The sequence below is a fragment of the Engystomops pustulosus genome, chromosome 5 (assembly GCF_040894005.1).
Source record: "Engystomops pustulosus chromosome 5, aEngPut4.maternal, whole genome shotgun sequence".
Classification (NCBI taxonomy): Eukaryota; Metazoa; Chordata; class Amphibia; order Anura; family Leptodactylidae; genus Engystomops; species Engystomops pustulosus.
Window position 1 is genome coordinate 92,332,248 of NC_092415.1, and position 110,164 is coordinate 92,442,411.

At 40.7% G+C, this 110,164-nt stretch overlaps 1 protein-coding gene across 2 annotated transcripts; it reads left to right on the plus strand.

Annotated features, from left to right (window-relative positions):
- Positions 1–22,185: 22,185 nt before the first annotated feature.
- PHLPP1 (PH domain and leucine rich repeat protein phosphatase 1) lies at positions 22,186–94,277 on the plus strand. 2 transcript variants are annotated; one of them, XM_072152698.1, is made up of 17 exons: positions 22,186–23,426; positions 49,236–49,432; positions 54,396–54,521; positions 61,200–61,366; positions 65,621–65,767; positions 65,860–66,090; positions 69,582–69,784; positions 70,144–70,204; positions 72,571–72,666; positions 74,069–74,224; positions 77,288–77,488; positions 78,316–78,478; positions 85,640–85,770; positions 88,060–88,176; positions 88,783–88,977; positions 90,376–90,604; positions 92,031–94,277. In XM_072152698.1, exons 1-17 carry the CDS (start codon positions 22,451–22,453, stop codon positions 93,183–93,185), a joined length of 4,551 nt encoding a protein of 1,516 aa, XP_072008799.1. In that variant the 5' UTR covers positions 22,186–22,450; the 3' UTR covers positions 93,186–94,277. The 2 variants fall into 2 exon arrangements, with proteins under 2 accessions (XP_072008799.1, XP_072008797.1); XM_072152696.1 differs by having other exon boundaries at positions 22,187–23,426; positions 88,057–88,176.
- Positions 94,278–110,164: the final 15,887 nt, after the last annotated feature.

Sequence of the window (110,164 nt, forward strand, 5' to 3'; positions counted from 1 at the left end):
TGGATCATATTACCTACAAACTGCTATGCTAATTTGTACATGGCCACTTGAAAATCAGTATATCTATCATGACAATCCATTTAGTGAGTGTTTAAAGCTGTGCAAAAGGTATATAGATGATGTGGTCATTCAATGGCAGGGTATTCAGGAATTATTAGAGGAATGTATTACATATATAAACAAGAATGAATATAACTTTTATATCTTTTACTCATAATTATAGTCAAAACAATATTTACTTTTTAGACTTAGAATTGATCAAGGAGAATAAAAACATATACACCAAAACTTATTTTAAGGAGACAGACTGCAAAAGTTTTATTGAAAATGTTAGCTGTCATTTTACCCCATGGCTGAGAAATATCCCCAAAGGACAATTTAAACGAATTAAGCAAAATTGCACAAAAAAGAGGACTTTGACACACATTGGGGCAGATTTACTTACCCGGCCCATTCGCGATCCAGCGGCGTGTTCTCTGCGGTGGATTCGGGTCTTCCTTCAATTCACTAAGACAGTTCCTCTGACGTCCACCAGATGTCGCTGCTGCACTGAAGAGCATCGGAACGCACTGGAGTACACCGAGCGGGGCTGAGTGAAGGTAAGTGCGTGCCGAGCTACACTTTTTTAAGTGCGGCGGTTTTTCCAAATCCGTCGGGTTTTCGTTCGCCCACGCCCCCCGATTTTACATCGCATGCATGCCGGCGCCACAATATATATACAAGTAGAGGTTCTTAGAGAGAAATTATAAAATTGAAGATCTCAATAAAGCACAGAGGGAATTGGAGGAACATGACACAAGAGAAGGATAATAATGTGCAACATAGTAATAAAAACAGAGAAATATCAACAAGGACAAGGAGGTGGAGGGTGAACAAAATACAATCACTGTACCTTTTATTGCGGATTACACAAGAGAGTCACATCACATACATAGAATTATCAAACAAAATTGGCATATTTTGAAGCATGATCCGATCATAGGCCATTTACTTACAGAACCAAAAATTGTCCATCGGAGGTGTAAAAACCTGAGGGATCATATCGTACATAGTAGCATCCACACCTTACAGACACAGAACACAAAGGTTTCTTTAGATGCTCATACTGCAAAGCGTGTAAAAGTGCTGGCGGTACACATACTGGTGGTATTTACAAATTGAAGCCATCTGACAACTCTACGGTATATGACATGAAACATTTTGCCACCTGTGATTCGAATAGAGTTATCTGCATGATTGTTTGCCCTTGAGGCCTCAAATATGTAGGGATGACAATTTCCTTATTGTCCTCCCTACATATTTGAGGCCTCAAGGGCAAACAATCATGCAGATAACTCTAGAGTTGTCAGATGGCTTCAATTTGTAAATGAGTGAATGAGCACTTTGGAAATATTACAAAGGGGAAGCTAGATCACTCATTGTCTGCACATTATGCACTTTACCATCAAAAAACCCCTAAAGAAACTACCTTTTTTAGTTTGGAGCAAGTATCTCCACATTGGAGGGGAGAACCTAGTTAAAAAGATTAGCCAGAGGGAATCCTTCTGGATTTTCCAGTTAAAAACCCTGGCTCCACTAGGTCTGAACACTGATTTTGAGATAAAATGTTTCTTATAAAACCTTCTCTCCCAATATTAATTTTTAGTATATTTATTAGTATTTTTATCAACTTTTATGAATCTACATTGGTCTCCTGTTATATGAAATTCTTCCTGATATTAATTTGTAGAATGAGTTCAATCGATATGATTGTAGTTTTCTACTAAAAGGGATATAAAGGGGTTAATATGATTGTGGTTTTTACCAAAGGGGATACAAGGGGTTAATATGAACACACCTATCTCTTTAAATACTTTGAATGTCTGCACGCTGGTAAGCCGCAGAAGAAGCTGTCCTCAGCGTGCATCTTTTATACAAGGCCTTTTTATATTTACTTTTGTGAGTATATTGATGGAGAAATAAAGAATTTTATCATTGTTAAAACTTGCTGCACCATCGCAATTTCCTCTTTTTTTCCTGAGAATTCAGTCAGCGGAGATAGGAAGGAAGTGGAACAAAAGGTGGAGGAGCTCGGTGTCCGAGCGGAGAGATCATACACCGGTACAGAAATCAACCCCAGGACCATTGAATGTCCGAATGAACGCCGCCCCAGTATAAGGAATCTGCAAAGGTAAACTACCTCTACTTGTGAGTTGCGTCCCATAGCAGAAAAGGTACTGTGCCTCCATTGTATTTAATCACTCGACTATTAAAGAAGAACGAGGAAGACGTGGAAGCATAAGAACATTCATATTTTTTTAGTGCTAAATACAGCCTCCCCCCGGTTGTATTTTACACAGTAGGATTATACACAGCCTCCCACAGTAGGATTATATACACCGTCCCCCAGCAAGATTATATACACCCTCCCCCAGCAAGATTATATACACCCTCCCCCAGCAAGATTATTTACAGCCTCACCCAGCAAGATTATATACAGCCTCACCCAGCAAGATTATATACAGCCTCACCCAGCAAGATTATATACAGCCTCACCCAGCAGGATTATATACAGCCTCACCCAGCAGGATTATATACAGCCTCACCCAGCAGGATTATATACAGCCATGACATCCTCAAAAAAATAATAAACCTTGTAATTACTTTGGGATCCAACCCCAGGAATCCACTGCAGCTTCTCGCCCTCTCCTGCTGGCATCCACATTGTGTGTGTAGACACACAGGCTGTCGTGCGTGATGCCGTCACACTGGCCTGTGTCAGGCAGGGCAGTCCACACAGGCAGATCTGTACTGCACCCCTCTGCCTGTCAATTACATTATCCAAATATCATAGTTTATATGGTTGAAAAAAGACACATGTCCATCAAGTTCAATCAAGGAAGGGAAGAGATTGGATAAAGAATGGACTTAGGGGAAACAATTCTATGTAACATAACTGTCAATGTTATTTGACATGGTGTAAAGGCATATAGACCCATCTTGAAGCTCTCTGCTATCCCTAATGTGACCAGCGCCTGAGGCAGGCTATTCCACAGATTTACAGGTCTCATAGTAAAGAATCCCTGTTGCCTCCGGTGATTAAACCTTGTTTTCTCCACACGCAGACAGTGCCCCCTTGTCTTTTGATTTGATTTAATCTGGAACAACTTTTCACCATATTTTTTGTATGGACCATTCATATATTTAAATAAATATATGACTAAATAAATCTAGTTGTTTTAATCTTTGCAACTGAAACCTTCAATACCCCTTATCATTTTTGTGGCTCTTCGTTGTACCCTCTCTCCAGAGCATCCTTTTTATGGACCGGTGCCCAGAACTTGACGGCATATTCCAGGTAAGGCCGATCCAATGCTTTGTACAGTGGTGATATTACATCCATACCACTTTTGATACATGACAAAAACTTGCTGGCTTTAGAGGCAGCTGATTGACTTTGCATGCTGTTATTTAATTTATGATCTACTAGTACCCCCAGGTCCTTCTCAACAAGGGACTCTCCCAGATTTACTCCCCCAAGGACATATGTTGCATATGGATTATTAGCCCCCAGGTACATAACCTTACATTTATCCGCACTGAACCTCATTTGCCAAGTGAATGACCAAACACTCAGTTTGTCTAAGTCATCCTGCAGCCTATGAACATCCTCCATAGACTGTATTACACTACACAGCTTGGTGTCAATTGCAAAAATAGACAGTGGTATTAATTCCTCGCTGGATACGATCCTTCAGCCAGTTTTCAATCCAATTGAACATGATTCTTTCCAAACCAATTATTTATTTTACGCCTTATTTTACCCATCAGGCGTCTATGAGGGATAGTGTCAAACGCCTTTGCAAAATCCAAGAACACAATATCCACAGCAGCTCCTCCATCCAGGCATCTGCTAACCTCTTCATAGAAGCAGATCAGGTTAGTCTGACAACTTCTATCCTTAGTAAACGCATGCTGGTTGTCACTTATTATACTATGTGATGTCACATACTCCAGTATATTGTCTTTTAGTAACTCTTCCAATAATTTTTCCCACAATGGAAAATTTTGGAAATTTTGCCATATCCTAGTTACAAAACTGTGAAGAGTTTATAAATCAAGATATATAAAATGAAGATTACTTACAGGTCTTTGGACTCCTCTTTTGAACTCCACTTGTTTAACCCCTTAGTGACCACCCCTGCGGCTTTGTTAACCCGTTCGATCCTGCAGTCAATGTACTGATGGGATTGATGTACCTGCGAAGGGAGGGGTAGCCGGGGACCTAATGAGGATGCCTGTCGGCCTATTCATCGGCTGACATTTCTAATGCACTGCAATACATGTGTTAGGAAAACCCACAACTGGAAAACTGAAAGAACTACAACGCAAGTCTAGGTCAGGCTGACAGAATGGAGAGAATGGGCGAACTTACTCTGCGCTGATCTACAAACTAAACCCTACCAAGGCAGAAACCCCCTTGAAGGTAGGGAACCTCTGCCGCAGGAACCTCCTATCTACCCTGCAAGCTTGGGAGGTGAGAGGAACCCAAATAGGTCTGTCATCCGCTGTGAGGTGGTGCGGACAGAAAACTAAAGTGTGAGTGTTAGGACAGTATTCAGACAGGGGGGGAAAAACAGGACAAACAACGATGAAACAAACGGGATTCAAGACAGCAAAGAAAACTAAAGCAGACGCAAGAAAAGAGAACTAAAGATGAACAGGCACAGAACGTAGAAGAGTGAGCAGAACCGCTGGGTCACACCAGAGGGTACGTCAAGGTCAAAACCGCTAGTCAATGAATAGTAAACTAACTGGCAAAATACAATAGCGGGGAGAAGCAAACAATGCTAAGGGAGAATAGGAGGCCACAGGCTGTGGCTGTGAGTTCCAGAAGAAACAAAACACTGGCACAAGTGGAAGGACCAGATCCAATTCATGCAGCCTGAGATCTGCCCCCAGAATCCCTTAGGAGCAGGAACCCAGGCTGATTCAGAAGACAGACAGCCTAAATTTCCCTAAAGTGCACGCGTCCTGGATGCCCGCTGCCCCAAGCATGCAGCAGGGATAACTCGCTGTGGACAGGAGGCAGATCTAGAGCAGAGGTGTGCAGAAACTCAGGAAAGATCGCTAGCATTGTCAGCACGAAGGGTGGAAGGACCAGCGGACAGGGTGTCCCTTCCAGTGGATTTGACAACATGGTTATTAGTATGAACTAGTAGTGATCACATGATCACTAGTTCATATGATAGTAATGTAAAAATAAGAAAAGCAAAAAAATAACACAAAATTATAAAAATGAAAAATAAAATCCAGTGCCAAAAGCCCCAAACACTAAACAATAAAACAATAAATAATTTTAAAAAAGTAGAAAACAGTAAAAAAACACAACATATTAGGTATCACTGCAACCCAAAATGTCCAATCTACATAAATATAAAAACTGTTATTCCCAGCTTTGAATCCTGTAACGGAAAAATGCTCTCACATGTTTGAATGTTATGCAGCACATAAAAAACATAATAAAAAGTGATCTAAAGGTCGCACAGTCCCGAAAATTGTAGCAATGTAAACTTTTGGAAAAAATGATACCTTAGCCAACTCCATATAAAAAAATTGGAGTCAGAATATGGTAAAGGTAATCATTTTTGGGGGGTACATAAGTTTTTATTTTTTGGTAAAATCTATTAACACCTAATAAAACTTACACATGCCATTTGGAGTGTACAGTAAAAGATGTAAAAAAAAAAAAAAAAGAACTCACAAGAAAATGGCACAAATGAGGTTTCTTGTCAATCTTACCACATTTTGAATTGTATTTTCAATTGTACGAGGGATGGAATATAAAATACAGTCACTAGGAAGTACAATTTGTTATGCAGAAAACAAGCCCTCATCCAGCTCTGTACACGGAAAAATAAAAAAATGTTGATTTTTGAAAGTAGAGAGCGATAAACAAAAAGTAAAATGGAAAAAGCCCATCTCGGGCAAGGAGTTAATATGCCCCGTATACCACATGATAAAAAATTTACAAACTCTCTGGGCTAGAAGTTTGTGGTACCTGAGGCCACGTTCACACATGGAATTTTGATTACATTTGGAAACACAATCCCAAGGCTCCACTAACATATTTTGGTAACATTGAGGGGGAATTAACAATGTTCCGCCAGTTTCTAGCTGGAAAACGCTAGTCTTTTGCTGTGCCAGATTTATCAAGGTCATGATGAATTCTGGTGCAGTATTAGACTGTTGCTTCCTACTTTAGACCTACTTTAGACCTACTAGTTGGTCTAAACTAACAATAGTATAAGAAGGCAACTGTTTCTCCTTTGAGAAAGAAAAATTAAAAAAGCTCCTGCTTTCTAGATTTTTCACTCACATCCAGATTATAGGTCCCGGTGGTATGGAGCACCTCATTTAAGAGCCCCCCCGGCTCGGCAGATAATATGGGGCTCCCTCCCACAACAATATATCTTAAAGACACATACTTAAAGGGGTTCTCCATTTCATAGTAGGTTAGGCCTAACTTGATGATAAGTTTGTTGCAGTACTAGGACCTCCTCGGATACCAAGAACTGTTGTCTGTTGTACCCATGTTGCGCCCAAGATGACTGGAGCAGCCAGTCATGCATGCACCTGATGCTGTGTTCATCTCTATGGTGCTGATGTAGATAGTCGAACGCCGTACTCAGAAACCTTTGTCAGCACCATAGAGATGAATAGAGCAGCCGATGCATGCATGACTTGCTATAACTGGATAACCCCTTTAAACAGTTTAATTGATACCAATGATAGTGAACGTTTTAAAAACTGAATGCACAAACTACAATCAAACCACACTTATTTATTGTAAAGTCCCGACATGGCAATTTAAGCAGTAGTTTATAACTGCTCTCCCTCAGCTTTAAGCGCACTATAAGCACACTGATGCCAGTACATTAAAAAACGAAGAGAAAATTTGATGTTCTTATTACATATGTGCTGTATAAGACAGGCTGACCATTACTAAAGACCTCTAAAATGTTGGTTATTTGTTTTCTCTGAAACTGATTTAATACCCTAAATTTTATTTTACATTTTCGGGACCTGCGAGTCCTATATCTTTACTTAATGTTTATTATTGTTTTGTTACATTTAATTATTCCTAATAAAGAATGATACAAAAAAAGAAGGGAAATTTGAAATACCATTGTACAATCCATCCAGAATCACAGGAAGATTAGAGGGGCTCACAGTAGGTAACCAGCCCTGTCCACACCTCCTCGCTCATCCTGCAGTCTCAGGCAACCAAGAATGTGTTGTACTTAGGAGTGCAGGAGGATACCATGAGTCTTGTCTGGTCAACTCTGTGCTGGGGCAATGATTTGGGTGCCCACAAAATAATAATACCACCATACTGTTACCAAATAAAAGACCAATACTCCAAACAATAGCATTACAATTTTCAAATTAAACCTCCAAATTGTGACCCACAGTATAACCACAACCAGGAGCATTAGGTCCTGTATCACCATGTCTCCACTTTGGATACGTGTCCTCCTTGTGGAGTTCACCACACAGACCTCTTATGTTCTTCATTATTCCTACATTGTGGTCCCCCAAATACTGTAATATGACTACACAGAAAATCCCTAAATGTTCTCTAAACGTGGCCTAACATGTAATAATGCACTTAATAACGGTGACCTCTTTTAATGCCCCTTCAATGTGACCCTACACTTGACATGCTTGATGTCAAGGGGGCTGCCTTACAGTGTAGCTAAAAGAGCAATGGTTTCCCTTATCCCATCCTGGAAAGCTTGGTATATTTTCCCTACATTAAATAAGTCTCATCAGTAAGTGATGACCCCACAGACCCCAGTATATAATGGGGGTCATTTACTAAGGGCCCGATTCGCGTTTTCCCGACGTGTTACCCGATTATTTCCGATTTGCGCCGATTGTACCTGAATTGCCCCGGGGTTTTGGCGCACGCGATCGGATTGTGGCGCATCGGCGCTGGCATGCGCGCGACGGAAATCGGGGGGGCGTGGCCGAACGAAAACCCGACGTATTCGGAAAAACCGCCGCATTTAAAAACCGAAAAAGTGTCGCTCGGGAAGCGCTTACCTTCACCTGGTCCGAGGTGGTGCATTCCGGCGCGATGAGATGATTTTCAGCGCAGCAGCGCCACCTGGTGGACGGCGGAGGAACTACCTTCACAAATCCCGGCCGGACCCGAATCCTGTGCAGAGAATGCGCCGCTGGATCGCGAATGGGCCGGGTAAGTAAATGTGCCCCAATGTCCCAACAGCCCCTAGTAATGTCCTCCGCAGCCTCCAGTATATTATGTCGCCACACAGGGCCGGCTCTAGGTTTTAGTGGGCCCCCTAGGCTATACAGCCTCAGTAGGCCCCTTTATGGGCCGCCCTCCAGTAGCATCACTGCCCCCCTCCCCCTATAAACACACTGTATCCCCCCTCCAGCTACACCGCCCCCCCTCCCCCTGTACACACACTGTATCCCCCCCCCCACTCCAGCTACACTGCCCCCCCCCATCTCCTGTAGACACACTGCCGCCCTCCTCCTCCAAGGATAATTAGTGACATTGATAGTGTAAAAAAAAGTGAAGAAAAGAAATGGTTGTGGTTTCTTCTATTCACGTCCAAATCATATATTTAGCCACTATTAGTGGTCCCACATGGTATGTACATAATTACTCATATCCACTCCATTAAGTGTAATGCCGTCTTAGGAGTTCAAAGAGTTATTACATATCTTGTTCATTTACACCTTAAGTTCTATACAGCCAGAAAAACTAAACTGTGATTTGATATATCACCAGAAGGATTTTTTAGGTGTTCTATGGGTAAATGAGCGTCAGTCCCAAATAGTGCCCCCCGATATCCTTCAATTTTGAAGTAAACAACCACATGTATTATACTTATTGCACTTGTCCAAACAATTCATAACTATGTCATGTGGACTGTATATTATTGCACATATCCCTTGGCCAATGGCCGAAGTATACAATATATACAATATATACAGTATATACAATAATAGTTAATGTGCACAATTAGTTTATGACAACAAATACAATTCATAAAGGCATGGGTATACAAATATTTCCCACTTTATGCATAGGAACAGCACCGATCGATAAAAATATTGCACTTGCCCAAATATCACAATAGGTCATGTGCTTGGTAAACCTGCCCATTAGCCAGTGGCATCAAAACATACAGTACACATATTAGTATGCCGTGGTCGTACAAGTTTCAATCCCACAATGGGGGTACTTAGCTTTAGTATCGGAGGACTTTCCTGACGCCCAGACGGTACAGATATGGACGTACCTTTCCCAGCAACTACCATGCTTCTAATACACACTGTTGGCGTCCCCCGGAGGCCATTGTGCATGTTCCGATCCGGTACAGCGCAAGTTGACCCGTGTGAGGCAACAACTTCTGGGTATAAGGTATTCATTGCCCATGCGCCAGAAAAGTACAAAATAGGCGCACGTACCGTATTGCGTGCGCCAAAATTGGCCGCACATCCTAGGTAAATGTCATGCGCTCACACCATCTCATTCAAAGTACTGGTAGAAGTCAGACACCAGATATATGGTCCTAAATAAAGATGTGTGCACATGTCGTTCCAGGACTATTTCGCCTCCATTCTATTGCTTTTAGCGGGGTTGTGTATTGTAAGAAGAAGGAGCCGTCAGCTCAATATAAATGTCTTTCTTGGTATCTTTTTATAGAGATTCTTGAATAGATAACTCTTAGTTTAATTAGTTACCCTCTAGAGACCAAGGTGTAGTTGAGACAGAACCAATCCAGATCATGCAAAGTACTGGTAGAAGTCAGACACCAGATATATGGTCCTAAATAACGATGTGTGCACATGTCAGAGATATATAACCTGGGGAGTACGGCAGTTGGCAAAATCACGTGCTCTATAGACTCTTCCCGAGTTAGTATCTTGAAAGGTGGAACATCTCCTTACCCACTTACAGGCCTTACATTTTCCGCATTTAAAGGTACCCACTTGTCTGTTAGTGAGCCAAGTGTCATGCCTCACTGGGGGAATAAAATGACTCTTCACAATTCTATCTCGAATATTTCTTCCTCTACGATATGTGATCGAAGGTTTTGAAGGGATTATATCTTTTAAGTCAGGGTCAGGTGACAACAGGACCCAGTATTTATCAAAGATATGTTTTATCTCCTCATGCTCCATATCGAAGGTGCCAATAATTCTCATAGTATGGTCTTCTCTCTTAATTTTTGGGGTCAGTAATGGTAATCTAGAGGTTTTCAACCCTTCGTCCTGTGCTTTCTGAATTATGTTATAGGGATAGCCTCATGCTGCAAACCTCCTTCTCAACTTTTTTGATTCCTTAATATATGTCACATCATTGTAACAATTTCGCCTTGTCCTTAAGAATTGACCCTTCGGTATCCCCCGGCAAAGGGGTAACGGGTGGAAACTTTTCCAATGAAGGAGACTATTCTCTGCTGTCTTTTTACGGAAGAGTGTAGTGGAAATCGTGTTTTCTTCAGTTCTACTAATCAAGATATCGAAAAAAGGAATACTTGTCTTGTGAATCTCTGAAGTAAACATTAATCCAATCTCATTCACATTGAGGTAGTTCATAAATTGCTCACATGTGCCAGACCAAATCAGGAATACATCGTCTATATATCGTGTCCAAAAGACAATGTATTCAAGCCACTGTGTGGTATTTTCATAAAACACGATCTTGTCCTCCCACCAGCCCAGGAGCAAGTTGGCATATGTGGGAGCACATGGGCTCCCCATTGCCATGCCCCTTAGCTGGTGGTAGAACTTGGAGTCAAATACAAAGAAATTATGTGTTAGTGTAAATTCCATTAGATCCAGTACAAATTGGTTATGTTTCATATAAAATCTCGACCGAGTGTCTAAGAAGGAAGAAACAGCCTGTAAACCCACAGTATGCGGTATTGAACTATAAAGGGCTTCCACATCAATGCTTGCTAGCCACATTTGTTCCCCTATTTGTATGTCTTCTATCTTATTAAGGAGATCTGTGGTGTCCCGGGCAAAAGAGGGCAGCGCTGATACAAATTCCTGTAGAATTTTATCAATGTCAACCCCTGAAACAATAGGTCTACACTTAAGGGGGGGATAGCCCTTATGGACTTTTGGTAGTCCATAAAAGGTAGCTACCTGAGGGTAGTTTGGTAGCAAAAATTTAAACTCCTTCTCGTCTATCAGACGGTCCTTTCTTGCTTGTCTAAGTAGTGTCTCCATAGTATCTTTATACTTACTAGTTGGATCTTCCTTTAGGATTTCATAAAGCTCTCTGTCTTGTAAGATCTTCAAACACGTAGTCTGATATTCAGGGGCGTCCATTAGGACGATGTTACCACTCTTATGGGACGGTTTCAGAACCAGAGATTTATTATTTTCTAAATCTAGTTATGCCTGCATCTCGTCTGTTGTATAATTGTGTGTCACCTAAGTTTTTGGACGTAATTCCAGTTCTTCTAATTCCTTTTGGACGCAGTCCAGGAAGATGTCAATATTGTTGACATCTCCCTGAATTGGTTGTGCCCTACTTTTCGGTCTTAAAGATGTAAATGGACCTATACCTTCTTTGGTATTAGCTACCTCATCTAGAAACTCCAAATCCTCCAAACATTCTAAGTCCTCCAATTCTATTCCCAATTCCTGACATCTACGTGAATTCACATGTTTAAAATGTTTCTCCCATCTTAATTTACGGACGAACAAATGTAAGTCCTTAATCCAATCAAAGCATTTAAATTTTGTAGTTGGAACATATGACAGGCCTTTTTCAAAAATAGATCTTTCTGCTTCTGTTAGATTATGTGCGGAAGGCTGTTCCTCTTTGTCTACTACTTTCCCAGATTGTGACGTTCCCTGAGGGTGTATACAATTTGGGATAGGCCTTCCTGTAAAAAATGCTGTTCTCGGGAAGATACACATGGAGTGGCTGACGACATTGGAGGACCTGCATTCATTGGCCCAGACACTGGTCTGTGTTCTAGAGGGGTCATGAGAGGGGTAGTCTGGGAGGGGGGTATAGAGTATGCTAATAAGGATGTAGATAATTGTGTTGTACCATCCGGGGGTGTGTTGTGGTCTGTATTGTAATTGAGGGCCATAGTGTAGAATTTTGTCTTGTTCAATTACTGCCCTCGAAGCACCGCGATTCCCTTGGTTACCTCTCCCTCTTCCCCTTCCTCCTCTGCCTCCCCTGATGGATTGTTTGTGTTTGGATGTATTATCAAGATCAGACCCCTCAAAATCAATACCAGATTAAATACATACACTGAACCATCAGGTTCCTACCTTACAAACAACAAAAACAAAACAAACAAACAAACCAAAGCAAACAAAAAAAAACCCCCACATACCACTAGATCTGCCCCGACATTAATCTCTCCTCCTGACAAAAATAGATGGATGTCCAAAATCGCCATTTTTACCTAAATTTTTTAACCCCTCCCTCCCTTCCTTCATCTTTGCAGAGCCCTCAGCCTGAATACTATAATTAACCATTCTTATCCAAGACATAACTGACAGTGGATTATTTGACATCCAAAGCTTAACTATAGAGAACCTAGCAAAAAATAATAATTTCTCTACCCTATACTTCCACTCTTGAGCAATCTCATTTTCTATTACTCCCAAAATACAGATTCAGATCAAATACAATCTCTATATAAATAAACTTTCTCATTTCTTTTTCAATTCCCCTCCAGAAAGCTCTTATCTTGCAGCAATACCAGAGTAGGTGAACATCATCCTCCCCCTCCAACCCACATTTTTTACATTTATCCTTTTGGGAGGAAAATTTTGAAAGTTTTTTGGGGGTATACCTTATATACTCGAGTATAAGCCTAGTTTTTCAGCACAAAAAATGTGCTGAAAAACCCAAACTCGGCTTATACTCGAGTCAAAACATAAATCAAAACTCGCCTTTCTGGCGGCACCCATAGATCTTCTGTGCGATCCATCTGGTATTGTTGTGCTGCACGACGGGGAAGGGGGGGCTATATACACTGGGGCAGGGGCTGGCAGGCTATATACACTGGGGCAGGGGCTGGCAGGCTATATATACTAGGGCAGGGGCTGGCAAGCTATATACACTGGGGCAGGGGATGGCTGGCTATATACACTGTGGCAGGGGCTGGCTGGCTACATACTGGAGAGGCTGTGACCAATGCATTTCCCACCCTCGGCTTATACGCGAGTCAATAGGTTTTTCCAATTTTTTGTGGTAAAATTAGGGGCCTCGGCTTATACTCGGGTCGGCTTATACTCGAGTATATACGGTAATATGCTCTATACAACAAGAAGAGTTGCACAAGTCTATGTGCCAGATTTTTTAAAAGCCTATCTATATCCCTAATTGCATCAACCCACAGCTGATCATCCAAAACATCTATCTCCTCCATCTACCCACTCGCAATTCTTTCTTTATTCGATATTTCCTCTCCCTTATACCAGCATTTTAAAAATAACTTGCTCTTAAACACCCAAAGATGATCTCATCATCTCTAAGAGAGGATATACATTATCATTTATCTTGTTATATATACTCATTGCATGCCACCAATGAAACAACTGTATATAGGAGAAGTATACTTTTTCTGATACCCTGCTTTAATCTCTTAAAAAGATTTAAGTTTCCCTTATGATAATAATTGATGAATATATTTAATATCCTTCTCCAAACACAATTCAGACTTAATGTCTGTAACTTCCTAATTTTTATTCCTCCAAATTGGGGTGTACCTAATAATTCCCTTACACTTTATTCTAGTTTTACTATCTTCCCATATCCGATTCATCAATACCATTGTAGGCCAATTCTTTCTTTTTTTCCAATTTTTCCAGATACCAGCCTAAAGAATATCCAGAATGTTATAATATCCCTCTATTCCCGCAAGAATCACACTCCTCAAAGGTTCCTTTTCCCAAAGAACTATATATTTGTCCTGAGCTGCAATAAAATAAGACCAGATATCTGGCAATTTAAACCCACCCCTTTTCAATTGGGCAATTTTAATATCTCCCGCTTAAGTCTTGGATGTTTTCCTCTCCATAAAAGTTCTGAAAAAAGGCTCTCTACCAACTTTTTTGAGGTATATAAATTGGGGAGGTGGATAGACTTGTTGGCGCTAATAGCTTCTTTATCAAGGCTATTCTTCCCATCATATTTAGGGGTAACTTTTAACCCCTTCCCGACGCGCGCCGTACTAGTAGTCTGCAGACAGTCTGCAGACACGGTGATCGCGGCAAGATGGCGGACAGTCTGCAGACACGGTGATCGCGGCAAGATAGCGGCTGTCCCTGACAGCCAGCCACCTTGCCTCGTGGACCAGAGGGGTTTCGTCGCACCCCCCGGTTCAAAATCGATGCTATCGGCTGGTCAGTTCAGACCAGCCAATAGCGCTGGAATGCTGCATGTCACAGCTATTACCGATCGCCGTGTCTAGAGACACGACGATTGGGACAAGATGGCCGACATCTTGCCTCGTGGTGAAGAGGGGTTTCGCCCCCCCCCCTCGTCCACGATCGCTGCTATTGGCTGGTCGATGCGACCGACCAATAGCAGCAGTATACGTCACCAGGGGGTCCTGTAGGTTAACACAGGATGATGATTGGTGCTGTCTAGGACAGCACCAATCATCATCGTTAGGGGGCATGTCTGGTGGCATCATGCCACCTCCCATAGACATCCGATTGGCCGATCTATACAGATCGGCCAATCGGATTTCAGATGGGAAGTTCAAATTAGTGATCACTGTTCTGCACGTCTCATTCTAGTGTGAGACAGCGTGCAGTACAGTGTATATCACCCCCCTGTGTTGCTGGACCCTCTAGAATTGCTGGCTGGCACCTTTCTGGGCACCACCAGTGTGATCCTTGCTGCTGTGACTACTACAGTAAGATCTCACTTCTGTGTGATCTTTTTTTTTTTTTTTGTGTGATCCCTAATTTCCCTATATCAATCCCTGTTCCTGATCCCTTCCACCCCTTCCCTGTGTGCGTCCTGCGACGCCGAGCACGTGTGCTCATTTTTTGGTCGCAGTTTTTTTTTTTCTCATATTTTCCCCTGCACCACCTTCGTGGTTGCATCCTGTAAGCTGGGCACTGATCAGTGACTTGCATCACTGATCAGCTTTAGCTTCAGCTTTTTTTTATACAGGAGGGTTTTTTTTTTGTTTTTTGCTCAGTTTTGTGTGTCCTGTGATCGCCAAGTGCAGATCGGTGACACACATCACTGGTTGGCACTTGTGCTTGCACAGTGCCAATTTTTTACTGCTGCTTTTTTTTTTAATAGTTTTTGCACACACAATCCATCTTGTGAGTGCGCTGCGACAACCGAGCGCTGATCAGTAGCATCTTACTGTTGAGCACTTGCTCCTTTTTTGTCGCTTTTTTTGATTGTAAAAAGAGAGGGATTTTTTAATAGTTTTTGCGCACACAATCCATCTTGTGAGTGCGCTGCGACAACCGAGCGCTGATCAGTAGCACCTTACTGTTCAGCACTTGCTCCTTTATTTGTCGCTTTTTTTGGTTGTAAAAAAGAGGTGTTTTTTTTTTATATAATTTTTGCGCACACAATCCATCTTGTGAGTGCGCTGCGGCAACCGAGCGCTGATCAGTAGTATCTTACTGTTCAGCACTTGCTCCTTTTTTTGTCGCTTTTTTTGATTGTAAAAAAAAAGGGTTTTTTTTAAAATAATTTTTGCACACACAATCCATCTTGTGAGTGCGCTGCGACAACCGAGCGCTGATCAGTAGCATCTTACTGTTCAGCACTTGCTCCTTTTTTGGCGCTTTTTTTGGTTGTAAAAAGAGAGGGATTTTTTTATAGTTTTTGCGCACACAATCCATCTTGTGAGTGCGCTGCGACAACTGAGCGCTGATCAGTAGCATCTTACTGTTCAGCACTTGCTCCTTTTTTGTCGCTTTTTTTGGTTGTAAAAAAGAGGTTGTTTTTTTAAAAATAATTTTTGCACACACAATCCATCTTGTGAGTGCGCTGCGACAACCGAGCGCTGATCAGTAGCATCTTACTGTTCAGCACTTGCTCCTTTTTTGTCGCTTTTTTTGATTGTAAAAAAGAGGGGTTTTTTTTAAAACAATTTTTGCACACACAATCCATCTTGTGAGTGCGCTGCGACAACCGAGCGCTGATCAGTAGCACCTTACTGTTCAGCACTTGCTCCTTTATTTGTCGCTTTTTTTGGTTGTAAAAAAGAGGTGTTTTTTTTTTATATAATTTTTGCGCACACAATCCATCTTGTGAGTGCGCTGCGGCAACCGAGCGCTGATCAGTAGTATCTTACTGTTCAGCACTTGCTCCTTTTTTTGTCGCTTTTTTTGATTGTAAAAAAAAAGGGTTTTTTTTAAAATAATTTTTGCACACACAATCCATCTTGTGAGTGCGCTGCGACAACCGAGCGCTGATCAGTAGCATCTTACTGTTCAGCACTTGCTCCTTTTTTGGCGCTTTTTTTGGTTGTAAAAAGAGAGGGATTTTTTTATAGTTTTTGCGCACACAATCCATCTTGTGAGTGCGCTGCGACAACTGAGCGCTGATCAGTAGCATCTTACTGTTCAGCACTTGCTCCTTTTTTGTCGCTTTTTTTGGTTGTAAAAAAGAGGTTGTTTTTTTAAAAATAATTTTTGCACACACAATCCATCTTGTGAGTGCGCTGCGACAACCGAGCGCTGATCAGTAGCATCTTACTGTTCAGCACTTGCTCCTTTTTTGTCGCTTTTTTTGATTGTAAAAAAGAGGGGTTTTTTTTAAAACAATTTTTGCACACACAATCCATCTTGTGAGTGCGCTGCGACAACCAAGCACTGATCAGTAGCATCTTACTGTTCAGCACTTGCTCCTTTTTTTGTCGCTTTTTTTGGTTGTAAATTTTTTTTTTTCCTGTAGTAAAAGTTCTAGTTACGGTTACAGTCTATTCTTTCATCGCCCCACACGTGTTGAAGCACAACATACACACCCCCTTGAATAAAGTTTACATGTGTTAAAAGCACAACATTTATACACGCCCCCACCCCACCCCAATAAAAATGTCCAATACATCCCAAAGATCTTTTTCAGCAATGGAGGCTTATGCCTTCCTTGCTGAGACTGATTCCTCCTCCTCCTACTGCCCTTCCTCTTCCTCTGGTGATGAGGGGCCCTCAAGAAGGCGCCCCAGGACCACCGCCGAGCATGTTCCCCAGCCCGCAAGTGATTCATCATGGAACCCACCCCCTGAAAATTATGTTCGTGGGCAGCTCAGGAATTCATTTTGACACTGATGGCCTCACTGAAATTGATTTTTTCAAATTCTTTTTCTCTGAGGACCTCCTAAATCTCATGGTGTCACAGACAAATTTATATGCCCAACAATTTTTTGCACAAAACCCCACTTCATCATTTTCTAGGTGGACCCCTGTAGATGCAGTAGAGATGATGAAGTTTGGGGGTCTTGTGCTCCACATGGGCATTGTTAAAAAACCAAAAGTTAAGCAGTATTGGAGTACTGATGTTTTCTACAGTACTCCAATTTACCGCACCGTAATGACGCGGCCACGCTTTGAGGCAATTCTTAAATTTTTGCATTACAACGATAATGCACAATGTCCACCTCAAAGTGACCCATCATTTGACCGGCTATATAAAATTCGGCCAATCCTCGACCATTTTGGCACAAAGTTTGCCGAGGCATACACCCCTTTACAAAACATCTGTGTAGACGAGTCACTGGTACATTTCAAAGGCAGGTTAAAATTCCGCCAGTACCTGCCCAGCAAGAGGGCCAGGTACGGAATTAAAATGTACAAGTTGTGTGAGAGTACCACAGGGTACACCCATAGGTTTAGGATTTATGAGGGAAAAGACACCCGAATTAGCCCTCCAGAATGCCCCCCTGTCCTAGGAGTTACAGGGAAGCTTGTGTGGGTGCACCCACTTCTGGATAAAGGTTACCACCTCTACCACCTCTACAGGCATTCCACTTTTCCAATCCCTAAACTCCAGAGGTACTGTAGCGTGCGGCACTGTACGCAAAAACCAGAGAGGCCTCCCGGGATCCCTTGTTAGGCAGCCACTTAGAAAGGGGGACATAAAGGCACTCTGCAATCAGAACATGATGTTGGTAAAGTATAAGGACAAAAGGGATGTCCTTGTTCTGACCACCATTCATGGGAACTCCAGCACCCTCACCCCTGTACGAGGTACCACCACCACTACCCCTAAACCAGACTGCATCCTGGCTTACAATAAATACATGGGTGGGGTTGATCTGTCAGATCAAGTGCTGAAGCCGTACAGTGCTCTACGGAAAACGAAGATATGGTACAAAAAGCTGGCTTTGTGCATTGTACAGATGGCACTGTACAACTCTTACGTGCTGTTCCAATGTGCAGGCCATGCTGTATCATTCCTCCATTTTCAAGAGGTGGTGATTAAGGCATTAATATTTGGACAGGAAGGACAGGTCCCCAGTACCTCTGGATTAGATGTCCCCCGTGTTGTTCCAGGGCAACATTTTCCCGGTGAAGTGCCCCAGACTGCATCTAAAGGAAGGACTCAGAAAAGATGCAGAGTCTGTTCCAAAAGAGGGGTTAGGAAAGACACTATATACCAGTGATGGCAAACCTTTTAGAGGCCGAGTGCCCAAACTACAACAAAGACCCGCTTATTTATCACAAAGTGCCAACACAGATATTTAATTTGTGATTTATACTCCCTTCTCTGTCACAGCTTTCATTGATACCAGCACCTGAGGACACCAATAAAGCAGAAAATAGTCCCAGGTACAGCTGTCACTTTAAAATAGCTCTGTGCACAGCAAGTCCTGGGCTGCCTGGGACTTCAGGAAGATACCTGGAGTCTTCTCTGGTGATGGCCTGAGTGCCCATAGAAAGGGCTCTGAGTGCTACCTCTGGCACCAGTGCCAAAGGTTCGCCATCACTGCTATATACCATTGCGAAACCTGCCCTGAGAAACCTGGCCTCTGCATGAAGGAGTGTTTCAGGATATACCATACAACTCCTGAGTAATAAAATTTTAATAAAAATTTTTGGGCATCCATAGCACATTATATTGGGAAAACCACCTGTATGTTCAAAATGCTCACTACACCACTTGTATTACACTACACCACATATTACACCTTGCTCAATTCTTCAAGGGGTCACTTTTTAGGTTTTACACTGTTTTGTACCACTAGGGCTCTCCAAATGCATCCTGACACATGTAAAGGATTTCTGGGTTCTAAAAGACAAACATCACTCTTTTCCTCTACTTTGCACCCAAATCACATTTGATATGCACATGTGGGGCAATTCTACATTTGGGGGAAATAGTCTTACAAATGTTGGGGTATTGTTTCATCTTTTATCCCTTGTAGCTTAAAATAATTTGGGGTAAATATGACTTTTTTGGGGAAAATTTTCACCTTTTTCCTTTTGGGGTCTAATTGGATCATACACCTTTAGGGGTACATACACATATTACACCTTGAAAAATGTTCCAAGGGTGTATTTTCCAAAATTGGGGTCACTTGTTGGGGTTCTCTTCTGTTTTGGTAACACTAGGGCTCTCCAAATGCACTCTGACCCATGTATAAGATTTCTGGGTTCTAAAAGACACACATCCCCCATTCCCTCTACATCATACCCATACCTTTTATCTGCACATGTGTGGCAATTCTATATCCAGGAGAAATATGGTTACACATTTTGTGGGGTTGTTTCATCTTTTGACACTTGTGGCTTAGAATAATTTGGGGTAAAAGTGACTTTTTTGGGTAAATTTTCACCTTTTTCCTTTTGGGGTCTAATTGGATCATACACCTTTAGGGGTACATACACATATTACACCTTGCTAAATTCTCCAAGGGGTGTACTTTCCAAAATGGTGTCACTTGTTGGGGTTCCCTTCTGTTTTATACCACTAGGGCTCTCCAAATGCATCCTAACCCATGTACAGGCAGTCCCCAGGTTACATACAAGATAGGGTCTGGAGGTTTGTTCTTAAGTTGAATTTGTATGCAAGTCGGAATTGTATATTTTATCATTGTAGCTCCAGACAAATTTTTTTTTTTCCCAAGTGACAATTGGAGTTAAAATTTTTTTGATGTAATTGGACCAAGGATTATCAATAAAGCTTCATTACAGACACCTTACAGCTGATCATTGCAGTCTGGGACTATAGTAAAGCATCCAGAGAGCTTCACCAGAGGTCACATGGGGCAGAGGGGTCCGTCTGTAACTATGGGTTGTCTGTAAGTCGGGTGTCCTTAAGTAGGGGACCGCCTGTATAAGATTTCTGTCAAATTTGGCTTCTAAAAGACACACATCCCTCTTTCCCTTCTGAGCCCTACTGTGTACCCATACAACATTTTATCTGCACATGTGGGGCAATTCTACATCCAGGAGAAATAGTTGTACACATTTTGTGGGATTGTTTCATCTTTTGACACTTTTGGCTTAGAATAATTTGGGGTAAAAGTGACTTTTTGGGGAAACTTTTCACCTTTTTCCTTTTTGGGGTCTGATTGGATCATACACCTTTAGGGGTACATACACATATTACACCTTGCTAAATTCTCCAAGGGGTGTACTTTCCAAAATGGTGTCACTTGTTGGGGTTCCCTTCTGTTTTATACCACTAGGGCTCTCCAATTGTATCCTGACACATAGAAAGTATTTCAACAAAATTTGTCCTCTAAAAACTGAACAGCGCTGTTTCCCTACCAAGTGCCACCCTGTGCCCGTACAGCAGTGTATATTGACACAGTGGGTATTGGAATACTCAGGAGGAATTGCACCAAACATTTTGAGATGCATTTTCCTTTTTAACCCCTTGTGAAGGCGCAAAATTTAGTGTTCAATGAATATATTGTTAAAAAAAATTAGATTTCCGTAATTTCACGTTCATTTATTATTTATGCTCGTGAAATGCTCAAAGGGTTAACTAACTTTCCAAAGGTTGTTTTGAATATTTTGAGGGGTGCAGTTTCTAAAATGGTATCACTTGTGGGGGGAGTACTATCATAAAGTCCTTAAAAAGTGACTTCTAACTAACTTGGTCACTGCAAAAATAGGTTTTGACGATTTTTGTGAAAATCTGAAAAATAGCACCTAACGTTATAAGCCTCCTAACATCCAAAAAAAAGGAAATAATGTTTGAAAAATGATGCCAAGTTATAGATATATGATATATGGAAAATGTTAGTTATCAAGTTATTTTGGTGATATGACCAACTTTCCAAAAAGTGTAAATTTTTGAATTTGGAAAACATCATTTTTTTCAAAATTTTGACCAAATTTCCATTTTTTTTTATAACTAAATACTAAACATATTGCCTTAATTTATCCACTTACATGAAGTACAATGTGTCACGAAAAAACAATCTCAAAATCACCCAGATATATTAAAATGTTCCAAAGTTATTACCACCTAAACTGACACGTCAGATTTCAAAAAAAGGGCCGTGTCAGGAAGGTGCAAAATGGCCAAGTCGTTAAGGGGTTAACATATTTTCAGATTTTTCTTCAAACCGTTAACTACGGTGGTAATATTTAGGTTGACATTGGTCTGACGATATATATTTATCCCTAAATGTTTTACACCCTCTCCTTCTTCCAATATCTTAATTTTATCAGGGGAATAACCATGCATTTTATCTAAGGGAAGGCAAGCTGATTTATGCCAATTTATACTTAATCCTGAAAACTGACCACATTCCCCGAATATCTCCAAAACCCTATCAACTGAAGAGTAAGACCCTATATATAATAATATGTCGTACGCGTACAGAGAGATTTTCTCATGTACGCTTCCTGCCTAAATTCGGGACCTCTATCTCCATTAAGTAATTATGACCTCCACCTTGACATTACTTATGATGCTGTGTGCTGTGGAAGATGTGCCCTGTTATATACATATTATTCTGTACAATGTCCAGCATGATATATACATAATGGTGCACAGCATCCATTCTGGTGTGTATGGTGGGATGCGGGGGCCCAATAGCAGCTGCTACTGCTGGTCACACACACACACACACCAAGATGTGTAAGGATGGAAGCCACTAGAGATGCGGACACCCAGGAGCAGGACGGCACAGTCAGACTACATATCCCGAGCTGCCTTGCGCGGCCTGTGACGTAGGGCGCGTCGGAGTGACAGGCCTGGCGTTCCCGCGGCTGGGTGCTGGCCCAGTGACAGGCCGCTTCCTCCCAATGGTGATGCTGCTGCTTAATATGCATGAGGCTGGCAGGCAGGGCACACCCCTCGCTGTATGGAGTGGCGGGGCTGCCGATCACCAGCAATCAACGACTGAGCGCTCGATCATCAACCTCCTCTTCGTGATGGCGCACTCAGGAGCCGGGGCAGCCTAGACGGGGCACCCGGGGAATACTCGGGCTTCTGCCGTACAAGCCGATGCTCGCCCTGGAAGATTCCGCGTCACGGTCCATGGAGCAGCAGCAGGCGGCGGCAGCAGCAGATGGGATCCTACCGCTCGGGGAGAAGAAGCGGCCGGGGATGGAGGGAGCCGCGACACTCGGGCTGCCCGCGGCTCCCGGGACCTGCCAGAGCTCCGCGGCCAACTCCGCTCTGCTGCTGAGGAGGAGACGGCGGCTGAAGAGGAATCTGTCAGCGAACCCCCTGGGCACGGCCGCCGCCCCCTCGTCCACCCTGGGGCCCGGCACCCGCAGCCTGGACAGGAAGACCCTGCTCAAGTACAGGCAGTGGGTGCAGCTGCAGCCGCAGGAGAGGGAATGGGTGCGGGCAGAGCTGCGGAGGGGCTGCCTGCAGATCTACGAGCGCCACTCGTCCCCCGGCCTCAGGCCGCTGCTATGCACCCTGGACACCACTGCCGCCGAGGTGGCCGCACGCCTGCTCAGGCCGGGGGGAGGCTCCTGCGGGGTGCTGCGGGTGCTGGGCCAGGCCCCTGATGCGCCCACCAGCGAGCAGCCTTTGGATGCCGAGGTGTTCTCCGGCTCCGGCACCTGGGTGGGCACTCCCCACAAACTGAGCCGCCCGGACTGCTGGGACAGCGACGAGGTGAATGGCGAACACCCGGAGGATGCGGAGCCGCTGAGTCCCGCCGTGTGCCAGGGGCTGGAGCTCTTCCACTGCGGAGCGGCGTCCTCGTCATCGTCCTCTTCTGTGGAGGAGCTGAGCGTGGAGCCGCCGCCCGCAGTCACCGTCCCGGCCCGGCCGCTCAGCCATGTCCAGCCCCAGGGATCCCTCTACATACAGCTGCACGGGGAGAACAGCCGCAGGCTGGAGCCGCATGAGAAGCCGCTGCTGCTGCAGAACGATTACCTCTTCCAGCTGGGCTTCCGAGACCTGTGCCGGGTGCAGGAGGAGGGCATGGAGCCGGAGCTCGGCTGCCTCATCCGCTTCTATGCAGGTATGGATAGAAAGGGAATGACTTGGTGAGCCTGGCATGAAGGTGGCTCACTGCATAGAGGGTAACGCTCAGCTGAATGGGGCTCCTGGCACTGGGGCACCTCATGGGCATCACTAGGACATGTATCACACTGGGTGCCACACATGTCATATTCCAATATAGGACAATCCAGGAAAAATGAAGGAGAAGTTGGACCCTGTCACTAGTTAGCAGCACATTCCTCCGCTGTAATCATTAATACATACACAAATATTTGGATGTGGCTTGGGGTTGTGTAACCTGCCTGTCACCTTCACTAGCTGCTATATTTCATTCATGCTAATCTTAGGGGCCAAGTAACCCATGTGCTGCTGCCAGCTGATGTCTGTCATGGATTCTTGCCTCAATCCAACATCCCAGGAATTTATCCTGCTGGAATCTGGTGTTTGTTCTTGAGATAAGTGCAGACAAAGCTTGTTTTTGTGGGTTTTGTTCCTTGTCTGAGCAGTAGAGGAATGTAGGAAGCAAAATAAATCTCAGCCATGCTTCATTTTTAAGGGGAACAGTCCAAAATGTATAATCCAACATATAAAAGGGGTGTCTGTCTTAGAAATCCCATTTTTAAATTGGTGGCTTCTAGGATATGATGATCATCCTGTTCACTCCTACATTTATGGGACACAATCAGCAGGAAGTTTCTCTGGCTCAGTAGAGATAGGGAAATGGGAGGATGCTCGGAGTTGTAGTCCTTAGGTGCCCCACTAGTAGCAGCTCCACATTTTAGGAAACCGTTTTCATTTGTTACTATTAAAGCATATGATTTTCATGTTCATTGGAGCTTTCAGTTTAAGCAAATTACATAGTCTCTTTAAATGTGGGGTTTCAGGACTTTTTTTAGTTACCACAGAAAAGTGCAGCCCTTTTCACCGACAACCCTTCAATGTCTGCTTCTGTCTTGTTTTTTTTTTTTAGGACCCAGTATATCACATTATGCTGCAATAATGGGTGCAGAGTAAAACCAGGTGTCCATGGACCACCCTTGTAACTTCTTCACTAGTTCACAGTCCCAGCTCGGCCCAAAGTAATTTCTTAAATCCACATAAACCTTTTAACTATAAAATTTTCTGCGTAACACTTCAGTAGGATTTGCCCCATGAGCCTTCTTGGCTAGTGTGCTTGCAGTTAGCTAAAGGGAGCTGTGATGTTTTATGTTAGCCCCAGCTACTTAATTTTGGAACATGAAGATGGTCCAATAATTTGTTGGTGACACTTCTGTATAGCTCCCACTGAATATGATTATTTGTAGCCAGTTGTAAAGAATTAGCATTGATGCCCATAAAGTGAAATGAGCTGTGGTCCTTTCATTTCCCTTTGAGCTCAGAATCCTAATAAAGTGAGTCATTACTGTGCACTCTTCTGTTGCAGGTGCTGCATGTGATATGTATAGATTTATGTAATCTCTGCTACATATTAAAGTGTTGGGGCCTATGTACAATGTTGGACAATGGTTGAGAATGACCCAAAAAAATTTTTTGTATACACCTGTGCTGACTGGAGGGATGTGTAGTTATCCAATAATTGGCATTCTACCACCCATAAGTATAGATAACAAGTTTGTGTTAAAGGATTGCAAAGTGGGTATTGGATATACCTGTAAGGTAACCTGTACATTTTGTATGTAGTGTGTCACTGGGAGTATATATGTCTATATGATGGCATTACCTAGAACACTTGAGTTCCTATGATGTAGATAGTGTTCACAAAACAGGATATGAACAAAGTGAATGTTCGAATGACGATCCCAGTTGCTCTTCCTATAGTGAGGAAGTCGACGCTTTCGAAACGCGTAGGAATCCCTGGAACTGCTTTTGGACCTTGCGCGTCCTGGTATTCAAGTGATGTCACTTGAATCAGCCAAGTCGCGGCATTTAGTTTTTTTTTTTTTTTTTTTTGCCACCAGCTGGGGCACCATCCTGTTAGCTACAGCGACAAACTTCTACCCAAAGGAGCTTCACTATTTAACCTGGGGGATATAGTAATCCAGCAAGGGCATTGTCAAAGACAAGTGGGACCGTTTGTCCACTGTAGGAAGAACTGGGATCGTCATATCTTTTGAAACAGGTACCCGAACATTCACTTTGTTCGTATCCTGTTTTGAACTGCGAACACTATCTACACCTTTACATCATAGGGGCTCAGGTGTTCTAGGTAATGCCATCATATAGACATATATACTCCCAGTGACGCACTACATACAAACGTACAGGTTACCTTACAGGTATATCCAATACTCACTTTGCAATCCTTGTTATCTATACTTATGGGTGGTAGAATGCCAATTATTGGATAATTTTACATCCCTCCAGTCACTGCAGGTGTATACAAATTTTTTTTGGTAATTTGATTTCTGTGTATTGAGCCCCATTATTACTATACTTGTACTGGGGAAGGAATGCCTGGTTTCTTCACCTGCGGCAGACCTATCAATAAATACAAATCCACTGTATTCACTCACATTGGGGAGAGCCTGTGATCAATATTCAATGATTGAGAATAGATGTTACAATAATCGCTTGTTGGCTACATTTACTTGTACCCAATGCTGCTGTGTTAGGTTGAAGCAATCATTCCTCCCCATACTATTTGCATGTGTTGAGCTGGGTGATATGTACTCTCATACAGTGGTTTTTAGTTGCCTTATTGAAGATTGCTTCATCAGACGTATGAGCCTCTCCTTGTTTTGTCAACTAATCCCTGGCACCTGTTGTACAGGCCCAATACCAGAAGCTGTTTCCCATCGGTAATTTGTCATTTTTAAAATTTAACTTGTGTATAGGAATAGACTCCTTGACTTACGGAATAGAAATGTAAAATCTGGTAAAAAGAGGTAGTGTGGAGACTTATAGCGATTGATGCTTCACTAGGAATTTTGGGAAATATGCAAATACATTTCCGGGATAGTATAAGGAAAACATTACCATTGCCAAGTTGGCCAAAAGGGGAAATGTTTTCCTTCTCCTATACTGTAAAATGTATTTGCATAGTTAGACTAGACCGTCTTCTGCTCTGTTTATAAAAGTGTGGATGACAAAGTGCTGGATATGAACACCTGATGTTTGGTGTGGGAATAGCGTGGCACCAGAGATGACTGGCAGCAGCTTAAAGAGGACCTGTCACCAGATTTTGAACACCCCCCCCCCCCCCTCGACTAACAATACCTTTCTGATAAAGGGTTACAAGTCCTCTCCATATCACTTAAAATTAGCTGCCAGTGGGGCACTGTACCTTAATTACAGGCAGTTTTTCTGATATGCAAATTCATTTTTCTGACTCTTCTCTCTCAGGCTGGCAGTGAACCACGCCCCATTATTCTAACAGCTCTGTCTCTCTTCATATCACTCCTTGTACTTGGGGACTGTCTGCTAATATTCAACTACAGACATATAAAGCTCTATGTACAGATGGGAAATATTGTAATTTTTTTTTTTACATGGTGCCTTGTTGCATTCATGACATGTGACCAGTGACAACATGGCAGGTCTCTCAGCCTTCTAAGAATAGCAAACTGTACACCATGTATGTGATTACATGAAGTCACAGCAGCCTCCATGGAGGATGGAGAGGAGTAGAAGTCCATGGAGGCTGCTGCGACTTCATGTGGTCAGATACATACATGGGGATTACAGTTTGCTATTGTTAAGAGGCTAAAGGACCTGAGATGTCACTCTGGTAACATGACATGAACTGTGACCAGTAAGGAGGCATAAGGCATGGGGAGGATTAGATAAGAGGAGCCCGCCCCATCTGAAGCCAGGTAATAAAAGATAAACACACAAATGAAGAGTAGGCAACGAATCCAGCGTCTGCATCCTGGATTTTAATTTCAAACTTCGTATTTTTTGAAGGATACTTGTTCCAATAAAAAAATGAAATGCACGATAATGCTTGTCACATGTCATCAACTGGCTATATGATGATATTTGTAGCCTGGCTTGGCCTACGCATTTCCAGTGTCATCTGACACTGTTATTAAAAGATAAAAGGTGATACTGGTTGTAAGCAAAACAATTTTTGGCTAAAAGAAAGGTGTTTTACTAAGTGAATAGGGCTCTATAGGGACCTCTCACAGTCTGTATATGTGCAAATGTGGTTCACTTTAATTTCTTCACCCCATTAAGAATACTTGCATGCTCGGACAAATGTTGTTGTTATTTTTTTATTGAAAATGTATAGCCATATTGAGACATTAGGTATATAAATTTGCTGTTTGAGCAACTGAATGATTAGAACTTTTCATGCATAAAAAAAAAATAAGGCAACTTACGTCCGAACATTGCATTGGAACTTTTGTCCCTGGGGAAATGATGAAAATAACATGCTCCTTGTCCTAATTCTGGTGTCTATACTTTTCTGCTCTGTACACAGTTGAGATCACTTTGTGTTGCGTAGCATCATCTTTGAAATTATTGGATGTCAAATATTTGGTTAATACATCCTAATGAATCAATTTCTGCTTGGGCAGGTCTGCGATGTGTTACATGGTCACCCATGTATTTGGCATTGTTTGTGCAGGACTAGCTATAGCTACTACTGTTTTTATCTTTTTATGTCCTTGTTATAATCATAGATTTACTCTGACTTGTAAAAGATTTACTGATGGCCGGCCGTAAACAAATTCACTTGTGTTGTGTTTAGCAGCTTGTAAATTGATTTTCGGATTGATGGAAATGTATAACCAGTCAGTAGAATTTACTGTCAGGCTCGTGATTGGTGTGTAATCTCATTAGTAACAGTTTTTCCACTAGAAATCTAAACCTTGTTAAAGACCACAGGTTGTATTTGCCTATTTGTGAAGGTTATTGCAGCTTACGTAACAGGAATGTACATGTAACCTTCACTTTTAACTGTTGTGTACTGCTCTGGCATGATCAGCATCTAGTGATTCAGAAGCAATGTATCGAAGAATTCCACAAAGCTCGGATTATATGTGATGAGCACAAAGCTCCACCTTTGTAGCGTATGTAATCTTTACATACACATATTTGTGGATCATCTAGTGAGATTGTTACAGAGTGGAGCTTGTAACAGCTGCCAAAAATTCTAAAATACTTTACTATACTTTAGTGAGTGCCGGAATGAATACTGACAAGTGGGGAATATGTATGCCATCATTTATGCAATATTCACAATCTGCCTTTTCCACGTGATCAAAATTTCTATACAGCAGAGCCTTGGAATGTGCTATCAGTGAGACTCTATCCAAGACATTTGAAGGGGTGAAGCAGTGACTGTCCCTCTCATGTCATAAACTGAACACTTCTAATTACAATGAAATCTCTCCAAAAGTTCACCAGCCTGCTGATCCAACCTTGCTAGTAAGTGTCATGATAGCTGTTGGTTGGAATTCACCCACATGATTGGCACCATGATTGTGGTGCTATATGAAGGACTTTTAGTTAGATTCCTTTCCAAGTATTAAATTCTTCCATGTATGGATTCCCTCACCTTGTTGTATTTCCTGTAGTGTTTGAGAGATGTGATTGGTAAACTTTGGTTTACTGACTTCTTATCTAGAAACAATGAATGCAATTATTTTTCAATATTTCCACTAACTTTCATGGGTTTATTGGGATCTGCACAACAAAGGATCTTCCCTATCTGTCAATTCATGCATTGGTCAGTGGGTGTCAAACCCCATGCCCCTTCTGGAAGCTGATCAGAAATGGTGCCAGGTATTGGACGTCTGTTGATCTGATACCAATCTTTCCTATTGTGTTGAAAATCACAATAAACTAAACTAAGCCAATAAGCCAAAAATGCCTCTCAAACTGTGAAAGAAAATGCATTGTTATATGTACTGAAAAGTAACACAGAATTGAATATTATCATTGTAATTTTAGCAACCCTAAGAAAGAATGTTATCTTGTTATTTGTGCAGCACAGTGAACATTGTTTTTTTTTTTTGGGGGGGGGGGGGGGTCAGAAATTTTTTTTTTTTCAGTCAATAAAATATAATCAATGAGTTACATATAGCAAAACATGTCACCCTAAGTATAACTGGCTTATTTTGACTGTAATGGACTTGGCCAGCATTCCCTACAACATTTGCAACACAGGCCATGATATAAACTCTTTACGTTAGCAGTTAATGACTCAAAAATCAAGCTGTAATAACATTATTGCACATTTGAAAACATTGTGGCTTCCTTCTAAAAGTATACCGTATATGTCCATAGGTTGTGTACGGTGTAGCAGCTTGGCCTTCTTTACTTATAGAGAACGTGTCGCCATGTTTTATCTCGCTAAACTACCAGTCTCCTGAGGTAGGGCATGAAATGTCTGTTGTGGAATTGTCCCTTATGTGAAATATTGCTGTTGCCTATACAAAAAAATCCCCTAAATTCAGATGAATCCAGTTCACTCACTATCTTCTATTCTATAGTACCTAGAAACCTACCTTTTGTGTCATGTTAAAGATAAGGGACTCCTCTTTCTTTCAGATTACATCAGGCCTTAAGCTCTGTGAGCTAAAGAACCAGAGCTAGATAAAACGTGGTTGGAAATGCAAGCTGCAGATAAAGTTCCAGTTCCTGCCTATTTTTTAACAGCCAGTATGTCCAGTTCTGTAGCTCACAGAACTGTATGGGTGATGGGTTCTGAAAGATTAGAATTTTTAAAGGGGTTGTCTGGATGTTAGCAGAAGGGCTATGGAGTGCTTTTTTAAAAAACAAAATAAAGCTTTACTCACGGTGTCCTGTGCTGCAGTCTGGCCCAAGCTCCATTCCACCAACTTCTGGGCGACAGCACTGGGGCATAGGGATGGCTGGGCATGACATAATTAACCCCCTTTAATATGACAGAAAAAGTTTGTATTTAGGTACTATGGAAACAGAGATAAGGACTTCTAAAGTGACGCTACCCATGCAACCACTAAACTGGGCTCCTGAAAGTGGGGGTGCTTGAAATTTCACATGAGTAAATTTAGAAAGGACATTTGATACTCTGATTTTCACTTCATTTCTACCCGAGGGGACTAGTAGTTTAGTAGGGTAAAACCTGGCGTTTCTTAAACTTTCTAAAAGACCCACTTTTACCAACTCTCCGCACCATTCCTCCATGCCCCCCACTACCTACTGCTCATGGTGGAATTTTGTTATGCCATGACCAAAAACATAGAATATCACTTTTTACTTGTGTACGGCCGCATAATGGTTAGGACACTCCTGTAACTTTCCATATTAAGTCTTCATTACTGTTGTGGAAGAGCTAAATCTGCAGCTTCTTCTGCTTAACATCTCATCCAACAGACAGGTAAAACATACAAGCCAGAGGGTGTTTATTAGGCTGCTCGCTAATGCTCACCAGAACCAAGTATAGCAGTTTATTATTTGAGTAATCATTGGATCTATGGCTCAAGTCTTTAGAAAGACAGAAAGAAAACGTTGAATAAAATTTTGGCAAAAATAAAAATACCGGAAAACTTTTTGTGCAAAATGCTCTTGGTTTTACGCAATTTCTTCCTGCATTTGTTGTCTAATCTACCACATCATTTTTACGGATCTAAAATGTTTTGGGATGGCTTGATGTGATCTTTCAGAGGTTCATATTCCTAATATAATGGTTGCTTTAGTGACCCCTACACAGTGGAGGTGTCTTTGTATGTATTGCACTGTGTTCATGAGTTACTTATACCTGTATGTGGAAATATGTCTTGTCCAAGTCTGTGTTCCACCCATTTATTGACCTTGATTCCAGTCCTGCGTCAGCACTGGCAAGGCTTCCTGATACATCAGGTTTATATAATAACAGTATCATTTTTATACTGGTTTCTCTGCTCTGTTTTCTTATAAATAACCCATTGTGTCAAGTTGTGCATCTGCATCCCTGTGCCAGGTTCCCTGCCTGATGACCTTAACGATAGTTTTATGGGAAAACATAGAAGGGCTACTGTCCTGCATAACCTTTTTAAGCTGCAGGTGTCTCCTCCTTTTAGTTTTGATTTATATATAATTACATTTGTCATATATTGTTGGACACCTTTTTGGGTTATATGTAATATTTTATTTCTTTGAAGCATAGATATTTGGCTGTGGTGGTTTATACTGTGTAACCAGTTTAGCTCATATGTAACAATTCCAGGCATTCTGGTACCTGTTCTCTTCTGGGGGTCTCTTAGTTGCTTTGATATCTAGCCGGCAGGAAGGCTGAATCACCATCGTTCACAGGCTTGCATGAAATCTGACTCATTGCCAATTCTATTCATCTCCTGTGAACACGGGACACTCTGAATTCATTGAGGTGCAGGAAACAGTAGAGTGTTTGTTTTGCTGCCCCCCTTCCTTTTTGTATGTGTGTTTTTTTTTTTTTGTTTTTTTTTTATACCCTGTCCTATATCCTAAATTCCTTGGCCCTACCACATTTCTGTGGAGACGTATTTACCAGAGAATTGTCAGTTATACTGGAATATTTTCATGATTACAGGATACCTCTTTATTTAAGAACTATGGGCAATGATTCAGAGAAAAGGCAAGGAGGAGAGGGCTTGCTTGCACAGAGGACAAAGGCAGTGGGGGACACTTACTATGGGGCTTCTGCCTTTTTTGGGGGCGCTCCACTACCTGCTTTCTTTTCCAACCCATTTATAAGTGGTCAGCGTCAGGAAAAATTAGATATTCCACCGGACAGTAGACCAAAACTAGCAGACTACAAACCTTCACTCTGAAGTCTGAGTCACTGTTGAGGTCTGGGTTCTGATAATCTGGTGGACAAAGTCGGCTCTATCTTCTGGCTATTATTACAGGGGCCATTGCTGTAACTGCTTGGCAATTCTCTGACTGCTGCACGCTTTTGTGACGCTTGGGGCAGATAATGATGCCAGGGACAGAAATACTATCTATTAAGCGCCACTAAATTAAATATGTACCTCATTACCGGAAAGCAAGCCGGCAGAAGTAACGACACTCTAAATATATGTACCCCAATGTATTTTTGTTGGCATTTATGGCTTATCATTGGGGTGGGTCATGCTAATGAATGAGGATTAGGTCTCACCTTGGGTCCAAACAATCCCATTAATGAATAGTAACCAGCCACATAATGATCTTGGTGGCAGTAGGACAAATCTGTAGCTTTCTCTATGTGCCACCAGAATGATATAGACATGGTAAGTGAGCAACATATAAGTTGGTGTTTAATGGTGAAATCTGCAGAGACTCAGTGGTCGCTTGGTTGTAGTTATTTTACATTGTGGGAGTAATGGCCACATTCATATTTATCAATGTCCCAGCTATGACACATTGTGAGCAAAGAATGCTTTCTGGAAAATGATATGCTTCAATAATATATGGCCTTGGAGAACTTTACTGGTCTTGTACCCATCACTCACATATGTTAATACAGGGATAGTCCCAGACTGCAATGATCAGCTATGACGTGTCTGTAATGAAGTTTATTGATGACCCTTGGTCCAATTACAGCAAAAATTTTTTGCCTGTACTGTACTTTCCAGCTGCTGTAATGGCAGCTTGGTCTAAAAAGATGTAATCTAATGTAATCTATATGGTAGGCTTGCATGTTGTATGTATAAATATGAGATATTTAAGTTTTGTATAACTAATTCCCTAGTAAAATTTAAATGTGAATGTCAACAAGAAAAGGTGTTCCACCAAAATAAGATTCTCAGTATGCTTTGTTAATCACATATTAAATTAATGTACAGTAGTAGAAGCATAAAAAGGAAACTGCATCCAGGACAGGTACACCTGACTCAAAAAGTGGTGGCAAGCAGAAATTACAATGCAAAAAAGAAATAGAATTGGATGTTTCATTGCACTTTATCAATAAACATAGAAGAGAGGGGTGATGCAATGAACTGCAGTAACACCCAGTGTAAATAGTTGCCCATTATCCAAAGCTAGTATAGTAATTAGAATAAAGATAATGAATGGACAATGTTTATAAGTAACAGCCCTTTACCCAGTTGTTGAACCAAGCTTGCAACCGCCCGATGCACGTATTAGCGGGCATGCTTTTTTGTTTAAATATTTCAGATTTGTTTATTTTCTCTAAAAAAAATAAATAAATAAATTCTTAGAAGTATGCACTTTATACCTACTGTTTTAAATTGTGTAAAGACATTTCCCCTTTGGTATCCTCAAGTGGGAAATTTTATATAAAACCGAGGAGAAGAATTACACGGGGCTGGAAGAAAAGATGTTGCAGAATTGTTGTATGGAATACAGACCTAACTTGTAAAAGACCCTTCCCCATGTATCTAAACCTTTATTTTAGGAACAAAAATGTTGCTAAAAAAACAACTCCTAATTATTTGAAGGAGTCCTGCAGCAGCTTCTATTGGACTTTGGAGTACTGTGCTGAAATCAGCATAAATTAGGAATGGCTTCTCATATATTAAGGACAATCTGGAATTTGCAGTGAGGGCTCTCCTTGAGCAGTCATCTGATCCTTTTGAATGACCTTGGGCTAGGTCTTTGTTGTGTCTTGGCTGCTGTCTGGCAGTACATTTGTACAGTCCAGTTTAGACTTGGAAGGAATAAGACACGACAGTCATGTCTCTGCTGGCATGTTTTCCCTTGAAAACCTGTTGAACTGCACTTCTCTCTGGTATTTGCTGCTTGCTTTTGTGGTGATTGAGATCTATTCTGTGAGCATGTTTGGCCGGAGAAATTGTGCATGAAGTTGTTATAATATGAAGACTGTGTCATAGAACTTCCTGTCATACTGATGTATTATCGTAATATCTAGACATCGGTGATGAGGTGTGGGGATAGCACAAAGCTCCTTCAACTTACAATGTGTTCCGGATCGGATCCATCCTTCCTAAGATTGCACCAGTCATTTTCTGAGCCAGATTAATTTACCAAGCATGTTTTTCTATCTTCTTATTTGCTTTTAATGTCCTTTTATTCACCATTTTGTGCAACAGTAATATATTTAGCTGATATTTACTGCTTTGCCCATTAGCAAATGCATGAAAATTGGCCACATTTTCAGTTAAACTGGTTTACCACCATCTTTTAATAAAGTGGTGAATAGTGCAATGGCTTATTAGTGTGGTTACAGCTTTAGGCTAGCTACAAAAGTTGTATGATTTAGACATGGTCTACCACTGGGAAATGTCCACTATAGAAAATACCATAATCATATTTGATAGCAATTTTTATTTTTTGCTGAATAATACACCGCCAGTATGCCACATCTGTACAGAAATAAAACTTGAAAATGGTACTAAATGTTTGGACAGATTATTTCCAAAAGATTAAAAATGTTATGGCTTCTCCATTGTCCCAAGGGATTAAATTGATCCTGTATAATTGAGCCATCTTCCTGCACAGCAGTTACATGAACTAATCATACAGCACTTGAGAAACATAAGGAGGGAGTATAGGGGTATAATGGCATGTATTTGAGGAATGTGTGTATGTTGTACATATACAGAACAGGAGAACACTATATATTACTTGCTTTTCAGTTGCCATACTTTCAACTGGACTGAACGTTTTAATTGATTTTACTTTTCATTACACTTCTCAGAACTCAATTAACTTGTGTCTCAAGAGACTGGTTAGTGTTAATATGAGATCTGCTGGGAAGACAGCCAAGGGTTGATGTCATGAATGTGTACATCAGTCCTCCAGTATGTGGCTGTGCTATTTCCTTTCTATTTGCAAAGCCTAGAATTATGTTATCAAACAATGTAACGGTCACAGAAATAAATGTTGTTCACCTTGATATACATATGATTTTAGTTCCTTGAATGTTTACTAACTTTAAGACTCTTTTGCATAAATTAGCATTAACAAATGAATATAAAACTTTTTGCTAACTATCTTATTAGAGGAAAGTGCCTCTTTCTCTGCTCGACTCATGTTCTTTCATTCACATTCATGATCTGTGGCAATTGTTTGAATATCAGAAGCTCCTTATCTATAAATCTGTGTACAAAAATATCACTTGAGCCTTTATTCATCTTTGTTCAGGTCGCTGTACATCCATATATTATGAGATTGCTGTCGCCAATAAGTTTTGTAGTACTGATATACATGACAGATTTCCATAACATACCTTTTGATATAAATATTAAAGTATAGTTTATTTTAGACCTAAAAAAGTCACAAGAGGAGAGAGTCTGACCGTCCAGACAAATTTGAGTGAACACACTTTTAGAGATGACGCCACCAAATCAACTGTCTGAAGCCATCTTAGTCCATTGACAGTCCATGGGGAACACAGATCCCCCGACTCACAAGGCCAAAATAGCAATATTCTCTAGTTGACTAGATGCTGACAGCCCTTACTAAATCGCTCACAGCTAAATTAATACTAATAATCGGGCTCCAATGGGGATGTTAGCAAACTTTTTTTTTTTTTTGAGACCCGAATTGCTTCAACTGGTTTTGTACTAGGAATCTATTTGGCGATTTTACTTGGAGATTGAACATTTATAAAAGTTGTGTGGCTAAAAGATGCTAGCAGAGAAAAAATACCTATTACTATAAGTCTTACTCTTCCATATTGTGTCTGAAAGTCAGGATCACTGTTCTAACCTCTGATCTATAGTTAGTTATTTTGCTTGTGTGACTGTGTGCATGGAAACATCATGTAGAGGAATTGCTGAAGTGCACAAGGCTTAAGTGCCGTACAAACCCTTTCTGAGACAGCGTGGGAATATTTTGTTTCCTAATCCAGAAAGGAACCAATGCCTCCTATACTTCACTGCTGTTTACTTAACCTTGTACAAATAGTGGATGATGGTGTCACTTTACGTTGGTGACCTGCCTAACACTTCTACACCGATCTGTTCAAGGCTGGTTTGCATATCCTAAAGAACAATGGATCTCATGACATTTGACTATTATGTTCTGCTAATTTACCAGTCTGACTAGACATTTCTAATGGATGACTACATTAAGGGAAGACTTTGTCTCCTTGCATCCCACCGTTTTTTTTTTTTTTTTTTTTTTTTTGAGGCGGGATAAATATAACTGGCCTACTTTTTATACAGTATTCCCATCTACTACATGACTGAACTAGTGTAAGAGCGAAATCAAAGAAACCGCTCATCTGTGTTTGCTCCCCCAACTACAAGAGCGTAGCATGTGATATATACAGGATGTATAGGAGCAGCGTTACAGCTGGACAAACAGTTGAGATTGCTCAGCGTCCTAGGCTCAGCATTTCTTAGTACTGGAATGTCACTTGGCGGAGGTTAGTGCAAGCAGCACAGGTCATCACCATCTGATGGTTTTCTTATCAATTTACATAATACCTTGAAAAATACCAAAATACAAAATACCACAGACAAAATTCAAGGGGCAAAAAAAAAGACATTACCAAGAGAGATTGTGGTTTGGTGACAATAAGCCCAGCTTCTGTAGATGGGTAATAAGTGATACAGTGACCAATCCCCTCATTTTAGTTGGTGGGGGAAAAGTCTTGTAGGGTAGGTTGCATGTATCTAACCACAACATGTATGTGGTTTGGTTTTGGGGTGCAGGAAGGTGTGAAACCAATTGCCACAGTGAACCACGTATATACACAACGTACACTTGATCCTTTTAGTATTCTGATCATCCATCTAGTTTTATTACTGAAAACTGTTTAATCAGTGCATTCACAGGAGTGGATGAAGAGTCTGATAAGTGGAGACATTTTGCATTGGAGAGGTTCCTTTTTATCATTGATTGTCCACATTTCATCTCCAGAATATAGTTTTTGTTTGCATGATGAAATTAATGAACTTTAAATATTAGTTATCTGGTATTGCAGTAGTTAACTTCTGGGTATCTAGAAGGAATAAACTGAATTAAAAACTAGTTTGTTTAATAAAAAAAATCTATGTAATAAATATATATAATTTTATTTCATAATTTTGTCATAAAATGTAAGATTGTTTTCTATTCTGCATCAATATGGACACTTTCCTCTGCACGGACTTAGGCTAGCATGTTCTCACTTCAAACTGTTGTGTCAAACTAGGTCATGAGTACTGGAGTGCTAGAAGTAGCATTTCTTGTTTTGTGTTGGCACACAAAGACTTCTGTGCTCTGGTGCTGAAATGATGGAGGCTATGTTAGCAGAGTTCAGCAGCAGGGCAGAGTGGTATTATTTATGTGGCATGGCTAGCGGCACCTATGGCAGGGTATCTTGTTACAATAAATGATCACCTTTATTCATGTGACCCCCCCCCCCCCCCAATAAATTGTTTAATGGGTTATAGAACCAGAAACGTCACCACTACGAAACTTTGTGAAACTATTATTCTACAAGGCTGATAAACACCAACTGTGCTGTATGAGAAGGGAAGGCACATTGTACTTAATTTTATAATATCATTGTCATACTTTGATCCTAGTTGGAGGATATTTTATAGTTGTGGGAAAATGTAGTCCAACATGTTAAATTTAAGTCAGTCAACAGCATGCATCTATGTAAAATTTTATTTATTTTTTTGTGGGCAGGTTGCTAACTGAATAGGTCTACCTCCACTGTTTCTGGCATAGTTAGTGCTTTCAAACTCCCGCTGTTCCAGAGCCATCAATGTCATTAGCAAGCAAAGAGCTGGGGTTGGAAAAGTTGCGCAAGGTCGTCTTTAAGTGTACCTATTAAATATACTATTTGCCCTTTTTAACCGCTTAAAGGAGTCTATGAGGAGACCCCCACAGATCACGAGATTGGGGAGTCCTAGGTACCTCCGGCGGACCCCTTGTCGCTCCCCGAGATGAATGGAGCAGATGGTAGCGTATGTCCGTTCTGCTCCATTCATCTCTATGACGGAGCTTACCGAGTGCATTTGAAATGAGGCCACTCCAGCCGGTCAGCTGAAGATAGAAGAAGCTGCAGGATAGAATTGGCTTAAGGTTTGAAGAAGTACATGCACCCTCTGCATCGGTAGCTGAATTTGGGGAAGGGGGATGGGTTGATGGTGTACATATGTATAACATATTTTGGTAAAGGTTTTTTAATAAGTAGTAAAACTTAATCTTTTAACCCCTTCACACTCTGTGTGGATATATCCGCCACAGAGCTATGAAGGGTGTATGATGAGGGCTCACGGGCTGAGCCCACTTCATACAGAGATGGGCTTTGCTGCATATTGCGGGTGTTAACTTTTTTCTGAAAGCGTGATGGCGCATGGGCAACGTCATTGGGGGGCAGTGATCGGTTGCCATGACAGCCTCGAGTCTTCGTTTGACCCAAGGCTGAATGGCTTCTGCATATTCGTTAATGAATGACATGAAAAAACTCCATATACTACTATACAGTACTATTGCAGTATAAGGTAGGAACGATCTGACCATCTAGGGTTAATGTACCCTAGATGGTTTAAGGAATAGTGAAAAAAAAAGTTTAAAAATGTAAAAAAACAATAATAAAATATTAAAAGATCACCCCCCTTTCCCTAGAACTGATATAAAACATAATAAACAGTAAAAATCAAACACATTTGGTATCGCCGCGTCCTAAAATGCCTGATCTATCAAAATATAAAAATGGTTTTAACCGGCGGTGACCTCAGACAGGAAATGGTGCTCAAATGTCCGAAATGTGACTTTTACACCTTTTTACATGGCATAAAAATGTAATGAAAAGTGATCAAAATGTCGCATAAACCTCAAAATGGTAGCAATGAAAACGTCGGCTCATTTTGCAAAAAATGATCTCACACAGCTCTGAGCACCAAAGCATGAAAAAGTTATTAGCGTCAGAAGATGGCGATTTTAATTTTTTTTTTTTTTTGAAAACTTGTTAAAACGCAATAAAACCTGTATAAATTTGGTATCACTACGATCGTACTGAACCAGAGAATAAAGTAGAGGTGTTATTTGGAGTGAAGTCGTAAAAACGGAGCCCACAAGAATGTGACGCATGTGCACATTTTTTTTCAATTTTTCCACTTCTGGAATTTTTTTTCCTGCTTCCGAGTACACGGCATGGAATAATACATAATATCACTGGAAAGTAAAATTTGTTACACACAAAATAAGCCCTCACACAGCTCTGTACACGGAAAAATGAAAAAGTTTTTGAAGGTGGAGAGCGAGAAATGAGCGAAAAAACCCTCTGTCCTTAAGGGGTTAATCTGGAAAAAGTACAGAAAACTGCCTTTTTTCACATTTGTAGTAATTTATTGGTTAATTTTATATAGAATAGTTTTAATTACTTATATCTTCTATCAATTCATGACATGCGAGACTTTAACGTGATATGTAAAGCTTTTTCCAAAGGTTTGGCCTTTAAAGAAGCGCATAATATAATTGTAAAAATTGATTTGGATATTCCGGCATCAATGACCCTCAACCACGAAGGAGTTAAGAGGTTAATGTGCCCTCCCTCTTTTCCTTTCATTGGCCTTTTTTTGTAAAGGGTTCACCAGTAAAATCAGCCCTTCTGAAGTGGTCTTACTTGTATTGATTTGTTTATAAATATTCTGCCTTTTCCTTCCATCTCCTGCTGTCATTTTCCTTGGCTCCAAGCCACATGTTGTACCAAATGGGAATTTTCCATCTCGCTGGCACGAAATTTGTGCTTGCTGTTTCTACCATCTAAACCCGAGATGTTATCAATGGATAGCAGGGCGAGAAACTATGTGCTGCTATGTGTGGGTGCATCAGGGGACTTGTAGACCTGTCAATGCTAGCTTGTACTGCATATAGCTGGAAGTAGAAGCTTTCCAGGGCTGTGTGTATAGTTCTCACTTTAGCCCTATGAAGAATACAGTGATAGTTGTATGCAGCTTCTGCAACACAGACTTGTCTCTATTTTTAACTGAATTATGCAATCTGAATCCTGTGAATTCCTCTTCCAGTGCACCAGGCGATATGTATTCTCAGTGAGCGAAGTGTCAAACAAATGGAAATCGGCGCCTCCTTAAAGCTCAGCAGCTGCAGCAGAAACTGACAAATGTTGGCAGTTGAGCTCTGTCGTAGCGTCCCTGGCTTTGGCTAATGTTTCTTTGGCTGGAGGATCGTTTTGTACTGAGAATACAAGAGTGTGCACTTTAAGAAATTAAAGAAATCATTTATGGTGAAGTAGGGAGGGCTTATGACTGTAACGCAGGAACTCTGCTGTCCACCAATGCTGTTATGTAACTTGTGTTAGTCATTGGCTGCTTTATCAAAGACTGTTCAGAAACTATAATACCATCCAATCTCAGCTGTATGTGTAATATATATCAATCACTATGTGAATGTTGCAGATTATCCTTGTTTACAATTTGCTTTTAATCTTTTATATACTGTGAACAAGATGGAACCAGATGACAAACCTGTAGATGATTTGGGGGAATTGACTTTTGAGTGCAGATTCCCCATGTTATGTCAGATCATGAAGTAATTGGTCCACAGGTTTGTTTTCAGATCCTAGCTCATCTTATCTGTTAATGTAGCCCCTTGATTTGTATTGGAAAGGATTGGCACACCCATAAATATTATAAAGCATTGTGCATTACGATAATTTATCCAGCATGTTTTATAAAAAGAAAATGTCATAAAATAAACCCCATAAAGAAGGTTGCAGGCCCTGATCCTCTTTGTATTCTGCAGCTAATACTGTTCAGATGAAACAAGATCTTGAATCACACTGCAACCAACAAAAGGGAGGCATGAATGTCCTATTGGCTTTCATTCAGCGGATTATACAGCTGTGCAAATAGTGAAAAGAAAAAGTAAAACCCATAATGTAGAATAAAATCATAAAGCTCAAAGACCAGGGACAGTAGAGAAAAGTATAAAACAATTGTTTGCATGCTCATTTTTTCACTAATATGTGAAATGTACTATGACCACTTATACAAGACCTGGGATTCTGGACTACAGAACTCGCCCAGCAGTCGGGAACCACACTATCAACTTGTTGGTATCAGCCTAATTGGGTTTTCCCATTTTCTTGTTATTACCATTGTAGAATTATGGTTGGACATAGGTTCATTTGACCTAATCTGCTTTGATTAATTTATTGTTCTAAATTAGTGTATTAGGCAGTAGGGCTGGTAAGTTGCAGTACGCTCCGGCCAAAGCCTGTGTTGCTCTGTCATCTAAATTAACTGGCTCCCTGATCTTTAGTTCACACTACAAGGACTTTTGCCCAGGTTCTGCATTCCCATATGGATATTCACAATTAATTTCTCATAAATGTTATCCCTTAGAAATGAGAGAGCGGTCCTTGGATATATGACCAACCCCACACCTGACTATCTGGATTCAGCGGTCATTACCACAGGACAGCCATGGGACATGTGATATAGCCAGGAGTTACCACATGTAAAAACTTTTTCTTTATGCGATCCCTCCAGCAGAGGTAATTGTATCCTTTCTAAGGGACCATGTAACTATTTTTATGGGTAATTATATTCACACAGGTACGTTTCTTTTAATACATTTTTTTCAAATTAATGGCAATTATATGGCAGATGAAATGAAACGCCCCTTTAACACTACTTTTGCCTAATGCAATGATTTAGAAAAATTATTATGGCAGGTCCTTTACTGTGTAATACCAATCTGATGATGGTAAGAGGGACTTCTGTAACTACTAAAGGGACTTGGAGAGTAGAGGGGGCATACCAGTTGTCAAGTGCTAGACTTGTAACATACATGTTGACTACAGCAGATGCATAAATTCTAAATGAAATCCTAATAATTGTCATAACTCTAATCATAAAAGGATGCTCAGATAATTCGTATTGTGTAATATGTTTTGTGTTATTTGAAAATCTGATAAGACACTGGTGTGTGTGTGTGTTGTAGGTTTCTTTTTTTGCTTATGTGTTTATTTTTTATTTTGTCCATTTTTTTTTCATGTCCATTATCCTTCCTCTCGGAAGCCCCCTAGCTTATTTGCATAATTTTTGAAACTTTATTTTTCATGAAAACAATGACATAAGAAGCTAAAAGTAGTACTTGTGCTGCTAGAGGACACATAAACCAGCATGTATGTGTGCTTGGTTTACAGCTCGTCATCCTGGTGGTAGATTTTCTTTTAATTCTGCCTATAGTCAGATATTACACTTTATAATAATGCTGCCTCCCTAACCCTGCTTTACCACCTGACAAAAGTATAACATCACATAGAATACCTAACCTTAATGTTGAATCTTGGCTCTGTTACGCAGAGACTGCATGATGTTGTGATGACACTTGCATGGTTTGGTATAACTAGGTTACTTTTTTTTTTTCTAAAAGTTACATGTTCTCCTGGAAAGTCTTGTGTTCTGAGGGAATATAGAAACTTCTTCCCCTTTGAGCGTACACTTGGGTGGATCTCTGTTTACGGTCTTCATCTTACATGTCCTAGCTACTCAAGTGACCGCTCCCTTTCCTATGTAACTCATGGGTGTATACAAGGTTACTAATGCAATGTTCATCATTAATCTTCCTGGCATATTTTTTGCCAAGCTCTTTTTTTTAATTTTTCTTCCGTTTTACAAATGTGACTTATTTTATTTAGAGGATTTGCCTTCTTCAATGTAATATATAAACTTGCTTTTTCTCCACCTCTTAAATAAATACCATTCTGAAGGATAATTTCCTGTTGTTTTTACTATTGTAGTGTTTATTTCCTATGCCTCAAGGCATTAGGGCACGTTCACACAATTTTGTTTTTCTTTTTAATTATATGTCATAAAAATCCAGTATGGGATAATGAAAATACACGTTTTAAATGTGGAATTGAACAAAAATGTACATTCTTCCATTTAAATATATTTTACACATTAACCTTTTTTATTTTGCTTTTTATTGTATATAGTTGAGTCTTTTTTTCCAGAAAGTGTAGTATTTTGTTTTAAATGCATTAGATGCCACATGTTTTTTTTTTTTTTTTTTTAGCTACATTGTGTAACATCTTGAATTCTCCGCACAAGAATTTGACATTCCATACATTCCTGATAAGTAGTGGGACCCTAGCCAATCATTGGGGATTCCCTTTTTCTTGCAGAGAACAGTCTGCAAGTGTGTGGTTATGTGTGATATTTTAAAGAATGTGAGAGATCAAGGACGATGGAAAGATGGCATCCAATAGTGGCATGCTATGATATTGGAAAACCATTGTATAGTGAATATTTATGGGATTCATACAGATGAGGATGAGAATTTACCACCGCAACAAAAACCTTGCAAAGTAAGAGTTCTTCCTGCAAGTCACTGATTCCTTGTTCTTTAAGAGTGTTCTTTGTTTAATTCATACCCTCATTTTAACCTTTACCTTGAAAAGCCTTCTAGAACCTGCTCCAAGCATTCCCACATTGGTGACTTTTCATGGTTTACTTTCAGCACTTTATTTTTATTTTTTTTTACTTTTCTGAATATATTCCATTTATGAAATTGTTGAATTTTCAGCATAGTCTTCCACCCTCTCCCATAAAGTTGTCATTTATTAGTGTGGAGTTTCCTTTCACGTTTCCATAGTTCTTGTCTACCTCCTGGCATATTGCTTTCTTTTATTTTAGATTGCTTCTTTAATTTAAAAATGTATTATATTCATTTTTAATTGTAGGCTGGTTTACAGCAAGGGATATATACAGTGACTTCTACAGGCCATTACTAGCATGAAAGTAGTTGTGCCAGCTCTTAGGGCTCTCCATTTTTTGTCATTATCATTAAAGCACCTCATACGCTGTTTTAGTACTTACATGAAATTCAGATTTACAGGCCCCGAGATATTAATGCCCCCACCTTTATCTCTCTCCCCTTTTGCTGAAGAGCTTTGTTTTCATCGGCTCTCGGGCTAATGATGCACATTACAAAGGAGCCTGCGTTGCACAAGCTCAGGTTCTGTCGCTAACTTGACTAATCCATTCGGACGCTTAGTATTGAACTCCTGAATAGCTTGTTAGAGGATGCTTGAGTAAATTTGCTAGTCAAAAACAAACCCCTTTGTACTGCAATTCCACTGGCCTCACTGCAGATGAACAAGTGGCTGGATTGTCCTAGATAGGGAGGTGGGGAGATAATATTTGTAATTGAAAGTTTTACTCAAAATATCTGACTAACGTTATGGACAAATCCATACATCAAGCATTTAATATTTTATTTTCATTTTTTTCCCCTTATATTGTATTTGTAAATGGTTGGTATTGTACGGAAATATGGAGGAGTCTTGGTGAGTTATAAAAGAGAAATTGCATTTGGTAACCAAGTAGCGCGGGTTGTTTGTGCCAGCTTACCTGTCTCGGTGCCTATCTACAGGTCACTGGTTTTGTGTTCTGTGACGCCTCCCTATTGTAGAACACAATCTCCATCAGATAGGCTTTATTCCAGTGGTGCACTTTACAGCAGTGGACATGGCTACTTTCTTCATTTCATGAGTTTTGTGACTTCTCTTACAATGCCTGCTATTTTTTATTGGTGCTCTCCAAAAATTGGACTTTGATGGTTTCCAAACAGCTGCTTCTGTATTTGTACCATGTACAAGCAGAACAAGGATGACTCTGCAGAGGCAGTGCCATGTGGTTGCAACTTGGCTCCCACTCCAAGGTTACCTCGGATTTCCTGTTCATGGAAAATCTCAATGTAATACACATTGGGACACCTTTATCTTAAAGAAAATCGACCATCATGATAAAAAAGGGACAATTGCCCATAGATCCAGGCTCTGTGAATGTGGTAATCTTCGATTTGTTCCATGGTCTCCTTCCTTCTAATATAAACTTATAAAATTATGCTAAATGTTCTAGGGTGTGTTTCCAGAGCCCCATAGTGATGTCTTTTCACTGGTTGTTAAAATGAGCAGATCGTGTGTCTCTCTCTCTTCCCTCTGCCTGTGAAATCTAGAAGCAGCAGGAAGTGCAGAGGATGGGAGATATGTTCCGATCATTGTGACCACTAGTGAAAATGCCAAATTTGGGGGGGGGGCGGGGGATCTAAAAACGCCCAATAGAGCCCCTCGGCATCATTTTAAGTCTATTTCTGAAGTAAGAAGATCATGAACAAATGTAAGATGATTATCACAGTCACAATGCCTATATCTATGGTTTATCATGATTGATGGTAAATTTCCTTTTAAGTCTGTAAACGTGTGTCTAGTTTTGGGGATTTTTTTTGTAGGGCTCTGGGCTTGCCTGATTTATCATAGTGACTGCTAAGTGAGGCATGTGAGTCTGTTTTTTGAGACTCCTCCACTGTCTTATTACAAAATGATTTTTGAAACTGAAAAGTCTCACAAAAGTTTCAAATGTTTATACTTCCCCTGTCTTACACCTGCTCTGTACCAGAATTTATTTGCATCTTTTTACTGAAATTGCACAAGAATTAGTGACTCTTTCAGACATCCATATCTGAATTTTTATAAAAATCGGGCACCGAAGTGTAAAACTCAGTTGTGGCAAACTTTTCAAAACTGGTGTAAAAGTCACAAATGATGGTGCAATTTTGCTAAAATTTCACAAAAAAAGGCAGAAAAAAAACCTGGAATGTCTTATGACACTCATTGTGTGCATATGGCTTAAGAATGCTGGCGCCTATCTAATGTGTGCTACAGCTGCAGTATTGGTTACTATCAGTTTGTTTTAATTGAATTGAACCCATTATTAAGAATAAAAAACTTAATATGTTCCAGACCTGTTTTGCTACCATTTATGTAAACCAGCTATTAACATTTTGTAAACGTAATGTTAACATTATCTGTATATAGTGTAAATGCAATTGAATTGCATAAACTATCACGCTCTCAAGGTGAATGGATTCTCAAGGTACAGTTTCTTCTAACTTGTGAAATACATTAACAAAACCAGTGAATATGATTTTGAAGGGAAAACCTGTTCTATAAATGTGATTCGTCATTTCAATTAAAGGAAATCTACCATTTAGAAAAGCAAGTAGTAAACCAAGCACACTCACATTTAGCAATGTGCTTGTTGATTCAGGGACTTATCATCTTTATCCATAAAACCAAGTACTTGACTCTTCTCTCCCTCAGGCTGGCAGTGAGCCACGCCCCTTTATTCTGACTAACAGCTCTGTGTCTCTTCATATCACTGCTCTGCCTCCTTGTAGTTGGGGACTGTCTGCCAATATTCAACTACGGACATATAAAGCTCTATGTACAGATGGGGTTAATATTGTGTCCATTTTTTTTTCCCTTACACGGTGCCTTGTTACGTTCATGACGTGACCAGTGACATCATTTGTACACCATGTATGTGATTACATGAAGTCACAGCAGCCTCCATGGAGGATGGAGAGGAGTAGAAGTCCATGGAGGCTGCTGTGACTTCATGTGGTCAGATACATACATGGGGGTTACAGTTTGCTATTGTTAAGAGGCTAAAGGACCTGAGATGGCACTCTGGTCACATGACATGAACTGTGTCCAGTAAAGAGTCATAAGGCATGGGGAGGATTAGATAGGAGGGGCCGCTGAGCACGACACACCCCCTCTGATTCCAGGAAATCTACTATAAAAGGTGATTTATGTGGATGTAAGCTAAACAATTTTTGGCTAGAATGGTGTCAGTAAGTGAATAGGGCTCTATAGAAACCTGTCACTGGCTGTGTATGTGCAAATGTGGTGACAGGTTCCCTTTAAATTGTTAAAAGCTAGATAGCATGATTCTATGCTATAGCTGTTTTGTTATCTTTTTCTGTAATCCTAAGGAAAAAACTAAAGTTTGTAAATAGACTTGTTAGCAGATTCTTAAACCACAAGAACATCTTGGCTGAACTTCTTCTCCTCAGTGGTATGCCGACAGACATGTGCATCTCATAAGTGTTAGATTCCAGCTTTTAGATGATATTCTCATTCCTTTCTCATGTTTATGTAAGTCAGGTATTGATATGATCACAAGTACACCCAGCTTCGCTTCTGAACCTCTGCCCTTCCTAGATCTCTCCTCATGTTTCATAATCCTTTCTTAGCATTAAATCTTATGCTTTCTGTGTATATGTTAATGCTAAGAATATTTTTAACGCATAATGTTTCCATGTCACAATCTGCATGTAAAGAATAGTCTGCTCCGTTGCTTCCCATGGCACAGGGAGTGCATCACTAAATGATGTGCGCAAATGCTGTTCCTATGTTCATGAACAAAAAATAAATTGGATAAATGGGTTAGAAAAAAGCAACACACTAAGCCAAATTTACTGCAATTGTGTGTGACTTCAGAGTAAGCTGCAATGAGCTGTCCATGAGGAATATTATTACATAATATGGTTTGTATTTTTCCCCTCTGCAGACTTTCTCTTGTACTTATGGTAGTTTTCTGTAACTTGGAGTGTGGACACTTGCTGCTATGGTGTCTCCAGTAGACAGAGTAGAGAAGATGCAGCTCCTATAGCTTTCAGTAGCGCACACCCTGAAGGAGTTCCATGGTAACTAATACATGTCCTACTCCCTGCACCATAGACATTTAGGCTTCTTGCACATGAACATATGTTCGCCCAGACCGTAGCATATAGCCACACGCAGCAGAGGGGTAGCTTGGGCACTGATCATCCGGGGGGAAGAGTGTAACATGGTCGTATGTACGGAAAAGATGGAGCAATCTCCATCAACGGTAAATAAGTCCATTCTTATTGCCCATTGAAAGGAGTGTGGCTGTATGCTACCCGTACTGCAACGGTATGTGTAGCATACAACCGAAGAAATCCGTTTATTTGCAAGGGGACTGTTCACACATGGCGTTTACATTGCATTTTAAAATGCAATACAACCACTGTGTAACTACATTGCTGTAACATTTACTGTTAAATATGTTAACTGTTAATATTCTTTTTTACAAAACACAATTTTAATGCAGTTTTAAAATATTTTGGAAATGTATGAAATTGGTGGGGTAGAGACCAGTGCAGTGTGCAGTCTTGGATGGTTTCACTTTGGCGTGTGAGCTGTGCTTCTTTGCGTTTTGTTTCTGAATTGCATCTGCAAAAAAATAAAAAAAAACTGAAGGCTTTACCATTGCTATGAGAACATCACACCTGGTTTCCCTGCCTCATCAGAGAAAATGCTGACCTGTCATTAGTGGGGTTTTTTAAATTTTTGGACCCATATACTTCTTCTGTGATCTGCATCAGTGAAAAACAGACTAGTTTCACATTTTTTTTTCCACGGTGCAGTGAAAAAAGCCCATCAATGGCTCGATGAGGCATCAGTGAAAATCCCCAAACCACGGATGTGAAAAACACCAATGTGAAAGAGCCCTTATTCTGTGGCAGTTAAGTCAAGCTGGATGTTGTATCTGAAGTAGTTTCCAATTGTGGAGTCATACTTTTAGACCTGCTATTAGTTGGTATACTTTCCAAATAAATTTTCTGACCCACAAACAGATTATTCTGGTGTACAGACTAGGCCACTACCTCTTTTTCTGAGTGCACCTTCTTCGGACAAGTCAAATAATCTTCAGAAAATGGTTTAAAACCCTAAATAAATATGGCACAAACCATTTCAGGTGCAGATTACACCAGAATTCTAGACAGATTGGTAAATATCCCCTATTGTGTTTTGTAAACACTGCTTGGCTGTTGTATTGCATTTTAAAAAGCAATGTAAGTGCCACATGTGAACACAGTCTTTAGGCCGCGTTCACGCGTCATCTTTTTTATTGCACTTTGAAAGGCTCCGCCCCCTCGTGCCACTGTCGGCGCCAGCCCCCCCCCCTTTATGCACCATACAAATATCCGCAGTGTCGGAAATGTGCCACAAGCCGCCAGCCCGGAGGAGAGGGGAAGGGTAAGCACTATGTTAGGTAGTCTTCTCACAAACTCCATGATACACCAAATTAGTCACAAAAAGTATGTTGACTTGTAAAAAATAGCTCATGCACAAGTGCCAGTAATGTAAAAATATTTACTTTTTTTTTGCCAATTTATTTTTCAGGGAAGCCTAATGGAAATGGCATTTCTGATAGGACTCAACTGTCTGGAATATACAATGTACGGAAAGGAAAGATGCAGTTACCTGTTAACAGATGGACAAAGCGGCAAGTCATCCTTTGTGGCACCTGTCTTATTGTGTCATCTGTCAAGGAAAGCCAGACTGGAAAGATGCATGTGCTCCCCCTGATAGGTGGAAAGGTATGTGTATATAATATAAATGTATGCATGATTTAGTTTCCCATGTTGATCAGGATAGTAAATTACTGCTCTTGGCTATAACAAAATATAATGGGTTAACATTAAATGTTTGGCACAGAAATGTGTTCCTTGCCTGAATCATTCAGTGTTCACCTTACAGTCCTGTAGGTCTGTTTCTGCTGGGTGATTGGGGTCATTAGAAGGCGGCCCTTCAGTGGTGGATGTGTATTATTCTGCCATATCTCCATACGTCAGCTGTGTCTTTTGCCTGCTTTAAGGGAAGGGGTGTTTCTGTACACTTCTCCCTGCAGAGGGGTGCCATTTATGTCTCTGCCATTTCTTCCTACTGCTCTGCCCTTCGTTCTGGTATTCTATGACTTGCCAAGCTTAGAATAAATAGTCACTGTTCTCTTCTCAAGGGATTGGGGGAGAGAATTCAAGAACTTACTCTGGGTGTGACTGTACTATCAAAGATGATTTAATGCCCTGCAACAATGTTAGCTAAGGGTATGGAATGGATAAGAATGCTGCTCTCATGTGCAACAAGCCCCTGGTGGCAATACCACTATCTGAGAAAATTTTTGGTGTTCGGGTCAGGGACAGATAATTCAAGCTTTCCCTTTTTGCGTATGACGTCCTTCTAACAATCACACAGCCGCACACATCTCTCCCATATCTCCAGAGCCTGTTGAATCAATATGGTATACTATCAGGTTCTAAGATTAATGTGGGAAAAACTGAGGCCCTTTACATTAACAACATCCTTCAGTACCAACCAGAACACTAAAACTAATGGTAGGTACTATATATGTAAACGGTACTACACATAGTGGTGCAAATTGGCCGCTCTGAGTACAAAGTAACTTCTCAAATGCAAGACAATAATACCAAAAACAGATTAAAGAGAATTGCCACAAATCCCATAAAAATAGCAATTTTATTAATATGCAAGTTAAAAAACAAATGGTGCATTACATAACAACAATGTGGGTAACTACATAGGAAAAGATGGTGATTGGCAGCAGGTCAGTTGTAAATATAATTACTTAAACATATCTATAATTTTATTCAAGTGCACACTGAGGTATGCCCCAACTATTACAATACAATCACATATAAAATGGGTATGAAACATAATTATTAATGTCCTGATATATTAAGACCAAAAAATAGCTTGGTGAAAACACCAGAGCAAGTGCAAGAAACCCAAAGACGGGTTCAAAATATAGAGTAAATTACCTCAGGTCGTAGACTACTAAAGTAAATCTACTATCAATATTAAGCATGGATAATCCAAGGACAATTACTCCTAGATTCAGGCACTGCGACTTAGGTAAGTTTTTTTTTTTTTTTTATATTCATTATTCAAGGTGTCTTTCCTTCTAAAATGAACTTGTAAAATATGCTAATGTTCCTGAAGGGCTGCTGGGGCAGTATCCATAGCCCCTCCTTGCTGCAGATTTACAGGACCCCCTCGCTCTGTGCTGCAGTGAGAATACATCACGCAGGAGCAGAATCTAGACCAGGGGTAGGGAATCTATGGCTCGGGAGCCAGATGCGTCTCTTTTGGCTGCATCTGGCTCTCAGACAGATCTTTAATAAATAGTGATGGCTGCTGTGTGTCTCTTAGACTGATTAATGGACACGGGCAGCGATGCCTACATCCTTTGTGCGATTTTATATGAACTATTTTACGAAAAGCGGATATTTGTTTGCCATCGGTTTTTAGACCGGAAGAAGCACTCAACTTGAAGAGCGAAACGTGTAGCCTTTGTTGTGCACCAATAAACAGACACCATTTTGGAAATCTTTTGGATCACCGCCATTTCTACTAAGTCAGTTTTACACACCTTAGGGTAGGTCGTTGACGTACCCAAAGTTCATTTATCACAGTTTTTAGCTTAGGTTGTCAATTTCATATTGATGGGTGCAGCACGTCACCAATAGGCACAGCTTTGTTCCCTGTGTTGTGACCAAGTCATTACAATCCACCTCCCTTTTAAGTGAATTGGGAAGTTGCAGCATCCAGAAATGGCGCTTCGCTGCCACCATTAAGTGCCTGCTGTGGATAGCTTATTGGCAGGGATTCTGGGTGTTGGACTCCACCAGTCTGAGATTTTTACAGGCCTTCAAATAACTTCGCTGGTACATTGATAGGAATTTCAGAAACTTGTTTGCTCCCCTGAAAATTACATTTTATGGGATTGGACATCCCTGAGAAATAGTTGCATACATAGCTGTGAATTGAATTCATACATACATTTTTTTTTTCAACTCTTTATTTTTATTTTGTATTTTTTTTTTCAAAACCATAAAAGAACCATAAACGGTACAGGGTTCTACAGCAGCAAGACATTATAAACGAGAAAGGAACAGAATAACAATTGTCACACATAACATATTATAGTATGGCATATGTATGATAGCATCCCAAATAGTGTAGTCATTCATTAACATTCAGGAAATCAAACACTTCTCGTAGCTCTTCCTCTGAAATATTCTGTTTCAATGCCTCTATAGCAGTGGAGGATAATTTAGGGAAGCTAAAATCGCTAAGGTACTTCTCCAAAGTCAACCCTTGAGCTTGGGGACACGAGGGGGGGGGGGATGGGTCTGGGAGATTGTATAGATCATGGTAGTATGTTTCAAATATTTGCACTATTTTTTCGGGGTTATGGTGAATTGTTCCTGCAGTGGCCACTGACCCGCATAGCCTATCTTGAAGTTGGCGGGGTAAGAATGTATGTGCCCTATTACCATACTCATAAAAGTGCTGGCGAGAATCAATTTTTCTGCCCTCGCCTAGTCTATTTCCTGCAGTTGGGCCCGGGTGGCTAGGACTTTTTGCAAAATACTGTAAGCGATGGACGAGTAACCAATTTGCTTCTAAGGTCCTAAGTTCCCGTACACATTGCTGTTGCACCACTTCTACCCCTTTATTTTTATAGGCTGCATGGGATATGGCATATCCACAATATACAACTTTGTGCGCTTCCCACAGTATAGGCAGCAAAGGGGCCGACGGGGAGTTATCTGCAAAGTACTGGAGTAGAGAAGTACGTAACGCCTCCTTTGTGATATTGTGGGATAGGAGAGTCCCATTGGGTCTCCAGTGGAGGGGCCTCGGTGGGGGATTCACGAATGACAATTCAATCGTAACTGCAGCGTGGTCCGATCAGGTGATTAACCCTATATCTTCAGTGTAGAGTGCAAAGTACTGAGTCCTCCCCAAGCAAAAAGTCTATACTTGTATGTGTGTTATGTGGGGGCGAATAAAAAGAATATCCCCAGGCTGTTGGGTTATCTACCTGTCATAAGTCAGAGGTCGTACCTGCGCACCAATTTTCTAAAACCCATTGACAGCCTACACGGTTGATGTGATGGGGGGAGTGTTCTGCATGGATGTACGGTCTCAGAATATGATATTGAAGTCCACCTCCCCTGCCCCCCATTAGCAGCGGTGCCGACCGATATTGGGCTAAGCGGGAGAGGACCCCTGATAGAAATCCCAATTGCCCAGAGTTCAGGGAATATACATTACATGAGACAAGCTGACGCCCTCCAAGGACCCCATCAGAATAAGGACTTGTACCTCTGGGTCTGAGTAAGTATCCAGCGCCCAAAAGGGGCAAGTACAGACAATCAGGATTGCCACTCCCGCTGTCTTTGTCGCTGCAGTAGTCTGAAAGCTCTGGGGAAACCCCTTCTGTTGCATCTAAACGATCCAGGCGCCGCCAAGTGAGTTTCTTGCAGGAACACTATATTCGGCTTGAGCTGTTTCAGCTCCTGCAGCAACAACTGATGCTTAGAGTTTAAATGTCAAGGGGTGGAATTCTGAGTAATAATCCTTACCATTTCATACAGTGTGTATGCGGATCAGATGTGATCCTCACGTGTGAGCAAGATATATATATCTCTACATCTATCATGCCCAAGACATCGTGTGGGGCCAAAAATGCCCCACACAGTCCAAGCTACAGGCAAACAAACCCAGTTATGTATCGGACATCAAACCTTCGACCCGTGACAAAAACAACAGTCCAAGGCCGATCATCTGGGGCTTGCATCTAGGGAAGCGCGTAGAAGTCATTCAAATCTGCCGGGGAGCGCAATGTCGCTGTTCTGGCCTCTTTGCGGGCAGTCAGACTAAAGGGGAATACCCATCTATAGGGCACATCAGCTTTCCGCAGAACCTCTATCAGAGGTCGTAATGTTCTCCGGCGTCGTAAAGTGACCCAGGAGAGATGTACCTGGAGGCCAGTCTCCAGGACCCGATTGGGGCTGTAAGGTGGGAGATGTGTTGGCATAGTCCATATCCTCCAGCCACCTGTTAGATCTCTGTATAGAGCTGCATTGTGGCCTCTGCAGGAGAGGGGATAGAGCAGCAGATAATGTTGCCTGGTGACTAGGGCTCGGCTACAGGCATGTAGCTCCTGATGGTATAGCCAGATCTATAAGCAGGGCAGCGTGTCATCATGTCCTCATGTAGGGATATGGAGCTCTTAGTAGGTGGCCGTGTTCCTGCTGCCCTTCACTGCCTGTCCTGCACTGTGCTTCCCCCCTCGAGCGCCGGAATGCAGAGCTGCTGCGACTGGTGGAGGCTGGCCCTGAACACTAAAGGACGCCATGGTCTCCGCGGTCAGCTCCATCTTGGATCCATACCACAAAATCATCCAGGGTACGGGGAGGCTTCCAGAACCTTAGTGCGGTGGAAGTTCCCCATACAAGCTGATCCAGGCTAATGTGAGGTGCTGATAAAGCTTATTTGGCCCCGGGTGGACGGAGCTGCAGGCTCAGGTGTCTGTCTCGGTGAGCATCCGGACACGCCCTTTTCATACATGCTTTTACAGCTCTCCCAATAATGTGTACCTCGGTAAACCTTGTGATTCTCTCATTCTCTGATATTTCCGACTATTTGACATTACGTCTAGACCGTCATTGTAAAATTTACTTTTTTCTCTAGGTTGAAGAAGTTAAAAAACATCAGCACTGTTTGGCATTCAGTTCATCAGGACCGCAGAGTCAGACCTACTGTGTTTGCTTTGATACCTTCACAGACTACTTGAGGTGGCTGCGACAAGGCTCTAAGGTAAGGCTACAAAATAGTGCATCAAAATGTATAGAAATTTACAGGGGTGTTTAAATACGTGAAACCTAGAAAGTGGATAATAGTAGAGATGAAACGGTTAGCATTTTATAATATTACAGACTTCCCGCTGAGCCCTTTTTATGTAACAGAACCCCGCCATCTAAGGAATGTAAAGCTTTCAGTCCTGTCATTCCACTGGTCTCTGGTGCTGGCCTCCTGTCCACAGAGCTTGCGATCCAGCTCTGGTCCTTTGGCTTAATTGCAGTGCTTTTAGGCCACGTTCACAATGTTTTACAAAAAGTAGGGTGATGTGCCCCTCCCTTATCTAGCTGATACCTGCAGGTAACCGCACCCAGGGCCTATCTGCTTGCTAAATATCAATCTGTGTATCCATAATGGGTTTTCAGATATGGAATAAAATTCTACTTTATGATTAAAATATTTCTAAAGTCTTGCTAAAACCACATGACTACCGTATTTTCCGGACTATAAGGCCTTTTGAATTTAGGAGGGCAGTGACTGGAGGAGGGCAGAGGACCCTACTTACATAGGTCCCCGCTACCGGAGACAGCAGATCTCCAGCGGAACTGCAGACCACGCGGCACGAACAACAGGCGCCATGGTGCGAACCAACTTCTGCCGCCTGGTCTGCAGTTCCCGCTGGAGATCTGCTGTCTCCAGTAGCGGGGACCTATGTGAGTAGGGTACGCTGCCCTCCTCCACCTGAACGGAACCCCTTCCCCATCTCCCTGTGTGACCGCTTGCCTCAACGTTGCCGGGTCTGTGGAGAGTCGCTGGTTGTGACCTCTCCGCTCGGCTTTCAGACCACGCCTCCGGACGACCTCCTAACGCTGCGCTTTATAGTCCGGTGCGCCTTATATATGAAATTATTCATGGTATCCGGCCTTTATTGAGAATGCGCCTTATAGTCCAGTGCGCCTTATCACCAGGAAAATACGGTATTTTGTGGGCCTTTCCCACACACAGTTGTTGCGTGGTTTTAGCAATTTTTTAAGCATTTCTTTGTTTTTATTTTATAATAAAGTAGAATTTTGTTTTACATCTGACAGCCAAAAGGTAATTTTGTGAGTGACAAAGCTTAAGAACATTTTGGATGTTATACTCTCCTGGATCTGGTATTGGGTAACCTAAGGCCACTTTGTGCGTACAGCATAAAAGAAATGGGAACTATAGTTTGGTTGTGGCTTATGCACAACCCGAGAAGGTAAGCATCCACCCATTTTTTTTTCCCCTTTTATTTCCAATAGGAATTATTCAAAAATATGCAGTATATCAGCGCTTTCCTTATGTTGCAGTCACATGTTGCAGTTACAACTGCATTGCAGTTAGTTTTGAGCTGGTTTTAGGTGCAGTTTTGTTAATTTAACAGGTTAGGGTAAAAGGGAATTTGGCTCTGGATGCAGTAAAAATGATGAAAAACCGCATTTGTGACATTTTCTTGTGGGCTTGGATTTTACAGCTTTCACTGAGCACTCCAAGTGACTTGTCTACTTTATTCTTTGGGTCAGTACGATCACGGGATACCAAATTTGTATAGGTTTTATGTTTTCATGCATTTACAAAAATTAAAACCACCTATACAAAAATAAAAATTCATTTTGTCTTGTCTTCTAGCACAAATTTCATATTTCGGTGTACGCAGCTGTGGGTGATTTTTTTTTTTTTTTTTTTTTTTTTTACTTTATGACTTTTTCAATTCCACCATTGACAGTACAGTACGGCCTTTTGATCACTTTTTATTCAATTTCTTATAGTTTGCAAAATGGCAAAAGTGGCATTTTTGACTTTGGTCGCTATTTTCCGTTAGAGGATTAAATGCCAGGAAAAAACGTTATTATATTTTGATAGACTGAACATTTTGGGATGTGGCGATACACAACATGTTTATTATTTTTACTGTTTGTTTATTTTTATATCCGTTCTAGGGAAAAGGGGATATTAGAATTTTTAGGTTTTACTTTATAATTTTTTAGTATTTTTCAGACCCCCTTGGGTACTTTTAACCCTAAGTTGTCTGTCGGTTACTACCATATAGTGCTATACTACAGTATTTGGGGATTTTGCACATCCTCAATTACAATGTGCAATTCGCACACTGTAATAGCCTAAAACATGACGTCACTGGGAGCGATGATGCAAGCCAAGATGGTGGCGCCCAAGCGAGTGTGGGGTTAACACTGATGCTAGCACTGATCGCAGGTGTTGGCGATGGATGTTTGCTCCATTGTTAAGCAACCACCCCCTGTGTATGAAGAGGGCTCAGCCCGTGAGCCCGCTTCATACATCCCCCTCCGCTACTGGACATACAGTAACGTACAATTGCAGTAAGGGGTTAAGGGGGCACCCCTGCCTCGCCACGTTGGTAATCTACCTCCACCCCTATTTATCTTATATCTAGAAGAAAACAAAACTCGAGATTCCACTTCTCTGCTTTTACAGATGATTTGGTCTTTCCAGTTACATGTGCTGGAGAGGTGAGTGCTGCTCACCCCTCCCCTCTCCATAGATAATAGAACTGCATGGCTGTTGTTGCTGCCAAAGATAGAGAATTCTCTGGCTGTTGTGCTCACGGTACTGATCCTGGCGGACATGTATCCGGCCAAAAATTTGCAGACTTGCATACGTCCCTCCATAAGTTTAGTGTGAATACAGCCTTAATTGGAGATACTCAATATCTCTGTTCCCCCATAGACGCCATTGGCCGGATTGCCCCGTACTTGTAGAAAACATAGGATAAAATCCCATCTTTCCCAGTGTTACGGCCCATGCATAATACATTGCAATGGAGAGGGGAGGCGTCGGCCCTGCTTTCCATCGTGGCCGACACATGCCCAGCCATAGCCGTGCAGGCATACATTCATGTGTATGAGACCAAAAAATGGCATAGCCTCAATCGCTGATCATAGTAGCTGCCAGGGTGGTCTCAATAATAATGAACTGAAAATAGCAGAATTTTTATTAAAAACTTAAGCCTCTCTCAGCCCCTCTATTGTGATTGTGCATGGAACATCTTTACAACACCTCTTTGCTATTCTTGTGCGGTAAGACTACACTGTAGGACAAAAAGCAACGGCAGGAAGAACTGCAAACTAGTGGCATCAGTGATCAGAGCTGTTGATATTCAGTTCAATTGAATGCACTTTGTGTACTGTAGGAATGGCAGGGTTTTCAGAAGACTGGCATACTGTGGGGGATTGTGTGATGCTTGAGTAATGCATATATGATTTGCCTTTCAGCCTGAAAGTGTTCTGTCAGCACACTGCTAATGTTTCTCCAGCTGAGTTATCCAGTCATTCTCTCAACCTTTGTTCAAGATTGGGTTATTTATAGCTCAATATTCCAAGCTGTACATATAGAGAATGGGTTTGTCTGCATTAGTAGCTTGGGACTCCCTGCTCTGTACAATGAGAGTGCAGAATTACTGTAAGAGCTGGCTTTTCATTCTAGATTTTACAGTGTAATTGAGATGGTATAGAAGGGATCTCAATTGCACTTATTTGCCAGGCTTTTTAGCGCTGCAGGGATTCTATGTTTCTTTCCTATCAGCGGCTCATTTCAGGAGAGCATGTGTGCTACGTTGCCATATCATCATTTAGAAATGCAATTCCAATTATGCTAATGATGCCTGAATAATGGAAGATGCCAGGGTAAAGTGGTGATTACTCGAGTGCTTCCAATTGCCAGTTGTTCTCCATTATCGTATTAAAACAGGCAGGGGTTATCTGATAATCAAATAAATACTGGCAATTTCCTTCTTTTCGTTGTCTGTTTTTGGCAGATATTTTAGTTTGTGCGCAGTAGGTTCTTGGTATGTGCAGGTTCACCAAATTGACTATATTAATCTAGCATGTTCATTTTTGCCTCTATCTTACCTGCGATTTATTTTATTTAATTTTTGGATAAATATTTTAAGAACAATAAGCAAACTTTGATAGGGTTACAGAAATCAAGATGGAAAAATGAATAGACACAGACTGGTCACGGCAGCTATTTTACATGGGTAGTAGAGAAAGCCATGCACATATTAGCAATGTGCTGTCTGCATGATGATTCTACAATTCTGCTGTGCAGTTAGTTTAAAATGCATGGTAAACGGTAAAAAAACAGATTGAAAATGTATGTTTTAAAATGGTCCAAAAAACAGGATGTGTGCCATGTCCCTTATGCTTATAAAGTGGGCCCTTGGTTCCTCCTGGTGCTGACAAGTACATGGTCTTATGCAACCTGATTTATAGGTAATTCCTGGTTGATAAGGGCATCAATTCCATTAATTATTCCTTAAATATTATGCACCTTATTCCAATTAAGAACCTTAGAAATCATCTGCTATCACCAAGTAGCACCGCAGTCTGTCCAGAAGCTTATTGGTGACCAGATTCAGGTAGTGGATCTCCAAAAGACTTCTTCCACTTTCTCATCAGGAGCATCGGGTGATCTGGAATCTGGCCATTAATTGGTTTATAATTGGAGTTTTCATTGACATACAGTTTTTATGCAAAACTAATAAAAGTTGATACACATAAAGATATTTTGCTTAGATTTAATACCAGTGTTTTAATGTAGCTAATCTTCCAGCTGTTTATTTACCCCTAAATTGTTCATTCTGTGTGATATTTATGATCAACAGACAAATGTCCTGAGTTCATATCCGTGGTGTTAAATAAAGCTTATATCCAATTGGCACAGATACGTGTTATCCAATTCCTACTACACTTTTTTTTTTCTAATATATGTTAAAAGAAACCTACCACCATGGCTCTACCTATAAAGGTAGATCGGGTGGTAGGTGCATCTATTGTACATGAGGATAGCCCCTTTTAAGGGCTAATCCTCATGTCCCCGCAATCTTCTTAATAACTTTTATTTCCCTAATATGCAGATTTTCTAAGGAGGCTACGTGGATTAGCCAGAGCTGAGGCTACACAGCGCGGCTACTCCACGCCTTAGTAGCCTCTTTAGAAAATCTGCATATTAGGGAAATAAAAGTTATTAAATAGATTGCGGGAAAGTGAGGATTAGCCCAAACGTCCAATAGATGCACCTATTACCTGATCTACCATTATATGTAGATCTGTGGTGGTAGGTTTCCTTTTGTTACAATGCAGAGTGATGCTTTACTGGCTTCCTCATTTTTGTTAGTTTATGTTCATACTATAGAAAAATCAAAACTCAAAACACAATGAATCCCCAAGTGAAGATTTTGGGTCATCTTGTCTAGGGCACGATCCATGTTTTGTAATGCAGGAGCATACATGTGATCAGTGTTTCTCACTCCTGATCCACCTCATTGAGAGGACAGAAAATGTATATATATTTTTTTTCCTCCTGAACTAATTGATTGATCATGAGCGGATAATAAGTCTGGATTGATTAGTTTCTGGCCAAGGTACACTTTTTTGTTGACTAGGATTTCTCCCTTTCTAATCCTGGTAAGAATTTTATTGTTCCTTGGAAATAATCTTGGATATTAAAAGCACATGAAGTTCTGCTGACTAACCACTACTTGCCATGGAAAATAACTACTTCACAAACTCTCCTCCGTAGTGACTGCAGCTCAACTATTGCAGACATTCACATGCATCTTGGGTGTAAATTTACCATGTTCGTTTAACTTGGAAGTCAATGGGTGGGCTTTATAACATTCTTTTCTTTCTGCTTGTGTTTTTGCAAACTATTTGTTGGCAATTTTGTGGATTTGTAGCTTTTCTTCTTTGACAGGACTCTGTGCCAGAATTTTCCTGTATTGCACCCGATTTCTTGCCAATCCAGATGTTAATGTATTTAAGTTGTCACAAGGCTTTAAATAAGGCTTTTTTTTTATATAAAAAAACACCATTCCCCAGCAGATGTAGTCTAATCTTTTGTAATGGGTTTGTGCAGAAAAGCAACTTTTTAAAAAAAAAAAAAATCAGCCTTGCAATAAATAATAAATGATCCCCAGTCTTTTGAAGACAGACTTTTAAAAAAAAAAATTTTTATTTTTTTTTTAAATTTTGTCCTGCACGACATGGAGGCTCTGTTACAGAACCTGTCTCCATATTTACTAATAAAAGCCTAATAACAAGTTCCAATAGCATTATGCGAACTTGTCCACACTGTTTTTAGCTTAAAAAAAAATGCATAGTTCCTATCACCAGAAAACAAAGTTTGTATGTCTACCTGGCACCATGCCTGAAGGAGAAGGGTGTCCCAAGCCAGTGTGTCTCTCACTTCATGTCTTCTGGTAAGTCCCTCCTCTTCCTCCCTTGGGCTGATCAGTCATGCTCTGCACTGCAGGTGCAAAGGGCGGAGAGCAGATTAGACTGGCTGACTGTACTCTGCACCTCCTATTAGTCTAGTTTGCTGAACCACAATATTGATTATTTTGGACACGTCAGGAACTTGTGCAAATAACTCCAGTATTCTGGTATAGACTGACTGATACATCTCCCCTAGTGTGTGCAGATGGATCTATTGTGATCCTATTGGGTGATTTCAGCTGTACTATATACAAGGTAAAGCACTGTATATCACAGGGGTTTATAAAGGAGAGCAAGGTTGACTTTCACATAAGTGTTGCAGAATTGGAAAAACACACGTCTGACCTTGGAAACATAGTACCATGGAAGCATGCAGGCAGTCAACCAGGTTGATAACATTGTTGTGTTCCATCTCCAGATTGCATCTCAACGTATCAGCTCTGTAGACCTGTCGTGCTGTAACTTGGAGCACCTCCCAGAGAACCTTTTCTACAGTCATGATCTTACACATCTCAACCTGAAGCAGAATGCTCTGAGACTTAATCCTGAACCTGTCATTGAAGGAACGCTTGATGACATTCACAGGTGAGACTTGTAGGTTACCAGTGCATTTACAGATAGCATATAAAAGATTTTGCACATTGTAGATGGGTCAACAAAAATGTGTAAAATGGTAATAACATTCGTTACCTTCTAGGGTTGGCTAGTATTGATTTCAGTGGTTGTTATTTTAAATTGGGTTGCTACTGTCCTCTAACGTGTGAATAGGTTATTTGGTTTGTGTTGGACATAGTTAAAGTTTAGTACCTTGCCATTTTGACTATTTTAAATTGTAATCTGAAAATCTTTGTGGAAATCTGGCTAGAAAACCTTTACGTATAGGTAGCTTCATGGCCCCCAGTCACAATGGTTTAGACCTGGCATCAGTTCAGGCATGATCAGAGTACATGCTCATCCCATCATCTCTTTACCTCCATTTGAACCATTAGAAGTCATTACCGCCTTCCTGTGGATTTACTTGTCTTCTCCTGTTTCATAACCTTATCGCTAGATTTAATGCTGACCACTTTGGAGGCATCGTCTGCATCTTCATTTCACATTTAGGTCATGTTTTAATACCTGCCTCAGGATAAAAGTTATAAAAGTGAAAGGACCTTAACAAATAATTATAATGTGCTCACTGAGGATAGAAAATAAAGTATACAAGCAGAATGCATTTTTCCCTATTTTGAAATCTAAAAATTGAACTCATTTGGTAAAAAAACAATAATTGATGTAAAGAATCAGGTGCAGAATTTAATAAACACTAAAAGGAAATCGGTCATTGGGAATCTACTCTCTGAAGTAGATCCATTAGTAGATTGCCCATGGCAGTGTCAATGCAGGGGTGCTGGGGTATGTAATAGCCTTAGCCCCTGATCATTACCACTGTGCTTGAATTGTGTTTCTAATTGGAATTGAAATGCAGTTTATGGACCCAGCCTTAAGGCAGGCGTGTCTTACACCTGTAAAATGGTTTGCTTTGTTTTTTGTGCTGTTCATCTTATTGCAATCCCATTGACTAGTATGTGGTCTGCATTTGTGTAACAGTAGTGCATGTTTTTTCTCCCATTGGCAATCAGGGAAAACACCTGATTGAGCACATAATTAATGGGCCCGTATGCCATCAGTGAAAATCTTCGATGGCATATCGAAGTTAAACTCTTCAGCCAAAAAAATCAGCAAGTAGTAGTTTGTTAGGTGGTTACATTTTTTGTGGTATTTTAGTGGATAAATGCAGATTGTATGGAGAAGAATAATTTCGATCTTTCCCCCATACATTGTAAGAATGAGAAAATATTGATATCGCTGAGCCTCCTTAGAGCAGTGTTGTGTTGCTTTTAATGCCTTTATATTTTGGAATAGTGTTAGGGCATATTCAGAACGGCATTTTTGACATCCCTACGCTATCCGTTGATACCCATTGATTTCTATGTATCTGTTTACATGTCAGTTTTTTTTTCCCCTTACATGCAGACCGCGGTAGTTTCATGTTGGGAGAAAATGTTAACTTGTACATTTCTATTGTATGTATGATGCATATGTCATTGTAATTGTTTTTGCTTTATGATTCTAAGTTCAAATAAAAATTTTTCTGGTAAAAAAAAAAAAACCTTACAAAACCATTTTTTTCCCGGGACTTAAAAAAAAAAAAAAATTGCATATGGATGTGAAAAAAATGATGCAATATGGACTGCACCTGAATATCGCATGTCTGAAGTTTTTCCAGACACGCAACGGATACGCCCATCTAAATGAGCCCTTGCCAGAACACATCCAGTCTACCATCTACTACATCCAATGTATAGGAGCTTTTGCAAACCATGCTCCCGTGTCATAGTTGCTTTACATAACGCAGTTTCTGGTACTAGACTCTATGCTGTTCATGACTCATGTTCATGACTGCATGAGTCGTAATAGTCTGAAAAACTTTTAATGGGGATTTTAGTATTCTAATACATTATAAGCAAACAAAAACTTAGTTTTTCCAATGTTAGTAAATCAGGATTTGGTGCAGCATTTACTCTTAGGGTACATACAGACGTATGTATATGATGCTGCATATACGTCCCCATAGATGGTAATGGGGCCCAGCGGCGGTACAGTGCTACTCGTGTGGCGCTGTTCCGTGCATGCTCTACCTTTCCCCGTGTGTGTGGCCGTGTTCATGCTTTTCTCTATGGAGTGTGGAGGGGTACCACCTCCTCTGCCCCAGCGCACAGAGGTGCTGCCGGGCTGCATACGGCTGTGTGAATGTACCATTGGGGTGTAAGCACATGGTCTCGTGTCATGCAGTGGCTATGTTGTTCCATAAGTCAGATGGAATTTTTAGATCTCTTGCACATAGTTTGTTTTTACAGCACAGAAATTGACATCCGGTGCAGATTATATAATCTGTTCAAGTTAGCTGATATTTAGTTATTGGCCAGCCTGGATAACCCTAAGGTTTACAACCAAAAGGACAAATATTTTTTGGTAACGTTTTCTCAGAAATAAAAAGTAATTGTTCCCCACTAGGCTTTACCTATAAAGAACATGGCTGAGCTGAAGCATAAAGAAACCTACTTATCACGTATCTGATGAGGTAGATCCTGGGTCAGGTTCGTCTAATGTAGTGTAGCCATATGCATTTTTGACCATAAATTGATAAATCTTTTATTTGATATATATGCAAATTTTATTAAGAGGCGTGGAATAGCCATGCCTTAGAGCCAGAGCTACAGCTACTCCACGCCCCGGTAGCCTCTTAATCCCTCCTGCCCCAGTCTTCGGCATGCAGCAGTTGCACGCACTTGTCTGACGAGACGCAGTTCTTTGCATGCACCGATGACTTCTGGACCACTTGTTTTAGTTAAAAAAAAAAAAAAAAAAAAATCATAGGGCTACACTAGGGTTGAGGAACCTGCCACCGGATCTACCTTATTAGACCTGTGATGGTAGGTTTCCTTTAAAGGAGTCAGCATCTGTAATTGTCTGCTCATTAGCTTAACCTTGCCCTAAATTGCAGTTTTTGGTTCAGTCTTATTTAACTTGGGCAAGTCATGAGCAGTTAGGAAAAGGAAAAAAAACTTGTTCTTTGAAAGACCGCTTCCTTCCATCTATCTGAGAGTGACAAAGAATCCTTTCATGAAATGTCAGCTATCCATTCATTGTGCTCATGTGGCTTTTAGACACCGCCTTCCTCCTTAGCCCCCTTCTCTTTACTATTCCTTGGAGTTGTTAGGCAACAGCAAATGAGCCGACTACACATGCACATTAAAGAGACTCTTATCCGCTGTCTTTTCATTTGCTTCCTCTTGGATTGTCTTGATGTTTTGATAATCACTGAAGTAAAGCCCATTTACTTCTCCCTGCTCAGAGTCTTAAGACTTCTGAAGGCAGATGAAGTGGCTCGACATTCCAGTTTTCTTAATATTTAGAATAAAGTATCAAGCTCACCGACATGTACTATTGATTGTTCCTAGGATAACATTCAATGCAGCAATGTCACAGGCTCGGCTTTTATAGCTACAGGATCTCAAATGTTATCCACATTTTTATTCCATGAAAACAATTAATTCAGCACTTGAATATTTCTATGGGTGTACTTGTAAGTAGTCTCAATAAGGCCTCCTCGTAGCCACAGCAGTATCACCATATAACACCATATAACATGGCTTTTGGATCAACTTTTGTATTTTTCTTCTCAAACAACATGTTTTAAGACTACTTAATGCAGATATAACCTGAAGCGCTTAAGAAAAAATATTTTCGCCTCATTTATGGTTGCCTTGTATGGTGTTAAAGGGAACCTGTCACCAGGAGGCCCATTTTTAGGACACCTGGAGGTGCGGTTTCCCAAGGGGGGGGGGGCTGCTCCTCTATAGCCACTCCCAGGGGGCAAGTGCCTAGTCACCAAGCATGTGGCAACAAAGGGTACTATATAACATATCTTTATTTTCCTGTAAAAAAAAAAAAAAATTATATTGGGTTAAAATGATAATATATGGGGTTCCTGGTGACTGTTTCCCTTTCAGGATAAAACCCAATTTCACCCGTTATGGGGCACTTTATAGCCAGTGCAAATTCATTCCACGTGACCTTCACAGCTTCACACGCTGTGCATACTTAACAGAGACTTTAATCGCATTGTGTAATTAATTACAGCTCAAACGTCAAATCAAAATCAAAAAAGTTTTGTTGGTGGGTAATTAATACAAACTATCTGATTTTTAAAAAAAACACACTTCATTAACTTATGTGTTTTCCCTGTAATGTAAAAACAATTAATGGCTTTCTTTTTATATTATTTCTTTTTAGATTTTCAAAGTTGAAGAGCCTGAATCTTTCCAATAATAATTTAGGAGAGTTTCCTCTAGCAGTGTGTAGCATTCCTACTCTGATGGAACTAAACCTTTCCTGCAATGGTCTTCGAGTCGTGCCCCCAGCGGTTGGAGAGATGAGGAAGTATGTATTTGCTGAGATGGCCAATGTACTTTTCTCTAGCGTAGCTAGTGTAATATGGATAACTCTGGCCCATTCTAATGTTTCTTTTTCAGCCTGCAAACCTTTCTTTTGGATGGTAACTACCTTCAAGCACTACCTAATGAACTAGGAAGCTTAAGCCAACTCGGCTACTTGAGTCTCTCTTTCAATGAGTTCACCGAAATCCCTGAGGTGTTGGAGAAAATGGCTGCAATGGACAAACTGTGCATGCCAGGAAATTGTCTGTGTGTACTAAATCTAAAGTCCCTCAGAAGAATGCCTCAAGTCAAGCATGTGGATCTCCGGTATGAAAAAAAATAGCTGAGTTTGATTCAAAGATGTCTTATGGTTCTATTTCATTATAGGAACCTTGTAGCTTTTTGCACCTCGGCAGTGAAGCTACTAAATGATCACTGTATATGTATAGTTATAACGTGTAACCCATTATACTAGTGGCCTTTGCTTTCTATATTGTGTGTTGTAGTTATTATGTACACCTTAACCTATGAGAATGTCACAAGTCCATTAAGGGTGTATGGTGAAGGCCCACGGACTGAGTCCTCTTCATACAAGCTGGGTGTTTGCTGCATATTGCAGAAATCGCCCATGATCGGAGGTGCCAACAATCGCTTTGGCTTTGTTTGTGGAGCGACAATCTTTAGAAGGTTCCAGTATTTGGCACACCTTTATTGTTAGATGCTCAGTGATTTTTTTATTTTTTCATAGTAGTATATTGGTATGGCAATCCAAAAGGGGTAATGTTTCGGTCCACACAGGGACTTCCGATTGCGAGGTACAATAATGGGAAACTAGAGCAGTAGGGAGTTGTAGGCCTTCCTACCAGTCTTTACTGTTTTTCCCTACCGCCTCCATTTAGCTAGTGGTAGATAATTCTCTTGTTTCCTCCTATTATGACTATCAATTCGTGTCGGTGGAAGTCCCTGCGGGGACCGAAACATTACCAATTTTGCCATACCATCATACTTCTATAAAATAATGAAACCTTTAATGCGCATCTAAAATAAGGGTGTGCCAAACTTGCCAAATTTTGTTAGGGTACCAATCCATCATATGTACCTATTTGTGCACCCTAGTTTCTATGGAGTGACATATACTGCAATATAACAGGTTCCTTAGGGTTAAAGTACTGTTACTGTCTCACCCTCCCCCCTGGAGTGTAACAGCCTCTAAAGCCAAATCATAGAGGTGCTATTGTAGCCCTTCAAGCATAATAGATAGTAATACATTTAGACACAGGAAAAAGTGATACATTTTCATTTCAGCTTGTTTTGTGTTGAGACCTCCAATGGGGATAGGATTTGAAACTGGAGTTTTCTGTCTAACTTATAGAAGGTCTGGCCAAGCTTAATGTTCACGGTGGCGTAAAAATGCTCAGGACACAATTTTTTTTTTTTTTTTTTTTTGTTTCTTTTTAAATTAATTTCTTTTTTTAAAATAACACTAAGGTGTGGGGCTGTTTTCTCTGCTAGCTATAAAGTTCATTAGGCCATCTTCATAATCTGCCATGTAATACATTAGCAGCATAGTAGATATAATTTATACCAATCCCATCTACACTGTGCATAAAACAGAATCTGACTGGCCACTGCTCCATAAAAGCGAGAAGCGGATATCAAGTGGTTCTTGTTACGTACCGAATGGCTGTAAAATTACCGCTCTGTAAATTATTGCGCAGCCGTTCCACTGTGTGTAGTTTTACGGGAGTGTGGGACACAGACTGCTGTAACCTCGGTCATGTTACTTGAAAAGCCACCTGATATAGATCCCCACACTTCTCTGCATTGTTTGGCTCAACAAAATCCTGCAGCTTGACAGACCAGTTTTGGTGCACAGGCTGTAATCTTCCACTGGCTTCCCATCGACTGTAGCGCTAGCAGTGTTGCACGGTGTATGTGACTCTAGGGAAATTAAAGTATCTGCTATTCTCGGATCCACAGACAAGGATGTTTTCTCTAGTTATAATGTGTAATGCTATCATCAGCACACAATGTTAACTCATAAGTTCTGCACTTCATTGCTACTTCTGCTTTTTAATGTCCGAGTAGCTTAAGTCTTGATCCCTCCCAAGCATGTAAGCAGCATTTTTCTCCCGTTGTGCTATAGACTCTGTCCTTAGAGATGGTATTTTAAAACTCTTGGTCTTTCAAAGTGCCAGAATATCTATTAGCAGGGCTGTATGCATCCAACCTGTCTTTATAATTCCTGGTGATCCAATACCAGACTGCTAATAAAATCTTGGAATTATGGTAAATACTGTGATGTATACATTTCAGTTTGCATCACTAATTTTTACTATTATTTTTGCTTTGTTTTTTGGCATTTATATATCTATCATGGCAAGTAGCCCTTTGTTTCCCCATTGTTGAAATGAAACAGTTTTCTTTGTATTTCAATAGTTCAGTAAGAATGAAATGACAAGTTCTACAACTTTACAATTTACTAATGTCTGAAAGCCTATTCCATTCATGTAAAACTGTGTACATCTTGTTACAAGAAGCTATTGTGATGTGGCTAATGGATTGTGCACTTGTGTGAGCAAGATCTGATCAAGGCACTATTCCAGCCTGGGAATGGTTACAATTGTTTGCATTCACTGGCAGGAAGTGGACATCTTGAAACCATTCATAAAATGAAAAGCACATTATAAACTATTTCTGTATATTAGACACTTTGCCTGATCCGTCATATGGCAAAGATACCATCTCACCATTGACCTGCTAGTGAGCTCCATTAGGGTTTTGTCTTTGTGTCAAATAATGTGAAAAGATGTGGCCAATGTGAAAGAATTTGACTGGGATATCTCCCAACGTATACTCTGAACATATCCATTGGGGTGGCAGGCCCGCATGCTCAGCAGGGGCAATTAAAGTCTATGGTAGGGTGGATGCAGCAGTGCTCCTTCTTCACTCTGGCCTCTGCTGAGCTAACGCTCAGGGAGGACCCCAGTGATACAACTGACCACAAAATGGTCAGCAATTTCAACTCCACAGCACTGTCTTCCTATATACTCTAGCAGTTCCAAAATTAGTGCAGGCATTTCTTTCCAGTGCCTTTTTATTTTTCTCTGACCCATAGTAGATTTACCAATGCACATGTACATAAAGGGTAGCACACATTAATATCAACTAAAAGCCTAGAAGAGGGGTGGACTACCTGCCGCCCACATTGTTATGTACAAGATGTTCTTTAGGTTTTAGTTGAATTTGTATGCAGAACTGTATATTTTTATAATTGTAGCTCTAGGCCAAATTTTCTTTTTTTTGGACCCAATTGCATTTGGATTTTCAAATTTTTTTTGCTGTCATGGGAACAAGGATTATTAATAAAACTTCATTACAGACACCTTACAACTTATCATTGTAGCCTATGACTACAGTAAAGAATCCAGAGGACTTCACCAGAGGTCACAGTGTGCAGAGAGGTCTGTATGTAACTAGGAGTGCTCTGTAGGTTGGGTGTCCTTAAGTCGGGGATCGCCTGTATACAGACTCCTCCAAAAACGTCACCAACTCAACGGTAAAAACGCCATATGAATGTAGCCTTACCAGTGATCCTTTGACATGAATCTGAGTATTACGTATTTTATATGCTACTGTGATATCACTTAGAAAATGTCATCATGGGCATAATGTTTAGCTTCTCAATTAGTGTTTTTAACTATTAACCGGCTTTGTGTATCTAGCTTGCCACTTAATGTGTGACCAGCTTAACCAGATGGTATTACGTGAACTATTCCAATTTATGTTTTTTGGGGGGTTTTTTTGTTTGTGAACAGGTTGAATGAAATTAAAAGAGTGTTGGTGGATGAAGTAGACTTTCTGCTTCATGTGACTCAGCTTGATCTTCGAGATAACAAGATGACAACTCTTGATGTGACTCCTTTAAGCAACCTAGAAGTCCTGCACTGTGAGAGGAACCATTTGACCTCCCTTAAAATGAATGGTTATTATCTGAAGGCTCTTTATGTGTCTTGTAATGGTAAGTGTTAAAATTTCATCCATGTCGACTTTTTCTTAAACAATACTCTTCGTCACTTTTTTGTCTGAATATGCAATTTAAAAAACCCTCAGTCCGCTTTTGTGTGGGTCTATGATCTGTATTGTAATCAAGGCCCATATTCCGATGCACCTTCCATAGCTATACAATAGCAAATAAGCTACAAATCAATTTGTCCATTAAAAAACTGGCCACATTTTTACCAATTTTTGTCCACCATTGTCCTTTCCTAAACCACTCCATGGTGGAACAGTGCCGAAAAACCAGTACTGTGTATACATATTCAGTCATTCAGTAAAGTTTAGTTTCTCACCTTATTTCCTTTGCGTATTTTTATATAGCACTTACTCATCTAGACGTGTATCCAGACCCGTGTAACCTATCATTTATGGATGTTTCCAGGTAAGTGCACATCTATTACTGTAGTAACTTTCTAGGTGTATTCAAAGTATTTTTAATAACATGTCTGCCCAGTACCACTTTTATTACAATTTTTCAGTGATGGTAACAGTATGGGTTAAAGTAGCTGGGCATACAGTTTGATTCATCAGCAGCATCATAAATCTGGTTAAGTTTATTATGTAAGATTAGCACTAGGCAAACATCAGTGGAAAGACAGGTATGTGTGATTTCATTTTCACTGTATTTGTTCCAAGCGGTTTCATTACTGTAAGTTAATCTTTAGCATAGAACAAGGACTAAATGTGTCTAAAGGCCACTCGCCACTCGCCATGCTGTTATCCTGTGAAGGAGTGTCTCTGTGGTTTTATAACCCTTCTGTTATCTCTATTTAATATCTGTGTAATGTGACTGAAATAATGCTAAAGTTCTTTAAATAAGGAAACCCTTGATTCATGCTTAATTACCTTAATGAAAATACACAGCAACTTCTCTGTCAGTGTGTCGGTGCACCCTGGTTCTGAAGATTTTGGTGGGACCTGCATCTATTGAGTACTTGTGACATATACTCTAGATATATCCTACATATTTTTTGAGAATTCCTCATTAAAGATTTAGTCAGGAACTGAATTTTCAGCTCACATTCCCAACTATGACCTTAACCTTTTGTGTGACGTATGGTATGCATTTAACTCTGTACGGAAAGGACTCAGTCTGAACCCTTTCTGTACAGGGTTGGACCTCATGCATAAGACTGTGCTTTGACTGTGAGCTGGCTTCACTAACTGCAGAGAGTGCAAAACACAAAAACAGTAAATTGTTACATTCTTAAAAGAATAATTTATCTACAAGTGCGGTTCAGTAAGTACCCGTGTTAGAAATGAAGACTCCATTTTTTTTCCCAAAATTTTGGGGTTTTTTTCAACATAGTCCTCCTTTTTAGAAAGATAAACTTCTCCCAACGTTCCTGCCATTTTTTTAACCCCTCAAATATAATAGGATTTGTCACACTCTCCAAAATACGCCTCAGTCTCGGCGATGGCTTCCTCGTTTGAGCTAAAATTTTTTCCTGCAAGCCATTTCTTCATGTTGGGGAACAAGAAAAAGTTGCAGGTAGCCATATTGGGTGAATATGGGGGGGGGGGGGCAGCAATTCATAACGTAATTCATACAGTTTGGGGGCGGCAACTCCGGATGAATGTGCTGTTGCGTTATCGTGTTGGAACGGTAACTTTTTCGCCAAATGCGGACTTGTCTTCAATTTTTTTTGTCAAAGTGGTCCAATAACTGACTGTAGTATTGTCCAGTGATCGGTATTCCTTTTTTTTAAAAAAATCCATGAGGACGACTCTGTTAGCATCCCAAAAAATCGACGCTATGACCTTTCCAGTCAATGGCGAACGTTTTCTCGTTCTTAGGAGCAGTTTCACAGGGAGAAATCCATTGTTTTTAATGTTGCTTAGTTTATTGTGTATAATGATGAATCCAGGTTTCATCAACGACGCAAAAACTCCTTCGGATCTCGCTTCCATTGCTCCAAACACTGTTTCGAAGTTAACAGCCGCATCCGCTTATTGTCCACCGTGAGCAATCGCGGCACCCACCGGGCAGACAATTTTTGTTCATCGCCAACTTGTCACACACCTACTGCCTCTACTACTACTACTCAGTCGATCAGCAAGTCGATCAGTGTACTTCTTGAATGATTTTCCTCGGTAACCACGTCTGCCGGGCGCCCTGGCCGCTACGCATCAAAAACGGATTTTCATCCACGTTTAATCTCATTGAACCACAATCTTACTGCGGTCATAGATGGCGACGTGTCGTCATAAACTGCATCCAACTTTTGCCTTTATCTCCTCACATTTTTTCCCATCCAAAAACAAAGTGAATTACAGATTAGATACTGCTCTTTTTCCATCTTAGTGAAAAATCACAAAACACGTCTTACTCAAATGGCTGCCAAATTCAAACTATCCTATCAATCAGTCTGCAATGGCAGCACACAATGAGAACACCAACTTCCCTCAGGAACGCCCTCTGTTGTCAAACACGGGTATTTATTGAACTGCCATATATCATCCGTTCTACAGCACATAGCATGGCAAACCTTCTCGTCTTTAAAATGACACCACATGCATGGTTCTACAGCGCACGATATAGGAGTGTGTTAATAGATCCTTCCCCTCCAGCCTTGGAGTCTTATGGATTTTGCATGTGACATGAAGGAGAAAAACTATGGAGGATATTCAAAACCTTACCTGGGATGACTGTGAAATTAAAAGGGAAACTGCTCCTGTTTGTTCCCATTTCTCAGTAACCTATATTCAGTTTTTGCGCTTTCTTAATGACTGCTGTTTTTTTAACAGGAATTGCCTGGACTGCCTGCCTGATTGGGTCTCTGAGAGCAAGAGCCTGGAGGTCCTGGATGTCAGTCATAATCACCTGACTGAACTACCTGCACAGTGAGTATTCTACTTGACTTGCAGACCTGGGAAATAGGTCTTTGTTATGTCTATTTTTAGGTTGAAGAGTATTTTACACAGGACAATGATACTGACATATTTCCAACCACAAGCCAGGCAAACACTTAGACATAAAAATTACCTTTTTTGCCAGCAGATCTACGTGTGTAAGCAAGGAAACTATGCATCTATAGGAACAGGGCTTTGAAATAAATTTTGCAAAAGTGATTGTTTGATGGACACATTCATTTCCATGTGCCAATCATCAGGAGGGGTTTCAATGGTTTAATTCATCTGCTACTTGTCTAAAAGCTGTGGTTATGATGCAAAAAGTGATTTAACATGGTTTAATCCAATAACACTGCTGTGATGTAGAGAGTCCTGTCAGTGTGCAGTCTGGTCCTCTAGTATCTAGCATCCTTTTGTTATATAGTTTAATAACTATCATCCTTTTTGTAGATTCTTCTTTGTTCAATGCCTGCATTTAGACAAGAAATATCCTTGCTGAAAAGTTTGTCCAACCCACATAAATGGGGTAAACTGTCTACATCTCCTAGGGGCGCATTCACACGGCCGTTGCCCGCCGTACCGCAGCACGGCGGTACCGGGGAGAGGAGGAGGAGGTGAGCACTGCTCACCCCGCCCCTCTCCATAGGGATATGTAGCGCACAGCACTGTATGCCGAAAAAAAAAAAATAGGACATGTCTTATCTTTTCACGGCTGTGGATCGGTACGGCGCCGCACGCCCATTGCCGGCAAACGGGGGGCGTATGTATGTCACAGTATATACGTCCCCTGAACGGCCATGTGAATTCAGCCTAAAGCTGTTTTAACATGCAGTATTTTGGTGCTCTTTATGGTATGCTATTGGGTCTTAGTGAAACTCTTAGTGTGATACGGACAACATTTTACAACTTTTGTGGTGTTCTGATAAATTTTTCGTCAGTTATTTTTTCCTTTTATTGATGCAATGTTTACTTCAAAAATAATTACAAGTAATGGCTAACTTATAACAACATTTGTTAGGATTCATAACTTTCCTGAGTCGTCACGGCAATGTAAATTATCTGGTGGTGTCCATTACTTGGCCACAGCCAGCCAGGTCCTGCTTGAGCTCAGCTCTTTAGCTTCGCTGATCACATTGTTTATACCAATAGAATAAGCTTAACGTATGCCAAGTTAAATGGATATATGATGTGAATCTCCCATTGAATGAAGAGATATGTGTGTATTACTGTATATATTTACCATTTGCTTAATTGTACAAATAACGTGGATAACATGGGTGGCTGTAGTTATTTTCCTTTTTCCTATATAGTCCCAAATTCCTTTGGTGTAAACATAAGACGATATCAACACTCTTGTTGATTATTTATTCTTTGCTGTTTTCTTGGCATACAGGTTATTCTGTGCCAGAAGACTGCGGAAATTGCTTGTGGGGTATAATGGACTAAATCGTCTTCCTGAGTGTTTTGAACGTACCCAACTAGAGGTATTGGATGTGCAGCATAACCATCTGCTGGAGCTCCCTGCCAACTTACTGCTGAAGTCAGACAGGTAACGCCATACACCGTAATATACACTCACTGGCCACTTTATTAGGTACACCTGTCCAACTGCTCGTTAACACTTAATTTCTAATCAGCCAATCACATGGCGGCAACTCAGTGCATTTAGGCATGTAGACATGGTCAAGACAATCTCCTGCAGTTCAAACCGAGCATCAGTATGTGGAAGAAAGGTGATTTGAGTGCCTTTGAACGTGGCATGGTTGTTGGTGCCAGAAGGGCTGGTCTGAGTATTTTAGAAACTGCTGATCTACTGGGATTTTCACGCACAACCATCTCTAGGATTTACAGAGAATGGTCCGAAAAAGAAAAAACATCCAGTGAGCGGCAGTTCTGTGGGCGGAAATGCCTTGGTGATGCCAGGGGTCAGAGGAGAATGGGCAGACTGGTTCGAGCTGATAGAAAGGCAACAGTGACTCAAATCGCCACCCGTTACACCCAAGGTAGGCAGAAGAGCATCTCTGAACGCACAGTACGTCGAACATTGAGGCAGATGGGCTACAGCAGCAGAAGACCACACCGGGTGCCACTCCTTTCAGCTAAGAACAGGAAACTGAGGCTACAATTTGCACAAGCTCATCAAAATTGGACAGTAGAAGATTGGAAAAACATTGCCTGGTCTGATGAGTCTCGATTTCTGCTGCGACATTCGGAATTTGGCGTCAACAACATGAAATCATGGATCCATCCTGCCTTGTATCAACGGTTCAGGCTGGTGGTGGTGGTGGTGGTGTCATGGTGTGGGGAATATTTTCTTGGCACTCTTTGGGCCCCTTGGTACCAATTGAGCATCGTTGCAACGCCACAGCCTACCTGAGTATTGTTGCTGACCATGTCCATCCCTTTATGACCACAATGTACCCAACATCTGATGGCTACTTTCAGCAGGATAATGCGCCATGTCATAAAGCTGGAATCATCTCAGACTGGTTTCTTGAACATGACAATGAGTTCACTGTACTCAAATGGCCTCCACAGTCACTAGATCTCAATCCAATAGAGCATCTTTGGGATGTGGTGGAACGGGAGATTCGCATCATGGATGTGCAGCCGACAAATCTGCGGCAACTGTGTGATGCCATCATGTCAATATGGACCAAAATCTCTGAGGAATGCTTCCAGCACCTTGTTGAATCTATGCCACGAAGAATTGAGGCAGTTCTGAAGGCAAAAGGGGGTCCAACCCGTTACTAGCATGGTGTACCTAATAAAGTGGCCGGTGAGTGTAGAATTTGCTCCTTATTCTTATTAGCTTCTTGCAGGCTCAAAGTGTGCTGCCATTTGTACACATGTGTTCAAGGTATTTTTACCGCATGCAGGTAGATAATTTTTCTATTTTGAGACCAAATGAGAAAGATCTGGTGCTCTTTAAATTTCATCATTGAGGCAGACTTTTTTTTTTTTTTTTTTTCTTTCCTGTGAACTTAATAACCAGGAAAGCATGTGATCTATGTTGCTTTGCTTGTCCTTGTCAGGCGCTGCTAGGGTATGCCTGCAATCTATGATTAAATCTATCAATGCCTCCATTCATTCCAAATTTAATTGTAATCTTTACTGTACATTTATTTTTGCACACTTCAGTGGCTTTTTCCTTTTGAGAGGGAAATAAGTCTGACTTATGCATCATCATTGCCACTTTAAGGCTAAAACTTTTATATTCCTTTATATGAGCATTTACAACTCTGTACTCAACTAAACTGTAAAGCGTCTCGGGGGAAGAGAAGAAGTATGCCAAAATGTTTCCTCTTGGCTTCTTTGATGTCCCACAGTTTAAGTACATTATCAAGATAGCAGCTACAGAAGGTAGCTCATGGCAGTGTTAATCACCCAAAGGTGGCTCTTCACAGGACATTTGAATACAGTAGTCTCTTCTGTGTAATTCTGAATCTCCCAGATTATAGAACAAAGGCATTGTGATTATTTCATCGTCCTGCCGTACAGGTTGGTGGCAACTTGTTGTTCTCAATCCACCTGACTTAGGTGACAAGGTGTCACGGAGTTCTGCTGTCTTTGATATCATAACATTTTTGTCTTGACTGTATTCTCTGCTAATGTCTCTCCTTTTTCTGTGTTACAATGGCCGATTTCAAGATGTGCATATATCTTCTCAATGGCATATCAACATATCATTTATAATATGTATTGGAAAATGCAGGCCCTTTGCAGCTACTCTTCTCCTAGAAGTCCTCTGGGTTGTAATCCTTTTTACTTTCTATTGTCACTGCAGAAAACATCCTTTCCCTGGTGTCGGGACTGTATTATGTTACACTAACCGGATGGCAAAAGTGAAATATCCCCTCAAAAGTCATCCCTAAATAATTTTTTGTTTTTTTCACCTCGTTAATTTGATATTTTTGTTAAGCAGACTATAAAGTCTCAGATGACCCTTTGAAACAATGAAGAGGCTGAACCTTCTGTTTAGTGTATTAGCGATGGGGACCACAAACTCTTACACACACACACACACACAACACACAACACACACACCTGGCAACCAATTGGCACACAGTCACATTTTAAGCCTTCAGGACACTTTGTTCCTTTCCCATTTTTGTGGCAATTAAATGTTCGGCGTTACTTTGTGGATTTGATAATTAGATGTTCCTAACCCAGTTGAGGTTATTCGTGTGCACACCAATGGGGGACATATAACCTGGTTTTACCTTGCTTACGCCCCTCACTGCAGTCACCTATGATTGCTTGGCACCAGTTCTCCGCTTTTAGAAAACTCCAGAAAGTGCTTGTGCAAACTGGCCAACCTGGATCTATTCTTTCCGTGCACTCATTGACTTCACTGTTCAGAGCCTCACACGATGCAAGTTCCAACAAGCTGTTGAGAAGTCCTGCTGAAAAATAATTGCTTTACACCTTTTAACTCTTGATAAGCTGATTTGCTTGCCCATGTTGCCAAGACTTTTTTTTATTCATGCACTGTAAATGATAATTAGGTAGAAACCTGTCTATAAAGTAGTTCTTAGGGGTACTAACCTCTATTACTTCCTAAGCCAAGAGTGAATTGTAACTTTTTAACATTTTTGTGCTCCTTGAGCAGTTTACGATGCCTTAATGCTTCTGCCAACAATCTTGAAGTGCTTCCGGCTGCTTCTCTGTCTGAGGAATCACAGAGCTCACTGCAAGAGCTATATGTGACCAACAATAATCTTACTGATAAATGTGTGCCTCTATTAACGGGACATCCCCACCTGAAGATACTGCACATGGCCTTCAACCATCTACAAACCTTTCCTGCAAGGTATGTCTCACTATTAAAATGTGTCTCATAAACTTATAAGCTCCGTTTGTGCTGGCCTGAATACACCTGGGAGCTAACCCACCCTTATCATATAAAGTCATCTCTGTGCTTATGCCATTCCAAACAGCTGATCCATGTGGGCATAGGTGATGCCACACCCCAATGATCAGATTTTGATATTTTGTCAGTTCTATTCAAAATGTTTTGTATAGGTTTCTTCTGAGCATTTTTACTGTTCCTTTAATTAAGAAGTGTAATTTTTTATGAGGTTTTAATTGAACTACAGTTCTGAAGTTCTTTAATGTGTGTGAAAACCATAGCTTCTGTGTAATTGAGAAGGCTTTCTGAAGCTCTGCTCAAAGTTAAAATTTCTTTAATAAAAAATTATTTCAGACTGAAGGAGAGGAGGCTAAAGTTTAACACTTTATATCTAGAAAATATTTCAGTTGACAATTCAGTTCTGTAAGGAGACAAGTCTAGTCAGTGAGTTTTTAATAAAGAAAAGTCTGAGAGTTTCCAGTGCCCTTTAATCCTTCCAGTCAGCTGGCTGTATTGTGTTGAAGGGAAAGCTGATTTAGACAATTTGCCAAAAGCAGAATGGAAGGGAGGAAAAACAAAGGACAAAGAAACATTTTCCTTTTTATAAATTATAGTACAAACCTACTCTTTTTATTTGCAATAAAAATTTTAATTAAGGTGCATTCCATTTTAGAGATTGGCAAACGGTTTCTTTTATTAATTGTTAAATGGGACAGTTGTTTTCATGCACGTCACAATTTCATACATATTTAAATTCCTGTAGTAATGCTTTGTTTATTTTTGTGCAGTAAAATGGCCAAACTGGAGGAACTGGAAGAGATAGATATAAGTGGGAACAAGCTTAAAGCCATACCAACCACCATAATGAACTGCAAGCGTATGCATACAGTCATTGCCCACTCCAATTGTCTGGAAGTCTTCCCAGAAGTTATGCAACTTGCAGAGATTAAGGTCCGTTTTTGTTTTTGAGGATAAAAATATTTTTTGAGGTTGTTCTGTAACACTCGTACACCATTCACAGGATTTGTTTCTAGTTTGTGATTTAATCTGACCTCTCATCAGGGGCTGCCCAAAATTCTGGCACATTAATATTTTTTTATGATGCACAGAATTTTTTACTAGTCCAAAAAGTGCCTTAAAACTGTATGAAACGCATGATACCTTTTTTTTACAAATGACCCCTACTTGTTGTTTACTAGTTACTTCAAGATGATCTGTTTTACTGTTACTACTGATACTACTGTTTAATTTTTCCTATATTTGGATGTCTTGTACTATATTGTATTCCTGTTATACTCTACAATTAGGCACCGGTGTTTGCAAAGGCTAGTGCTCCCTTGGTTTGACCATAGTCAGTCAAGAAGAAAGCTGCTTTCTTCATGTTTGCTCCCTTTCCTGTAATGTGACAGCGGTAGGCTCTTGCAGTTACATTTTGAAGCCGAATACTATAATGTATCCATCTGCTTTATCCACAGAGGAGAAAAGTCACTTCTGTTAAGCTTTTTTTTTTTTTTTTGCCAAATAGAAAACCTGCATGGGTTGTGTAAATAATTCAACTCTTCTGGATAAGGTTGAAAATCCAGCACTGTTTTACATAAAAATTGTAATTGCTTTCCTTGTTTGCCCATGGAAAACGTGCATGCACCATGGATAGGCGTAATTATTTACAAGGTTCAAAACACGTTTTGTTTCCTGCTCAGAAGAGGGAGCCCAAGTGAATTTGTCAGATTTGAGACATAGTATAGAAAAAGAAGCCAAATATGGATTTTTCGTAGGAGAAGAAACAAAAATTTGTAGTAAAAAACAAAACATTTTACTAAAGCCCCTCATCAACTATTTAGATGCTTTTCTCCTATATCCTAAACAAGGGGTCCTCAAACTACGGCCCGCAGGCCACATGCGGCCCGCGGACCCTTTCTACTCGGCCCCCGCCGCGGCACCCCTGCGGTCATTTGTTACCTAGCCTCTGCGAACCCGGGTGCTGTGAGGAGGCCCAATTGACAGCGTGAGGAGACATTGGCTCCTCGCAATGTTAATCACCGCCACAAGAGGTCGCCCTCTCTCCCTGCTCTTCCGGAGCTGACGGGTCAGTCGGATGCGGGGAGAGCAGAAGAGTGGCTACTGAAGGAACACGCTGGTGGGGGGCATACATGAGGGGACATTATACCATGAGGGGACATTATACCATGAGGGGACATTATACCATGAGGGGACATTATACCATGAGGGGGGGGGCATGCATGAGGGGACATTATACCATGAGGGGGGGGGGCATGCATGAGAGGACATTATACCATGAGGGGGGGGGGCATGCATGAGAGGACATTATACCATGTGGGGGGGGGGGCATGCATGAGGGGACATTATACCATGTGGGGGGGGCATGCATGAGGGGACATTATACCATGTGGGGGGGGCATGCATAAGGGGACATTATACCATGAGGGGGAAACGTTTATTATGAGGACATAAATGGGGACGTTTATTATAAGGGAGACATAAATGAGTGGGGAATGTTAATGATGAGGGGGCATGTTTTATACTGAGGGGACATATATGCTCTCCGCCAGTAGTCAATAATTATCCGTATTTTCTTGTAAACTGAAAATCTGGAGAATTCTGAACTTTCCATCACACTTTGGATTGTGGAACAATGAATGCTTAAAACAAAGTGGTTAAAATATCTTCAGGCTAAACATATTGAAGGCACTGTCCAAAAGATAGGAAACACACACGCACATAAACACACACACACGCACATAAACGCGCGCGTTCGCGTGCATACATTCAGCTTTATATATTAGATATATAACTGCCGATTTAAAGGTGCTCCCAATACTGGTCTGGACATTTGCTTCCCAACCCCTTCCTAACCTGTATTTATTGATTTGCAAATGTGACAACCCTGGTCAAACCCCCACAAATCTCATATGGATGACCTATTTCATTTAAAGGGTCATTGATATGTGTATCCTGTTAACGTTAAATAATTGTTGTTTAGTTGACCCATTAATCAGAGTCCTTGCATATCCTTGAATGACCAGGAAATAATTGTGCTTTATTACTGGGTGTATGAGGAGAAATTGGTAACTTGCCCAGGCCATCAGATAATTTGCTAGGCTTTTGCAATTACTGAGTTCAGGACTAAGGCGTTTTTGCTGTTGAACAAACAACTCTTAACCCCTTCCCGACATTTGACGTAATAGTACTGCATCGCGGGAGGTGCGTTCCCGCAAAATGCAGTACTATTACGTCAAGCTTCTGGCGCCGGCTCCTGAACGGAGCCGGCGCCAGAAGCTGCGGGTGTCGGCTATATATTATAGCTGACATCCGCCTCTAACACCCGCGATCGGAGATTTCTCCGATCGCGGGTGTTAACCCCTAACACGCCGCGGTCGCGCTGACCGCGGCGTGTCAGAGGCATTTAAATGTCTATATTACCTGAATCGGACCCCCCCGCGGCGCGTACCGGGGGGGTCCGCTGCTCAGATCGCAGCCCCGGGACTGCCGGTGCCCGGGGCTGCAAGATCTTGATCCGGAAGCCGGGTCCGTGCCTTCTGGCAGGACCCGGCTGTAAGACACTGGGCATGCGCAGCATGCTCAGTGTCTTACATTACACAGTGCAATACATCTGTATTGCACTGTGTAATCTGTAAAAAAGCTTGAACAAGTGATCAGAAGATCACTTGTTCAAGCTTAGATGTAATTACCTGTAAAAATAAATAAATAAAGGTTTTTTACAGTAAAAATAAATAATAAAAGAAAGTGAAAGTCCCCCCAAACACCACATTTCCCTTTACACAAGTAATAAAGTATAAAAAACACTAAATCACGAAAAAACCCCACTTATTTGGTATCGCTGCGTCCGTAACAATCTGTACAATAAATCCTAATCATAATTGGACCCGCTCGGTGAACATGGTAAAAAAAAAAACCCAAAAACTTGCCAAAAATTAAAACTTTTTATCAAATTGCTTTACAAAAAATGTTCTAAAAAGTGATCCGAAAAAGTTACAAGCACCAAAATGATACCAATAAAAAGAGCAACTTGTCACGCAAAAAATAAGCTTACAACCAGCTCCGTAAACCAAAAAATACTATAATTATGCCGCTATAAAAATGGCAATACTAAAACAAATGCAATTTTTTCTATTCTAGTTTTCCTTCAATAAAATTGGAAAAATAAAAATAAAACTATATAAATGAGGTATCACCGTAATCGTAGTGATCCGTAGAATAAAGATAATATATTATTGTTATGCTACAGTGAACAACCCCCCAAAAAAATGCTAAAAATCCAAAACAAGAATTGATGATTTTATTTTCCTCCACACGTAAAAAGTTAATAAAATTGCTTCAATAAGCTAAAAACCCACTAAAATTAAGTTTTTTTTACAGTGCATCTCGTCTCGCAAAAAATAAGCCCTTATTTGTCTAAATTGCTTAAAAAATAAATAAAGATTGTATAGCCTATTCCCAACGAGCGTTGTTATGGAACGGTGCGGCGAGTAGTGACTTTACAACACCGGTCAGGGTAAGACGGCGGCTGTTCACTGATCGGGGTAAGACGGCGGCTGTTCCTGACAGCCATCCATCCTGCCCCATGGACCAGAAGGGTTACGTCCCCCCCACACAACCCCAGTTTATTATCGCTGCTATTGGCTCATCAATTCAGACGAGCCAATAGCAGCGAATTTACTTATGACGTCAGTAATACCGGTCACTATGTCTGTAGACACGGTGATCGGGGCAGGGTGGCGGCTGTTCCTGAAAGCCACCAATTGTGCCTTGCGGTCCAGAGGGGTTTTGTTGCCCCCCTCTGTCCATGTTTGCCGCTATTGGCTGGTCGATTTGGTCCAGCCAAAAGCAGCAATATTCGTCACAATGGGCATCGCTAAGGTGAATAAGAGCAACACTTGGCGATAATTTCCCTACTAAAACGAAGAAAAGCGCTGGCTGTGCACATTGTTCAGATGATGCTGTACAACTCTTACGAGCTGTTCCAATGTGCACGTCCTGCCGTATCATTTCTCCGTTTTCAAGAGAAAGATATTAGGAAACTAATATTGGGACAAGAAGGACGGGGCCCCAGTACCTCTGGTTTAGATGTTTCTGTGTTTTGCCAGGACAGCATTTTCCCGGTGAATTCTGCTGCTTCTAATGATAGGACTCAATAAAGAGTCTGTTCCAAAAGAGGAGTTAGGATGGACACTATATACTAAGGATGGACACTATATACTAAGGATGGACACTATATACTACTAAGAGACCTGCGACAACTCCAGAGTGACAAAAGTTTAGTTGGTCCCTTGATATATACTACCTCCTTATACACTAGACATTCACAATTCACGCCCAACCTATTGTGAATTAATTTCGGTAAAATGAATAATTGTAACAACTGTTATTTCCTGTTGCTCCCTACACCCCTCCATTATTTCATAAGGGGCGCCACATAACGGGCACTGAACTTTCCAGAAATAATTGAAATTTCCATCTTGGACTCCATTGCACATCATATTTGGAAACCACCTATATGTTCAAAATGCTCATTTCACCACGTGTATTACACTACACCACATATTACACCTTGCTAAATTCCCCAAGGGGTGTACATTCAACAATTAGGGTCACTTTTCGGGTTTTCCTCTGTTTTGGTACCACTACGGCTCTCCAAATGCATCCTGACACATGTGAAGGATTTCTTGCAAATTTGGCCTCTAAAAGACAAACATTCCTCTTTTCCTCTACTGTGCGTCCATAAAGCATTTTATATGCACATGTGGGGTACTTCTACACTCGGGAGAAATAGTTTTACACCTTTTTGGGGTTATTTAATATATTATCCCTTGTGGCTTACAAAAATTAGAGGTAAAGTGACATTTATAGGAAAATTTTCACCTTTTTAATGATTAGGGCCTAATTGGATCATTCACCTGTAGGGGCAAATACATATTTTACACATTGCAAAATTCTCTAAGGGGTGTGCATTCAAAGATTAGGGTCACTTTTCGGATTCTTATCTGTTTTATACCACTAGGGTTCTCCAAATGCATGTCAAACATTTCTGTCAAATCTGGCTTCTAAAAGGCAAACATTCCCCTTTCCTTTTACTGTGCGCCCATACAACATTTTATATACACATGTGGGGTACTTCTACACTTGAGAGAAATAGGTTTAGACATTTTGAGGGGTTATTACATTTTTTTATCCCTTGTGGCTATATAAAATTAGGAGTAAAATGACCTTTATAGGAAAATGTTCACCTTTTATCTATTTAAGTCCTAATTAAATCAAACACCTTTACGGACAAATACACATATTACACCTTGCTAAATTCTCTAAGGGGTGTGCTTTCCAAAATGGTGATACTTGTTGGGGTTCCGCTCTGTTTTGGTACCACTACGGCTCTCTAAATGCATGCTGACACATGTAAAGGATGTCTGTCAAATTTGGCTTCTAAAAGGCCAATGCCCCTCTTTCCCTTCTGAGCTTCACTGCGTACCCATACAACATTTTATTTGCATGTGTGGGGCAATTTTATACTCGGGAGAAATGCTAGTACACATTTTTTGGGGTTGTTTCATCTTTAATGCCTTATGGGTTACAAAAATTAGCCATAAAAGTGACTTTTTTTGGAAAATGTTCACTTTTTTCCTTTTAGGGACCTTATTGAAGCAAACACCTGTAGGGGAAAATACACATATCACACCTTGCTGAATTCTCCAAAGGGTGCACTTTCCAAAATGGTGACACTTGTTGGGGTTCCCCTCTGTTTTGGTACCACTAGGGCTCTCCAAATGCATCCTGACACATGTAAAGGATGATTGTCAAATCTGGCTTCTAAAAGGCCAAAGCCCCTCTTTCCCTTCTGAGCCCTACTGTGCACCCATACAACACTTTATATGCAAAAGTGGTGCAGTTCTGTGCTTAGGAGAAATAGTTTTACACATTTATGGGGTTGTTTTATCTTTTATCCCTTGTGGCTTACAAAAATTTGGGGTAAAAGTGACTTTTTTGAGAAAATGTTCACCTTTTTTCACTTTTGGGGCCTAATTGAATCAAACACCTGTTGGGGAAAATACACAAATTACACGCTGCTAAACTCTCCAAGGGGTGTACTTTCCAAAATGGTGTCTCATGTTGGGGCTTTTCTCTGTTTTGGTACCATTATGGCTCTCCAAATGCATCCTGACACATGAAAACTTTTTCAGCCATATTTGCCCTGCAAAAACGAAACAACGCTCTTTCCCTTCCAGGTGCCCCCCTGTGCCCGTACAGCAGTGTACAGTGACAAAATGGGTATTGGCATACTCAGGAGGAATTGACCTAAACATTGTAAAATGCATTTTCCTTTTTAACCTATTGTGAAGGTGCAAATTTTAGTGTTCAATGAATCTATAGTGAGATAAAATTACATTTCTCTAATTTCACTTTCATTTATCTTTCACCCTCATGAAACGCTCAAAGGGTTAACAAAATTCCCAAAGGTTGTTTTGAATATTTTGAGGGGTGTAGTTTCTAAAATGGTGTCATTTGTGGGGGTTTTCTGTCATGTGGGCCTTATAAAGTCACTTCTAACTAAATTGACCCTCCAAAAGTAGGTTTTGATGATTTTTGTGAAAATCTGAAAAATTGCACCTAAAGTTATAAGCCTCCTAACATCCTAAATAAAGGAAAAGATGTTTGAAAAATGATGCCAAGTTAAAGCAGACATATGGAAAATGTTAGTTATCAAGTTATTTTAGTGATATGACCCACTTTCCAAAAAGTAGAAAATTTTGAATTTGGAAAACATTGTTTTTCTCAAAATTTTTGCCAAATTTCCATTTATTTCATAAAGAAATACTAAATATATTGATTACATTTCTCAACCAGCATGAAGTACAATGTGTCACGAAAAAACAATCTCAAAATCAACTGGATATGTTAAAGCGTTCCAAAGTTATAACCACTTAAATAGACACATGTCAGATTTTAAAAAATGGGCCGTGTCAGGAAGGTGAAAAGTGGCTTCAGCGTTAAGGGGTTAAATCAGTAGATTTCTTAAAACGGAGATGTTTGTTTGTGTCACAACATTGTTTACTTTAATCATTATCTTTCTTTCTACAGTGTGTGGACTTGAGTTGCAATGAACTAACTGAAATTACTTTACCTGAGAACCTGCCTCCCAAATTACAAGAATTAGACCTGACTGGCAATGCACGGCTACTGCTGGACCACAAAACCCTGGAGCTGCTTAAGTGAGTAGCCTTGTTCATGTGTTTTTCCAATTGCCCCAAGATTGTATTGAAATTGCACATAAAAGGGGCCACGGATATTCTGTCAAAAGCCACAGGCGACATTCCTTATTGTAGCAGCACCTGTGGGAAGTGGGTTGTTCATGATCATTTTGGATCAGTGATATTATGGCAAACAGTAAGATCTACTAAAAGACTTAAAACCGATATTATTTGCTCCATATCTATAAGGACTCAGAGGATCCCAACTCATACAGACTGGTATACATCAGTATATATACTTTTTAATGCTTTATTTTTCATTACAAATAAAAATAAAATGGGTGATTTGGGACTCAAAGCCATGTAAAAAAATTTCTTTAAAAAGTTAGACCTCCTGCCCGGACTGCTCTGAGCCTGTGTTGGTCTTTCAGTAAAGTCAGGGTGTATTACGTGTTTTCAATATCAGGAGCACCAGAAATCATCTTTGTGTATTAGCCTTAGAATGACACAATTTGATTTAACGCGATTCATTTAAGTGGACGGATAAACGACTTTTTATTTAAAGGGAACCTGTCATCCTCATTAACCCCCATAAAACCACCCATAGTACCTTGTCCTTACATTTGTAAGACTTCATGATGTTTATCTCGTGCACTGCACATGTGGGAGATCTCCATTAGCCGGAGAGGACCATTGAGAGGCGGAGGTGTGGGGGGTCCAGATGTCGGGCAGGAGGCTGGGTTGTTTGGCTGCTTGGTCCAGGTGTCCCAACTTCGTCATAGCATCTTAGCCAGGAAATAAAATAAAATTAGAATTTAAAGCCTGCTGTGGAAGGCGGTAAAAACACTTCATGAAGACTTATAAATGCAAGGACAATGTGCTGTGAGTGTTTTTTGGGGGGTTAATAAGGTGACAGGTTACTTTTAATTTTTTTTTATTTTAAATATGAGCCTTTGGGTGATGTATGTGGCTGCATACCTATATAGTAGTGCCCATCAGAAGTATACATCCAGGAATTCTCATGTCATACATCTGCAATGGACACACTAAATTATGTGTATTATAAGAGCACAAATGTCACACTGTTTTTAAAATGTGTTATAATTTTAACCACCTGAAATTTATCTCTTTGTGGAGAATTTTCCTTCTTCCTTGTAAGATCTTCTCCTTTGTAGCTAATTCATGGGTGAATGAGTTGCATAATAGTGTGACATGTATAGACTTATATAATTGCACACATTGGCTCATGGGAAGTTGCTTTGGAAACATTAAAGGTCACCTCTGAGGAATGTGCAATGGTCACAGAACTTCTTGGTCATAGTTTTTGATACTGTATGTGGTGCAGAACAATCAAAAGCGGTTTCATACAGGACTAGGCTCTCCTATTATGCCATTTTTTAGAGACTGCTTACAATCATAGTATAATATACTGATATCTTGAAACTGCTTACATAGGTTATATTAAATGTTGAATGCATGTGAATTTCCAAATACTGTGACTATTGCAGAGTGTAAAATTAGCCTTTTATGAAAAAAAAAAAATAAAAACTTTGTGATGACCTGACACATTTAAATTGGCAATTGAAGCTGTAATATATATTGCAGGCATTGGTTTTACATGTCAGTCTCTCTACTTGAACAAATATCCTCTGATTGTACTGAAAACATATACAGGCGGTACCCTACTTAAGGACACTGGACTTACAGACGACCCCTAGTTAAAGACGGACCCTTCTGCCCACTTTGACATCTGGTGAAGCGGTCTGGATGCTTTACTTCAGTCCCAGGCTGCAATTATCAGCTGTAAAGTGTTTTTAATGAAGCTTTATTGATAATCTTTGGTCCCAGTACAGCAAAAAAATTTGTCTGGAGCTACAATAATAAAATATACAGTTTCGACTTCCATACAAATTCAACTTAAGACCAAACCTATGGTCCCTATCTTGTATGTAACCCGAGGACTGTCTGTATATCACAAATCAGTTTATTCTATGTATCAGTATTTATAAGTTCCTTTTAATAATGTAAAAGTATAGCTGTAATATTGAAGAGGTATGCTCATCTGTTGCAGGCTGAGAGCTTGACTATTTTCTGAACTGCTGTAGACATGTGTAGAGATCCATGCAGCGCAGCCACCTGACAATTCACAGCTGTCACAAAGCGTTTGTCAGGGCTTCTTCCATTTCCTAATAGGCTTATATCTATTGCACGTTTGTGATGTGCTCTGTGTATAGTGTAATAAATGCAATGTGTTATCCAGAATGTAAGTGTTTTGCGATCTCACTTATGGTTTTTCTTGCTCTATAGCAGTAACATCCGATGTTTTAAAGTAGACCAGCCCTCATGTGGATTCTCTGCCAATGAAGCCTCTGGAGCACCCGCTGTATGGAGCCATGGATACACCGAGGCTTCAGGAATGAAGAATAAGTATGTCCTGAATTTATTAAATTATCTCCATTTTAGTAGTTTTGTCTTCGCACAAGTAGTCTGGAGGGGCTATGCTTGTTAAGCGAATAAGAATCGTTTCACTTTGTACGACAGAAATAGTTTCTCACGTGAAACTTGAGTTGGGGACTTTAAAAGCGGACACAGGCGCTACGTCACACTGTATCCCGTCCTTTACCCTCAGCCTTTGTTAGTTTCCGTTGCTATGAGACTTCTGTAAGTGATGCGAGCTGCCTTTACAGCGCAGAATTGAACACTGCTCCTGCAAGTGTCCCACATTACATCCTCATTCATTGGGGGCTGAAAGGTTTTGCTTTCAAGTGTCTGCACGGAGTGATGTCATCCATGAGGAATGTTAACTGCTAGTCTGCCATCTGCTAAACACTTTCTCACAGTCCTTTTCCCACAGAACCCATTCTTGCATATTTTATTCTTGAAGTTGAATCATTTTAAGTTATGTCTAAAATTTTACTTGTCTTTTTGCTTTCACCTTGGTTTGTAATATAACTTGGCATAAAAGCGACTACAGTGTTAAACTCTACAACTGTCTCTTTTTTTTCTTTTTTTTTTTTTTTTTTTACTTTCCAGGCTTTGTGTTGCTTCCCTCTTGGTTAACAACTTCTGTGATAATCGTGAAGCAGTATACGGTGTTTTTGATGGCGAACGCAATGTAGAAGTGCCCAGTTTGCTTCAATGTACCATGTGTGATATCTTGGCTGATGAGTTGCAAAAAACCAAAAGCGAGGAGGAATACATGGGTAATACCTTCCTTGTAATGCAGAGGTAAATGGCAAACATGAGCGCACAACCTCAAGTCCCTTGAAACTGCTCTGGGTGATAAATTGAATGACTTAACTTGAATTGGCCTCTGAATGGGTGTTTTTGGAAGTATAAAATAAATGTTGGCGCAGGCACTGGGAATTCCTCTTTTAGGCCTCATTGCCCTCCAGAGTGATGGAATACTAATATATGCCTAACCCCAAGGTGGAGCCAGCAACTGAGCTGGGAGAAGCAATTGATTCCAGTGCGAGACTCCATGCAAAAAAGGTTTTAAATCCAAAAAACTTTGTTCTTTTTTCATGTGCTCATGAATTTTTAACGATATGGATTAAAGTTTTGGATTTTAAAACTTTTTTTTCCTGGAGTCCTGCACTGGAATCAATGGCTTCTCGTCTATTTGTCTCACTTGGAATGGCCCAACTGTTATTCCGTCCTTGCACAGACTATTTCTACAGCGAAATCTGCAATCACTCGGTGAGCTGGAAACAAAAGTTTTTCTTTTACCGCATATACTCGTGTATAAGCCGAGTTTTTCAGCACAAAAAATGTGCTGAAAAACCTCACTTCGGCTTATACACGAGTCAATTAAAAAAATAAATTTTAATACTCACCCTCCGGTGCCCGGATCCACCGGCGGCGGCTCCCGAAGTTCAGCACATTAAATAAATAAACTTGGTTCTCACCTTCCGGCGATACTCACCCCCGATCCACGGCGCCGGCTTCCGATCCTCGTTGGTGGCTTTCGATCCCCGGCTGCGGATGTCTTCTTTCTTCTTTTGCCGGCGGAGTCGCGTCCATGCGATCTCCCCGCCAGCGCTTACTATGATGCAGCGGTGTGACGTCATCAGCGGCGACACCGCCGCATCATAGTGAGCGCCGCCGGGGAGATCGCATGGACGCTCCTCTGCCAGCAAGTGAAGACAGAAGACGCTGCCGGGGATCGAGAGCCACCGCAGAGGATCGGGGGTGAGTATCGCCGGAAGGTGAGAATTAAGTTTATTTTTTTAAATGTGCCCAACATACATGGGGGCGGGCTGGCTGTATACATGGGGGCGGGCTGGCTGTATACATGGGGGCGGGCTGGCTGTATACCACACCCTCGGCTTATACTCAAGTCAATAGGTTTTCCCAGTTTTGGTGGTAAAATTAGGGGTCTCGGCTTATACTCGGGTTGGCTTATACTCGAGTATATACGGTATAACTGAGCTGGAAGGTTGTTTGTCCAGCCTCTGGAAGTTTCTGTGTTTCATTGGGGACAACATAAAAAGATAAGGGGCACAGAGAAATACATAGGATGCAACAAAAGGCTGGGGGGGGCTACAAAGCTGGGGCATAAAAAAAAGATGATGCAACAGTTAAGATTTTACTTTACTCTTAACCTTAAATTTCTTTTAATTGCAGGAAGCTGGGTACTGCGGGCCAGAAACTTGGAGGTTCTGCTGTTCTGTGCCACATAAAGCATGATCCACTGGACCCCGGAGGATGTTTTACACTGACCTCTGCCAATGTTGGCAAATGCCATACTGTGCTTTGCAGGGATGGGAAACCACTCAACCTCTCCAAAGCTTACACTGTTGGTTGTGATGAAGAACTGAAGCGCGTGAAGCAGCATAAGGCAATTATCACAGAGGTAAGAAAATCTCATTATAGCTTCAGGATAGCCACACATAAGCATTAAAAATGAGCATTCTTTAACACATGAAACAATAAAATTACACCTAAAGGAGGGCAGGATAATAGGTACTTACCGCTGACACTCCTACTGCTATCAGGAGGGGCTGTTCAGCCAATTACTGGTTGGGGTGGTCACCCACCTCAAACCATGTTTCGGGGTCTTTCCTCTTCCAGTGTTTTCAATGTCCAATATCACAACCATTTATTATTATTCTGCTGGCTCCTTTAGGTGTCATTTTACTGGACAGTCTATTTTACATTGCATTTATATTTCTGTTCCCCTACCTATGTAATATGCAGTGTATACTGTCCCATGGCCATGTTGGTAGTATTTGTAATGTTTATCTTTGTCCAAATGCTTGAACGTTACAGAGCTGAACATGATATGAATGTAATGATGCTTGCAACATTATTCTAAAGAATAGTCAAAGTTATAAGATTTGTATAGTTAAAGTAGGTGCATGGGAAGCGAAAGCGGCGCTGATTGCACACCCCTTCGCTTACAATACCTGGTTACGTTATCATTAAAGTACGTGCACGTCTTGTTTTAGACCTCTTGTCTGTAGATGTCACCTTGCATTATATTCCACTTTAGAAAACACGTTTTGCTGTTATTTGCCAGCATGGTGTGAGGTGTAAGCTGAGAGCTCTGCTGACATTTCTATGACCCTTGAAATAGGAAGGGTTTCATGAGATGTAAATGAAATGTCAGTGCTATTGGGATTTGTTGTTACAGGCCTGGGATCTGAGAGGTTCAGCACGATTTGAATAAGTGGCTCGTCCTGTGCTAATGTCCCAGCATCACAGAAAAGTTCTCATTCATCCCTTCCTCCTTTGTGAAGCTATTTTCTTCTCTCTTGCCATCATGAAAAAAAAAAATCACCCCCCCCCTTCATCCCTTGCAAAAAGTAATTGGAGCATAAATAACCCTGAACTGCAGATGGCTGGATAAAGCTGCTTTCTAAAATGGCATCCACTTCTTGCTTTAATGCTTGTTTTTAACCCCTACACTGCAGAAATTTCGACTCCCAAATAAAGGCGTTGATTTCATGGAAGTGCCCTGTAAAATAACCCATGCTGAGAATAATAGCACATTTAGTCTCTATTTTTGATGCAGTCTTTAGTTTAACATTTTTTAATGCTACAAATATCCTTATTACAAAAAAAAAAAAAATCAGCTTTACAAAAGATAAAGCCAAATTGCCAGTGTTGCTATATGTATATTGAACTGTAGTTGACATCTACACAAGGGCAAGCTATGTTGTGTTAATGAAAGGTTAACTTATATGATTATTGATAGAATCTATATTCCCTGGATTTTATTATTTTACTTTTTATTAGGTTAATTATGTTTGTTTGGTTTTTTTTTTGTTTTTTTTCAGGATGGGAAGGTGAATGGGGTGACTGACTGCACACGTATCTTGGGATATACTTTCCTCCATCCAAGTGTTACTCCAAGGCCTCATGTACAATCTGTTGCCCTAACTCCTCAAGATGAGTTCTTCATTCTTGGAAGCAAAGGTTTATGGGATAGCATATCAGAGGAAGAGGCAATTGAGACCATACGGAATGTGCCAGATGCTCTGGCAGCTTCAAAAAAATTGTGTAGCCTAGCTCAAAGTTATGGATGCAGTGGGAGCTTGTGTGCTGTAGTTGTACAGCTAAATGTTACTGAAGATTGTGTTTGCTGTTGTGAACTCAATGGTGGGATTCCTCCTCCTAGTCCTGGCATCTTTACACCTTCCGTCAATGTTGTCATTAAGGACCGAGCTCCAGAAAGTTTAGGTATGCCATCTTCTAGCAGTGGCCTAGCCTCTGAAATAAGCAGTGAGATATCCACCTCTGAGATGAGCAGTGAAGTTGGGTCCACTGCCTCTGATGAACCCCCTGCAGTTTCTCTTCATGAGAATGGAGTTGGCACTGTAGGATGCCCTAGTGAGCAGCGATGTACACTACATCCTGTTTGCCTATCAAGTTCCTTCCAACGTCAGCTGTCTAGTGCCACTTTCTCCAGTGCCTTCTCGGACAATGGTCTTGACAGTGAAGATGAGGAACCCATTGAAGGTGTGTTTTCCAATGGCAGCAGGGTTGAGGTAGAAGTAGACATTCATTGCTCCCAATCCAAAAATGGTAGAATACCTGCACCTCTACCTGTGCAAGAGCCTAGTGATGAGGGCATTGTTGTAAGCGCCAACGAAGATGATCTTGCCACATTAAGTAAGAGGCAGGACTTCTCCTCCAATACACTTGGTCGTCAGAGAAGAGCAAATGGATCAGTGGCACCTTCTGAGAAGAGTCACAACTTGATTGAAATTGCTGGGGATGCGCCATTGCGAAAGACAGGTGGTTATTTTGCGGCACCTGCCCAACCAGATCCTGATGATCAGTTTATTATCCCTCCAGAACTAGAGGAGGAAGTAAAGGAGATTATGAAGCAACATCAGGAGCAGCAGCAACAACAGCAGCAACTGCAGCTTCAGGAGCACAGGCAATATCAAATGGACCAGTTACCAGACTACTATGATACACCTCTATGACACTTTCATTCTTTGTTGAATATGTTTTAGTAAGACTCCATGAGCTTCCCTTGCTCCTTTTCCAATGATATGGGAAAAGCTGGATTTTAGGTGGTACTTTATTTTCCTTCAAGCATCTGTGCCCAAATTCCTTTAAATCCTTAGAAACCACCTGTTTCCTTCTACTCCTCCTCTTATTCATTCTCATCACTTACAATATTTCCCCTTTTCTTTAATTTCCTCTAACTCTTTAACAACCATCTTTTAATCATTTTTTCCGTAACATATCATGTTTAAGGAGATTACATTTTGAAGAAGATTTTGATGAAAAGAAATTTAATATATTGCAGAGAAACAAATACAGATTTGTAATATTTTTAATAAAAGAATAGTTTTGTTTATTTCGAATAACAAAGCCGTGTGGCAATGGTATAGACTTGTAACATAAAGTGAGATGTGTACTGACTGCTGTTGGGGAAGTGCTAGACATTTGTAGATCAATATGACTTTAACTCTTAGGAGTTGCTTAATCTTTCCGGTGACCTTAAATCACTGAATTTCACTAATTTTCTCTGAGAGAACAGTTGATTAGGAATTATGATTACTTCAGTGCTGGAAGAAACCTGCCAGGTAAATAAGGTGGTTTCTCCTAGCAGGTGAAGGGTCAGTGTATATAGCTTGTGTATTGTATAGTATTCATATTGATACGCCATGTGGTGCTGCAGCCATCAGAAGGTTGTTTTTGCTAGATAATTGCACCAGGAGTATCTTTCTCTGCTGATGGGGAGATTTAATATATTTTTTAGCTTCAAGAAGAAACAACCAGCAAAAAATTGCTACAAATTGAAGATGTTTTATATCAATAAAGCCCACGGTTTATTTTAAATGGCTGTGATAAAAAAAATGTGATGTTTCTGGAAAAAAAAGATCAAAATCCGCTGGACCATGTTTTCCCTCCGTTTTTAAGACTGTGTTCTGTATTGCTGCAACCACAATCCAGCATGATTGTATAAAGCTCACTTAGATTCAGCTTACCAAGACTTATATCATTGCTGAATGCACAAATGAAAATGTCGTCGATTTTGGTATAATAAACAACAAACTTTACAAGTAGCAGCACGTGGTTTCGCTTCTGTATTTTCTGACTGATGTGGATGTGATCCCTGCACAGATTAAACTAGAGTTATTTCTGTATTTTCACTCACATTTCTCAAATTTTTCTATGAATGTTTTCTATGAACGAAAAAGGTTTGTGATTATGAATTGTGTATATTATAATACAATACCCATCGCATTACATTGTGTGCCATAGCTGGCTATCATTACATTACTACTTTCTTACTGAATAGATAGGGCACACCCACAATTTATGGGACAGTGTAGTTTAGAGATGCAACCTTTCAAGACCACTTTTGATATATCAGTAACTGTCAGTATTTTTACATGTAGATATGTTAAGGAATGGTGATATTAGCTTATAAGATCAACAGTGTGATCAGGTCATTATTTTTCTTGCCATGATAACTATTTAAATGCAGGCAGAATGGGAGGCATAATTGCAGCTACTGAAGAAGTAGCTAGTGCTCCAAATGGTGTTTCACAAATGGAGTGGCCGGGAAGAACATTGTGTAGTACTGCTTTTATTATCCATCAATCGCCACAGTTTATTTGGAGTCGGAGATGTGCTGGACATTGGTAAGCTTTTTTTTTTTTTTTTTGACAAACCACATTAGGCAGCTAAATGTCTATCTATTCAGTTGAAGACTTTCTAGAACCGTAAGTGTACTGGTCGGCTATATGAACTGTGAACAACCGGCGCAGTTGGGACCTCTGGACATAGCAGAGCGCACACTATAACCTCAATGAGCAGCTGAGATGGAACAGCACTGGTAAGAGGAAACCAATATTCATTAAGAATAGATGAACAGCTTCTGCATAAATAACCTGACCCATGTGAATTGGCGATATTGATAACTTAGACATTAATCCAATTCCAGACAAATATATGGGATTTATGGTGCCACCACAAATCTTGTACAGAATCCTTCATTGACACAGTTCTATTTGTGACTTTCTGTTCAATAAACTTTATTGAAAGATAACATATGACAAAACTCAAGGCATAGCCAGTATATCAGGTACATGCTGTGTCTATACATTTCCTTACAACGTGAGAAATGGGCGCAAAATAACTATCAATTCGGTAATATCATTCAAGAGTGTTCTTGTCTGAGGTAAACAATATTTAGGACAACATAAAGATTATTTCTGTTCATGTAAAGCATATACCGTATATGCCGGCGTATAAGACGACCTGGTGTATAAGACGACCCCCCTACTTTCCTGTTTAAAATATAGAGTTTAAGATATATTCGCCGTATAAGACTACCCCTTTTCCAACGCATACAGTAGTATACAGCACAGCCCCCAGTAGTATACAGCACTGTCCCCAGTAGTATACAGCACTGTCCCCAGTAGTATACAGCACAGCCCCCAGTAGTATACAGCACAGCCCCCAGTAGTATACAGCACAGCCCCCAGTAGTATACAGCACAGCCCCCAGTAGTATACAGCACAGCCCCCAGTAGTATACAGCACAGCCCCCAGTAGTATACAGCACAGCCCCCAGTAGTATACAGCACTGCCCCCAGTAGTATACAGCACTGCCCCCAGTAGTATACAGCACTGCCCCCAGTAGTATACAGCCCAGCATTTAAAAAAAAATAATCATATGCTCCCCCGATGTCCGCGCCGTCTTCTTTCTTCTGCCGGGCGCCGCCATTGATCTTCCCCGGCAGGCGCCTAGTATGACGCGCCGCTGCTGACGTCATACTAGGCGCCGACCCGGGGAAAAACATGGCGGCGCCTAGCAGAAGAAAGAAGACGGCGCGGTGAGTATGTCCCATGCGCATCTTTTTGAGGCTGCCGGCAGCTTTGCCGGCAGCCATCGCTGTGAAAACACCCGCGATCGGTGCTAGCACCGATCGCGGGTGTTACCGGTAAGCCTTTGCTGCAATATGCAGCAAAGACTTACCGGCTATGGAGAGGGCTCAGCCCGTGAGCCCTCTCCATGCAGCGCGATCCGACCGCGATCGTCTTATACGCCGTCATTACCGGCGTATAAGACGATTACCGGCGTATAAGACGACCCCAGAGAAGACAGAAGATTTTTCTGTCTTCAAAAGTCGTCTTATACGCCGGTATATACGGTAGGTAAATGTTGAAGATGACCGTCTCAAGTTACAAGTATTAGTAGCAATACTAGCAGCGAATCAAACGTCAATAACAAAGCACATTTAACACATAAGTACAGAGGGAAGTACACAAGGGATGAAGAGGGTTGGGAAAGGGTGGGTTAGGATTAGAAGGAGACACATAAGGAAGAAAGAGGGAAAGAAGGGGATACATACTCACCTGCCACTTTATTAGGTACACCTGTCCAACTGCTCGTTAACACTTAATTTCTAATCAGCCAATCACATGGCGGCAAATCAGTGCATGTAGACATGGTCAATACAATCTCCTGCAGTTCAAACTGATCATCAGTATGGAGAAGAAAGGTGATTTGAGTGCCTTTGAACGTGGCATGGTTGTTGGTGCCAGAAGGGCTGGTCTGAGTATTTCAGGAACTGCTGATCTACTGGGATTTTAACGCACAACCATCTCTAGGGTTTACAGAGAATGGTCCGAAAAAGAAAAAAACGTCCAGTGAGCGGCAGTTCTGTGGGCGGAAATGCCTTGTTGATGCCAGAGGTCAGAGGAGAATGGGCAGACTGGTTTGAGCTAATAGAAAGGCAACAGTGACTCAAATCGCCACCCGTTACAACCAAAGTAGGCAGAAGAGCATCTCTGAACGCACAGTACGTCGAACTTTGAGGCAGATGGGCTACAGCAGCAGAAGACCACACCGGGTGCCGCTCCTTTCAGTTTAGAACAGGAAACTGAGGCTACAATTTGCACAAGCTCATCGAAATTGGACAGTAGAAGATTGGAAAAACGTTGCCTGGTCTGATGAGTCTCGATTTCTGCTGCGACATTCGGATGGTAGGGTCAGAATTTGGCGTCAACAACATGAAAGCATTGTTCCATCCTGCCTTGTATCAACGGTTCATGCTGGTGGTGGTGGTGTCATGGTGTGGGGAATATTTTCTTGGCACTCTTTGGGCCCCTTGGTACCAATTGAGCATCGTTGCAACGCCACAGCCTACCTGAGTATTGTTGCTGACCAAGTCCATCCCTTTATGACCACAATGTACCCAACATCTGATGGCTACTTTCAGCAGGATAATGCGCCATGTCATAAAGATAATGCGCCATGCAGACCCGCCCCACCCAATTCTTTAGGCCTGGTGAGAAGGTTGTGTGACATCCGGGGTCTAGAGGAGTCCCATACAAATCCCGATATTAACCTTTTAAGTCTACTTTTTCCAAACAATTCCCATACACGTAGCTTCCTATTTAAGTAGAGTATTTTTGGCAAAATTTCAATTTAATTACACTGATCCTTCCGAACCAGGAAAGTGGGAGGCGCTTCCAAGTGAGAAGATCCTTCTCAATTCAAGTTTAGAGGGGCTGGAATTAACTTGAAAGAGATTAGACAAATCTGTTGGGATTTATACCCCTAGATAAGTGATGGCACTCTCGGCCCACCGAAAGGGGAACTCGGCCTTAATATCTCCCACCAAGCTATCAGGAAGATTGACATTGAGAATTTCGGATTTGGTGAAATTCACTTAAAAGTTAGATAATTTAGAGAAGGTTTTAAACTCTGCCATAACTGTTGGAAAGGTTGTGTGTGGTTGGGTGATGAATAGCAGTAAGTCATCTGCGAAAATGGCCATTTTATGGTGAAGCCCGCCAAGGTGCAAGCCCTTAATGGATGCATTATCCCTAATGGCATTTGCTAAGGATTCCATCACTAAGATGTATAGCAATGGCGAGAGAGGGCCTATTTGTGACTTTATTGACACTGATTTTTAGTATTTCATATACCTGTATTCTTTGTTTGAAATCCAATAATCCCTTGTTTTATCATAAATGGTTTCAGGGCCATGCAGACCATTGAGAATCTTAATCCCCTACCCTATTTTTTTAGGTTTTACCATTTAACTACAAAGAATGTGCTAAGAAATTAAACCCTTCATGAAATCTTCACAAAATCACATTCAAAGATTCTACATTTTAATGCATATTAATAAAATGTAAATACCTAACATGTATGTTTTCATTGTATATTTGCTGATAAGCTTGTGGATTCCTCAATGTTTTATATACCAGCCTTGTACAGTCAATATGTTATTACAATTATTCATAGTACAGAACATGGAGCAAACAGCAAATTCATAGAATATAACATGGAGTGCATAAAATACAACTGGTTCTCGTGAAAATGTTTGACTATACATTTATTAAAAATAAAAAGAAGTTGAATGCACACCTCTTACACTGACAGACCCAGCAGGTGAGGGTTAAGTAATGATACAGTAATTGTGCAGTACAAGTTCCCAAACACCTAACTCCTAAATGCAGCATAACATACTAGTCAAGATGCACATACCCATGTTCAAATGTCAGACTAGCTGCCACCACGACTTGCTTTTCAACATCCTTGCATTTCAAAAATTATAGGTTTAATAATTTTAATTAATCAGTGACGTTAAATCCGTTATTGCCAATGTGGATTGATTTTTTTTTTTTTTTTTTTTTTTTTTAATATGCTCTATGGTGAATATTTGTTAAACTTAAATACTTTCCAGAAACCTTTTATGGGGGATTACTAGCTGAGTGTCCAACTGCTGGGATCTGTACCGATCACAAAAGCCATACCCCCATCTCTACAAAGAGTGGGGATACCGTTCTCATTAATGGGTGGAGAGGCTGGATGTGTGTACACCCTGCTGCTCCATTCAATTCTATTGGAATGATGGAAATAGCCGACCGTGTCTACCTCTTCCAGCTCCTATAGTCACTGAATGGAGTGACAGGACATTTTTGTCCTTTCTCTCAACCAATGAATGAAAATGATTTCCCAACTTTCTGTAGATATGGTGGTATCATTCATGTGATTGATGGGACCCCCTCCCATCACCTATTCTATGGATGAGTGATAACTTTAATACTGGAGAAAAACTCTTTAAAGGAGGTTGACCACTTTACCAATTTACATCTAACAAAATACATATACATCTAATAAAAGTTCTGTACCCTGTTATTGAAATGTAAAGTGAAGCCTCCTGTCTCTTACCTCATCAGCCAGACGTTCCTGACTATAAAATGGTAGCGGATGGAGGGTCATGTGATCTCTATCTGTCCTTGAACAAACGCCCTTCTAGAGCCTTAATCTTCTACTCATGAATAACATCATAAAGCAGACAGGAAGATTGCTTATGGACAGATAGAGATTACATGACCCTGCATCTGCGGCCATTTTATGGTCAGTAATGTCTGGCTGATGAGGTAAAATACAGGAGGCTTCACTTTACATTTCAATAGGAGGGTATAGAACTTACAGTGCCTACAAGTAGTATTCAACCCCCTGCAGATTTAGCAGGTTTGATAAGAAGCAAATAAGTTAGAGCCTTCAAACTTCAAATAAGAGCAGGGTTTATTAACAGATGCATAAATCTTACAAACCAAAAAGTTATGTTGCTCAGTTAAATTTTAAACATAAAAGTGTGGGTCAATTATTATTCAACCCCTCAAACCACCAGAATTCTGTTTTGTTCCCCTAAAGTATTAAGAAGTAGTTCAGGCACAAAGAACAATGAGCTTCACATGTTTGGATTAATTATCTGTTTTTCCAGCCTTTTCTGACTATTTAAGACCCTCCCCAAACTTGTGACCAGCCTCATACATGGTCAACATGGGAAAGACAAAGGAGCATTCCAAGGCCATTAGAGACAAGATTGTGGAGGGTCACAAGGCTGGCAAGTGGTACAAAACCCTTTCCAGGGAGTTGGGCCTACCTGTCTCCACTGTTGGGAGCATCATCCGGAAGTGGAAGGCTTATGGAACTACTGTTAGCCTTCCACGGCCTGGACAGCCTTTGAAAGTTTCCTCCTGTGCCGAGGCCAGGCTTGTCCGAAGAGTCAAGGCTAACCCAAGGACAACAAGGAAGGAGCTCCGGGAAGATCTCATGGCAGTGGGGACATTGGTTCCAGTCAATACCATAAGTTACATACTCCACCGCAATGGTCTCTGTTCCAGACGAGCACATAAGGTACCTTTACTTTCAAAGCGTCATGTCAAGGCTCGTTTACAGTTTGCTCATGATCACTTGGAGGACTCTGAGACAGACTGGTTCAAGGTTCTCTGGTCTGATGAGACCAAGATCGCGATCTTTGGTGCCAACCACACATGTGACGTTTGGAGACTGGATGGCACTGCATACGACCCCAAGAATACCATCCCTACAGTCAAGCCTGGTGGTGGCAGCATCATGCTGTGGGGCTGCTTCTCAGCCAAGGGGCCTGGCCATCTGGTCCGCATCCATGGGAAGATGGATAGCACGGCCTACTTGGAGATTTTGGCCAAGAACCTCCGCTCCTCCATCAAGGATCTTAAGATGCGTCGTCATTTCATCTTCCAACAAGACAACGACCCAAAGCACACAGCCAAGAAAACCAAGGCCTGGTTCAAGAGGGAAAAAATCAAGGTGTTGCAGCGGCCTAGTCAGTCTCCTGACCTTAACCTAATTGAAAACTTGTGGAAGGAGCTCAAGATTAAAGTCCACATGAGACACCCAAAGAACCTAGATAACTTGGAGAAGATCTGTATGGAGGAGTGGGCCAAGATAATTCCAGAGACCTGTGCCGGCCTGATCAGGTTTTATAAAAGACGATTATTAGCTGTAATTGCAAACAAGAGTTATTCCACAAAATATTAAACCTAGGGGTTGAATAATAATTGACCCATACTTTTATGTTTAAAATTTATTAAAATATAACTAAGCAACATAACTTTTTGGTTTGTAAGATTTATGCATCTGTTAATATATCCTGCTCTTGTTTGAAGTTTGAAGGCTCTAACTTATTTGCTTCTTATTAAACCTGCTAAATCTGCAGGGGGTTGAATACTACTTGAATGCACTGTATATTAGATGTTTATGTCGTTTTTTTTAAAGATGTTAATTGGTAAAGTGGTCAACCCGTTAAAGAGGTTTTCTCTTAAGTGTTTAAGGTATCAACCATCCAGCACATAGATGAGGGGAGAAAGTATTGCAGAACATTTAATAGATGTATATTGGTAAATTACCTAATATCCTGCCCCCAACACTTACATACATTAAAAATAAAATACTAATAAAGCAGTTGGTGCACCAAGATGATGTCCTCAGTACTCAGAATGCTGCTGTTCCTCCCTGGACCACTGCCCTCATCTTCAGATATGCAGGAGATTTGTGTCTTGGCAGCATAGGAAGAAGAGGGTAGTATAACATTGTATGATCATTACATTAATTCTGAAATAAATCAAATCTCCATTGATGTAACATATTTTTCGGACTATAAGACACACCACAGCTTTGAACATTAAAAAAAAAAAAGGAAAAATATATTTGATACCTATTTAGTGGTCACACACATCACTGTAATAGCTCCACTTCATTTACAAATAAATTCATACAGCTCTGCTACATATATAGATAGCCTTGTTACTTGCAAGCCGCAACTCCCAACACTCCATCAGCTTTCAACTCTTTATAATGAATAACGCCCTCCATACCCTGAGGGTGCATCCACATGGTGGTATTTTGGTAATGTGTTTTTAAACACAAGTAGATGCGGATTTGGGTTCAATCTTTACCCAGTTTGTCAACAAACATAATGTTTGCCATCAGATCCAAAAATAATGTAACTTTCTTTCATCACTAGAAACTGTGGAGCACTTCTCTTCTGTCCACACAGCATACTCCTCAGCAAAGGTGAGTCTAGCCTATTGATTCTTTCTGCTAATGAGAGGTTTGATCACCTTCATCTTAAGGGTGCGGTCACACGTTGCAGTTAAAACTGCATCACAATTAGTTTTGGGCTGGTTTTGGGTGGTATTACTTTTTAACAAGTGAAAGACATCAAATCAACAGGTGAATGAAATATGAGGAACAGCTCTCTCCTTCAAAATCAAATTCATCCATTCAGTTCACGTCTTTCACCTGTGAAGTTAACAAAACTGCACCTAAAACCACCTCAAAACTAATTGCAATACAGTTTTAACTGCAACGTGTGACCGCACCCTCACGATTGAGAGGTGAGCAATTCCAGCTGCAGTCTTGAAATGATTACTCATGGAAAATCTCTGCATTATCCTGCCCTCTCCTGTATTTGTCTTTGGAGGGTGACCTGCATTCTTGGGGGACTTGAAAATGTTTGTTTTTAACCCCTTAACGCTCTGCACCGTAGCTCTACGGCGCAGAGGTATAAGGGATGTATGAAGAGGGCTCACGGGCTGAGTCCTCTTCATACAAAGGTGGGGGTTGTTGCATATTGCAGCAAACCCCCACCGCTATTAACCCTTTCTATGCGCGGGCGCCGCCATCTTTATTACGATTGCCTCGCCCCCGAACGTCATCGGGGGGCGGCGATCGGTTGCCATTGTAGCCTCGGGTCTTCGTTTGACCCGAGACTATCTGGCATCTGCAGATTCGTTACAATGAGCCTGTGGCTCATTGTAATGAATGTGCTGCAAAAATGCCATATATTGCAATACAGAAGTATTGCAGTATATGGTAGGAGCGATCTGACTATCTAGGGTTAATGTACCCTAGATGGTCTAAAAAATAGTGAAAAAAAAAAAAAAAGTTTAAAAAAGAAAAAAAATTAATAAAATATTAAAAATTCAAATCACCCCCCTTTCCCTAGAACGGATATAAAACATAATAAACAGTAAAAATCACAAACATATTACCGTATATACTCGAGTATAAGCCGACCCGAGTATAAGCCGAGGCCCCTAATTTTACCACAAAATACTGGAAAAACCTATTGACTCGAGTATAAGCCGAGGGTGGGAAATGCATTGGTCACAGCCGCCCCAGTGTATATAGCCTGCCAGCCCCTGCCCCAGTGTATATAGCCTGCCAGACCCTGCCCCAGTGTATATAGCCTGCCGCTGCCGGACAGATCGCGCAGAAGATATACAGGGGTCGCCGGAAAGGTGAGTTTAGATATATATTTTTTTTTTACTCGAGTATAAGCCGAGTTTGGGTTTTTCAGCACATTTTTTTGTGCTGAAAAACTAGGCTTATACTCGAGTATATAAGGTAGGTATCGCCGCGTCCCAAAATGCCTGATCTATCAAAATATAAAAACGGTTACGGGCGGCGGTGACCTCCGAGGCGGGAAATGGCGCCCAAATGTCCGAAATGCGACTTTTACACCTTTTTACATAACATAAAAAATGATCAAAATGTCGCACAGACCTCAAAATGGTAGCAATGAAAACGTTGCCTCATTTCGCAAAAAAAATGACCCCTCACACATCTCCGTGCGCCAAAAATGTTTTTCTTTTCTGTACACATTCGTTTAATTTTTGAAAATGTATTAAAACACAATAAAACCTATATAAATTTGGTATCACCGCGATCGCACCGAACCAAAGAATAAAGTAGGCGTGTTATTTGGAGTGAAGAGTGAAAGTCCACAAGAACAATTCCACATTTGGAATTTTTTTTCAGCTTCGCAGTACACGGCATGTTAAAATAAATAACATTACGGGAAAGTAAAATTTGTTACGCACAAAATAAGCCCTCACACAGGTCTGTACACATAAAAATGAAAAAGTTATGGATTTTTGAAGTTGGAGAGTGAGAAATGAGCCGAAAAACCCTGCGTCCTTAAGGGGTTAAAAATACAATATTCTTAAAATGTTACTTGTAACAGCCAACTTTTATTGCTATGGTCGATAGGGTCATCCTTTTGGCCATCCTTATGCGGGAAGGTTTGAGTCACTTTGGAACGGAACGCCAAATCAGTGAAAACTGGAAAGATGTCGGGTTTGTCACATTGGGTGAAAATTGGCACCAGGTGCCAGATTAACACCAACAATTTACAGGTATCTGAAAGTATTCTTTTATTTCAATGATCTCATTTACATTTATGTAAATTTGTGTATATGTAAAGGGAATATGGAATTTAGTGCCACAAACTTAATTTACAAATGTAAAATTATTGTTCCTTCTAGCTCTGCATCGAGTTCTCTGACTTACCAAAGCCAAAAGAGTAAATTAAACTGTAAAATGCTGTTTTAATTGTATTGTTCCATAATTGATCTTGCATTGTCAGTGATACTATTCTCGTACTTGGAGCATTTGCTAGGTATTCTTTAACCCCTTAACGCCGAAGCAACTTTTCACATTCCTGGCGTGGCCAATTTTTTCAATTCTGCCTTGTGTCGCTATAAGTGGTTATAACTCCGGAACGCTTTAACATATCCAAGTGATTTTGAAATTAGTTTTCTTGTGACATTTTGTACTTCATGTTAGTTGAAAAATTTTTGGTGGTATGTGTTGCGTTTATTTATGAAAAAACAACTGATATTTGAAAATTTGGAAAGTCGATTTTTGAAATTGAAAATGTTCTACTTTTTCCAGCAAAATAAACTTGATAAATAACATTAACCAAATGTCTGCTTTATGTCTCCATGGTTTTTTTTATGCATTCTCTCATTTTTGTAGGATATTATGGGCCTTTGAACTTTAGGTACGATTTTAAAAAATTTCATAAACACATAATCCTGCTTTTGCGGGACCTGCTTAGATTTCAAGTCACTATAAGAGTAAAAGTAAAACCCCATAAATTACATTATAAAAACTACACTCCTTAATGTATGTAAAACAACTTTCATGAAGCTTGTTAACCCTTTAATTATTTTACAGGGGATAAAACAAAATCGGATTCCATTTTGAAATTTACATGTTTTTGGCTAAATTAATGTGTTTTTCAAAAAATGTACAAGTTCTCAGTGGATAAAATACCAAAACACTCCACAAAGTTTGATACCCAATTTCTCCTGAGTGTAAAAATACCCCATATGTGGTGGTAACCTGCTGTATGGGCACACGCCAGGGCATTGAAGGGAAGCTGCGCCATTCAGAGCAGATTATGCATTGTCCCATTTTTTGGCTATGCAATCTTTATTTTTTGGGAAATTTGGACATATAAGGGCATATTTTTTGCGACTTTAGATACACTTTACAAATACTTCATTTAAGTGAGTCATTAGCTCATTAGAGATTTTAACTCTTAAAAAAATATCGTAAATTTTGGTTTCCCTTTATTGGGACCATTCACCATACCATAAAAATAACATATTATCTTTATTCTATGGATCACTACGGTTATGGTGATACCTAATTTATATAGATTTATATATATTTACAATTTTACTGAAGAAAAATGAACATTGAGAAAAACTTGTTTATTTTTGTTTTGCCATCTTTGGTTGGCAGAGCTGGCTTAGGGCTTTTTTTTTGCGTGTTGAGTTGTCCTTTTCAGTGATACCATTTTGGTGTACATACCTTTTTTTCATCACATTTTAACACATTTTTGTGAAGGGATTTTATGAAAAATGTACATTTTTGGCTAGTTTTTCGGGTTTTGTTTTTAAGGCACTCACCAAGCAGGTCTAATAATGTTACTGAGTTATTGTACAGATTGTTACGGACGCGGCGATACAAAATATGTGGGTTTTTTCTGGTGATTTTGTGTTTTTTTTTTTACTTTATTAGATATGTATAGGGAATGTTTGTGTTTAGGGGACTTTAACTTCATTTAATTAAATATTTTTATTGATAAACGTTTATTTTAAGTGTTTTTTCATTTTTTTTTTTTTACTTTTACAGGTTGGCTTGAGCAAGCGATCTTCTAATGTATTATGTAACATACTGTGTGTTACAGCCGGGTACCGGAAGCCGATTTGGTGCACGGGACCCTTGCGGAGATAATGCCCACGATCGGAGGAAACATACAGCTGGCACCCCATGCTTCTGGTACCGGCTCAGTTCAGGAACGCACCTCCCACCATGCAGTATTATTACGTCAAATGTCGGGAAGGGGTTAAAGAGTTTGCCCTTGAAAGAAAGTTCTCACATTTTAACCCCCTACTTATGTTTACACTATATAAGAGCTGTGAGATCTTTTATAGAGAGGCATGTCCTTACTAAACAAGTCCAATCAGTTTAAACATGGCTTGACTCCAATGAAGGAGTAGAACCATCTCAAGGAGGATCAGAGGTTAAATGGACAGCATGTGAGCTAAATGTGAGTGTCACAGCAAAGGGTCTGAATACATTTGACTAGCTGATTTTTCAATTCTTCTTGATTTAATAAATTGGCAAATATATCTTCATTTTGCTTTTTTATGTCGGGATAAGGTGTAGAGCAGGGGTCTCAAACTCAATTTACCTGGGGGCCGCTGGAGGTAGATTCTGGGTAAGGCTGGGCCGCATCAAGTTTTCCACACAAAATGCGCTTACAAAATATCATTATTCAGATTCAAATGTCATGGCGTCTCCCAGCGCAAGGAAAGCCCCGAGCTGGGAGACGTGTTCTCTCTATGAACGCGTCCTGTGCACCGAGGGGTCCCAAGCTCCTACCGCACTGAGCCCAGTCAGGGACACTCCATCCCCCCCCTCCCCCCCGGTACTTGCCTCCCCGTGTCCCTCCCATCGAAGAAGATGAAGTCGCCGCTCTGACCTTCACCAAGTGGGTTCAGAGGGGCGACTTCATCTTCTTCAAGTACCGGAGGGAAGGGGATTAACCGGTTACGGGCCCTTTACTGTTTTTTCATGTCCATTTTTCACTCCCCACCTTCAAAAATCTATAACTTTTTTATTTTTACACGTAAAGAGCTGTGTGACGGCTTGTTTTCTGCATAACAAATTGCACTTCATAGTGATGGTATTAAATATTACATGCCATGTACTCGGAAGCGGGAAAAAAATTCCAAATGCAATGAAAATGCATTTGCGCCATTTTCTTGTGGGCTTGGATATTACGTCTTTCACTGAGCGCCCCAAATGACATGTCTACTTTATTCTTTGGGTCGGTACGATTAAGGGGATACCAAATTTGTATAGGTTTTATAATGTTTTCATACATTTACAAAAATTAAAACCTGTACAAAAATTATTTTTTTGATTTTGCCAACTTCTGGCGCTAATAACTTTTTTATACTTTGGTGTACGGAGCTGTGGGTGGTGTCATTTTTTGCGAAATATGACAATATTTTCAATTATATCATTTTTAGGACTGTACGACCTTTTGAACACTTTTTATAGATTTTTTTATATTTTTCAAAATGGCAAAAAAGTGCCATTTTCGACTTTGGGCGCTATTTTCCGTAACGGGGTTAAACGCATTGTAAAAAACGTTATCATATTTTGATAGATCGGGCATTTTCGGACGCGTCGATACCTGATGTGTTTATGATTTTTACTGTTTATTTATATTTATGTCAGTTCTAGGGAAAGGGGGGTGATTTGAAATTTAATGTTTTTTTATTATAATTTTTTTAAAAAAAACTTTTTTTTATTTTTATTTATACTATTTTTCAGACTCCCTAGGGTACTTTAACCCTAGGTTGTCTGATCGATCCTATCATATATTGCCATACTACAGTATGGCAGTATATGGGGATTTTCCTCCTCATTCATTACAATGTGCTATCAGCACATTGTAATGAAGGGGTTAAAACGAAATAGCCTCGGGTCTACGGAAGACCCGAGGCTACCATGGAGACGGATCGCTGCCCCCGGGGGAGCGGCGATCCCAGGTAAGATGGCGGCGCCCATGCGCCGCTATCTTTTTGAGGCTGCCGGCAGCTTTGCCGGCAGCCATCGCTGTGAAAGCACCCGCGATCGGTGCTAGCACCGATCGCGGGTGTTACCGGTAAGCCTTTGCTGCAATATGCAGCAAAGACTTACCGGCTATGGAGAGGGCTCAGCCCGTGAGCCCTCTCCATGCAGCGCGACCCGACCGCCGCCGTGAATACACGGCGGGCGGTGCTTTTCCAGGTGGGGGCCACAAAATGTTGTCCTGCGGGCCGCAGTTGGCCCGCGGGCCGCGAGTTTGAGACCCCTGGTGTAGAGTGTACAATGATGAGCAAAAAAACCTTTTTTGAACTTACCAATTTGCTGCAATGAAACAAAGAGTGAAAAAATGTAAAAGGCGCCTGAATACTTTCCGTACCTACTGTAGGATCATATATATATATATACTTCTGCTACTTTATCGGGACAAAGATTACTACATAAATATAACACCTGAACCAAGATTAACAAATGAATACCAAGAACCTTTGAAAGGCAGGGTCTAATACATAACCAATATAACCAAATTTCCAGTATGCTGCAATACAGTATATTTTATCAGTACTCACATCCCCTGGGGCTCAATAAGTCTGCCCCTTAACGGACATCTATCACCAGGTTCTAATTAGACTGCTTGTTCGGTCTAGGGGGGACTTTTTTTTTAGATGTCTTTATGGAAGTTTATTAACCAAATATTAACTCGCGCTCTTCTTGGTTTCCCCATCTTTTAATTTATGCACGCCCCCCTCTGCAAGCCACCACCTGCTCCCGGACGGGTTATTACAATCTGTCCGATTACGTCAGAGGTGGGGTGTGTGCTCTCTCCAAGGGGGCCGTAATTGTCATAACCCTCCCCTTTAGGGGACCACACTATTAACCAAAACCCTAGATGCGCCAAAAACCATAGTACAGAGTAAATACCCCCCAGAAACCTCTACTGCATAAAACTGCATTTGTATAATAAGCAACATAGACCTCAGAGCAGACTACAAACAAAACAATATTAATGATGGTGGAAATTGTCTGAACCCATGCAGAAGGTAATTGTGAATAACTGGCTGCAAGCAGGGGTTCTGGTAGACCCCAGTACTGTGCCTTACCTGCAGCCAGTTGGGTATTCATAATTTTTATCTGCTGCACAGGGCCGTTTCTATCCTTTTTGCTGCCTGAAGTAAAAAGAATAAAACTACTATAATACTGCCACCTATGTACAAGAATATAACTACTATAATACTGCCCATATGTACAAGAATATAACTACTATAATACTACCCCCTATGTACAGGAATATAACTACTATAATACTGCCATCTATGCACAAAAATATAACTACTATAATACTGCCCCCTATGTACAAGAATATAACTACTACAATACTGCCCCCTATGTACAAGAATATAACTACTATAATACTGCCCCCTATGTACAAGAATATAACTACTATAATACTGCCCCCTATGTACAGGAATATAACTACTATAATACTGCCCCTATGTACAAGAATATAACTACTACAATACTGCCCCCTATGTACAGGAATATAACTACTACAATACTGCCCCCTATGTACAGGAATATAACTACTACAATACTGCCCCCTATGTACAGGAATATAACTACTATAATACTGCCCCCTATGTACAAGAATATAACTACTACAATACTGCCCCCTATGTACAAGAATATAACTACTACAATACTGCCCCCTATGTACAAGTATATAACTACTACAATACTGCCCCCTATGTACAGGAATATAACTACTACAATACTGCCCCCTATGTACAAGAATATAACTACTATAATACTCCCCCCTATGTCAAGAATATAACTACTACAATACTGCCCCCTATGTACAAGAATATAACTACTACAATACTGCCCCCTATGTACAAGACTATAACTACTACAATACTGCCCCCCTATGTACAAGACTATAACTACTACAATACTGCCCCCTATGTACAAGAATATAACTACTACAATACTGCCCCCTATGTACAAGAATATAACTACTACAATACTGCCCCCTATGTACAGGAATATAACTACTACAATACTGCCCCCTATGTACAAGAATATAACTACTACAATACTGCCCCCTATGTACAAGAATATAACTACTACAATACTGCCCCCTATGTACAAGAATATAACTACTACAATACTGCCCCCTATGTACAAGAATATAACTACT

Excerpts from the sequence above, each read along its gene's own strand:
- PHLPP1 (XM_072152696.1), top strand. The coding sequence starts at position 22,451 with ATGCTCGCCCTGGAAGATTCCGCGTCACGGTCCATGGAGCAGCAGCAG. Across the intron at positions 61,367-65,620 it reads ACGCTTGATGACATTCACAG|ATTTTCAAAGTTGAAGAGCC; the intron begins GTGAGACTTGTA and ends ATTTCTTTTTAG. Across the intron at positions 74,225-77,287 it reads TTACTGCTGAAGTCAGACAG|TTTACGATGCCTTAATGCTT; the intron begins GTAACGCCATAC and ends CTCCTTGAGCAG.